At 35.9% G+C, this 144,179-nt stretch overlaps 5 protein-coding genes and 1 long non-coding RNA gene across 6 annotated transcripts; 2 read left to right on the top strand and 4 right to left on the bottom strand.

The window, feature by feature from the left end:
* The first annotated feature begins 30,494 nt into the window (after positions 1-30,494).
* On the top strand, positions 30,495-57,882 carry SLC16A12 (solute carrier family 16 member 12). Its single transcript, XM_051981618.1, has 6 exons — positions 30,495-30,738; positions 39,166-39,269; positions 44,355-44,498; positions 46,943-47,525; positions 51,194-51,453; positions 54,798-57,882. Exons 1-6 carry the CDS (start codon positions 30,629-30,631, stop codon positions 55,055-55,057), a joined length of 1,461 nt encoding a protein of 486 aa, XP_051837578.1. The 5' UTR covers positions 30,495-30,628; the 3' UTR covers positions 55,058-57,882.
* Positions 57,883-71,950: 14,068 nt separating this feature from the next.
* LOC127551677 (interferon-induced protein with tetratricopeptide repeats 5-like) lies at positions 71,951-78,275 on the bottom strand. Its single transcript, XM_051981617.1, has 2 exons — positions 78,090-78,275; positions 71,951-73,449 (listed from the first exon to the last, which is right to left on the bottom strand). The coding sequence occupies exons 1-2, from the start codon at positions 78,239-78,241 to the stop codon at positions 72,009-72,011; spliced, it is 1,593 nt and encodes a 530-aa protein (XP_051837577.1). The 5' UTR covers positions 78,242-78,275; the 3' UTR covers positions 71,951-72,008.
* A 63-nt stretch (positions 78,276-78,338) lies between these two features.
* On the top strand, positions 78,339-89,209 carry LOC127551679 (uncharacterized). Its single transcript, XR_007951150.1, has 3 exons — positions 78,339-78,437; positions 80,258-80,301; positions 86,659-89,209. It is a non-coding gene; the product is annotated as an uncharacterized LOC127551679 (long non-coding RNA).
* Positions 89,210-103,440: 14,231 nt separating this feature from the next.
* Positions 103,441-109,382, bottom strand: LOC127551675 (interferon-induced protein with tetratricopeptide repeats 5-like). Its single transcript, XM_051981613.1, has 2 exons — positions 109,145-109,382; positions 103,441-105,592 (listed from the first exon to the last, which is right to left on the bottom strand). The coding sequence occupies exons 1-2, from the start codon at positions 109,147-109,149 to the stop codon at positions 104,155-104,157; spliced, it is 1,443 nt and encodes a 480-aa protein (XP_051837573.1). The 5' UTR covers positions 109,150-109,382; the 3' UTR covers positions 103,441-104,154.
* A 9,752-nt stretch (positions 109,383-119,134) lies between these two features.
* LOC127546935 (interferon-induced protein with tetratricopeptide repeats 1-like) lies at positions 119,135-121,616 on the bottom strand. Its single transcript, XM_051973819.1, is given in 4 exon segments — positions 119,135-119,457; positions 119,460-119,939; positions 119,942-120,578; positions 121,602-121,616. Coding segments are annotated over 4 exon segments (1,455 nt in total).
* A 9,573-nt stretch (positions 121,617-131,189) lies between these two features.
* LOC127551674 (interferon-induced protein with tetratricopeptide repeats 1B-like) lies at positions 131,190-143,603 on the bottom strand. The gene is made up of 2 exons (XM_051981612.1): positions 143,506-143,603; positions 131,190-136,087 (listed from the first exon to the last, which is right to left on the bottom strand). Exons 1-2 carry the CDS (start codon positions 143,508-143,510, stop codon positions 134,629-134,631), a joined length of 1,464 nt encoding a protein of 487 aa, XP_051837572.1. The 5' UTR covers positions 143,511-143,603; the 3' UTR covers positions 131,190-134,628.
* Positions 143,604-144,179: the final 576 nt, after the last annotated feature.

The following is a 144,179-nucleotide window of genomic DNA, read 5'->3' as shown; positions in this document are numbered from 1 at the left end:
TGGAACTAGGAGATGAAATCAATACTTACAAATACGTGGTCTCCTCCAGGCAAGACACCAAATGTAAAAATATCAAGAATAAATGTTTTGCCAAATATTAAGAGAAATATAGGCACTCTGAAATAAAAACTTAATTTGAAATAAATAAAAAGTATGGGACAGGTATTTATTTCCTAAGTACACAAGAAATGTTAAAACCAAAAATCCCCTTAAAAGTAGGCACTGGCAAACTTAAAATAGGATTCACTAACTTATAACTACAGTTATACTCCCAGCTTCTTGGGAGGTTGATACTTAAACTCATTAGAACATAAATCTTTGGGATATCTAATTAGGCATTTTACATTTCACTTTAGTTCTGTGCTATTTAAATAATTCTCAATATGTCAGCTGCTAAAATAATCAATTTTTGGCCAGTCCTCTGGTTGGTAGCTATCACCTCTGATATAGAAATTTCTCCTGGTGTCAGTCAGGAGTTCCAGACTTTTCAGATTCATGAGGTTGTCCTCAAGCCCAGACATATCCAACAAGAGGCTAATGTTTGGTCACCTACTCAGAAATTCAAACAATTTGAAAAAGGCAACTATGGGGCCAAGCACAATCTTGCCTGCAAGTCTAAAGACCAAGAGCACTGTTAGCCATGTAAGAGGATCAAAGCAAAAATAAACACCAGTTTTAAGGCATTTTTTTTCAGAACTGTAAAACCTAATCAATCAATAAGATTTTCAAGGTATTTTTAGTAGCATTTCTCCTCTGATGCAATAGATCCTCATTACAAGGGTTTGAACAAAGAGTCCTTTTATTAAATTATATTCCATTACCCTCAGGTAGTAGTTCTCAAAGTGGCTAAAAAGCAGCTAGGAAAAAAAAAACAAATAAAAATGGTCAATGAGGCTACAAAATAGTCAGCAAAAAGATTCCCTGGGTCTCAGGAGCTCTCTGCCAAAATTCTAAAAAATGATTTCTGTACTCTTTTTGCCTGATGGACTTGCAGCTGTGTCTCTGATCAGTATACTTGGAGGTAAAGCTGTTCCAAATTGCCTCAGGTCTATACCACTAACCTTTCTTGTTTGCAACAGTCCTGGCTGGTATTGTGGGAGTATTTGTGTTTGAAAGAGAAGAGAGTATAAACTCCTACTTCCCAGTCTCATCAATACTTGGTGCCATAATAATAAACTATGTGCTTGGTGGGATGCTAAACATTGGGGATGCAAATACAAAGGAGGAAAATTTTTCCTTTCTTAAATAGTTTACATTTTAATGCAGGGAGACAAAAGATAGACATATAGATAGTTGGGAAGGAGGCAGAGGTATGATAGAGCCAGTTCAAAGTTGGTTGTTAAATTTTCACTGTATTTTACACCTTGGAAATTGACAAATGCTACAAATTAGAGCTTGATTATTGTTTTGTTGATTTACTAAACTTAAGAAAATAATTTTAAAAAATGCTAACAATGGAATTTAGACTAAAAATTATGATGATTGTTAAACATTTACCCGCACATTCCTGGGGCAGGAGCACTAATAAGAAAGATTTTATATAAAAGTAATGGTTCAACTGTATCACTCAAGATACAGGGATTTTCTGAAGTGAAGCTGGGAAAGAAAGGCATCCTGGTCATGGGGAATGACACTTGCAAAAGCATGGAGATTGAAGGTAGAGTGGTATGTGTGAGGAGCAGAGAAAAAGACCAATGTAATTGCAGAATGCAGGAGAAGGAGTAGGGTACAAACAGACTGGAATAATAGATTGGAGATAAGTTATGAAAATCTTTAAAAACTAAATAGAGGAATTCATAGTTTATCCTAAGGTAATATGGAGCCATTGAGGGGGTTTGAATAGGAAAGTGATATAGGATAAACATCTACGTTTAAGTAAAACCAATGTGATTGTTGAGTGAAGACTAGACTAGAGACTGAAGCAAGACCAAGTGAGAGGCAGTTGATATAATTTAGACAAGAAGTGATGAAGATGATTTATTAAATGTAACCTAAAATGACATCTCTGCATGGAGCTTATCAAAGAACTAAGATCCAGGAGTGGAAGCAAAAGGGGAGATTTCAACTCTCTCCTTGGATGAAATCCTCATGATTTTAGCCAAGCATAAATATGTCGCCAAAGAAGTATTGTCCAAATAGTTGTCCTGAAGATTTAATATTTGTAGAAATAGGGAATTTTATGGTAGTATTGGCACCAGGTCATTATAACTAGAAACTAAGGAATGGCTATTCTCAAGGAGTCCACACTCCTTGATATAAGAGCCAATGTAAATGATGCAAAGAAATAGTGGAGAATAATGCAAACCATCATTAAAAACTATTAAAATTTCCTATCTGTTGACTACCTAAAAAGAAATGATCTGGTGTTTAGAATTTTACTTTAGTTTGCTGTCTTTTGTGGACCAACAGATGACAAATCCCCTTTTACAGCTACAGATTCCAAAATATCCTAAAATAAACTACTGGAACCAGACAATTGTCCCAGACTGAACTTTTGCCCCAACTTTCCCAGACACAACGCTGATTCATAAAAACATAATGACATTGTTTTTAATAGATGTTTTAAAAGCTTTCTAAGTATAAGGACCTGACTAAGGAAATTAAAAAAAAACCCAATATATTAGCAGAGGATGACATGTTTTTTCTATTGCCCTAAACTTAAGTATGCTTTTAATGAGTCTTCAGAGATGAGTTTATATCCTAATACTTTTATCCATCTATAAAAAGCTGTTATTTTTATTACCTGTGCAATAGTCCTTACAGTATGTATAAAGGAATTATAGGAAGACAAGATGAGAAAAGGATGAAACTAAGATAATTATCATAATTAATTATAACAATCACATATTTATATACTCCTTTAAGACTTTCAAAGTAGCATAATACATTATTTCATTTGACATAACACCTAATACATTAGCAAAAACATGCATTCCAATTCAGCCTGTTTCTAGGACTGAATGAGGGGCCTGAGCATGCTTGCCTGAATTCAATTACTTTCCAAAGTGAATGTAAACCATTTAATGATCTGTTGTAACAACTATTTATTGCAAAATAGTAGTTCATAAGTAGATTTTTTCCAGAAAAAATTCACTTAATGTTAGGAAAAAATGTATTTTATCGAGAAAGAGACATACAAGAGGAACTATTCTCCAGGTGTCCCACCTTCTATTCTATCTCTTTGTTAATCCATAAGCGTGACTATTTTACTTTTTTACTCAAAGTGCAACACTGACTGCCATTTGCTTATAGAAATACATGTAAGCACATCCTGGGGTCTCTGCCCCAGCCAATCTCTTCTGTTAATTCAGGTGCCCTAATCCTACAGCTTTAATTCCTCTCAGAATGTTCTGTGTATCTCAGAGGGCCAGTGAGGTGCTTTTAAAGCTATCATTCTCATATATACCCCTCAGTGTCACTTTACCTGGTGCCAATTAATAGTTTCTCAATACCCCTGAAATCAGTGATTACTATACACTCTATCAATTTGAACACTTGAGGTATTCTCAATATTTATTAATAATATACTCCCAATTAATTTTTTCACAGAAATATTTGCTGAGAAACTAGCAACAAAGTTCAGAATTATTTCCCCAAAGCTGAGGCACCCTTACTGCCTGGACCTCTGTCCCCAGTAATAGTGGTCTCAGACTATAAGTGGTAGCCACAAGCTATTAAGTCCACTTCTGGATGCAGTATGGTTAATGCTCTAAGGGTATGACATCTCAGCTGAGTCACTGCAAAAGCAGACCATTTCCTCAAGACTGGTTCCTTTCTGGGCTTGGCTACTGGACCTCAGGTCCTCCAATCTTTCAATATCTTAGGTGGTCCTGTAGTACATTAAGTAAAGAAGACATAGTTAGGGGGTAGTCTCATCTTAAACATAGGCTTATATATATATATATATTTGCCGCACTGCTTCCCTGGAGCTCAGAGAGTAACCCCTACAGCTCATGGACAGCAGGAAGGCAAGAGAAGTCATGCTCTTCTTTTGGACTCCTTTGTGTACACACTTAATTCTGGCACTTAAGTCTGTAAGTAGGCTTTTTTCCACCTTGAAGCAAACAGGCAGGAAACTGTCAAAGGACACCTGTACATGCACTGAATTGGAGCAGGGTTGTATCATCTTGTACTTCCAGAAGCAGGCTGGGCCTATTCTGCATGGTTTGTTGATACCAGACAAAGCAGATTTTGTATAATTAAGCAGCCAGGTCCTCACTGGCCCATCTTCCCCCACATTCCCCAATCCTAATTCCTCTAAGAACTTTTATAATCTGGCGTCTTGTAACTTTTCCAGCCTTCTTTCATAAATAGGTTGGGTGGATGGTTGTTGAACTTCGTTCTCAATGAGAACCAAAATCTATGTTAGGGTCAAGGTACAGTGTGTCCAAGTGTGGCTGATAAGACTAATATGAGCATGGAAGGCTCTATCACAGGTTAGACACAAATAGTCCACATGAACACTTGGAGTGGACATGACTAAATTTGCCCATTTCCTGTTTCCTTTGAACTGCTGCGGTTCTGCTTTGCCCATAGAATACAGTGCCTTAGTAGGGGCCAGCATGCCCTGCCAGATGGTCTCATGTCAGTATTGCCCATGCTTCACAATTGATTCCAAAGTTCTTCAGAGAGACCTTATATCACTTTTTCTGGCCTCCAATGGAGCACTTGTTTTATGTGAGGTCTCTGTAAAATAGTCTTTTAGGCAAACATACTTTTGGCCACATAGAGTCCAGCGCAATTTGAGCTCAGTTATCTGATGCTATTTCCCATTTGGCTGCTTCAGTTTTACTGTCCTGCCAGAAATCATGCCCTGGAGGAGGAGCTAAACTACTCAGCTCTAAACTCCCTAGGGCCACACTTCATCTTCTCCCCTCCTCCCATTTCCTGCCTATTACCATGTGCACTTCCTGGCTTCCCCTTAGTTCCTTCTCTGCATCTTTTTTTTCTGGTCACCATTTCCAAGTTTTGGCTTTAAGTTCCGAACTTCTGTATTTGTAGTCTCATCATTTAGCATGGTGCTTGGAAGACTGAAAGATAATAGAGAAATGGAGAGATTTATATATGAAATCGTTATCTTTATCCATATCTATATATACAGGTAGATATAGATCTGGGTAGGTAGATAGATGATAGAGAGAAAGAAAGATGGATAGGGGATAGACATATGGGTAATAGGTGACAGATGATAGAGATAATAGATGGATATACAATAGAAATGATGAAGATAGACAAATAGACAGACAAGTAGATTGATGATAAATAGATAACTAGACCGACTATTTATTAAGCACTTAGTATGTTCCAGATACTGTATTAACTCCTGGGAGCACAAATAGAATTAAATTAAACAATTCCCTATGAGTAAGGAACTTACATTCTAATGTGAGAAAAAAAGCACATAAAATGGAGCTGGACCACCTCCTCTTCCTCAAGTGGCTAGTAAAGGTCTAGAAATGGTTTGGAAGCTGATTCTTGGCAAGGTAAGATAGAGATTTACCAGCAGAGCCTGAGGACCCAGGGTAAACTCTAAGGTTGCTGTGGGGGCTGGGAAGTGAGAATTTAATAAATATATCTTCTCCAGGAATGTATGATTAGATCCTCAGGAGTATAAAAGATAAATGTGTTAAGTTCCAGAAAATGGTGGAGGAACTCATTTGTGTAATATCATAACTCTTTATAGTCCTGTTGACTGATCTTCACATATGCATTCTTCAAAATAGGAGTGAAGTGGGCTCGGTATTACTTAGGATATTTAATTGGAGGCAAAAATTGAAAAGGGAAATGATTCTGCTTATTAATGGCATTGTCAACAAATTACCATGAATGAATAAATTGCAGAAATTTGTAAGAGCTTGAAGGAACTTTAGAAATCAATTTGGTTCCGCCTCCTTATCTTACAAGAAAAGGAAGCTGAGCATTTTTAGCCTCTTTGATTGCTCTGTGAGCTGTCAGCCAAATCTTCCCTTGATGTTCTGCAGACCAAAAATTGGATAAATCACTGGCTATTTATTCTGGATCTTCTGTAAAGTAGCCTCCTCTCTCCTAATAAGTGTCTCACAGAATACAGAGACTATGGCAGTTTCTGTAGCAAAGGTCAATATGCAGCTTGAGGCCCAAAGGTCTTGGACTAACAGCCAAAAATTTCTGGTTAAAGTAAGTAATTATTTACTGCCCTGTTACTGAGAAAAACAGCTTATTGTAAAAATAAGAGAAAAAAAAGAAGTACTTCCAAAGCAAAAATTAGGGAAAAAAGAGGAAAAGGGAGTAATGATACTTCAAAAAAATATTTTGGGGGGAGAGGGTAAAAAAGCTGATATGTCTTCACTAAGTAGTGTGTGATCCTGGGAAAGCTACTACATCTCATTTAGATTAGTTTTGTCCTCTGCAAAATGGGCATAGTAACAGTACTTACTTTGCAGTGAAGTTAACTGTAAGAATTAAATGAGGTAAGGTACGCATAGAGCTTTGTCAACATTAAAAAGCAGTGTATACAGCAATAACAAGATTATGTGATGATCAACTCTGATGGAGTGCTCTTTTCAGCATTGAGGTTATTCAGGCAAATTCCAATAGGTTTGTGATGGAGAAAGCTATCTGCATCCAGAGAGAAGGACTATGGGGACTGAATATGGATCACAACATAATATTTTCACCTTTGTTATTAATGTTTACTTTGCTTTTTTTCCTCATTTTTTTTTCCTTTTAGGTCTGATTTTTCTTGTACAGCATGACAAATGTGGAAATATATATAGAAAATTGCACATATTTAACCTATATTGAATTACTTGCTGCCTAGGGGAGGGTGGGAGTAATGGAGGGAGAAAATTTTGGAATCCAAGGTTTTGCAAGAGTAAATGTTGAAAACTATCTTTGCATATATTTCAAAAATAAAAAGCTATTATGTATAAAAACTATGTATAAATGTCAGTTTTACATATATAGGGCATGCAGGTGGTACAATGCTTCACAGAATGCCAGTCTTGGAGTCAGGGAGTCACATTTTCCTGAATTCAAATCTGGTTTCAGACAACTTAGCAATTGTGGTCACTTAACCTTGTTTGAATCAATTTCCTCTTCTATCTAATGAACTGGAGAAGGAAATAGGAAAGCATCCCAGTATCTTTGCCAAGAAAATGCCAAAAGGATTCACAAAGAGCCAGACCCATGGTAACATATGTAGAGAATGCAGGGTTCCTTTGTGAAACTAGGGAATGTGTATTCCTTAAGGGCAGAGAGAAAAGATTTCTTTCCCTTCTGTTCTTCTCTTACATTTTTTCTAGATTTTTGCTTCACTTTGGCTCCCAGGTAGGCCTGCTTCTTCCATGGATGCTTCTCTGCACAGCCAGTCTTTCATACACTTACAGACACTGTTGTGAGGACAGTTGATAATAATAGCTGATAATTAAATAATCCCTTTTGGCTTTGCCCAGGTTCAGAGTACATTTGGATAATAGTTTATTCCAAACCCTGGCTCCAAGCCTGACTAATGCGTCTTTAAGTCAGACCATGCCTGATGACATATGAGTTTAGTGCAAAAGGTATTTAATGAACCAGAACAGCAAAGTAAACAACAGAGAACTGAAAGTACCTGCATTCTATCTGAGTAAATTTGCTGCACCCATATCTGCTGCCTCTTCCTAAGCCTGTAGGGAAATACTAATTAAACACTAGTCATTGCATCTGGTTTGTTTCTTTAGCTTTATGGGAGAGAGGGTGTGGCTCACTCATTCTCAGCACCCGATGAAGATTATGGTCTGAAGCTGTCCAGCTTAATCCCTTGACTTTCAACTTTGGTACAGAAGTTACAAAACAGTGTTGACTTCTCTTGGTAGCAGAGGAAAACAGCTGTCATCAGAATCTGGATGAGATATTGATGTTTCAGGACACTATAACCATGCCTTAGTTCATGTCTCTCCCAACTATAATCATCTCTCTCACAGATATTGCTTTTCAATTTTTTGAGACATAAAAAAAAATCCTTCATGTTTAAGTATCTTCTGATCCAATCAGGGTGACACTGTCACAAGCTGGTCAGATAAGGTGTCTATTAAGAAGTATAGAAGATTTTCCTCAATGAATAATCCTGCACTGTGAGAAATGAAGTCTGTCCACAGTTTTGTTCTCTATGTTATTTATTTGGTGCTCAAAGCCTGTGCTGTCAAACTCAGACAGAAACAGGGTTTACTAATCCAAGCATAAATACCCCCAGGGGGGCATATTGAATTAATTTTATAAGATAGCATTACTTATGCTTTTTTTACTTATGCTATATTTTTATTTATTTTGCTAAAAATTTCCCAATTCATTTCAATCAAGTTGCAGGAATGTTTTGGGCTGACACCTCTGCCTTAAGGCTTGTGAAATGCTTTATATGTCTCATCTTATTTGTGACTCAGACAACTCTAAGAACTAGATATTATAGAGGTTATTATGTTCATTTCAAAAATAAAGCGCCTGAGGTTCACAGAGGTTAAGAGGCTTACTCACAATTACAAAGCTAATAGGCAGCAGAGGTAAGATTGGAATATGGGCCTTCCTAATTTCAAATTTGGCATTCTTTCTTTTATTTTAAATAATATTTTATTTTCTCAATTACATGTAAAGACAATCTTAAAAATTCATTTTTTATCCTTTAATACTTTTTATTTATTAAGGCTTTATATTTTCATAATATATGCACGGATAATTTTTCAACACTGACCCTCATGTAGCCTTATATTCCAAATTTTCTCCTCCTTCCCCTGCCCCCTACCCTAGATGATAAGCAATCCAATATATGTTGTACATGTTAAATATGTTAAATATTTTTTAAATAAGATTTTAAATTCCAAGATAAGCAGGTTGATATAGGTTTTATATGTGCAATCAGTAAAACATATTTCCATTAGTCATGTTATGAAAGAAGAAGCACAACAAAAAGGGAAAAAAAAAACTATGAAAACTAAAAAAAAAAAAAAAAAAAAAACTAAAAGAAAATGTAGGAGTCTTTTGGAACTGTCTCGGATCATTGTATTACTAAGGATCTAAGTCAGTCATAATTGATCATTGCACAAAGTTGCTGTTACTGAATAGAATGTTCTTAGTTCTGCTCACTTCACTCAGGAGTTTGAAGTCTTCCTGTTCATAATTTCTTATAGAACAACAAGTTGTGGAATATGAATGTAGTAAGCATTCATATTCCATAACTTGTTCAGTCATTCTCCAATTGAGGGAAATCCTCTTTAATTCTTTACTACCGTTACACAGAGCTCAATATTCTACTTTACCACATTGTCAAATTTCCTGAATAGAATTCCCTTCTGATTAAGATTACCTAGCAATGTGCATAATTTCACTATACCATGCTGTTAAATGAGGTTGCAACATTGGAATTACACCTCCTTTGTTTAAGGGTATGGGAAATAATTCTTTCTCCCTGGTTTGTACCCATAAGGGGCTTATCTTAATTCACCTTCTGGTTTGTGTATTAAAGAACTGAGCTTTTAAGGAATTGTTGGCATCATTGTTTAATACCCAAATGGCTTTCTGTGGATATTCAAAGAATACCTGTTGATCAATAGGCTCTGCTATTTTGAAAGAAAGTTGGTTGAATTGTATAAATGTTGCTAAGTTTCAATGAGTTTCTTTGCCTTTCATGTGTTAAAATAATAGTAATTCTAGATAAAGTAACTTTCACTTTTTCTTCTTGCTCTACTGGCAATATATGAATTGAGATTGCCTATTAAATTTAATTAGCTTAGGGAATCTATGGCATTTGTTATGTGTTTGCTAAGAACCCTTTTCTAGGGAGCAAATGGGGACCAAGCCCAGTTAGATCTGACCTCCAGCTTTAATCACCATTTATTTCTTCAGTACTAGTGTGGTTGTGGGAAAATATTGAGCCGCACAATCCATTGGTCCAGACTGACAGATACTCGTGATATCTCCATAATCCCAACTGATAAAAAAGGATTTCATCCTTGTACTTATTACCTTATTCTCACTTTTTTTCACCACTAAGTAAATATAAGGCTGCTAGGTAAAAGATGAACCAATTTAAGAACAATTATTATATGGCTTCTTAAATTATAAAAATGTCACTATGATCAGCTATTCCTTAGCTATTTGGAGGGCAACCCAGGAGAACATGAGTTACCATTCTGATTCCCAAAAGATAGTAATTCTAATTCAAATGTCTCTTTTAGCCAATAGGAATGAGTGAGTCCATACTATATTTTATCTACTAATTACTTAACTATTCAACACCTTGTAGACTTCAACCAATGAATTGCTAGCTTTATAGCTAGCCAGTAGAGTTCAGGCACAGAAATCTAACAGGGATGCCTTAATTTAGCCTCTTGTCCTTATTACTGTGTACCATTATGTAACTTCCTCCTCATCCTCCTTCTCCTGCTCCTCTTCTTCCTTATGTTCCTTTATTCTTCCTAACTCAGACATCCCCTCATATTATAGCTCTCAGAGTCAAGCTCTCCCTGCCATCAAGATGACAATATAGTGATTTAATAATTCCATGTATTAATGTATTAATATATTAATTGGAGAAGGCTATAAGAGTACTTCTTTGTCCTGTTTTACAGATCTTAGCCTATACATGTGTTGCCATGACCTGTAAATTATCCACTGTCAGGTCAGTGAACTTCAAAATTCCTTTATGTGATCACAATCTCTTATCATTTCATCTTTCCCTCTGCCTTACATCCTCTAGTCATATTTTTTATCCTTACCATGACTTCTAATCTCCCTACCCTTCAATCTTTTCCCCCAGGATATTATCCATAAATTGGCTACAATCTACTTACTTTCCTATCTTGACCCATTGATGAGCTAGTTCACTTTATACCATTTTCAGCATTTAAGTTTCTTGCCCCAAAACCTGTCATTCTTTGCTAAATCCCAACTTTGTATTATTTTTCCTAGCTGCTGGTTTTGATCCTATCTATCTGTTACTGAATAGTAAGAGAAAATAATGATACTATGCTATCTGGGTCCATTACAAATTTATATTACACAATCTACTGGGTTCTCATTGTGACAAGAAAATCTTTTTATACCCCCTTAATGGATTTGCTATTCCACCCAGTATAGCAACAATTAAAAATCTTTTTGCAATTTTTTTATACTTCCAATAGCACCCACTCACCCTACTCTTTAAGCTTAAAATGTTGCTTCCTGTTTCATATGCAAAAATTTGCTGGTTGAGAGCTCCTTTATCTTTTATCCTTCTCATCTTGGATCAGTCAGATAATTACCTCATTATCTAATCTTCATTTCTGTCTCACATGAACAGGTGGCTCTCCTTGCCAAGGCAAACCTCTGTATGTGTGCAAATGATATATTTTCATTCTATCTTCTTTAGCAAATTGTTATTTCTTTCATACACACTGTCTTACTAATCTTCAATTTCTCCTTGTCCTTTTTTCCTACAAACCTTTTGTCCTTATAGACACTTACTTGATTCATCTGTCCTCATTGTCATCCTATATCTCTTCTCTTTCATGGCTAAGCTCTTAAACAGTGCCTCCTCTCACTTTGTCATCATTTTAGTCTGGTTTCTGACCTTAACTTTCAACTGAAAGGTCTTTCTTCAGTATTAACAAGGATATCTTAATTGTCAATTTTAATAGCCCTTCCTCAGTCTTCATCCTCATTAATCTTTTTGTCTTTTTAAAAAATTCTTTTAGTTTTTGACACTACCCTTAACTTAACCTTAGATACTCTTTCTTCTAGACACTAATTTTTCCTGTTTCTTCTTCTATTAATCTAACAATCCTCATTCTCATTTGCTAAATCTCTTTTCTTCCTTCCATTCACACTCCCATCATAGCCACTAATCCAGAGAGTCAGTCCCTCAAGAGTTTGTTCCAGGTCCTCCTTCCTTCTCCCTCTAACTATATTACTTGATGATTCAGACTTCAATTTCATCTCTCTGTAGATGATTGGCAGACTTAATTTATTTATCTTCGCATATCTGTTGACCTCCAGTCTCATATCACCAAATGTCTAGCAAACTTCTTAAACTAGATGTCCCATTGTCAGTTAAGCTCAACATGTCTAAATAAAATTAATCTTCCCCACCAACCCTACTCTGCTCACGGCTGGCCTATTGCTGTCCAAAGCACTGCCATCCTCCTACTTGCCCAAGCTCACAACTCTCAATACTTATTAAATCTTTCTTTCTTTCTTTCTTTCTTTCTTTCTTTCTTTCTTTCTTTCTTTCTTTCTTTCTTTCTTTCTTTCTTTCTTTCTTTCTTTCTCTTTCTTTCTTTCTCTCTCTTTCTCTCTTTCTTTCTTTCTTCCTTCTCCCTTTCTCTCTCTCTCTTTCATCATCTATCCATCCATTTATTTATTCATTAACTAATTTATTTATTTATGAACTGAAGAGTAACCTTCAGAATGATGTTTGAGCAAAACATCAAAAGTATGAACTTTTAATTTTGCTTTATTCTACCCCAAGGACTGTGGGACTATTTTATTCATCCCTCATACTCACCCTATATATTTAATCTGTTTCCATGTCAGCTTTTCCAATAGTCTGTACTCCCATAAGCACCACCCTTAATCACCTTACACCTGAACAGTTACTACAAGAACTTTTTGGGTGTTGTCTCTGACTCAAATCCCTTTCCATTCCAATCCATCTTCCACTTAGTTTCCAAAGTGATTTTCCTAAAGCACGGATCTGACTATGCTACCCCCAATTCAATAAACTCCAATCCCTCTTATTACTTCCAGGATAAAACAAGGCAAAACAAAACTACTTTTGGCTTTTCAAATGTTTTACAACCTGTCCCTGTTCTACTTTTGATGTCATTTTACATTTACTTCCTCTCCATACACTATGATGCAATTCTTTTTGTTCCTCACTCAGATATGATACTCTGTGTCCCAATTTTGTTCCTTTTATTAGCTGTTCTTCATGCTTGGAATGTTCTCCTTCCCCACTGCCATGCCTTGCTTTATCTAAATTCCTTCAAGACAGCTCATGTCTCACCTCTTTCAAGAGACCTTTCTAGTTCTCTCCTTCTAGCTCTCTGCCATCCTCAGCTTGTTGCTTCTCCATGAAATCTCTTTACATTGTGTGTGTGTGTGTATATATAAATATAGTTATTTGCATGTTGTCTCCCCCATTACAATGTGAAATTCCGAAGGACAGAAACCAGGTTTATGATGCTTAGCACAGTGTCTAGTGTATAGTAAATACTTAATAAATTTTTGACTAATCAGCTAAAAGTATGTACATACATGCATATTTCACATGAATATTTCCCTCTCTGGATCAGACTTGATGGATTCTGAGGTCCTCTCCAATTCTGAAGTTCTGTGATATTTATAACCCACAGTCTGGATTTAACTTCTTGGAACAAATTCCTGCTTAAGTTTCTGGGGTATCCCTGAGGGACCAAAGAAATCTTTTTCTAGTGTTGTTGGATGGAGCTCTATTCTTCTGAATTTTTCCCGATATTCTTAGTTGAGAGTCAAATTAGTCAGCCAAATTTAAATATCCTACTGAATATGATCTTTACTGTGAAAAGATATTACAAAACATATCCTCCCAACATTTGGGACACTCTCCTATATTACCTTGGATCCTTGGGAGAGTGGACTCCAATTTAAAACATTTTCTATATGACATTTGCCCCATACTATTTACTCCAAATTTGGTATAACCTATGGATGAATCTCTCTTTCTTGGCTACCTTTGATCTATGATGGATCAGGCAAGTTACTGAACCATCTGATTTCTGTCATACCTCAGAAATGACTCCAGTTGCTGGCCTTCTGATGCCTGATTTTTTTGAAATTTACAAGTTTATAGATATCTCCAATACACCAACTTCAACTAAAATCAGGAACTATAGACAACAGAGACAGAAGCCATCTCAGGACCATATATTCATGAGTCATATAGTCATTTGGGAAGTGACTGAAGGTTTATAGAGGTCCTTGCCTCTTTGTTTGAAGCCAAAAGGCTTCACCCTTGGACTGTCTTTCAATTATATTCCTGCTCTGTTTCAGAAGCATGTTGGCAGGTATCTTTTTATCAAGGGGCAATTATGGACTGTGTGTGAATGCTCCAAATCAAAAAGAGGGATCCTTCCACTGTACATCATCTTGCCTTTCTAGGCATTAGCCCTGTGGTCTCTTCCACATGAGCTGGCAATAAGCAAAGCATGATTCATAGACTAATGGACTTGACTTCTACTGGCCAGACCCTTGATCCATTGACAAATAGGGTCCCTTTGTTATAGCTGTAAACAGAATAGAGCAATTTAACCAAGACTCTTCCAAAATGCTTCAACTAATATTAAATTGGTTTGCTTCTTTATCTGTTTTACAAAAAAAGACTCTATTCATAAAGAAAGGCAACAATTCCAATATATTTAGGTAACTAATTAACAATAGCTCACTCCAACCACTCTTCCCATTAAGACAGAAAACCATGAAATTAATGAATCCATGAAATTAAATGACATGATCTGTTTGGATGGGCAGAACCACACCTTTGTGTATGACATACACAACACACACACATACATACGATACACATTATATTCCTTATGTTTCTTTTCTATTTTTCTACTTGCACAAATGGTTTGGAGGTTTTATCTCAACTATCTCTATTGAAAGGGGAAGAGGGAAATAGTTTTATACCCCAGTGGGTTCCTGGACAGGGGTGCTGTGTGATGACCCTTACTAGAAACTGCACTATAAGTCTGAATTTGTCCAAGTCCACTTAAGCTCTTTGGGCCTTTATTTCCTGTTTATTTTGTGGGGTCATTGAGAGGATCAGATGAGATCAGCCATGTGAAAATTGTTTCTAGACTTAATAAATGCAAGACCTTCTTAATAATGCTATTCCTGGTAATAACAAAAACAGCACCTGGCTGATTTTGACTTTATATCTCTAGCACCTAGCACAGTGCCTGGCACACAGCAGGGGCTTAATTAATGCTTGTTGGATTGAATTCTGTTTCTTAAGTCATGCATTCTCAAACTTTGGAAACCTTTTAAAGAAAGGCTTCCTTCAAAAATCTGCTCTCTGACCCAAAGATGCTCTGAATTGAGCGTCTAACTTTTTTTTTTTTTTACCACAATAACTATGATTGTGATTGTTGCTTGCATCTTTTATTTGTTTTGGGATTTGTAAAATTGTGTTCTTTGCTTAGAGAACCTCACATGATATTTCTTTTCTAAATATTAGCTTATGAAACATGGGAATTCCACACTAAACTAAAAGACAGGAAATGATCAGAACAGAGCAGAGGATAAATAAATAATAACAATGTTTGATTTGTTCTGGAAAAAAGAAAATGTTTTCCTTTGTGCAAGAGCTTATCATTTACATAGTGATTCACATTATATGATTGTATAATTATATTCTGATTATTCAGGTTTTAATCTCTTGCGATTAATTTGTCTTGAGAAAACTTCCCAGAATTTTTCTTAGTTACAATAGTCTAAAACAGTAATCCTAATACATGCATACATCATATTTAACAATGGATTTTTTATCTATTTATTCCTATCTATTGAGTGAATGCATTTTGGATTCTGAGCTAGAAAATTTAGTTTTTTTTTCTGTTCCATTATCTGATATAACATATAAACAAAAGGCAGTGTGGACGAGGATTCTCTTTGAAGTCTGCAAGTCCTATACCTAAGTCCTGCCTCTTATAATTACTGGTTATATGACCATTGACCAACATTTAATTTCTTTATGCTCCAAGGCAGCTCTCTAAAATTATAAATTACTAAAAAGGTCTCAATTTCACCTACAGAAGGATTTTCTACACATTGAAAATCTCTTATGTAAATGAGATTTCAAGTCTTAACAGATACTTCTTATTTCTACTCTTCAGACAAGGCTTATTTTTCCTAAATTTGGGTCATTACTTTAAAAATATGTAATCTATATCTTCACTAACTTGCTAAAATTGTTCAGCCAAAAAAATTGCACAGACCACAGACCTCTGATATAGGACTCTCTTCTTATTGATAGAGATAACTGTTCTACCTTGCATCAAAAGTGGGACAGAGACGGTTAGAGTAGGAGAGTTCTAGCCTTCTTCAGTCCTCCTGGAGATTCTTCAAGCTTCAAGTATCTTCAGACACTTTTGGCTTCCAGCTTTGGGAGAAAAAAAAGGAAGAGACCAATCCCACTTCTGGGAATAATGGGAGGAACTGGCATTCATCATGTTCCTACCCTCCGCTTGCAAGAGGTTTTCCCTTATATGATATCAAGAACTATCTCTTGGTTGAATCAAGTCATCTCACCCAGTGGGAGAACCCTTTCATTCTTCATTGTCTAGTGTCTATTCTCTAATGAATACCTTCTGTGATTTCTGTTTTGTTGTGATTTGGATAAATATGTTTCTTTTCTATTTGCTGTATGTGTTCACTATCAGTGTTGAATCAATATTATTTTTTATTTTTTATTATTATAGCTTTTTATTTACAAGATATATGCATAGATAATTTTTCAGCATTGACAGTTGCAAATCTTTTTGTTCCAACTTTTTCCCTCTTTCTCCCCAGATGGTTAACCAATACATGTTAAATATGTTAAAGTATGAGTTAAATACAATATGTTAAATACAATATATGTATACATGTCCTAACAGTTATTTTGCTGTATAAAAAGAGTCAGACTTTGAAATAATGTACAGTTAGCCTGTGAAGGAAATAAAAAATGCAGGTGGACAAAAATAAAGGGAATAGGAATTCTATGTAGTGGTTCATATTTATCTCCCGGAGTTCTTTCCCCGGGTGTAGCTGGTTCAGTTCATTACTGCTCTATTGGAACTGATTTGGTTCATCTCATTGTTGAAGAGGGCCACGTCCATCAGAATTGATCATCATATAGTATTGTTGTTGAAGTATATAATGATCCTCTGGTCCTGCTCATTTCACTCAGCATCAGTTCATGTAAGTCTCTCTTTCTGAAATCCTCCTGCTGGTCATTTCTTACAGAACAATATTTTGAATCAATATTAGGTGGAAACGGTGTCAAACCTTGGATAGAGAGGTTGGGTTCTTCTTTTCCCTCAAAATGACAAAATAATCAGAAGTTAGATTGAATTTGATAACATTAAAATATTTAAAGAAAAGATAGATATAATTATAACATGGATTAGATAAATATAGATTCCATAAATAGATATAATTCTATACATAGATATATTATATATTATTACATATATTAATATATGTTTGTTGTACATATTTTATAGATATAATAATGTATTTAAGATATAGATATAATATCCATATATATATGATAAAAAAGAAAATAGATATAATTCTAACATGAAGAACAGAGTGATCTCCAGTCCTACAATTCTGTTTCCCTTCCTATCAGGAATTAGACTCTCCTTTGGAAAAGCATGGGTAGGATAGATGAGACTAGAGAATAGAAATTCTGACTCCCAGTGACATCCCTTTCTACACTTGGGGACTTTCTCTAAAATGTTAAGAATCCCTACTTCAGAGGAAGATTATAAGGTGTCCTTGGAGGTAAGTAGACTTGGATTGGAGTGTTATTTCTCATAATTGCTGACTGTGAAGATGGGCAAGTCACTTGATGTTGGAATCTTTACAAACTGCTAACTCATTAGAGTTGATAGATTATTGATCTGATTTTACAAGAAGATGTTTTGGGCCAGAACCTGAAACAAGGTACTAAGTAGAACTAATTGATACAATGCTTATGTTTGCACCTTTACTCTTTGGAGTTCACACGTTTGGGAAATTTCAGGGTTTAGTATGAGATATCTGAATTCACACCTTCCTTGAAGCTCTTAGGGCCAGAGAGCACTATGGGAGAAAACACATAATCCTTCTCTCTCGTATCCCACAATTCCTCTCTCTTGTATAAAAGAAACAGATAGAGGCTCTCAGACAGATTTCAGCTGAATTAAGCCAGAAGTCCTCTCTCCGAGACAAGAGAGATTCATTGGAATATTTTCCACTTGGCTGGCTGGTGGCGGAAGAAGAGTTTTCAGAGGAAGAAACCACGAATGGACAGTTCAGTGAAGATTGAGAAGGCTCTCTCAGAGGCAAGACAGATTCAACTTGGTGCTGGCTCTGGAGGCTGAAGAAAGCAGAGGCAAAGGCTGAAGGACAAAAGCTTTGGATTTGGAGACATTCGGAGGGAGCTCTTGGAACCAAGCAGAGAGAGAGGCCTCAACTAACCAGGCTACTTTGGAAGGAGAAAATAAACATTCGCATTTTTACCAGCTGGCTGCATTTGGGGTAATTATTGATCTGAACTGATACTAAGGCTGCCTCCAAGAAAACCTCCCTCAAGAGACCTGCTCTCCCCCAGAACCATCTTATCTTATTATATTAAAGAAGAACACAACTTGACTTCTGAGTGACCTAAATAATTTTTTAAGATTTTCTTTTATAAAAGAGGATTATATAGGGAGTTCCTCACATGGATAAAATTTCAGTTTTGATTATACTGCCTTCCCCCATTTCAACAAAAACAAAGCAAAAGAAAGTAAAAAAACAACAGCTGACTCATAGCCACTTTAGGCACTTTATTCTTGTTTCATCATGACTGGAAATGACTTACTGACAATCCATTAGGATCCTTTCATCTAAAAATCTCCCATCAAAGTATCAGAAATAAGTATTTTGCAACAAAGCTGGAAATTGAATAATGTGAAAAATTATTCATTTGGCCCCCCTACTTTATTTCATCAGTATCAATCATTTTGACATGAATCCTTAGTAGTAGTGATTGTAGGTTCTGAATATTAGGTCCCAGAGCTGCGAACTGCAGATTGTTAAGTTCACTTGCTTAATCAAAGGAAGCCAACTAGAGGCCCTCCACCCTTGTTTTTTCTTTGTTATGGTGACCAAGTCTAGTATGGCAGAGTTGATTCAATTACATGGAAAGTTCCTCAAATTATTTTTGTACTTCTGGATCACTCTCTCTTATCCAATATGAACAATTGACCATCTTATGACCTTCATATGACGCTTAGTTGTTGGAGAGGTCACATTTCCAACCTGAGACCCACTTTTGATATTCTATTTTTTGACTGATACTTTATTTTTCAATCTTTGAAATAAGATCTATCAATTAATGAATTCTGTATTTTGGAAAGTCCCTCTAAATTGTTCAGGTAAAAAACCTTATAAAAAGGAAGAGAGCATCTCAGATTATGAGTGAGAATTGAGGTTGAACTCATTAAAGGGGACCATGGACTCATTGGCTCAGAGCTCTGCCTTGGTTTTTTTTGCTGTAGTTTGGAAAATTATAAAGTCCACAGTCAAAATCCAGGGCAAAAATCCTCTGTGCTTTCCCATTGCCATTCACACTCATAAGTATTGATTGATTGTCTGCTACAAGGTTGATTTTTCATTGTGTCAGTATTTGCAGAATGGAAGTCTTTTTCATCTAGAAGTTTGGACATCAGGCAGGTAGGTAGAAAAGGGATAGATTGTCTAAGTAGCTGGCTAATTGTGGAGAATGTTGAAGTGATGTCTGTTGTTTTTTGTCAAAGGGGAAAGGGGAAAAAAATCATAGCATTTGCCAATTGTTTTCAGCATAATTAATATCTATATTTGCAGTGCCAGAAAACTCTGCTATTCATTACACCCAAGACTTTTTTGTGTGTGATGAGTTATATGTGTTATAATTATTGGCTTAAGATTTTTATTTTGTCTTATTAAATTGTATATCTTAAATTAGCCAGGATATTTCTTGTTATGTGGTCAAAACTGGCTCAATAATACAAAAGGACTTTAAGATATTTTCCCCACTTACATATAAAATGTTTTAATATTAAATTTAAAAAAATTGAATTCCAAATTCTCTATCTTATTGCTACCTTCTCATTGATGGCAAACAATTTTATATAGGTTATACATGTGCAGTCATGCAAAGCATATTTCCCTATTAGTCATGTTGTGAAAGAAAACACAGACCAAACTCAACCCCCCAAAAAAAATTTAAAAATGCATGTTTAAATCTTTATTTAGACTCTATCAATTTTTTTCCCTGGAGGTAGAAAACATTTTTCATAATAAGTCCTTTGGAACTATATTAAATCATTGTATTGCTGAGAATAACTATATCATTTACAACTGATTATCATACAATACGGCTACTTTTTCCCCTGATTCTGTACTACATTTTTTATCATTTTCTGTGTTTTTTTTTTCTGATTTCTCTGAAAGAGTCCTGTTTATCATTTCTTATAGCAAAATAGTATTCCATCATAATCATATACCATAACTTGTTTAGCCATTTCTCAATTGATGGTCATTCTTTCAATTTTCAATTCTTTTCCACCTTGAAAAGCACTGGTATAGGATCAGCTAGGTGGTGCATTGGATAGAGCACCAACCCTGAATTCAAGAAGACCTTGAGTTCAAATCTGATCTCAGATACTTAATGTTTCCTAGTTGTGTGACCCTGGGCAAGTCAATTAACCCTAATTGTCTCAGGGGGAAAAATAACATTAAAAAAGCACTGGTATAAATACTTTTGAACACATAAGATCTTTTCTCTTTAAAAAGTCTCTTGGGATATATATTTAGTAGTGATCTTGCTGAGTCAAAGTATATACATAGTTTTGTAGCATTTTGGACATAGTTCCAAATTGCTTTTCAGAATGGTTGGATCAGTTCATATTTCCACCAACAGTGCATTGTCCCAATTTTCCCACATTTCTAACATTTATCTTTTTCTTTTTTTGTCCTATTAGCCAATCTGATAGATGTTTTATCATAGTTATTTTAATTTACATTTTTTACATAATTTACATTTCTTTAATCTTTAATCAATAGTGATTGAGAGCATTTTTTCACATGTCTATAAATAACTTTGATTTCTTCATATCTTTTGACCATTTAATCAATTGGGGGATGACTTATATCCTTATAAATTTGACTTACTTCTTCACAATTTAAGATATGAAGCTTTTGTTGGAGAAACTTGTTATAAAAATTTTCAATTTAATTTTTGATTTTCCTTCTAATCTTGGCTGCATTGGTTTTGTTTATGCAGAAATCTCTTAATTTAATACAATACAAATTAATTACATATGTAATATCCTCAATTTCTTATTTGATCATAAATTCTTCCCTTATCCAAACATCTGACAAGAAAAATATTCCATGCTTCCTTAATTTGCTGATGCCAGGTATCCTTTTGGATTTTCTCTTGGTATACAATGTGAGGTGTTGGTCTATATCTAATTTCTTCCAAACTATTTTCTGGTTTTCCTTGTTCCAAAAGCATGGATCTTTGGGTTTATCAAACATTGATTACTGTGGTCATTTACTAATGCATATTGTGTACTTAATCTAATCCACTGATCTATCACTCTATGTCTTAGCTGGCACCAGATTGTTTTAATAATTACCACTTTATAATACAGTTTAAGATCTGGCACAGTTATGTCACCTTTCTTCACATTAAAAAAATAATTCCCTTGATATTTTTGACCTTTTGTTCTTTCAGATGAATTTTGTTTTTATTTTTTCTGAAAATACATTTTTGGTAATTTGATTGGTATTGCATTGAATAAACAAATTAATTTAGGTAGAGCTTTCATTTTTATTATATTGGTTCAGTTTGCCCATGAACAATAATTATTAATGCAAGGTCCTTTTTTTTTTTTGAAACACAACTGTAATAATTATCAACAAAGACAAATAATTAAATAAAAACACAAAATAGGGAGTAAAACTTTACATAAGCTTTTAGTATTTAACAATATAGCCAATTGACTTAATAAGCTAAGGAAAAATGCTTTGTTTTGAGTCCCTTTTCAAAACCATTTAAAGTTCTACTACTTTTGCATAGTCTGAGTTTAATTTGGTGATAGATATACCTAGATTCTTGGTTTTATTTTATTAGTAGGGGAAGTATATGTTGAAGTTTGTCTCTGTGATTTCATTAGTGTAGGTAATTCCTCAGTACTAAAATTCTCACCACTGGTACATATGAGCAGATTATTTGTAATTAATAATCTTAGAGTTTTATCTTGAGTTACTAAAAGGGGGTCAAGTGTTTTAACCAACAACATGTGGGAGGCAAAACTTTAACTCTATCCTTCTTGACACCAATAACTGCATTGTGTTATTTTTTCCAATTCAAATATTCTTTAAAAGGACATAAATGATCATTTTGCATGAATTAGGCCCTTGGGCTTGATTTAAAAGAGAAGGTGTAGGTATGTTAGGGTGGGGTATTCTCTGGCTTACTTCCAGAATGAAGCATACTATAATTTATCCTCAGAGTACTTTGAGAGGTTTGAAGTATCCTTTCTTCTTCCAACATTTGTTAGGTCCTCACTGGATGTATTCTTCCCATTGTTAGGGACTTGTAACTAATACATCAGTTTTATTCAGCCGCTTAATATTAATTGGTGTTTACAAAAGGAAATTTACTTCGAAGATAAAGCAAGAATAAATGTACTTTTAGTTCACTTTCTTCTCCTTCCCCCATCTTAGTTTAATTTCTAAATAGTATTGGTTTTACCAAATTCATATTTAAAATTATCATGAATACTGGATGAGGCCTTGTTCAGCTCTGGTTAGGCTATGGTCCCAAAAGTTACTTCCAAAGTTTGCTGTTTGGGGGATTGATGCTCTGCTCTGCTGGCTACAAAATACAGCCTGAACTCCAACTCCCAGAATCCTGTGATTCCTTTCCAACTCTGGTTCTCCTGGTCAGCCTCTCTTCCTAGGTGCTCCAGGTTAAGGAATTATCAACTGAAGCTAAAAAAGAATGAGTTAAAGTTCGTCATAGTGGATGCTCATGTCTGTTTTAAATGCCTTCAAAGAGCCTCCCCTTTACCACACAGTTAGCCATGAAATTAGGATGTATATACATATTCTACAATCTCTACAGAGAATTTCCTTTATAAATTATCATGATTCTCCTGGAAGAAAGTTTTCAAATGATCACTACATGGAGAGGATGTATCAACCAAGTAAAGCATATGGGGTTTGTACATGAATTAGAACCACATTATTTATGACATATATGCATAGATAGATGAATAGATAGTCATCATTATACTCTTAGGCCTAATACATACATACATACATACATACATACATACATACATAGCACACATATAAAATCTAATAGCTGCATTATATTGAAATACATATACATCTAAGTCTATTTCTATACAGTCAAATCATTGACTTATCAGAGCTAAAATCAGAATTTATAATAAACCAGAATAGTAATGAGAAAAAACACGTGAAATCTACCTACAAAGCTCTAACTTTGACTTATTTAAATGAACTATTGAAAAAAAAATTGAAAAACAGAAAGGAGGAAACAAGTATTTCTTAAGTGCCTACCAAATGTTAAATTCTTTATAAATATCTTATTTGATCCTTACATCAAACCTGAGAGGTAGGTAATATTATTATTCCCATTTTACAGTTGAGGAAACTGAAATAGCCAGAGGTTAGGTGACCAGTGTCACAGAACAAGTAAATGTCTGAGGTTAGATTTGAACTCAGGTCTTCTTTACTTCAGGTCCATCATTCTATCTCCATTGTGTCAGCAAACTACCTCTAAAAATGACAAGAGAAATAGTTAACACTGACTATAATAATTTCATCCATAAGTTCAACTGATATAAATTATTTGCAACAAGATCAAAAAAGTCAGAAAGTATCTTTATGAGCAATTATTTGATTTATTTGTCAATTGAAAAGAGATAATTATTGAAGACAATATCAAGTTAAAATATAAACTTTTTGGTAAAATCCTGTGAAGATGAATTTATGATTATTAGAGGTAATACTTCACAAAGAAGAGAGGAGCATTAGAGGGACTTTAAAAAAAAAAACATGTTTGACAAGACATTGAGATAAGCAAAAGTCATCTCAAGGTCATTCCAAGAGGAAAAAAAGACTACAGACAGATAAACAGTAGAGAAGATTTGCAAAAACTATTTCAATTAGCTCTTTTCTTTTCTTTATCAAGTATAGTGAAACTTCCATACTTGGACTTTTAATATTATTGGAACTGAGATGCTTATATAGGAAGCAGAAATAGCACTAAGGAGAACAAAGACTAGAAAATTAGATGGATTGGCTCAAGTCTAGATAAAGGAGATTTCATGCTGAAGATGTTACAATTGGAAGGACATTGAGAGATTAATATATATGATATCTAAAGGAATGGGGAATACTAGAAGTGTGGAAGTCATCTTGAATTGTATTCACACACACACACACACACACACACACACACACACAAAAATAACCAAAGAACTTCAATAATTATTGGCCTGTATGTCTAATTGGGAGCAGTTAGGTGGCACAATGGATAGAGCACTAGGCTTAGAATCAGGAACACTCAACTTCATGTGTTCAAACCTTGCCTCTGACACTTAGTAGTTTTGTGACCCTGAGCAAGTCACTTAACTCTGTTTGTCTCAGTTTTCTATCTGCAAAATAAGGTAGAGCAGGAAATGGCCAAATACTTCAATATCTTTGATTACAACATGCTCACATGAGTTAGGGAGAGGCAGACATGACTGAAACAACTGAACAACAATAATACATTTAAATTCCCATCTATACAAATTTTGAAGGTCAGTTAGATATTTATTTGAGCTTCTTTAAGAAAGCTATTTAATAGGGAATAAGAAGGCTTAATATTAAACAATAAATCAGATTTTTACCATCTCACAAATGAGTGAAAAAATTAGAGAATGTTGTAATCACACTATGTTTATTGTGGATTATGAAAAAATTTTTTGATTGGGTGGAATACAATGCCATAGAGTCTCCTATCCATTTATCAAAAGCTTCATGGTTTCTTGGAAAATATATCAACAGAAATTAACTTATCTAGAGATCTTCCTGTAATACACATTATGTGAGAAAAGGAGAGATAAATCCATGCTGTTGTCAAAAGTGCTTGTCGAAGTGATGGAGAAGGAGGAGATTCAACACAGAGTCCAGGTCAAGGAGGGGTTCCCCTGATGTTTTTCAGATGCTCATTTGTGGATAACATTGCATTGATATTACAGAATTTCTTGGAAGAGATGTCTAAGCATTTAAAGGAATTTGGTCTGCCTATCTCCACTGGAGAGACTAGTCTTGTACATTTTCAATAAGAATCTGAATGGATATCCCAGAGAACTTTTCTACAGTTTAATTATCTAGTGCAGAGAGTAAGAAGGATAATGAGTTAGACTTAGAGTTAAAAAGAAAAGGGGGAATATATTGGATTATTTTGGAGAAATTGAAAAGTACCTTTGTTGATTCTAATCTTCCCATAAATTTAGTTCAAAGATCTTATCACTATTACTATTTGACAGTGAGGCTTGAAACTATACTATCTGCAAGGGGATAATGTTGTAAAAAATTACCCTGGCATGGGTTGTCAATAAAAAGTTAATTAAAAATAATAATTAAAAAAAGAAACTATACTGTCTCCAAATAACTAAAGGTGAGTGTCACATAAAAGGCATCGGAAAGAAACATTGTGAGTATGAGTATATTGTAAAATTTAATGAATGAGGAAATTTAAAGAAAAATAGAAGTATATAGGATGTCATCAAAGAATTGGAAGACAGAAAAAAAAACTGACTAATAATGAGGCAACACTAGAACAGAGCATTAAAAGTTTTACTCTTGCCTTGTGATGTTGGGAAAAATTAAGGAATAGCTTTAATATGTTGGATGGATCTTATATGGGGAACTTTTGGGAAGACATGACAGAACACTGTTCAGGATTGGCAGTCAGTCAATAAACAATTATTAAGTGCTTACTGTGTGCCAGGCAGTGTGCTAAATGCTGGGAATAAATAGAAAGGTAAAAAAACAATCACAGCTTTCAAAGAAGTAACAATCTAGTGAGAAGAACAACATGTACAACCAGACACAAGAAAACTATATATAGAATAATTTGGAGAGAATTAACAAAGAAAAGTCACTAGGATTAAGAGATGTTGGGAAGGCTTCCTGTTAATTAGGGCTTGAAAGAAGCCACAGAAGCCTGGAGTTTGATATGAGGTAGAAGAATTTTCAATGTATGGTGAACACATAGTGAAAACGTCCAGAACTGACAGATGGAGTGTCTTGTTTAAGCTATAACAAGGAGGCTATTATCAGTGGAATAGACTACATGGGTGCTGAGTAAAATGAGCAGGACCAGGAGATCATTATGTAATTCAACAATACTACATGATGATCAATTCTGATGGATGTGGCCATCTTCAACAATAAGATGAACCAAATCAGTTCCAATAGAGCAGTAATGAATTGAACCAGCTACCCGGAGAAAGAACTCTGGGAGATGATTAAGAACCATTACATAGAATTCCCAATCCCTATATTTTTGCCTGCCTGAATTTTCGATTTCCTTCACAAGCTAATTGTACGCTATTTCAGAGTCCCATTCTTTTTTGTACAGCAAAATAACTGTTAGGACATGAATACTTATGTTGTATTTAATTTATACTTTAACATATTTAACATGTATTGGTCAACCTGCCATCTGGAGGAGGGAGTGGGGAAAGGAGGGGAAAAATTGGAACAAAAGGATTGGCAATTATCAATGCTGTAAAATTACCCATGAATATAACTTGTAAATAAAAAGCTAAAGTTTTTAAAAAAAGAGTACATAGGGGTCACAAAATGCAAACTAATTATAAAAATGGGGAAGAACAGTCACTATGCTCCTCTGCCCTTCTTTCCACTTTCTCTACTCTGCTCTCTGGACCTCTCACTTTAGCATTTTGTTTTTCAATCCTCTTTCATTTTAGATCTTCTCTTATTCTTTTCATTTTTTCTAACTCATAGAAATTTGACTTATTTTTGAAAATACATCATTCTTTGCCACCATTTCTCATAACCCACCACCTACTCACTATACTCCTAGACCTATCACAGATAGAAAGTGGAGCCGACTTAATCTTTATTCCTTCCATTGCCACTCTGCTGCTATCACTCAGTTATATGTTCTGATGTGCAGTTTACTTTATTCATCTGTGTCCCGGTCTAGATTCTTAAGGCAATAATCTCTTAGTATCCAGTCCATTTTCTTTCTCTCTTTTTTTGTGTCTCTGTCTTCTTCTCTGTCGCTTTCTCTCTGTTTCTGTCCGTCTCTCTTTTTCTCTTATTCTCTCCTCTTTTCCTCCATCTTTGTGTTCTGCAAGTGAACTCTTTTCTTCTCTCAAAGATAAATAGTAAACCAAGCAGCTTGACACGGTGATTATTTCTGATAGTTTAAATGATGTTTGCCAATTATTCTCTCCCACTTCGTTAGCATGAAGATGGAACTATTTCTCTGTGTTCCCTTAATTACTCTTTTTTTTTTTCAAGGAGTTCAGCACATAGTTCACAGTCTTCCTTTTCACTCTTCCCTACCTTTTTCCTTTTTCATTTACCAAAGAGGGGAGGAAAAAGAGTTTGTGTGTAAAGGAAAAGAATGAAATGAACTTTGAAGGATGTAAGGCATCATACCTTTCATTTCTTTGGTTGAAGAAAGAGGAAGAAAAATAATTCTTGTGTGTGAAAAACTGATAACATCAAATGTGAAGAAACATAATTTTCTCATTAAAGTGTAAGGAGAGATACAGATTGTTAGGAGAACCAGATGAAGAATTGCCCCTTTCATAAATCAAATTGCTCCCATGTGAGATGGCAGTACGTATATTAGAATATTTGAATTGGTGTTCCCTCAAACCCTGTAGACATTCAATTCTTCAACTATCTTAACTTTAGTGACAACCTGTCTTCACTCTATCTGAGCCACTTGCTAAATTGGTTATATCTTAGAGCTTACTGTTCTTCTCCCATAGTCTGGAATATTGATATTCCCATTTCTGACTACAGTCACCTTTCTTTCCATCTCTTTTACTTCTACACTCTATTTAAACCTATCTTATTCTGACCTCCATTTTCCTCATTTCACTTTTTCCATTGCCTCTGTTCTGACCTTTTCTTCCCTTCATAATCTTTACTCTAAAATTAGACAGTTCAGCAATGCATTGTCCTCTCATCCTTTGCTTCCTTGTCCTTCTGCTACAAAAATTAGTTCATTTCCTAAATCTAATTGTTTTTTCTCTGTCTTCATCTTTGTGCTTTCTGAAACTTTTAACATTTTTCAAAAAACATAGCCTCCTTTTGGATAGTTTCTCCCCTTGGCTTCCATAACGCTATCTTTTCTGACTTGTCTGATTTCTGTTTCCTTAGCTATCTCATCATCCATTGCCTGTCCCTTAATTATGAGTGTTGCACAAGGTTTTATCATGGGATCTGTTCTCTCTTCACTTTCTCCCTTGGTTATCTCATTCACTTCCTGTGGGTTTAATTATCATCATTATGCAAATGACTTCAGCAATTATTATCTGTCCAGGAACAGTTACCTGCAAGACATTCTCAATTGGATGTCCCACTGACATCCAAAAGTCAACATGTTTAAAACTGTACTCATCTTCTTTCTTCCCAAATTCCCATTTTTATAGATGGGATCATCTTCCCAGTCACCCAAATTAAAATCCTTGATGTTATCTTTAACACATTCTCCCCACCACTGCCCATATCCAAGCAAATGCCAATACATATTGATTGCTGCTCTAGTTCTTTTTAAGCCATGTCCCTCTTCTCTACTTAAATTGGGACCACCGTAGTTCTGGCACTCATCTTTTGACAGGACTGTTAATAACTTTTAAATGACTTTCCTACCTCAAGTTTCTCCTTATTTTGACTCACCTATTAGAGTGACCAAACTATTCCTAGTACCAATTCTAGGGCAGAGAGACCTGTATTCAATTCTGGCCCCTGACACGAAGCTGTCTGACCTTGGGCAATTTAACATGCTAATCTATTTCTTGGATTGTAAAATGGGGATATTAATCACACCAATTATTAATATGTTAATAATGTATAATAAATACACCTTATGGTCTTTTACTACCTTTGCACAAGCTCATCACCATCATGGCCATAATGTCTTCTGCCCCCTCATCTCCACCTATCGATGTCTTGTCTTTCCTAAGGACACAATTCAGCTGCTACCATCTCCATGAAGCTTTTCTTGTTTTCTTTAACTGAAAACTTTAACTCCATCTGCCAACATTCCCAGATCATGTACTACAGTGAAAAGCATAATAGCTCCAGGATCAGAGATCCTGGGTTCAAATCCCATTTCTGACTTTTACTATTTGTGGGAACTTAAGCAAGTCACAATCTTTCTGAGACTCAGTTTCTTCATCTATAAAATGAGGGAATCATTAGCATCTTGAGGTGCCATCTGTGTCTAGATCTGTAATTCTAGGGGAAATAACATGACACAGCCTACAAGATAGGCTCCATGTCCTGCATATCCACTACAATTGACAGTGCTATTCCAATTATATTTAACCAATTATCATCAATTAGCTTTTACAAAGTAACATTCACTTTGGAGATGTAGCAAGAGCAGAAATACAAACATTTCCTCTTATCACATTCTATTATTGCTTCAATCTTTGGGGCTCAGATTAACCACAACTTCCACCTAATGCCAGCCTCACCAATTTCACATCCAAATGTGACATTACCTCTGACTGCAAAGTCCAGCACGTTTTCCCCTTTTAGACCTGATGGTTCTCTCCTGATTTTTCAACCCTCACAAGGTTATAGCCTTTAATTGTCATTTCCAATGGTAGTGCATTTTGGGCTTGGTATTCAATTTTACATTGAACTTATAACATTTTTATACATGAAGAATACTTCCCTTTATTATCATAATGCTAAGATAAATATTATTAGAAAAATAAAGTCTCTTTGGAAGATGTTAGAAGCCCTTAAAGTTTCCATCATAGTAATAGTTCTGCGTCTTTAGAGATCCAATCCTCTCATGGCTGAATTGGCACATTCTATGTCCAAAATCTCAAGCAGCTCATAGCCAAAGTATTTGGCCTTCTTTCCCTTAATCCCCCACATAAATTCTAACACTCGGGGAAAAATCACCTGGGTAATTAGAGCCACAATCTCCTCAAAAAAATAGAGGAGTCTCTCTTTTTTCCCCTCTCTCTCCGCAAGTTATACAACTCCATGATGTCTAATATAAAGACACAGTTTAAATAGCCATCCCCAGGTCCTTCTTGCAATTATCTGCTGCTGACAGGCAGCTGTAAATTAGGAGTAGGATAGTGCTCTCATTAGTGTTAGTGATAACAGCTATTATCTTTCCACCTTGCAGATCAATGACCCTGTCTTTTTCCTTTTGGTAATTCAGAGGGGGAAGCCAAAAACCATGGAACTGAAGTTTGCTCAAGGTTTTAATTGCTTAGTTGCTCAAGTAGTTAGCAAAAGCCAGTACTAGAATCCTAATTCTAGTCTTTCATGCCAGTGCTCTTTCCACTATACCATACTGCCTCTCCTTGTGCAATAACTAAATACATATTATAGCATATAGGAAAGATGCAAGGAAAAATTCAGCTTTAATTGATTTCAAAGATTAAATGCAACCATGGCATAATTTTAATTTCAGATGGCCAGTGACCAATGTGCCAGGTAGCATTCTATGCTATCCTTGAATGCCAACAGGAATTCATTGGAACAGCAAATCATCTTCAAAACTAAACTGAGTCTTTTGGAGTAACCTGGCAAAGAATAAAAGTCATCGGTCCTAACTATGGCAGCACCAAAGAGAACTTTGTACATTTCCCCACCTGATGGAGGGTGGGGTTGGATGATTGTGGCCGGTTGTTTCCTTGTCACCATCTGCACCAGGGCAGTCACAAGGTAGGTAGAAATTCCTTGATTCCTAAATGTTTTTGTCTTTTTTCCCCCTCTAGGTCTGTTGATTCTTTGACCCAGCCAGCCAATCCATAAACTAATTTTCTTGTAGGGTTTTGAAGCTTCTTCAGATATTCTTTTTCAATAGCAATTCATATGGTTTTGAAAGATGTTTTAAATATCCTTCTCCCCTATTAGTTAACCCAATGAGGAAACTGCTTTTGTTTGTTGTTTGTTTTAGGGAATAAACTCCTTAATTACTAATAACTTTTATGTTACTTCTTTGCTAAAAAGTGCATGTTCTTGGGTTTAATGGAAGATCCATTAAACGTCATCAAATTTGACTCTCTCGTTATACAGATGAGTAAATTGAGGTTCAAAGAAAAAAAAGTGACTTGTCACATAATCTCTCAGAGCTTCTTAAAAATAGCTTTAAGAGGTAGTAAAGCAATCATTTGCTTTCTGTGATAAATTAGGAATAAAATTGTTGAGACAAACTCATATAAAAAATGATTTCTGAAAGTTCTTTTCTTTGAGTTCATTTATTATTTCTTAAATTGAATTTTTTTAATGATCTTTAAGGGGAACTCAAGATTAATTTAAAAATGCAGCTTTGGACTTATATTCTCAAATCACTTTAAAAAACTGCTTGAAAAAAATAAGAATAGGGACAGGTGGGACTAGGTGGTGCAGTCAATAGAATACCAACCCTGAACTCAGAAGGACCTAAGTTCAAATCTGATCTCAGACATTAACACTTCTACCTGTGTGACTCTGAGCAAGTCACTTAACCCCAATTGCCTCAGCAAAGAAAAGAAAAGAAAAAAAAAAGAATAGTGAGATATTCTATTCAAAAGTCAAGACAAGCATGGGAAAAGGAGACCTATATATATATGTAAGTACATATATCATTTTTTAAGGAAAAGGGTAACACACACACATATGTATATATTCAGGCTACTATTATAGGCCACATAACTGTGTTCCCTATTGGTGCTTTATTTCAAATAGAAGTTTTTATTGTCTTTTGATTGGATGTATCTTTGGCAATGAAATGAGTTTACTCTAATTATAATTTGAATACATTCTCACTTGATGAAGTAAGATATTCTTCAATAAGAAAGTCTAGCACAGAGAAGAGGGCAGCTATTTCCTAATCTTACAACTTTATTGAGGACTTTTCTTCTAATTTCTTCCTATTGCAAATGGGAAATTGCAATGGACCCTGGATATCAAGTTGAATCTCTTTGTTTTGTAGATGATGAAATTGAAACCTAGAGAAGGTAGATGACCTGACTGAGCTGACAAGGGTAATAAGCAATCATCAAGAGGGTTGAAACAATTCATTTGGTTTTGAAGTTGAAGTATCTCCCTAAAAACATCAGAATGTGAAGTTCATGCTCTCCAACTCTTCACCCTTTCAGAAATGAGAGAGAATGAAGTTCATACATTTATACAAAGGTCTGGATGTAGAAATATTTTCCCACAATATCATTCCCACTCTAGAATAATTTTAAAAAGTCATTGAACATAATGCCTGATAAGAGAGTGGAATAGGATAGGGCTGGAACGTGAACACAGTAAGCCTGTATCTTCTTCTGTCTGTATACTTGGATAGGATTTTCCTATCCCATAGAATACAAATGTACAAGAGCAGAACCAAGATGGTAGAGAAAATGCTGGAAGAATACATGTAGAATCCGATGATTTCCATCAATCTTCTTTGGAAGTGGGAGTGGAACTATAAGTGAAGTAATTGATCATTTATTAGATTTAAGAGGCAAAAAACTAATACAATTTCATACCACATTGAAATATATATGCATATATATGTACATACAGATATGTATACTTAACTATATATGTCTACATATACAGGTATATGCATAGACATACATATATGTATATGAAGTAAGTGTATGTATATTGAAGTATTTTTCAATAAGAAATTCTAATGCAGAGGAGAGGGAAGACATTTGCTTATCTTACAATTTATTTTGGACTTTACTGCTAATTCCCTTTCCAAGGAAACTCAAAACTGCAAGGAACCCTGGATAACTATATATGTATATGTATACATCTAGATATATGTATGCATACATATATTCCCTTTTGTACTTTGTCTTGTTCAGACTGCACTTGGGACATTATGTTTCATTCTAGACATTTTATACTGGGAGAGATAAACTGTATAGCCCATTTCAGAGGAAGGGTGATTGTGATAGAAAGGGATCTCAACCATATATTACTAAGATCCACTGAAGGAATTGGGGAAGTTTAGACTTAAGAAGAGAAAACTTCATGGCGGATAGTGGTCTGGCACAGTATATTTGGCATGTAGAAAGCACTTGTTAAGTGCTTGTTAATTGATCATTTGGCATGATTAATGTCAACAGTTTTTGAAGGGCTGTCCTGGGCAAGAACAACTAGAATTTTTTTTTGGTCCCAGAAAGAGCAGAAGTTCCAAGAAAGAAAGATTTTTGTGCAACATAAAAACTATCTATCTGACAATTAGAATGGTTCCTACATGTATGGGCTGCTTTAGGGGAAACTTCAAGCAAATAGATGTTCACTGGTTTGGGATATTACAGAAGGGGTTCATGCTCAGATATTGATTAACTAGATGATCTAAGCACTTCCTTTTAAACTTTGAGTTTAAATCTCAAAGTTTATTTATTTATTTATTATTAGAGAATAATAGGGTCAGAAGAAGGGGACAGGGGAAGAAGGAAGTGGTTCATGATTTCATTTTTGGTAAAAATGCTGAAAGGCAAAGATATAACTTATTTACTAATAAACTTTTAAAATACAGTCATTTAGGTTAAAAAATTAAGTAACTATTGTCAATTTAATAGAAAGTTTTTCAATTCTTACTTAATTTTTAAAAGCATGGGAATTTTATGATTTTTTTAATTTTCCATGGAAACAGATTCTTAACTTCCTGCTCTATAAAGTTAATATTACTTTACCAAGAAAAAGTCTCTACTTTCTCCAAAAGGTTCCTCTTTTTATGTTAGTATTTACACTGATTTGGGGAAGTTATATTGTATCTTTATGACTATAGATAGAAATGACCCCTCTTTTTGTTACTGTGTATCAGTTATAGAAGTTAGATAAAATTAAAATGAAATTCAGATACTATCCATGAGTTAAAGTTTTCCAATACCTATTTTTAATGGCCAGTGGTTTTCAAATTGTGGGGAATGTTTCCTCTTTTAATCTAGTTAAATTTTGTGTCTTTTCTCCTTCCTTAAAACAAACAAACATTATTTCTGCATTTTAATTTAAAATTCAGGCATAATGTTTCACTTAAATCAGTTACTTTTTGTTGAATAAGATGATACGGACAAAAAGGTCTGACCCAGTACAGAGAGTAAGTAATTTTTCTATAAGTATATCTTGTTTTAATGTAATGTCAATATTCCAATGGATCTGTGATCTCATTTATATGAACATGCTGTTGAAATACTTCAGAGTATAACATGCATGTAATTTTAAAGTTATGGAAAACTATTAAGACAGTATATTTCCTCTCTTGGCTCCGACATACTGAATTTTTTAAAAAATCATTTAAATCATTAAATCATTTTAAAATCATTTAAATCATTGTTTTAAATCATTAAAGGGGTTTGTGATAGGACTGACTTTGTAAATGTTTCAATCCTTGCTGTTCTATGAACAAGATTTTCCATCTCTGTACTCCCTGGATAGTCCCCACTCCTGGGATGTTCTTCTTCATGTTTGCCTCATGGCTTCCTTTAAATACCAGTTAAAATTCCATATTCTACATGAAATTCTACACGAATTCTACACAATTCCAACTTCTCATAATTTTAGTGCCTTCCTTATTTTAATAATTCTCAATTTATCTTGTATATAGCTTCTTTGAACATATTTGTTAGCTTTTTTCTCCTCTATTAAACTGTAAGCTCCTTGAGGGCAGGGACTATTGTATTTTTTTGAATCCTTAGCAAGGGTCCTGGCAGAGTTGTAACTTAATAAATATTTACTGACTGAGTGATAATATCAGTCTAATTGTCAACTCACTCCTTTGGAGATGGATGTTATTTGAAAAGAAACACTTATTTTAAAGTGTCTCTTTAGTCCAACTTTTGCAGAAGCTCTTTCTTGGTTGAAATTATAAAAATAGTAAGCCCACATTTTAAGGAGCACTTTCAGGTTTTCCAAGAACTTTACATAGACTATTTTATTTGTTCCTCACAACATTCTTGTGAATAGGGTTATCCCCATATGTGGATGGGGAAAATGAAGTAAATGACATCCAGAATTGCTAATGAATGTGGTCCTTTTTTAATGATGGAAGAATTCTTGTTAATTGTTTCTGAGTTGTTACTTCCTGAGAAGTTTTTCTACTGTTTCTTTAGTTCAAGTCATAGTCACCCAATTATCACATCATTTGCCTTCAAAGATCATTCTTACAGTGGCCAGTTGTGAAATACTGTGGAAAAGCTATATGGAGATATGAAGGCCAATCAGTGAATTAGAGACAGGGAGTATCAGTGTTAAAACAGACCTTAGATACCATCAAATCCAATCCCTTCAGCTAACAGATCCTAACAGAGCAGGACTGGATTTCTGGTATCATCAGCATAGGAAATCTGAATGAGGAGGTTTCCTGCATCAGTCAGTGCAGGTTGACACCATCTCTGCATCTTAGAATTTAGAGAATTGCTGCTCTAGAATTCTGAGGAATAAAATGACTTATCCAGAAGTAGTACTTGACCCTTAGATCTTACTGGCTTTGAGATCAGCTCTTGGTACAGACATTGGACCAAGGAGAGCTGAGATGACCATCCAAATCTATATATCCATGCAAATATATATTCTTCCCATTTTGGAAGTAGGAGATATATATATGTATGTATATTTGCATGTGTGTGTGTGTATATATATATATATATGTATATATGCATGTGTGTGTGTGTGTGTGTATATATATATATATATATATATACACACACATAATACACACATATACATATACAAACATTGTTATTCAGTGTGGTTTTTTTTAAATTTTTGTTCAGTCATTTCAATTCTATCCAACCTTTTGTGACTCCATTCGGTAAAGACACTGGAGTGGCTTGCCATTTTTTGCTCCAGTTTATTTTATAGGTGAGGAAACTGAGGCAAACAGAGTTAAATAACTTGTTCAGCTTCACAGAACTAGTAAGTGTTGAGGTTAGATTTGAATTCAAGAAGATGATTCTTCCAGACACATAAATATACACATACATATTCACATAAAGATACAAATATATGTGTATATATCTATATAATTCTTTGCATACATATGTGTATATGTATATATACATACACATATATGTACATTTCTTTTTTTTTTCTTTTCCTTTCCTTGTTTTTAGAAATATAAGCCCAAAATGTTGTTGTTGAGAAATCTCTGTGGTACTTGCCCCTATAGAGCCAAATAAAAGGAATGGCCCTATCCCTCTCATGCTCCCTCAAACTATAATATTGAACAAATAAACTAGTGACTTTTAACAATTTGTTCTTAGTATTCTTGCATATTTAGGTGGATAGTCAAGTGTTATTCCTGAAATATTATTTTCTCTCAAGTCCATTAAGGCCAGGGATTCTTAAATTGGGATCACCTAATGAATCCTTGGGAAGATTTCTGGGATATCTGTGAATTTGTGAAAAAAAAATTCACATTTTTTTAATGTCATTGATTTCCTTGGAAATATTATGTACTTATTTTATGCATTTAACATTATTCTGAGGAGTCCTTAAACTTCACCAGGCTGGATCACCAGGACACAAAATGGGTTAGGAACCCCTGAATTCTAGAATGTGTTTATGTTTATTAGATTCATTGGCTTGATTATCTTGAGTGTGGTGATGGAGAGGGAGTGAAAAAAAAAATCAAGAAAAATTTTGAAGTTGTGAGACACAAAAACAAAACTTCCCTAAAATGACTCAGTGCAAAAGAAAAAAAAATAAGATAAGAGTTGGTGAGTGTTCCTCAATGATATCATGACTTATGGGGCCCAACCACAATTAGGTTATTATAGATTTATCGTCCCATGAAAGAGAATCAGTGAAACATTAAAAAAATGAACAGAAGAGAATAGAAGGAAGACAAGTAAGGTAGTTTTATAATTAATAGGCTGAATTTATTATACACTTTAAAAAGTAAACACAATGAGTCAAAGTTCTCTTACTTTTTGTATGTAGAAATACTCATATTTGATAATGTTTGTCAAATTCTAAAATAAATAGATACTATTTTTAAAAATAATCAAATGGGAACAGACCATATTTAGACATCTGGGATTAAAAAAAGAAAAAAAAATCAGTTGAAAAGGGATTAATGGAAATTATTAACCTTGAATTTGGACAGAAAAACAAGATTTTTTTTTTTGCCTTGTGTACAGTTTTGACCTTCTAAGTTATCTTCAGCTGGAAAATGTCCTACTCTGTCTTTTGGGAGGTTCTGATGCTCTAAAATTTGCTTAGAGTCATTATTCAAAGGAATTTGGAGTGGTTTGGGGAAGAGGTCAGCAAGTTTCTGCCTTTTCTCCACCATCTTGGCTTCACGTTCCCTTGTGCACAATTTTGTCCCGAAATAAATAAATAAATATTTTCTCAGTTTTTCACTTGGTTTTTCAAAAAATGTGATTGTTGGTTGTACTAAATGAAATATAAGGTTCTACTGTATTCTCTTCTTATCAGACCACATCTGGAATATTTAATTTAGTTCTGAGCATCACATTTTAGGAAGGACAATAATTGTAGATACTAAAAATATCTGACATTTGTGAGACAGTGTGGGATAATGGATAGGCAGATGGTCTCTCAGTCAGAGCAACTTGTTACAGATTTTTCCACTGACCCATCCTGACTTTGTGATCTTGTGTAAGTCATTTGTCTGCTTAGTTTCCTAAGCAACCATGTAAGATTTTAACTTAGAGAACAGTTGTCAGGCTAAATAGAAGTAGTTTCCTCACCAAGAATTCCTTGTAATGATAAAATCACAGTGAAGATAGGAAAATACACACACACACACACTTTTATATTGCAATTTAAAATTTGCAAATATATATCATCTATTTCACTCTCATATGTCCATGAAAGAGCTCCCAGAGGCATTATTATTCTTATTTTATAGAAGAGAAAATTAAGACCCAGAGATGTTAAATGAATTGCCCATTTAACCATGATAACATAGGTAGCAAGTGTAAATGGGCAAGATTTAAACCCAAGTTTCCCACAGAATTATAGCACTCTATTCTTTGCAACATCCATTCTTTTAGGTAATGAATAGTGAAAAAATAGATTGTTTGAAAAGTGAACTTTTTAGAAGTTCAAATCTATAAAAGTAATTTTATATGAAATTAGTTCACTTATCAAAAAATTTATGCGAGCTCTGGGTGTACAACACACCAACTCTAATTAGAAGAAATCAGTTTTTTTTTTCATTACTTTATTTCTTCCTCGAAGGATATAAAATCCCAGCATTAGACCTTATGCAAACATTGACTTCATCTGGGGTGAAACAAAACCTTTTAAAAACATTTTTTACTGAATTCATTACAGCCATTGCTTAGAATCAGTACAGGAAAGGAACTTGGGTTTTGCCCTCACTCTCTTTCCATTGTTTTCACCATTTTGAGCATATCTATCTTCTTCCTATACAGATCTCTGCCCTACTCCTCTCCCCTATGCCCCAGATTGTGATCACTGCTACAATCCTCCATAATCCCATCTTGGAGTGAAGATGAAAATTTAAAGAACTATCCCAGGATGCTATGGACTTTCAAAAAAATGGTGGGATGGATATAGGTGTATTAAAACAAGTTCCAAGGGATCATACTGCCTTATCTCCATGCCTCAGTGCCTTACTATATCTCATGTTAGGGCAAATACTATATAAATTTCTTTGTGAGAGAGCAGAAGAAAGAATGATAGACTAAGTCTTTTAAACTCTGACTGACACTCAGCTGTGTGACCATGGACACTGCACAATCTTTCTCTGAGTCCCACTTTTCTGTAAAGTGGAGGTAATAATTACGCTGAGTAATAAATACATAAGATTGATTTGAGAATCAAATAAATGGTGTGTGTAAAGTGCTTTGCAAACTTTAAAGATCATGTAATGTTGTTATTATTTTAATTAATCCAAATTTGCTTTAGTCCATGTTGACTTGGAACTGAGCTACAAAGTCAAATGAGTAGTGAAAGTTTCATTTATTGTGTCCAAACCATAGTCCTTGATACTTGTAAAACTGGAGACTGATATGAATATATAATTCTGGTCCACTTTTGATTTTTCTAGTGATCATGTTCAAAATTTCCAGAGGTGACAATTCATGTCCATGACATGTCAATTACACTAAACCTTTGAGTCCTGATCAACCCTTAGTATAAAAACAATTATTTTGTGTTTTTCAGATGTATCTCCATTTTTTTTGTGGAGTTCCAGACATATTTTGCTCAGGATTATGCACAAACAGCATGGATCCATTCCATTGTAGACTGTGTCACCATGCTTTGTGGTGAGTGTTTCTCTCCAAAGAGAAAGAACTGACTTATCTTTAATTGTATTTGGTAGTAACTTTCCATCATGTCTTAATATGGACTTTTATAAATATAAGGATTATGATGAGAATTAATTAAGGGAATATGAGCAATAACCTTTCAACATTCATTTTTATTTTAAGTTCCAAATTTTCTTCTCTGCTCCAATCTTTCCCTTGATTCATTGATAAAGCAGCTAATAAGATATCCATAATGAGTCCTGTAAAATATTTCCATAGCAATTATCTTTCCACCTCTCTGCCTACCTCATAATGAGCAAGATATCATCTGAGCAACTGGTGGTCTTGTTGTTAATACATATAAAAGAAACATAGACTATATGATTCTTCCATAGATAGAGATTTGGTGCTAGGAATTGTTTGAGTTGATTTATCCATTATTTTGAAAGTAAGATACTAATAGGTATTTGACTTCTCTTTTTCATATCATTTTATTATTTTTGACTATGTTAAGTTAAATCTGAAGTTCATTATTAAATGAGCTTCAAAATTAATTCAATAAAGCTAATTGAAGCATATAACTAAATGAGCTTCAAATTGTTTTAAACTATCTAGCTTGTTGGGTCTATAATTTATGGTAATTGATTTTTTAATTCAATTTTGTTTTACTCTCAGTTCTAAGTTTTCTCTCTTCTTCCATCCCTCTCCCACCCATTACAAGGCAAGAAACTTAATATCCATTACAGATAAGAAGTCATGTAAGACATGCTTATATATTAGTTATATTCTGAAAAAAACCCAAGTAAAATAAAGAGGAAAAAATATGCTTGAATCCGCATTCTGAGCCCATCCTCTCTTTGGAAGTACATTACATTTTTCATCATGAGTTCTCTGGAGTTGTAATGGGTTGTTGCATTGATCAGATTTGCTAAATCTTTCACAGTTGATTATCTTTATAATTTGTCATCATTGTATATATTGTTCCCTTCACTTTGCATTATTTCATATCAAAATAATATTTCTTCACATTTGTTTATCATTAATTTGTTCAGTTATTCCCTAAATAATGGGTGTCTCTTAAGTTTCCAATTTTTCACTACCACAAAAAGAGCTGCTATAAATATTTTTGTGCATATGAGTCCTTTTTATTTGATCTCCTTATGGTACTGATGAATCAAAGAATGTACAATTTATATCCTTTTGGTCATAGTTCCAATTTCGTTTTCCAGAATGATTGGACCAATTCATGGCTCCACTTTTAATACTTTAGTGTCCCTATTTTCCCACAACGTCTCCCACATTTGCCATTTTTCCTTTTTTTTTTTAATTGCCATTTTAGCCATTCTGGTAGGTATGAGGTGGAATCTCAGAGTTGTTTTAATGTGCATTTTTCTAATTATTAGGGATTTAAAGCATTCTACTGTGAGTTTTAATAACTGATATCATTCTTTGAAAATGGCCTGTCCTTTGAACATTTGGGAATTCACCCTTATTTTTTATAAATTTGCACCAGTTCTCTTTCTCCTTGAAAAATCAGAGAAGTATAAAACTTATTTAAAAATAAAAGCAAACTGATTGATGAGATTTGTTGTTAGAGGATTGCAAATATTTTTATGATTCTTAATATTTCTGTGACCTTATATAAATGATTTATCTACCCTGGCTCTAAATGAGACAACTAGATGATATGGTAAGTAGAGTGATGGATCTGGTGTCAGAAAAACCTGAGTTTAAATATTGCCCCATATGATTTGCTGTGTGACTTGAGATCAAGTCCCTTTGCATTTCTGTATGCCATGCTACTTGTCTGTGAAAAAGGAGAATTATACTTAATGACCTGAAAGATAACTTCTAACTCTCAAATCCATGGTTTTTGTGATCTGGTTCTTCATCTGTAAAACAGGATTTGACTAGAATTAAGTGGTCATATTGACTTAGACAACCACAAATTAACATTATTTATGTTGTAATATAATTGTACTTATTTTGTTAAGCTTTTATCAACTACCTTTTAATCTTGTTTGGATAAAGGACCTACAATGTTTCATATCTGTTATCTGGAATTCTGTTTTCCAAAAACTTTCGCATTCTCTTCCTGTCCCAAATCTTTGATGTTGTAATTCATAGCACTTTAGAATGTGGTGAAATACAGACATCCTCTAACCTATAAGTAAAAGAAGAAACTTTTGCTCATTTCTGATGTTACCAAATGAGATATCTGTTACTAGAGTGGCTTTGAAAGGCTTTAATGAGCTTAACTTGATTAAAGCAATATTATTACAACCTAGGTGCATATAATGGTTTTATTAGAAGAATCCAAACAATCTTTCTGATCTCCTTGCTTATGGGATCGTCTCAGATCAATGTAGCAGAAGTAATTTCTAACCTATCAGTTTATGGAATTACTTAATTAGAGTCCTTTGCCCCAAAGCCACTTCTATCTTTAGAAAAAATATAAACATATACATATTCAAGAAGTCAGGTTCCCCTGCACTAAAACATTCCTTTTTGGAGAGGAATTTGAGGACCATTTTGGTTCTAAAAATGAGTTTCAGCAGATCAGAGAAACACCCTTTCACTGACAATACTGAGAGAATTTAAGGGAGCCAATGTAATAAAACACAAACATTACCTGGTCCTCCTTTTTTTGGGAAAAAATGCATCCACACTTCATATTTTAGGGAGGACTTCAATTCAATAAATATTTACTTGGTGCCTACTATGTAAAAAGTGTGCTAAGCTAGAGGAGGTACAAAGAGAAATAAAAGATGCTCCTTGTTCCTCTATAATCTTTATATTAGCATTTCTAGTGAGTTTTACTGCTGCATGATCTAAGGGTCATGGGACCTTTTCACCTAACTTATGGCTGAAACCTACTAAATGTATTATCTCTAGACATTACAATATGAGCTCTTTGAGAGCAGGGATGATTTCTGATTTTCCATGAATAATTTTAGCTTTCAGCAGTACTTTACACATATGGTGAATGCTTCATAAATATCTTTCCATTCATGTATTCATTCATCCAAAAAAAATGTTGGTTATGTTGAAGAGGGGATACTTGTTTAATTATCAGCTTAGACTAGATATCCTCTGGTGTCTCTTCCAGCTCTGAGATTTCTCATATCTATTAATGCAAGACATACTCAAGAAAGGTCTATTTGGGGTTATGTAGCTCTTGGTTACATTAATGATCAGAATGCCAGTTTGAGGCATTAGTAAACTAAGTAAAATAAATTTGGAAGTGGAAACTCCACAATATAGCATTCAGTAAGGTATACTATACTTAATTCAACATAATCACACTTTAACAATAGATAAATCCAGAGAAGAAAATGCATTCCTAAAATGACATCTGGATGATCAACTTTTGTACTGAGCCTACATATAGTTGAAATTAGGAGCAATGATTGAGTTTCATTTAGCAAACGAGGAGAGTTGGTCCCTTCATAAATTGTGGCATTTATCTGTTACACTTCAGTCCTATAGAAAATAGAAAAGCAAACTTGTATTTTCATGGCATAGTCTTGACAATCCTAATTGTTTCATAACAGAGGTGCCTTGGTAAAGATAAAGTCAAAAAATTTTATTGTCCTGAGTCTTCAAAACAGCCCACAAAACTTCAAGATGGTAAAGATCCTTGAAATGGAAGTTGTACCTTTTGGACTGTGTTAAAGAGGCAGGTGAAATTTACCAATGGAATCTTTTGGTCAAAGTCTTGGGCTTGTACAATGGGATCTGGCCACATTCATAATATGTATGTATTATGCATACATAAATTGATTTAATGTATAATTATACATTATATATATAGTATAATTTCATTTAATTTAACAAAACTTTATTAAGCACCTATTTGATGCAAGGTACTGAGTCAAGGACTCTGGATACAAAAATAAAAAGGAGACAGACTCTGATATCAAGAAACCTTGAATTTAAGATATGAGAAAAATATTTGATTACAAAAGAGAGAACATCCTAAATGCAAAGTAGAGGTTCAAGAAAGGTGCTATGAAAAATTTAAAGAGGGAATGATCATTTACATATACCAAAATATCACAAAAGTACAATATCAAGCATCAGCTCTTTTAATTTTATTAATTTATTAGATATGGGCATGTCAAAAGTTGTCATTAACAAACTATGTCCCCCAGCATCTACAGACAAAAAATAGATTTGATAAAAAATTAATGTTTTGGAAAATTCTTAAGATAAATAAAATCTCCAATTTTATTTCTCCAATCTCAACTAGTTATGGTCTATAAGGTCTATATATCCTTATTAAACAATTTATTTGGGGAAAGGAAGTTTGGGTGACTTGAAAGTTGACTTCTGATGACCCTGTATCTTAGAATCATAGAATTTGGAGCTGGAAGGAGCATTAGATATAATAACAACAGCAACAATAACAATAATAATCTCTACCTTTTACATAGTGCCCCTTTTGTGCCAGACACTGTGCTAGGTGCTTTACAAATATCCTGGGAACAGGATAAACAAGCCTGGAAGTAGGCACGTTTCTGTGCCTTAAATGTACAGAGGAGAATCAGGGCCACTTAGAGATGAAGTCACTCGCCCAAGGTTACACAGGTAATATTAAACAAATCTAGAATCCCCTTACTCCAAATCCACTGATTTTCTCACACCATACTGCAAAATGTAAAAGTTGAACTAAATGCTATTACTAGACATATATAGTACTTTACATATATTCATTTGTGTTTTACATTAACCTTGTGAGTAGATGCTTTATTTACAAATGAGGAAAGCACTGCTACCTCCAAACCATGAGATAAAACACTGAAGCTTTCTCCTTGATGGTTTTTTTCTGCATAATCTTGGGCTAAATATATAGCATTCCCAACATTTTCCCCATGAATCCTGTGTTGCCATTTCTTGCTAATAATATTAGAAATTTATTTTCATGTAAAGTACCAGAAGTACCCAGAGAATTTATCAGCTTTCCTGGCCAAGAGATGAGTTTATTGTTCTGGAAAATCCTTTGAGATTTTAGTGTAACGCGTCCTGTTGATGCAAAGCTTCTGTCATTTCAAAGTACCCTTGAAACCTTGATGTTGATCATAATTATTGTTATTTTTAAAGCTCCACTCGGGAGTGTTATCAGTAATCACTTATCCTGTCAAGTGGGAATCATGCTGGGTGGCTTGCTTGCCTCCACTGGTCTCATTCTGAGTTCATTCGCCACCAGCCTGAAGCACCTCTACCTCACTCTTGGAGTTCTTACAGGTAAGGGCACTCCAGGTCACCCCTCTTCTTCCCACATTACTCATGGCTTGACAATATCTTACCTGAGAAGCAATTCATGAACTACTACTCCATCACTTCTATAAACCACTCAGAATCTGGTATTTCTTCATATTTAAGAGTTAAGAAAAAAGAGTTTAGAGTCCCTATTGATTGTACTACCTTCATCATACTGCATCATCTCTTAAATTCAACTGCATCATTAAAATTAAGTACTGACTTCTTCATATACAGAATCTTAACTGAATGAAAATGAGATAGCTAGAGTCACAAGTCTATAGATGGGTTCTTCTAAGGCTTTATTACCAGGAAATGAAAGTCCTTATTGTAGTGTATGTATGTATTGCTTCAGTAAGAGATCTCAAATTTTTTTTTTTTAAAGTTTGTACCAAATAAAAAGACCTCTGTAATCAAAACACTGCTGACCACGAATTCTCCCAGTTTCAAGGATACTTCCTTTAGGAGGATAATTATAAGTGAATCTTTTTCAAAAGGAACAGCTTGTATTAAGCAGTAGGAAGACAGTGCCTTTTTTTGTCCTGAGAATTCTTAGAGGAAAATAATTGAGATAATGTGATGGACTAGCTAATGTTGACACAGCCATTTAATTTTCAGCTGACAGAACAGCTTATTTTCAGGCACTGTACACCATAGGAGGTGGCCTGAGTTAGGTTGTAAAGAATGCAGTCATGTAGAAAGATGTTAAATCCTTTCTTCTACATTAGCAAGCAATAATCAAGAGGTCACTGCTGTTAGATACTGGAGTTTAGTGTAGTGTAGTATTTTTCTTTTCTGATGGTGTAATATTGTGCCACAGAACAATTCCTTGTTAAAACCATTCCAATGGATGGTTACAGAAATGAGCACATACTTTTTTTTTTCATTCCTTAGGGCTTACAAAATGCTTTCTTGTCAACAACCCTTTGAAGATAGAATTTATAGATGAAGAAAATAACATAGAGATACAAATTAACTATCCAAAGTCATGCAGTTAGTAAGTTTAAGGACCTAAATCTTCTAACTCTTAAATCCAGTTGTTTTTCTGCTAGATCATTTGCAAGCCTATGGAATGAAAGGGGGGAAGTTCTAACTATTTCCCAGATTCTTACCTCTCTTCTAATATAGGTTTGCAATAATTATAGTTCATATGTATGAGATTATTATTTTCAAACATCAGATCAGATTTTCTCTAATCCAAATCTAATTTAATCTAATCTAAAATTTTGTTCAATTTTAGTGTAATAGTGTATGGAATAATAGGCATTCTATTTATCCACATTATTTTTAGAAAGGTCCAGAACATCAAGGCTTTCTTTCTTGACCAAGTCAAGTGGGGAATTAGGCAAATATCTAAATCATCTAAGGAAAAAATTGAGAAAAAGACATTTTAGGGCAGCTAGACAGTACAGTAAATAGAGTACTGGCCCTGCAATCAGGAGAAATTGAAAAAATAAAAGGAGATTTTTTTCTCTTGGAATCATTCAGATAGCTTGCCTAAGTCTAACTTTGGTAAATGCATTATTTACTAAGTACCTTCCTTTTTTTATTCCAGAACCATAGTTTTAAGGTATTTCCTTTCCTGAGAAAAGGATATCTACCATATTTAGCATGAGTGACTAGATTTTGGTTGGGAAGAGTTTTTTTCAGGTGGAACTGTAAAGGGCCTTGAACACATGGAAAGCCACTTTTAGCTTACTCCAAGAAAGTTATCACACGATGTTGCTTTGCATTGAATTATTTGATTGCATAATCAAATGAGACAATATTTTCAAAGTGTTTGGCAAATAGAAGGTACTTAATAAAGACTTGTTCCCTTTCCTTCCCATAACAGGTAGAAATTCCTTTCCCATATCTGCTAGAAAGTCCCTTCTCATCACTGGTTGAATTAAAGGCAGCATGGAACAACAACAACAAAGACAATAATAATTAATAATAATGACAATAATAGCTAATAGTTATATAGTGTTTACTGTGTTAAAATGGCACCATGTTAAATGCTTTGCAAATATTATCTCATTTGATCCTCACAACAATCCTGGTTGGTAGATGTTATTATTATCCCCATTTTACAAGTGCAGAAATTGAGACAAATAGAATTTAAGGGATGTCCCCAAAGTCACACAGATAGTAAGTATCTGAGTCTAGATTTCAATTCAGGTCTTCCTGAATCCAGGCTCAACACTTTATCTGCTGTGTCACCTAGCTGCTCCAATAGAAAGAATAAATTTCTAGCTCTATCATTAATATCTCTAAATTATGTGGCCGTAAGCAAGTCATTTAAGCTCTCCAGTGTCATAGACAACTCCCTAACACTCTAAGTTGAAGTTAGACTCTCAAGTTGCTTGCACTGGGAGCTTCCCCATCCTGGGGGGGTCTTTCTGGATTATATGTATGATAGTACTAACAGATTTCTCTTTATTTCCCAGGTCTTGGATTTGCACTTTGCTATTCTCCAGCCATTGCCATGGTGGGCAAGTATTTTAACAAGAGGAGAGCTCTTGCGTATGGCATAGCTACATCAGGGAGTGGAATTGGGACGTTTATTTTGGCTCCTGTGGTTCAGCTCCTGATTGAACAGTTCTCCTGGAGGGGGGCATTGCTCATTCTTGGAGGCTTTGTTTTGAACCTCTGTGTTTGTGGTGCCTTGATGCGTCCCATCACCCTGAAGGAGGACCATAAAAATCTCCCCAAACAGGACCCTGTCTCCAAAACACCGAAAGAGAACTTACCACCTTTGTCCCTCTGCTCACCTTTACTTAAAGAATGTACTCAGCCCTGTTTATGCTGTTCCTTGCAGCAAGAATACCACTTCTTACTCATAGCAGACTTTGTGGTGTTTGCCACATCCATCCTATTTATGGCTTATGGCTGCAGCCCTCTTTTCGTGTACCTGGTGCCTTATGCCCTGAGTGTTGGAGTGAGCCATCAGCAAGCTGCATTTCTCATGTCCATACTTGGTGTGATTAACATTATTGGCAATGTTACCTTTGGATGGCTGACAGACAGAAGGTAAAATGTGTGAAATTACAATTGCATGTCCATTGGGGAACACTTAGGAATACACTTCTCCCAAGTACTCATTAGAGAAAATCCTTGGTGTATTAGGCAGTTACTATGGTGTAATAGCAAGAGCTCTGGTTTTGGAGTAAGATGAGAGGTTCAGATCCTCCCTTTGCTATATAATATCTGTGTTACCATGGACAGTTCATTTCTCATAGGTGAAATAAAGGAATTAGAGTATATGATCTCCAAAGTCTCTTACAAATCTAAATCTTATGATCTTATATCATTCTCTTTGCCTTCAAGACAATTGAAGGCAAGAATGGTGTAAAAGTATTTAACCTCCCTGAGTCTCAGTTACCTCAACATGTATAAAAGTGAGAAGCAAATATAATTTAAGAGTGGAGGTTTACTGGTTCAAACCATGGGAAAAAGAACAACAACAACTACTACTACTAGTTTCTTCAGCAAAAACTCTATTTGATTCCATGAGATTCTGTTTATATTTATTATCAGCAGCAGCAGCAGCAGCATTATTATTTCTACTATCATCATCTTCCTCCTCTTCCTCATTATTCAACACTCAACTCATTATAAAATACTTTTGTATCCATTATGTCATCAGATATTCACAATAACCCCAGCTTCAAAAGGTAGGAAGAGTAGGGATAATAAACACACACACACACACACACACACACACACACACACAAGAGGTTTCCCTTTATCCAAGAATAATTAGTAACAGAAAAAAGCCACTAAAAGCAAATCTATTTTTGAAAGGACCAACATTTACTTTATAACAAATAATAGAGAAAAGGGTTTTTTGGAAATTTATCTTGAAAAAATAAAATTTAAAATTCCAAATTTTAGTCCCCTTGGAAAAGAATTTAAGAATTATCTAATTTTCATTGATTCATTATTTGTTTCTCATTCTAATGTCTGTCACTTAGCAAAAAATTAGCATCATTCTCCAGTGTAAGATAGAATTTGTTTTCATTCTAACATTCTATCTTTAACTCACACACATATGTATATGTATATGTATAAATAGCTCCACTTAACACCAGAGAGAGGTCACGTGTTTTAGTGTAAATAGTACTGGATTGAATCATAATGTGTCTTCTTACTAGTTTTGTTACTTTCTAATAATGTGATTTAAGCCACTTAATCTGTTAAAAATCTCATAGGGGTACATAATAGTGTCTTTATTATCTGAATATTCACTGTTCTACTGCCTACAAATTTACATTTTGTTTTGATTCAGGATGCTGTACAACCTTTTTACCAATGTACATCAGCAGCTGTCCAGCAATATAAAGTCTAAAAGAGTTACCAGAGGTATTTGGTGGTTAAGGGACTATGTGCTTAGCCACCTGAGGAACTTTTTAAGGGCTTCCTAATTCTGAGGCTAGTTGTATGTCTACTTCACCAGATCTGTTTTCCTAAAAGACCAGTTAGGGTTAGGGAAGCAAAAGTCACCATGACACAAAAATATTCAATAATAAACTGTTCACTTATTAAATTGATCCTCTCCCTTTCTCAAAGATCCCTCTGTGCTTAAAATGAATAAAATCTCCCATGTCAAGGAATAATTTGAGTCTAAAGAATTAAGGAAGATCCTTGGGCAAATTGACAAAGTCCTTAAATATTGTTTCAGTAATAACCATTCTTTGGAAAGATGGTAAGAGCAATCATAAAGTGTAAAAGAAACAATTAATATTTCATGTGTTCTTTGTTCTTTTAAAGAATAAGTGTATAAGGACAGTTAAGAATTTAAACTCTGGACATCAGATGAAATATTCTAATTTTTAATTTTTTTGTTTTATTTTTCAAGATAAACAACTAATTATTCCCCCCCAATTATTTGCTATGAAATAAATGGTTTTCTTCTTTTGACTAGATTCACTTTAAGTGATCTTTTTCTGTTACTAATTATCCTTGGTTAAAGAGGAACCCCCCTTTCTATTTCATGAAGTTAGGGTTATTGTGAAGATCCAAAGAAATAATAGATAGGAACATATTGTAAAAATGAATAGAGTGCTGAATGGTAATAATAATAACAGCAACATAATAACTTATTTATTTGTATAGTATTTTCAAGTTTAACAGATCATTTAATGCATTATTTCATTGATTCTCTCAACAGTCCCACTGGGTAAGAACTAGATATACACATTCTCATTTTTATGAATTAGAAACTGAGACTCAAAAACATTAAATGGTTTATCCATGGTCATTGAGCTAACAATTGTTAGAGGATTTGAAACTAGTCCTTTTTGATTCACTCATTTAATGCTGTCTCACTTAAATACACTTAAATACAAATATCACTACTGAATGGGAGAAGGGAACAAAATCTTTAATGATTTGAAATGCATGATTGTGAGAGTTTTGAAGCCTAAAATAATAAACCAGTGATGATCTCAGCCAGACTGTTATCATAGATAGCCACTTTATTCTACTTCTAGACTTTTTTAAATTTTTTTTTTCCTGAGGCAATTGGGATTAAGTGACTTGCCCAGGGTTGTGACCCTGTTAACAGTTAAAGTTAAAGTTAACAGTTAAAAGAAGTGTTAAGTGTCTGAGGCCAAATTTAAACTCGGGTTCTTCTGACTTCAGGGCTGGTGTTCTATCCACTGCACCACTATCTGCCCCAACTTCTAGACTTTTATTTCTGTTAGTAGGTTAAAAGAGCACTAAGATGTTTGAGACCCTTCCCATAAATATATTGAACTAAGTTAATTTCCAAAACATCCTTTTTCCTCTTGCTATTAGCCCCCTCCCTGCCCTGAACCTTTCCTAGCTCTCAGTTCTCTTTTCCCTCTTGAAGTTGTTTCATATTGACTTTATATACACTTTGTATTTATTTATTCCTGGACATGTTACATTACACAGAACACTCCCTTTTCCCCTCACCAAAGTCATAATGGAGAGAGTGCTAACCCAGAATCAGGAAGGACTCCATTCAAGTCTTGTGTCAGACACACAATGGATGTGTGACCTTACAAAAGTCCCTTAGTTTCTTGTTTTGTAAAATAGGAATAATATTAATGCCTATTTACCAAAATTATTATGAAAACGAAATGAGATATTGTTAGGCTAAGTGAACCTTAATGTGTTCTATCCATATAAAGTATAATTCAACCAGAATGTAGGCTTCCTAATGTATACTTCTTTTTCTCTCTTAGTACCTAGCATACTTCCCTGCATTTAGTATTGTATTATTGTTGTATTGTATTGTTGTATTGTATGTTGAGTTGAATTTAATTAAATTAATCTATTTAACTAAAGTGGGATCATAGATGAAGCAACAGAAAACAAAATAGTATGTAATAAGGAGCATTATTAGCAGGTATAATAATAGGATTTGACTCATCGTGTCAATAATGGATGGCAAAACTCTTCCTTTTTTTATGCCTCAATCTTCCTGCCCTGCCTATGCACACACCCACAGAAAGTAGGAGGAATTGTCAAATAATATAGGAATGTGCACTGAAGTTTTCAATGACAGACAAATGTGAGAAGTTGATTCCAGAAGTAATTACAGCGTTCGCTAGTTTACACTTCAGTTGTTAAAAACAAAACAAACAAAAAAAAAAAAAAACGGAATTCCTCAATGAGAACAGAACGACATCTGTGCAAGCCGTGCTCACTTTTGTTCTTCCAATCCACAGGTGCCTGAAGAACTCCAGATATGTTTGCTACCTCTTTGCTGTGGGATTAGATGGTCTCTGTTACCTCTTCCTTCCAATGCTCCAAAGTTTCCCCTTGCTTGTGCCTTTCTCTTGTACCTTTGGGTACTTTGATGGTGCCTATGTGACCCTGATCCCCGTAGTGACAGCTGAAGTGGTGGGAACCACCTCCTTGTCATCAGCTCTGGGTGTGGTGTACTTCCTCCATGCAGTCCCATACCTGGTGAGCCCACCTATTGCAGGTCAGTTTCACAGAGAGATATTTCCCCTCATACTAAACCACCAGTCCTGTTTGGTAAGTGAACAATTGATAGTTACACAAATAAACAACCAACTAACCAATCAACTGAATAAATAAATAGATGAATGAATCAATGAATAAAAATGAGGGGTGGGACAGAGGATTTGGGATGGGGGAAATAGAGTGACACATGGCTACCTTCCAATTTGACATTCCAAACTTAGACTCTTCTTAAACTAAGTAGAAACTCTAGTAAGCACTCTTGCATCTCTCTCTCTTTTCTTTTTCTTTTTTCTTTCTGTCTCTGTTTCTCTTATCTCTCTCTTTTTCACACACACATCACATTTATGGACGTTTATAACACTATATATCTATAAATATTGACATAGCAACACATATTTATATAGTGTTATATAATATATACTTTGTCACATCATTTTATTTAATATGTATAATGCTATAATTTTATCTTCACTCTTAATTATACATATTGACGGAGGGAATAGTTGATATAGTTAATTCAAAATATCATGCAATTGAAATGAACTCTTCTCTGGCCTCTGCAAACCATTAAAATAATTTCTAGGATGCTCAAGAAGGAAGTAAAGGCTGGAAATGTGGATTTGGGAACCATTCAGATAGAGATTATAGGTAAAATTATTTGAATTGGCAAGCTTTCTGAGGAACAGTGTAGAAAGAGAATAGCAACCTTCCTACGTATCTCGTGGAACACTCACGGATCAGGTGTATGAAAAGGATGAGAATTCGTAAGAAATAGTACATGTACTCTCAGCATCTCCTTTGAACTATAATGGGCCACTACTGACTATAGGCTAACTCAGGGAATATCCATGGCTGACAAAACAATGTACATGGAAAGTTTAGGTCACAGTATGATGTGTTGTGTTAGATGATATTCAGAAGACATACATATGAATGCTGAAAGCTTTCATGGAAAATTCTTCTTTATCTTCCCTTTCAAGTCCCCTCCAGTGTCTAAAACACTCTGGAATCGGAATTGAAATAAAGGCACTTATTACAGTTTTGCCATTACTGCTTCTAAGTGTAAAGGATTTAGAGCAATACAGCAGATACATATCAGGTATTGGAGTCAGTAAGACTTCTCTCTGATTCATATTGGTAGTAGGCCATAGACAAGTCACTTAACTCCTTAGGGCTTGGCGGCAACATTGTAAATATAAGTTACAGACCCAGATAGTTATTGCTGGTTGTATAATGGTGTTGAAGGAAGGTGGTTTCTTTTAGTGTAGACTTGGTAGTATTAATTTCTTTGAAATGTTTATAAGGATTGAATATGTGGCAGTACAAAAATTTAGAATGTTAACAATTTGATATTCTGATTATTCTTCTAATAATAATAAATTATATATTTTAATTATATTTTAATAAAGTTTCTTTTGTAATTTTATTTATTTTATTTTATGCATTTAAATTTTTTATTCTGAGGAGGAATTCATAGGCTTCTCTAGATTGCCAAAGGACCTGGGACACACAAAAAAACCCATTAACAATTCTTGTCTTAAAATAGGACTTCTTAAAACTTTTTCCACTCATGACCTCTTTTCATCCAAGAAATTTTTCCATGGCTCTGGATATATAAATATACAAAATAGATTGACAAATCAAATAATTACTGATCATAGATCATGATTTCATAATGTCCACATTCAGTTATGAGACCTTGTATATCATGACCTACAGTGTTTTGTTTTGTTTTTTTTAATAACTTTTTATTGATAGAACTCATGCCAGGGTAATTTTTTACAACATTATCCCTTGCATTCACTTCTGTTTCGATTTTTCCCCTCCCTCCCTCCACCCCCTCCCCCAGATGGCAAGCAGTCCTTTACATGTTGAATAGGTTACAGTATATCCTGGATACAATATACGTGTGCAGAACCGAACAGTTTTCTTGTTGCACAGGGAGAATTGAATTCAGAAGGTATAAATAATCCAGGAAGAAAAACAAAAATGCAAGCAGTTTATATTCATCTCTCAGTGTTCTTTCTTTGGGCTGCTTCTGCCCATCTTTGATCAATTGAAACTGAATTAGCTCTCTTTATTGAAGAGATCCACTTCCATCAGAATACATCCTCAAACAGTATCATTGTTGAGGTATATAATGATCTCCTGATTCTGCTCATTTCACTTAGCATCAGTTCATGTAAGTCTCGCCAGTGCTCTCGCAGTGTATTCATCCTGCTGGTCATTTCTTACAGAAGAATAATATTCCATAATGTTCATATACCACAATTTACTCAACCATTCTCCAATTGATGGACATCTATTCATTTTCCAGCTTCTAGCCATTACAAACAGGGCTGCCACAAACATTTTGGCACATACAGGTCCCTTTCCCTTCTTTAGAATCTCTTTGGGGTATAAGCCCAGTAGAAACACTGCTGGATCAAAGGGTATGCACAGTTTGATAACTTTTTGAGCATAATTCCAAATTGCTCTCCAGAATGGCTGGATGTGTTCACATTTCCACCAACAATGTATCAGTGTCCCTGTTTTCCCACAACCCCTCCAACATTCCACATTATCTTTCCCTGTCACTCTAGCCAATCTGACAGGTGTATAGTGGTATCTCAGAGTTGTCTTAATTTGCATTTCTTTGATTAATAATGATTTGGAGCATATTTTCATATGTCTATAAATAGTTTCAATTTCTTCGTCTGAGAATTGTCTGTTCATATCCTTTGACCATTTATCAATTGGAGAATGGTTTGATTCTCCATATATTTTGGAAATGAGGCCTTTATCAGAACCTTTGATTGTAAAACTGTTTTCCCAGTTTATTGTTTCCCTTCTAATCTTGTCTGCATTTGTTTTGTTTATGACCTACAGTTTAAGAAGCTGGGCCTTAGAGGATACATCTTAAAGCAAGTTGCTTAGTTCAATGACTTCTACATTTCTTATAATTGTGTTATATAATGTAGAGGGATAAATGTATAAATGATGAAGTCTCTCATGAAAACTTCTATGTTGTCTCTCCCAAATCCATTCTAATATTCTGAAACACTCTATTAATTTGAGTTAAATTAAGTTTGCTAGAACTTGTTACAATTTCTCCCTTACCAATGTCTAATTGTTGGGAATTTGGATTGAATGGGGAAATGAATGGTACCATGAATAAAGTTTGTTGAGACTTGGAGTTGGTGTCTTAAAGCAAGTTGCTTATATCAATAACCTACATTTTCTATACTATTTGGCCCTTGTAACACTTTCTCTAGTAATTGCAAATAATTCATTCTTAAGGAGGGGCAAGTAATTGAACTGACACCTTAATAAAGACAACATTTTGTTTTGTTTCCCTACCAGGATGGCTGGTTGATACCACTGGCAGCTACACTGCAGCTTTCCTTCTCTGTGGATTTTCAATGATCTTCAGTTCTATATTACTTAGCTTTGCTAGACTTCTAAAAAAGATGAAAACATCCCAAGTGCAATCTCTTGATGAAGATGCTGGCCCTAAACTGCAACTTTGGCCTAATGGAACAGTGGCTTATTCTGTAGCAGGAGAACTAGATCACAAGGATGAAGACATAATGACCAGTGGAGTACCTGGGTACCACACATGAACAATTCCCATAGAGCCTAGAAACATTTACAAGTGTGAGAATTGGGGCCACTGTGTAGATTCATTCGCTACCTGAAACATGATCTCTCAAGTGAATGATTCTCTATTATATTTTTATAAGGGAAAAATAACTGATATAAAAAGGCAAATGACAAAGGAAATCTGAATCCATCTGGTGTTTTTCTTTATTTCCAATATATGCTGGTCAATTCTAGTTTCATTCTTTGGTCAGCTCTGCCACAAAGGTAATAATAAGAAAAGCGACTAGATAACTGATTATAATTAGCATTGGGCTCTGTTGGAAAGGAGAAGCAGAACACCTAACTGTGGTTCTTGATATTTTATGTCTTTATCCCCACTCCTTGACCTTCCTCAGTAAGGGATGAGTGGAAACATTTAGCAGATTGTTCTATCTTTATTATGCTACTTGTAGAAAAAGGATTTTGTACATTTTCTCCTGGTTGAGTGAACCTCTATTCTAGCTCAGATCCAAAATAGAACCCCCAGTCTGATCCTTTCTCCCATTCTTTTCCCATTTCTTTCTCTCTGTCCATGTCTGCAGACCATCAAGTTGATGACTTTTGCTTTCCAACTTGACTTTCCTAATAACTTAAAGGCTACTTTTCCATAACTATCCAAATGCTAAGCTCTCTCTTTAAACAAGTAGAAAATGTCTTGCAGTGTGTTAGCAGTGTACAAAAGTCTACCTCAGATCTTCTGGATTTTGCTTCCAATGTGAAAACCACACAAAATCACACTTTCTTTTCTCTCCAAATATCATTTGTATTTCTGGACATTCCATTAGAAGCATTAATGACTTAGTTGTTGGTTTTTTAATGTCATAAATTGAACTAGATGTCATAAATTGATCTAAATGGAACCAGTGACTTCTCACATCATCACAATTCCATGGCAAGATTTTGTTTTCAGCCTTTCACATTGTTTCTCAAATTAAAAATTTTAGCTAATTCTTCTTATCAGATTATCCTTCTTGATATGGTATAATGAAGACAAAATATATTTAATGCTATATTCATTTTTCTGTCCCATTGCTATTCTTCTATATATAAGCTGTCAAGTCTTCCTTGAAGCTTTCGATTGAGCAAACACTGATGGTTAATGTAAATGACAGGTCTGCTTCCTATAATAGAGCATTGGTCAAAGGAGAGGGAAAGGATGCATTTTCCTGTGAGAATTCAAATTACCTTTTGGGACTAAATTTGGAAGAGGAGAATGGAGAAACTGTTGCAAAATTTTACATAGAATCCCTCTTCAAGTCCAGAGATGCCCTTATATTTATCTTAGAGGGTTTCAGGTAGCTTCATTTAACAAGGGTTACTTAGGGAATAACCATACTTGCATGCAAGAAAGGCAGCAAACTAAACATCCCTCAGCATATATGCTTGGCTCAGAGCATAACCTCTTAAAAAAAAGCTTGATTGAAAGCCAAGACATCAACATGGTTAGACTGCTACATTTGTTTCAAGAATCCTGGGTTATAAATTTGCCTCTGATCATCTTCAGCTATTTGACTGGAGTAAACTATTTCATTTTTCTGGGTTTTCAATTTCCTCATCTATAATAGGGGGAGTTGGGAACAACAAAACCTACCTCACAGGGTTGTTGTGAGGACTGAAGGAAATTATGAATGTAAAATATCTTTATAAATGTTAAAGCAATCTTAAAAATAACTTTATAAACCTTAGATAAATGGAAGCTATTAGTGGAATAAAAATTATATTTTCCCTTTAGCTTTCAGAATAAAAAATCAACTCCATTAATGGAAAGCTGAGGTTATATCAGAAAAAAATTGAATGTTTTCTGTTGTGTCTTAGGCTATTTTTCTTTCTGTGCTTGCAACTTTTCTATTTGCACCTGAGAAGGCATATATGAAGAATGAAATTGGCAGGAATGGGAAAAGAAGGGGGCAGTCAGGGAAATAACAGCCCAAATAGGTTGATGTCTCTAAGATGCTAAAAGAAGAGCACATTAGGAATACCTTGTGTGGAAGAAATATCCTACAGGATGTAAAGATGTAGAAGGCTTTTACTCTGGATCAAGAAGCACAGAGGCTGATAAGGCCATAAATTCACCAAAGTATTGCTGCCATTTACATCTTTTTTTAAAATGAGAAAATATTTTATAAAAGCCTGCAATTAAGTGAAAGAAAAAATGAAAAGGCAACAACCTAAATATGGTTTTTGATAGCACATCACACTCAAAATCATTTCTCAAATCTTCATGATGTTTGACTTCATGATCCTTAACTTCAAGGATGTTTTACTTTTTCAGCATGCTCCTAGAAGTGTTTTTACAAGTTGTTTGGAAGGAAATGTTCATATTACTTTAAAAATATTGAAATGTTACTTTAGAGTCTCAGAAAAATTAATGAGAAACAGTATAGACTCCTGAATTTTTCTGAATGAGAAACCTTTGGTATATTTCAAATATGCACAATTATCCATTGTGATGTTTATTCATTTGGGGAGTAGTAGTATACGAACCCTATAGGAAATTATAGATTTTGTAACTCTGGAACTTTGTTATTTACTAATTAAATCCTACTGTTGGAGTGCTGTGTGCCTATACTTTGGCTGTTCCACAGGGCATTCATGGGAAATGGTGAGTTTCATGGGAACAAATTTTTGTGTTGAGTTATTTATCTCAAATATCCTATTGCATATGGTACTTTGGAAGTAGAAAAATACAAGAAAGTGGCTCACTTTGGGGGATATATCATATGCAAATTGTAGTCTGCTGCCAGATTCAATTATTTTTCCTGATATTTTCTTATTTCAAAGACATAATAAAAAAAGTTTACAGTAACATGCTTAAGCTAAAGTTTTATTGATTCTTACATGGACCCCAGGCAAAGGAACTGGTCAAGATGGTTTAAGAATTGATCAAAAAAAAAGAGAGAGAAAATTGATTGAAATGGATGCTTCACTGCTTCAAAGATGTGTAATATCATGTATTGATGTTCCTCTCATTAATGCAAATTGCATCCCCTGTAAAATTTGATAGACAGCTTTTGTATTCTTTTCAGCCTAAAAATAACAAAACAAAATCATGTCAGCCTGAGAATAAGTCTCTGAATTCTAAGACAAAATTCATCACTGAACCCATATTGAAGCCTTTCCAATTAAGTAGAACTATATAGAGCTTATGCCCAACTCATTTAAGCTATGACAATCCAAGATAAACTCCACTATTCAATGAAACATCAAACCCCATTAGAAGGGAAGGGAATAATCATTTATTAAACACCTACTATATACCAGTCATCATAGTAGATGCTTTAGAATTATTGTTTCAAATGAAATAGGTGATGTAGGTATTATTATAATTATTATTTTACAATTGAGGCAGACAAAAGTGAAAAGACTTGCCCAATTAGTAAGTGTCTGACTTTAAATTTGAATTCAATACTTCCTGCCTCCAGGCTTAGCACTTTATCCACTGTGCCATCCAAATGCCATTAGGGGAAAAAAAAAACTTTAGTGGAAGATTTCTACAGAAAGAGTAAAAAATGTATTTCTTTAGGTAACATCTGTCATGATATTTCTTGATGTATGGTTGAGATTGTTTGCCCTGATTGCTCTATAAAAGGTCATAAATAAATAATAAAATGGATGCTCTGGGTTTTTTTTGTTGTTGTTGTTCAGCAGAAACTAGGTACTAATAGAAGCCAAAGTATATATTATTAGAATAGGCAGGACTTCCACATATTTTGGCTTTAGAGTAAGAAGATGTGGGTTCAAGTCCTGGGTTAGCCACTCACTTCATGTGTGAGCTCTATGACTTCCCTGTTTTTTTTTTAATCTGAAAAATGGGATTTTAGGTTAAATGACATACCTCTGAGATTTGTTTGTTTTTTCCTAAATTCTACTTCTAAGTATCCATGAAATCTTTTTTTAAAAACTTAATTGATTCTGATCAGAGTATAGTATTCAATCATTCCTATTTGTCAAAACTCCTATTTGCTACAACTTTTCTACAAAGCCATGCCTTATAGTAGGTAACCATATGTCACTCTTGCCAGTTGCTTAAGCATGTATTAATGCTACTATATATATCTACTATGTTCCAAGCATATACTAAGCAATGGGCATATAAAGAAAGGTAAAAGACAGCCCCTGCTCCCAAAGAGTTCATAGTCTAATGGAGAAGACAATATACAAACAACCATGTACCAAAAAGATATGTGTGGGGCAGCTGGATGGTGCAGTGGATAGAGCACCAGCCCTGAAGTCAGGAGGATCTGAGTTCAGTTCTGGTCTCAGACACTTAATACTTCCTAGCTGTGTGACTCTGGGCAAGTCACTTGACCCCAATTGTCTCAGGGGAAAAAAGATATATGCAGGATAAATTGGAGATAATCAACAGAGGGATTAGCCATTAAGTAACATTAATTAATTAATACTAAAGAGGATCAGGAAAGGAAGTGGGATTTTTTGTTGTCTTTTACCCTTCATCACTTTTTTATGTTTTTGGAGGAGCTCACATTCTAATAAGAAGAGACAATACATAAGAAGTTTCAGCAATATGTCAAATGGAAAGGTCTAGTAGTCCTTAGTGTGCAGGGGTAAAACTGATGGTTATGCATCTTCTCTAGTATCATTTCCATTAATATAACTACATTCTTTGATGTTTCCAAAGACTTAAATGGTAAGAACATTGTTTCTTAATACTTTGGTAACTGTGGCTACTGAGGAGGTAGGAGCCACAGTAAATGCAGACTCAGTTGCCACATCTCACCTCCTGAACATATGAATAGACCAGTGCAACTCAATCTAATCTGATCTAATCCAATCTAATAAGCATTGATTAAGTGCCTACTATGTGCCAGATTATGGTAGATTACTGTTGCCTCTACTAAGTGCTGGTGATAAAATGAATAACAACAACAACAACAACAACAACAACAAAAGATAATCCCTGCCCTCAAGGAGTTTACAAGTTAGAGGAGAAAAGGAGGCAAGAAAGGAGTGGGGAGTACCAGGGGATGATCTTCATGGAGGTATCTTGTTCTGTGGAATTAGACCTGAAAGAGTACCAGATGCACACTGAAGTAAACCAAAAGTCCACTTTCTTTCCTGTATAAAAGAAGTCATTGGAAGGACTTTAGTAGTTTCCACTCCTACTCTCCAATCATAGGGGAGAAGAGAATGAAGGAGGTAGTCAAGTAGGGATCAAGTTAGCAACATTGTGATGAAATTAGAAGTAATGCCCTTTACCCAGGAGGGTTGAGACCAGGCAGAACAGCAGAGTTATATGGAATAAGGATGATGGCTTCAAAGGACAGGCTGTTTACATAGGTTGAGGAGTGTTGTGATTCCAGGGATCTTGGGTTCTCTATCTGTAATTGGTAGATGGCTGGCAATTGGCATTGGTGGTAACTGAAATGACAATCCATTTCTATCACAATGATTGTTTTTCTGACTGATAGCTTCTAGAGCTAGACTAGAAGCAGTACATATAATCTGGGTATGTGGGTTTATCTTCAGAGCCTGAGAGAAAGTGGCAATTAAGGTATTGACAGTGATTCCCCCCAAAAGTTCCTGGTCATTCCTTTTAATACTAGATCTACTTTCTTCAGGGGCAGCTAGGGGGCATACTGGATAGCATGTTAACCCTAGTCGGAAGGACTTGAATTCCAATGCAGCCTTAGACACTTAGTAATTGTGTGATGTGAGCTGTTCTTCATCTTGCTAAACATTAACATTATCATTTGACTTGACAAATCAAGTAATAAACATTTATTTCAGCAAATACTAAGTACTGGAATATAGATATGAAAAAGGAGATAATTCTTGTCCCCAAGGGGCTTAGAATCTAATAAGGGGACATGCCATGTACAGAAGAACACTGCCAAATACGGGAATTTTGGCTTAGACAGGCATAAAGTTTATGAATAAAGTCATGGAGCAGAAGGCTGCCTCATTTTTCTCAGTAATTTTAATATTACTGATTTGATTATTGTTCCCAGAATGAGAATATGAGCAAAGGTCAAAGACTAGTGCTTATTGGGGGCAAGGAGTTCATTGACAGACACAGGTGGCAAGATGTTCAGGCAGATAGACTCAGCATCTATCTATCTATCAGCATTTATCAGTGGCTAGATAGGATATAAGTCACAATCTGGGGCTGTTTACATATGGTGAGCTGGGTGACTTTTCACTTACTCACATGCCCATCAAGACAGCTTAACTCTTAGAGGTGTCCAGAAGCGGAGTTGGATAATTTTTTCCTATAGTCAGAGTGAGGAATATGGACTTTAGAATCCTTTTAAAAGGGTCAGCTGCTCCTCTTCTGACCCTATTCATGTGCTACTGAATGAAGTTGGAGGAAGTCACACAGCCAGGCTGATTTGGTCCACTACTTATGCTATCTAATTTCGGCGGGGCTCTTAAATGCTGCAGTACTTTTATTTTCCCCCAGTTGACTTTCCAGTGTACATATTATGGGGATTGTTCCATCAAAGCTCAGCTCAAACACTGTCTCCTTTATGAAGCATTGTTTGATCTCCCCAGAACAACAATTTCTCTCTTATGTCAAGTAGGAATGCATTTTGTGCTGTGGGACCTCAGGGGAGTTATATAGAGATTATGTTTCATTTTCCTTACTTGTACAATAATGGCCTCTAAGGTTCCTTCCATCTTTGTATTCCATTCTAGCTCCTTCTCTACCTCTACCTTGTTTTAATATGTAATTGTATCCATATATTTCCCCCTTTATGGAATGGTGGTAACCTTTATATATCTCATTGGGTCTAGCCTTCCCCATATTAAGTGGTTAATACAAATGTCCCTAATGTATGCTAAATGTCTATCATATGGGAAATTGTTATATTTAGTAATAATGAATATAAACCATTAAGGACCTATGCTTCATTTCTACCCAGTCAAACTCTATACTTCCTTAAAAAACAGAGGTGAAGGAAAGTATAGAATTCTTTGTAATGCACAGCCCTGGCACAAATATATATATATATATATATCCTTCCTTACTCCCTCCCTTTCTCCCTTCCTTCCTCCCTTCTTCTCTTTCTTTCTCTCTTCCTTCCTCCCTTCCTTCCACTTTCTCTTCCTCTCTCCATCCCTCTCTCCATCCCTCCCTCTCTTCTTCTCTCCCTCTCTCCTTCCCTCCCACCTTTCTTTCTTTTCTTCCTTCTTTCCTTCCTCCCCTCCTCTTTCTCTCCTTTCCTTTCCTCCTCTTTCCCTTCCTTCCTTCCTTCCTTCCTTCCTTCTTTCTTTCTTTCCTTCCTTCCCTCCTTCCTTCCTTCCTGCCTCCCTTACTTCCCCTCCCCCCCCACTCGAGTGACAAACTTTCATTGGCTCTGCTCTGTTCTATTAACTGATACCTTTGCAGCAGCCATCATCCCACTATACCATAATTATCCACAGACTTGTGAGATAGCAAACATGGAAAAGGACTTTCAAATTCTGGAAGAGAGCCATCAATACAGAATATTTTTGTTTGAATTCAGTGGATCTTTGAGTGTGCTCCGGGACCTCCAGTGGTCCAAAATATATTGCACATGAAACATATTTTGGTGGATGATTGTATTTGCCACTGACGATAAGCTACATGAAAAGTTCTCAAAAAAGGAAACATTTAAAACACATAAATATTTCAAAATGTAGTGACTTAAGTATTGTAGGTAATAACTCCTTGAACACAAACTGCATCTTTTAGGAAACAATTTCAAGAATTAATTTGCAAAAAAAATCAATCATATTTCTGATGACATGTCTCTGAACTTAGCTAGGCAAGAACCCATCTTTGGATTTTTCCATTTAGTAAGATCTCTAAGATCTCTCAGATCTCTGTCTTCCTAATTAGCCTTTGAAAATCTAGTGTCACCCCCATATCAGGATACATCATCAGAGAAAAAGCAAAATGAAAGAATGATAACAATAAAAACAGCTACAACAATAATTTTTTTTTGTTTATTCATTGCATAATCTTCATAATCACCTGTGAGGTGCAAATACTATTCTCCCCACTTTATGAATAAGGAAATTGATTCAGAAAAAGAAAATAACTTATCTGAAGTCATTATTGCGAGAACTGTCTACTTATACTATTGTGTGTGTGTTTGTGTAATAGCAAGTGGGAATTAAAGGGATTTTATCAATACTCAGCAGTCTTTGAAGAGAGAACTATTCTCATCTCTCTAATTGTCTCAAAATATAATGTTTTTTTTTAAAGCAGGGCTTGATTTTGTTTACCTTTATAAAGGCTTGTCCCTGTCCAAATCTATCACTTCACCACTTGTCAAAGAAGGCAGCAATTTTCTTTTGTTTCAGTGTCCAGTATATGACCCCCAACTTCTATACCCAATCAACTTCCCAAATAGTGAAGAATAATTGTCTCTGAAATAGTGATAATTTATGGATCCAAACTCTGTGTTAATGAGGTGAGTTGACTCTTAGCTATGGACTCAAGTATTTATTTTGGCTAAAGGCTCACGTGTCTAAAAAGCTTTCCTATGTCAACAGGCAAAGTGGTCCATACAGGGGGTTAGCTTAGAGGGGATTTTCCTGTTGGAGGCCCAGCTGCTGAAAAGTCTGTTTCTAGGAGACTTTGTTTTTGTCACTGGTATAGGCTGGATAAGTGTCCTTTTGAAATAGAATGACATAAGGAGAAATTGTTACTCTGGGAGAGCAAACAATGCTTCCTAAAAAGACAGTGTTTGAGCTGAGTTCCAATGGAACAACCCCCAAGATGTGTATAAGGAGAGTTATCTGAGAAAGAATAAAAATACTGCAGCATTTAAGAACCCAGCTGACATTAGATATTATAGGTACTGGACCAAATCAGTCTGGTTATGTGACCTCTTTTAACTTCTTTCAGTAGCCCATAAATAGGGTCAGAAGAAGAGCTGACCCTTTGTAAAAAGATTCTAGAGTCCATACTCTCCACTCTGAATAAAGGAAAAAATTAACCAACTCAGCTTTGAAATGCCACCAGGTGCTAAGTTGTCCTGATGGACATAATAGTGAGTAAAAGGTTCATTTTATATTTATATGGGCTCATCCCAGTTTCATGGAGTCTACCATGTTTTTGTTAGCTTCTGTGAAAATGTGTGATCCAGGTTAGGAAATAACCTTAGCTAAGTCCAGTTAAAATTCATTTAGGATAGCCTGACTCTTTCTTTTCTCATTGATACAGAGGGTGTTTGGGGAGTGGCTCATGTAAAGATTATAGTCTTTAGAGCCAGAGCATATCCTACTTCAGTCTTTTTATAAATCAAGAAACTGAAGCTCAATATACTGAAGTGACTTCCTTAAGATGACCCAGTTAGAACCATCTTCCCTCCCCCCTCTTTTTCAGCTTCCTATTTTGCATGTTTCCATCCTTATATTATAAGATCTTTGGGGTCAGTGATTGACTTTTTTAAAAAGTTGTATTTTTATCCTCATAGCTTATAACAGTGGCTGACATATAGCAGACACTTAACAAATGTGTATCGACTGATTTACTAGAAGAATCAGGACTAGAATCCAGATAAACCTCTGCATTCTCAGTCCAGCAATCTTTCCACTGCACAATGTTCATTTAGAAAGATTGCTCAGCTAGGTCATGGGCTCCTAGAGAATAGAGAGATCACAATAAACAGGAGTAGTTGAAGAAAGTTTTGTTAGGGATTTAGAACTTGAACTGATTCTATTCATGTGAAAAAAAAAGTTCTTGGGTTTATACTAGGCTGCAAACTTGATGTGCAGTTCTATTACTAAAAATGAAACAACAACAAAAACTATTCTGAACTTGCACACATATTGCTCAGAATGAGGGAGCTGTTTTACAAACAGACATACTGTCCTCTTCTGAGCACATTGGGATGTTGTGTTACATCACGTTTCAATGACACTGATGGGCCAGTTCACATCCAAAGGGCAGCCAGGAGAGGAGACAGCCTAGTTAGAGACATTAGCAAGTGAGGATCAGTTGAAGGACATGAGAAGGTTTAGTGTGGAAGGGTACATGATAGCTATCTTCAAATATTTGAAAGGTGCTGTCTCACTGAACAGAGATTAGACTTATTGAGCAAGGCAGAACTGGAAACAAAAGGGAAGAGATTAGGGCTGGCTGATTGTGACACTACAGAGAATGTCTTAACAATTAGTGTTCGGAAGAAACAGAATAAAAGTTCCTCCAAAAAGAAATAAAAGTATCGTCACTTGGAATGCTCTAACAAAAGGCAGGCCACCATCTTCCCAGGAGATTTTTACAAGGGATTTCTTTTTGAAGTTGGGAGGTTGATCTGCTGTACAATGGTTAAAATGGAGAGACCTAAGAGATCATCTCCAGGGAATCTTAACCGTGAGTCCATTAACTTGCTGTAAACAATATTTTGATAGCTATACTTTCATAAAATTGGTTGTCTTTGTAATTTTCTGAATTTTACTTCCTTCATTTAAAAACATTATTCTGAAAAGGATCCCATAAGCTTCACTAGACCGCCAAAAAGGCACAAGATCCACAAGAATTAATGACCCTTGTTCTAATCCAATCTCCTTGTTTTATAGGTAAGGAAACTAAATGGGGGGGGGGGGGAGAGAGAGAGAGAGAGAGAGAGAGAGAGAGAGAGAGAGAGAGAGAGAGAGAGAGAGAGAGAGAAAAGGCACACACACAGAGACACAGACAGAAAGACACAGAGAGAAACAGAGACAGAGGCAGAAAGACAGACAGATACAGGCATAGAGACAGAGAAGATACAGACAGACAGACAAAGAGACAGACAAACAGAGACAGAGGAAGGAAGGAAGGGAGGAAAGGAGACCGAGAGACAGAGACAAAGAGACAATGAGAGATACAGAGAGAGACAATGACAAAGACAGACAGACAGACAGAGGGGAGACACAGAGAATGGGAGAGGCAGAAAGACACAGAGAGAAAGACAGAGACAGAGACAGAAAGACAGAAGCAGAGACAAAGAGACATAGAAAATGGCATAGAGAGTGACAGAGAGAGTCAAAGACAGAGCGAAAGACAGAGACAGAGAGAGACAGAGACAGAGAGAGGGACAGAGAGACACAGAGACAGAGACGATGAAAGAGACAGAGAGACAGAGACAGAATCAGAGACAGAGAAAGACAGAGACACAGACATAGACACAGAGTCAAAGAGACAGAAAGAGAAAAGAGACAGAGACACACAGACAGACAGACAGAGACAGAATAGAGTTAGAAAGACATACAGCAAGGGACCCTCTGATGTAGTGGACAGAATACTGGATGGTGGTATCAGGGATAGAAAGATGGTGCAATATAGAGAATGCTAGGGCTGGAGTCAGAAAGATTTATTCTCCTGAATTCAAATCTTGTCTCAGACCCTTACTAGCTGTGATATCCCTGTTTGCCTCAGTTTCCTCATCTGGAAAATGAGCCGGAGAAGGAAAGAGCAAACCATTTCAATATCTCTTCCAAGAAAACTCCCAAATGGGGTCATGAAGAACTGAAACCACTGAACAATCACAAAATCAGAGCAATTGGATTCAAATCTTGGCTCCACTATTTGCTGGCTGTGTGACCTCTAGCAAGTCACGTAATCTCTGGGACTCAATTTTCTCATCTATAAATTATGGGGTCCAATGAGATGACTTCCAGGAGACATCCAGCTGCAAATCTAAAATCCCACGGCCAGTTCAAAGCTGCACAACTGGGACTCAAGCCTAGCTCCACGCCCTATGTTCTTTTCCCTCACCCACAGTGATCAGATGCCAGCTTGGGTCTCTTCCAGATCTGAGAGACCACAATGAGTTGAAACAAGTCATTATTTGCTATTTGACTTTCGTCAAAAATAGTGGTAGGTTATTAGTGTGGGAAGAAATGGATTAATGGGGTAATCCATCTTGGTAAAATTTATCTTAGTAAATGTGGTACATAGTCCTTGGGTACAGAGGGAATCTGATTTTGGGGTTGAGCCAAGCAGAGTTGTATGCAGACTTAATTACTTCAACAATACAGTGAAGCATGAGTCCCTTTGACATAAGTCCAAGAATCTCCACCTTCTTTCTGTCTACTTAAGAAAATCAGAGTCACACTCCACAGCTCCTTCCAGTTGAACATTCTATGACTAAGAATAATAAATTTTATAGAGTGAAGATTCCCTATTCTATAAATCAAGTATCAAGTCTTACTTCTCTTTCTCGGGTTTGTGAAGCCTCTGAATAGAATCTTTTGGGGGTGGAGATGGATTGTTTTTGTTTTTATTTTCCTCTTCCTGTACTCTGAGAGAATTTCAAATCCTCCAGCAAGAAAGATAGCTGGATCCACAGCAAAATAAGATAATACTGCCATCTGCTGGAAGAATGTGAGAACACCTCGGAAAGGTGGACAGCTCCAATGGCAATAGGATGGGACAAGTAAATTCTGCTGGATGGGATTGACCTTGGCAAAACGAAGAAGAAAAAGAGGTTGTATGTTGGAGGTGATTAAATATTGATTAGTCTAAGAGTCCAGAAATTCTTAAGGTCCAGCCTCAGGTGGACTATTAGCATCTTTGACAAAACATTTCTGAACTTCAGTGTTCTATCATCTATAAAATGAGCCTTAGCAATTTTGTTGTTATTTAGTCATTGTTATCTTGTCCAATTCTTTGTGATCCCTTTGGAGGTTTTCTTGGCAAAGACATTGGAGCAGGTGGCCTTTTCCTTCTCCAGCTCATTTTACAGATAAAGAAACCGAGGCAACAGGGTGAAGTGACTTGCTCAGGATCACACAGCTAGTAAGTGTCTGAGATTGGATATGAATTTGGGTCTTCATAACTCTGGGTCTGGCACTCTATTTGTTGATTTGAAGATACTGAATTTGATCATCCTTAAGGTTCCTTTCAACTCAAAAAATCTTTAATTCTGTAATTTAGTTAGCACATGGGTTGATAGTCTCAGACATGCCTACCAAAGGTGATATATGAGTTGATGATTTTTAGTAACCAAAATCAGTCAATAGGTATTTCCTAAGCACTTAACTATATACAAAGCCTGATACCAAATACTGGGGACAGAAAATAAGGCAAAAACATGGTCCCTGACCTCAAAAAGCTCACATTTCAATGGAAGACAAAAATAGAAAAAAAAAAGTTGTATGTACAGCTGAGGGGACTAAGAAACTCTTTTTGAAGAGGGTTGGATTTGAGTTAAGTCTTGAAGAAAACCAGTGACCAGAGGTGAGAAGAAAGAATAATCCAGGGCTACGGGTCAAGAAGAGAGAGAGAGAGAGAGAGAGAGAGAGAGAGAGAGAGAGAGAGAGAGAGAGAGAGAGAGAGAGAGAGAATGTAATAAATCAATCTGGGAATTATCTACATATAGATAATAATTGAAGTCAGGAAGCAAATGAAATCACCAAATGAATAGTACATAAAGGGAATAGGAAAGAATGCCCAGGATAGAGCCATGGTGGAGTTTGTTTGGATGGCACTGAACGAATGTTGGAGCTATATATGCGTAGTTCTGAAACTTTCTAATTGAGACTATGAGCAAGGCAAATAATCTTTCAGAGCTTCAGTTTCTTTATCTAAAAAACAGGGGTGCTAATACTTATACTAACTACTTAAAAATATTGTTGAAAGTACTTAAAATATATTAAAGACTACCAAAAACAGTTAATATTCCTTCCCACACCATCCTACACATATCTTGGATCTACCCATTTTCCTCAAGATCTATCCTGGGTCCAAATGTTGGATCCTTTGGATTTTGTTCATTGCAAAAAGAATACCAACTGTTAAATCGCCAATAGAAAAGGATCATTTAGGAGAAATGGAACAGAAAGGTTGTTCTGAAAGAAAAGCCAAGTTTCAGGTCTCAATTAAACTCAAGAGGCAAGATGTTTAATTATTGACAAGTTCAAACTGATGCATATACTGCAGTGAAATGGACATATCAGGGTTTCATGGGGTTGACATGGGGGCTTTGAAGAAAGATAAATGGCATGAAGTTAGTTTAAACAGAGGAGGGCTAAGCTGGGTTTGAAATAAGAACGAGACAAATAAAGTGATTGAATATTTTAATGTTTATTTAATTACAGAGAAACAAGAGTAATTATTAATGGGAAAGAAGGTTTCTCTAGTTTACCTAATTAATATTTGATATTAAAAAGAAGGGGTTTGGGATAATTTATTCATTACTGAAAAGAGATTACAAGCTTTTGAAAGAGAAATTAATGATTATAACAAGTCCTTAGATCCCTATAGAACTTAAGAGAATATAAGTAAATACATGAGTTAAAAGGGCAGCTGAAGGTGGGTGACTTACAAGCAAATGTGCTTGGACTCCAATTAACTGTATTAATTGAAGGGCTGCATCTCTATCTAACCAGGTACAATTACATTCCTATTTGATGTATCCAGTCTTTTTTAGTCAATATTTAACATTTTCCTGCTTGTTACATCAAATATGGGAAAACAAGCAGATATATGTGAACAAGACCTTCTACCTCTATATAAATCCCATGACCTTCAGCTACCTTAGGAAGCTACTATGATATGAAGGTATCCCACTTCAACTAGGGAAAGTGATATAGAGCCAAGTGAAACTGGTTATACTGAACAGAGGGCAGTCTCTCCAAAGAAATATTATCAATTTCCAATCTTCCTCCCAAAATGCAATATACCCAAGGTTCTAGTGATCACCATGTTTGTATTCTTTTTATTCTGAGTATTTTGCTGTAGACCCCAAGCCTTTTCATGTATTAATAAATGCTATTTCTTTATGCATAGTTGATCTAATTCTTTTATGAATTCCTAAGTTTCAAAACTCTTATTAAGGATTTTAATAGTAACTGGAACTAGCAATCTGTTATTCAAAAAAATCAAAATTCTAATTTTTTACTTCATTTTATTGTAATCTAATATTCTCTTGAGAAAATACACATACACACACCACACACAACACACACACACACACCACACACACACACACACACACACACATCAGAGAGTAAGCAATCAGGTCAATTTTACCATTACATCAGAAGTAACCTATGCTTATTGCTGACCTGATCACTGCCTCCTGTCCATCTTAAATAAACTTCTATCTCCCTGTCCCCAATTTCATGACTGTCTTATTCAGAAATGGCCTTCTTCTTCATGTCTCCTTTCTTTCTTTAACCTTTTTTTTTTCTTTGACCCAAGTTCACTTTTTTTGGATTGGTTTGGTACTTCATCAAGGAAAAGAAAAGTGAGTTGAAGCCTCTAGGTTGGTATGGCTCTAATAGGAATTGCTAGATGTCTCCTGTGGATCTTTCATTTCTTTGCCAGGATTGGAGATGACCTTGAATGGTGGAATGATGGAGAAGAATGAAGGCAGTAAAGTGGCAGATGTTAACTGCATTGTTCTTGCTTGGAGCTAAGAAAAGATTAGTCTTATTTAATTACAGAGTTTTAACAGATGTTGGGGAAGGTAGAAAGTAGGGGCTTTGCCCCAAGGCACTGATATTTAAAGGGGTACATTTTTTCGTTGGAAGAGCTCTCCACCTCTAAGCAGTAATTGTTATCTGAATGTCTCATCCCCTACTCTAAGACCACACACACACACACACACACACACACACCACTTCTTCAAACTCCAATGTTTAGGCTTGGACTCCCCCAATCCAATTGTCCTCAATGTTGTTGTAACTTGCCATCTACCAGAATCACCTCTCACTCTCCAGATTTGTTTTTGGAGGGAGGGGTTGCAGGTGAAAATGTTCTTTGTTATGATTTCCCTCTTCTTACTTATTAAAATGATCTCTTTGGAAATGCTATTAGTCTACTTTCTACATATTCTATTAATACCATGATTATGAAAATAAATTTGTCTTACAGTAAAAAAAAAAAAAAAAAAAGGAGGGATATAAACAAAAGTCAGATATAGAGGCACAGGAGTTATACAGCCTCTGGGATCTTAGAGTCTTTAAACACTTGTCTTCCCTCCCCCCCCCCCCCCCCAATAGCGCTTGGAAGTTGAAAAAGCCCAGATGATTACCAGGAGATCCAAGCTGTCTTTCTCAAGCCCTTAGGCAAAAGAAAAAAAATTCAAAAGCTATTCTGAAAGACTCAAAATGTCCTTTTGATTGAAGACCACAAAGTAGGACAGTGTGATGGGCTATCTAGGCTCAGGTCAAACACCACAATTCTTACTTAGGGGTCCCACCTGGGTTTAAATACTGTATTATTTGCTGGTCATGGCCCAACAACCTCTGAAACTTACTTTCCCTTTGTAATTTCAATTGATAAAAACAGGTTTTTGATGAAAAATATTCATGTTATGGATATGGTTCATAGTTATGATTCAGATTATTTCTTTTTCTAGCTAGGAAACCTAGAGATAATTTGATTTTATTTATTCTTGGTTGTATTTCCCTAGCTATAAGATCCAATATCAGTTTATAATAAAAGGTATTTAAAAATAAAAATTTGTCATTTTTAATGCACACAAGTAACTGACTTTTGTTAGACTTAGGAGCCAGATTTCTTACTATTTTTTAGGTTTAGTATATACTATGAAAATTCTTAGGGACAATTTCTCTTTCATGTTTTCAATCCATTTTAACACTGGCTGATAATCTTATTGATTTCTCCATCTTCTATTAAAAATTCATGCTAGTAACTAGTGAAGCCAAATGAGAGAGGAGAATGCTTTGCCTTCTCTCACCTGCCCATCTTGCTGCAGGTAACTCTGGAAACCCCCAAGAGCATATATGGGAAAAGAGTCCAAGTGGTATATAGTCTTGCAGCCTCCAGTGGTCCTCAGTCAACCAATCATGATGAAGCCGTGCCAATCCAAGGGTCCCCTGTATTTTCTCAGCAAGAGGCTAAAACTACACATTCCCCTTTTGACTAAAACCTGTGCCTTGTAATCTACTTTGTATAAAAAGAAATAAAACTTTAAAAAACTCATAAAGTATTTTAAGTTGTTTTAAAAAATTAATAATTAAAAATCCATTCTGAAATGTGGGATTTTAAATGGATAGACGCAGCTCTAATAGCGCACTGATGTAATCACTATTTTTAGGATCCTGTTTCAGGGCTCTTTCATAATACTCTACTGCTTGTTTCTTCTCTCCATTGAGCTTGTGAATGAAGCCGAGGGCTCCCAAGCTCTTTGCATCTAAGCAATTCTGATTCAGCCGTTTGAGAGCTAAATTCTTCAAAGCCTCAACAATTACGGTGCAAAACCTGGGCTTTACTTTTATCCCTTCTAAATAGTGGTACATAGCAAGTTCTCCATCCCTCCTCTGGAATTCCAGGAAGCGGCCATATCTGAAGTGCGCCTGCTGCTTCTCTTCTTCTCGGACATGGTCGATGGTTAGCACTTTTTGAAAAATGTTCTCTGCCTTTCCAAGCTGACCTGCTTCACCATACATGCCAGCCAGGTCTAAGTAACAATACACAAATAGAGATTTCTGTCTGATGGCTGTTTCAAAATGAAATATGGCAGTTTGTATTAGTCTGTCTATGTCCTGTTTGTCCTTTCCCCTAGGCTTGTTCCTTGTGGCCTTCTTGATTTGTATCATTTGTTTCCTGTAACAAGCTCCCAATTGATGATGCAGGAAAGCAGAGGTGGGTACCAGTTTTAAGGCCTTTTTTAAAAGTTCAATAGCCCTCTCTGGTTGGTCTTCTCGCCGGTAAAATTTTGCTGCATAGCGTAAGACATAGGGCTCAGATTCCACTTGGTTAAGGGCTTCTTTAATATATTTTTCTCCTTCAGAATTTTCCCCTACGTCCTGAAGCTTTAGTGCCAGGAGAACCTTAACAAATGTACTTTTAGGATCTAGCCTAAGTGCTTTCTTCAGAGGGTTCAAAGAAAGACTTTTAGAACTATGGCCATCTCTCTCAAAGTCATCCATTCGGTACATGACAATGGCCAATCCAGTATTAAATTCGGGGTGCTCAGGCTCTGACTCCAGGGCCTTTTCAAAGCAGGCTTTAGCCTTCTCATAATATGTCCCTCCAAACTTGAGTAGTGACCACCCTTTCTCACACTCAATTTCTGGAAGTTCCACTTTATAGAGGAAAGGACTCTGCAGCTTCTTACAACTTGCCTTCACCTTGTCCAGGTAAGTCTGGGCTTCAGTAAGTCTGTCCAGGTGATAATAGGTCCAGGCATAGTTTCCCCAGGTCACAAGGCTTCTTTTTTCCACTTCATTAGGGTAGTCTTCTTGAATTCTTTCTTCTGCATTTTTTAAGCTTTCTAAAGCTTCTTCATTTTGACCTTTTAGATGTTTCACATAGGCCAGTAAGTTAAAAAGGGTGACTTTGGATTTCATGGTCAGATATTCCAGCTGGTCATCAATTCTCTCTTCTGCATCAGATACCGTAATATTCTCCTTCTGTAAATTCCAAGTAAAGTGACAATCCAACTTCAGCAAGAGGCATTTTAAGGAATGCTTAGGTGTTGCACTGTAAGAGATAAAAACCCAGTTTAATTTCAGAGGCATAGGTAAAAATCTCTAGTGACTTCATAATCCCAAATGTCATTATTTTCACTAATAATTATAATGATACCATGACATCTATGTATCACTTACTATGTACCCAGCATGGTAGTTAGATAGCACCATAGTACACAGAATGTTGGACTTAAAATCAGGAAGATTCATTTTCCTGAGTTCAAATCTGACCACAAATTCTAGCTATGTGACCTTGGACTTATCACTTAATTCTGTTTGTCTCAGTTTCCCTATCTGTAAAATGAGCTGGAGAAGAAAAGGGAAAACCACTCTAGTATCCTGGACAAGAAAACCCCAAATGGGGTCACAGAGTTGGACACAACTGAAAAAAAAAAAAAAACTTAATAACAACAACATGTACCTAGTACTAGGTTAAGCAACTTATTATCCCATTTTATCCTCACAATCACCCTGGGAGGTAGAGGCCATTACTATCCTCATTTTACAGAGGAGGAAATTGAGGCAAAAAGATTAAGTGACTTGCCCAGCATCACACAGCTAATAAGTGTCTGAGGCTGAATTTGAATTGAGATCTTCCTGACTCCACTGAGCCACCTAGCTGCTTCTAACTTATATTTTTCTTAAATTTGTTACCTTTCTATTTCCTTTTTTCTCCCCCTCCCATCCTCCCAATCTCCTGACTATAAGCAGATAAGAATCTTGGGTCTGGTGTCTGAGTTCTAATTGGGTCTCCTACTTTTACTAGCTGTTTGACCTTGGGCAAATTATTTAATTTTTCAGTTCTTTCATCTGTAAAATGGAATAATAGCACCTACTTCCAGAGGTTGTTATGAAGATCAAATGGAATAATGATTACAAAACACTTAGCACAATGCCTGGCACATAGTAAATACAAATATTTATAATATTTATATATAATTACATATAATAAAATAATAATAAATACATATTAAAATTTTTTTAATGTGCTAGGTTCTGGGCATATAAAAACAGGTCTCCTGCCTCCAGACTCAAGTGTTTTTCCTGTTAACACCATGCTCTAGTGCCAATGTGGAAGAAGTATCAAGAAGATTTGGTAACTACAGTAGAGGGAGGAAAATAAATCAAGACTAATCGTAGACTTCACAAGCCAGTTTCTAAATTAGAAGACAGAAATAGAGAAGTGCAGAGAGGAAGCTATGGTTTGGAAAAAGAAGATGATTCTGATTTTAGTTTGTTTTTAAGCACATTCATTATGCTGGTATGGTAGGACATATCGGCAGAACTTTCCTAGAGGCAGCTAGATAGTACAAAATACTGGGCCTGGAGTCAAGAAGACTAATTTTCCTGAATTCAGCTCTGACCTCAGATACTTAACTAGCAGTGTAACTGTGAGCAAATCACTTAATTCTATTTACCTCCGTTTCTTCCTCTGTAAACCAATCCACTATTTTAGCCAAAAAACAAAACAAAACAAAAAAAAAAAAAAAATCCAAACCCCAAATGGGGTCAGAAAGAATTGGATACAACTGAAATGACTGAACAACAACAAATTCTGAGAGGCATTTGAAGACAGTGGACTGAAGCTTGGCTCAGAGGTTCAGATTGGTGATGAAGATTTGGTAATCATCAGAATAGAGGCAATGCCTGGGATTAAGTCAGATATTCACAAGAGGAGCTTGTGCAGAAAGAAGTGCAGACAGATAAGGGTAAACTTTGGGGAGTACTTACATATAGTAGCCTGGGAAAGAAAGTGGTTCCATTAAAGCTACTGTAGAAAATAGGAAGTAGGAGGAGAATCAACATGGTATCTTAAACACCAATGGAAGAAATGGTTTCATAAAGAAAATACTCATCAAAGGTGTCAAATGGATTAAAGGGAGCCAAAAAATGAATAAAGGACAACATAATTTGCAATGGCATCCCCCTCCAAAGAATATAAGGGCAGCCCTATAAGTGTGGGTTGGACACCTTGAACTAAAATGTTATTATAGTCGATTTATAGAGTGTATGTTTTAAGCAGCATTTTATGAAATAATGGTATCTTTTGTTTTTACATCACTTTAATTTCTAATTGTATCCCATCTTTACTCTGTCCCCAGAGAAAATATCCTGGAAATAAAGAATAAAAAAAAGAGGGAAAACATAATTCATCAAAACTACCTATCACATCATCTATATCTAATAGTGTATGAAAAGTTCCATATCCATAGTTTCCCACCTCTGCAAAGAAGAGAAATTTAGTACCACTTTTAAATACTCAGTGATTTTGAGAACATACATGACTGTGAACTGAATAAGGAATCTCCCACTTTGAGGTAACCTTGCTATTTAACTTCTCTTTAACCAGACTTGATCCTGGATCATTTAGGTTGTCCATTGTTACTCTTTTTACCTTCTTTCCCTTTATCATCCTCTGTTATCACCTAGCACAGAGATCCTCAAACATTTTAAATAGGGGGCCAGTTCACTGTCCCTCAGACTGTTGGAGGGCCGGACTATAGTAAAAAAAAAAAAAAGTTGTTTTGTGGGGCTTTAAATAAAGAAACTTCATAGCCCCGGGTGAGGGGGATGGATAATTGTCCCCAGCTGCCCCATCTGGTCCACAGACCATAATTTGAGGACCCCTGCTCCTAGTATTTAGAAAAACAAAATTTTCTCCCAATTTTTTCCATAGCTAGTATCACTTTTAGAAAAAAAAAAGAGCTTTGCTTCCTAAAGATTTCTACATCCAGTTATCAAAGCTTTCTGGATGCTATGATGAGACAGAAAAAGAGGTCCCCTGGCTGTGGATTCAGAGGATCTTCTTTCAAATGCTGCTTATGACAATTACTATGGGGGGCAGCTAGGTTGGAAAATGGATAAAGCATTGGCCCTGGAATCAGGAATACCTGAATTCAAATCCAAGCCAATTAATATAAAAAACAGATATGATTGATTGTGGTTTTCTTTATAGCTAACCAAATTAGGCCATTTTAGCTGTGTAACCTTAGAAAAGTCACTTAGTCTCCATTGCTTTAAAATAAGGAGAGAAGAAAAAGACAGTAATTATTTGTGTGATTTCAAATATGCAGTAATCATTCTGATCCTATCTTCTTGTATATAAAATAAAGGATGGCCTCTTTATTCCTCTTCAGTTCTAAATCTAGGATTCTGTGATCTTTGCAGAATGAGTTAATAGGAGGGTCCAACTGCATAGGTTTATAAGAGAAAAATAGCACCTATCTTATCTTGACACACTAGTGTGTATCCTTTGCAGAAAGATGAAACCTCAAAAAATCTCTGTGCACAGAGTATTTACATTTCACCATTGTATCAAAGTGGAACAGGTCTAGATAGGCTGTATAATAGACACACATAGCATAGTTGGCAAGGTTTAATCTTAATATTAGTTGCTCCAGATGGGAGGGGAGGGTCCTTATCAGTTACACAAAATTAGAGCCCGCACGGTCCTAGAGATATAAACCTTATACCTCTTCTTTTGGATTAAGAGATGGGAAAGCAAGCTTTATTCATGTTCTATCTTTTCTGACTTCATTTTGAACTATATAAAACCCATGTTAAGGGAGTAGCCAATAGACCAATTAAAAAGTGTGTGTTGAGAACAAAGGAAAGGAAGGGACATTTACCAAGCTTCCTGCAAGCTGCTGTGAGGGACTGAAGACTCTTTGCTCCCTGAGTGATTCCAAGAAAATTAGAGATACAATGGGCATGAGAGTGATGACAAGACAATGTGCAGGAAAATCAGAATGAACTATGCCAGTGGATTGCAAAGTAAGGGAATGATCTAAACAAGGTTAGGCTTGTAAGGAAAACCTTCCAGAAGCAAAGAAATCTGTTGAAGCAGGCAATGGTGAGTAATGAGTAGAAATGAACACAGAGCAGCCTATTAACCCTCTGCTCTCTGGTCCAAGAGTTTGGAGATGCCCTTGAGAGCAATCCTGGCTTCGTCTTTGGTGCACAGATATTTAGCTTGGCGTGGGAATTTACTTTGAATCCTAGGGAGGGGCACTAACAGTTCTGCAAACAAAACTCATGAAAGCTGCTATGGTGGCTAAGTCATTGTAGTGGGTGCTTTCAAAAGTCCTAATTATATAAATATGGAAGACAAATCCCTCACCCTAAGAGATTGACAATCTCTGGATGCGTACTCTTTGGACCTTCAGTTTTATTATTACTCTTGAAAGCAAGACCAAAACCAAATAGAAACAAATAGGATTCTTCCCTCCCCTAAACTCTCCTTTGCCTTAGTTATTAATCTTGCATCCCTCTCTCCTCCCTCCCCAATCCCTTAACAAGTGTGAGAGTGGCCTCCTATTGCCAATACTTTATTTTCAAAAACTGACCTTTCTTTGAAATGCTATCTTAAGCCCGGACTAGTTTCTCTCTCAAATTTTCTCCAGGAGAGCTGGCAGCCTCAGTCAGGAGAGACGATTGAAATGGGTGGGGGGAGGGAGAGGGAATCCCAATTATAAAGCACCCTGATATTGAGTTATTGTTTATATTAATGGGCTATGACTAAGCAAATATTGGGAGGTACAAAGCAGGATCATCTGCATTCATGGAAAAGCAGATTGTTTGATGATTAGAATTCAAGAGAAATCTTTGCCTGCAGGGATAGAGAAACAAAAGAAAAAGAAATCCATTTACCTCATGTTTGTAGTCCGGTGATGCAATAAAGTCTTGCTGGATTGTACCTTGGTCTTAATTGCTTTCCAGGTAGCTATCTGCAGGGCTGCTCTGGTGTGTTTTCTCAGGATGGAGGAGGGACAGGGTTTGCGGGTTGTGGGTGATCCTTGCATACGCTGCTTATAAAGAGAACCTTGCACGTCATAGATAAGCCTGGAGTGAGAGGAGAAACTGAAACTAGAGTGCAACTGTTTATTAACGGGGAAAAGGAAACTAACAGAGAAAGCTGTTTTGCAATCTCTGAATCTTCTAGGCACCAGGCTCTGGTGGAAAATAAACTTGGGCAGAAGATCATCTTCTCTGGATCAGGTACTATGCTAAGTAAACACTTTATAAATATTATCACATTCGATCCTCGCAACAACCTGGGGATGTAAGTGCTATTATTATCCGCATGTTGCAAATGAGAAAACTGAACCAAATAGAAATTAAGTGACTTGTCTAACTTCACATAGCTATTAATAGATGACAAATTCGAATTCAGGGCTTCCTGACTCCAACCCCAGAGTTTTACCTGTTACAGTATCTAGCTGCTTGGACTGTGGTAGATAATTAAAAAAAAAAAAATCTTCACAAAACCCAGCTTGGTTTAATGTTAATTTAAAAGAGAATTTGGAGTTCTGGCGGAGAATCTGGATTCCATCACTGCTATCATGCACAACCGTTCTTCTCTCTACTGTGCAATAGTATCATAATACTACTACAGTGTATCACTGTACTAGTGCTCAAGTCTCTGTGACTCTTTGGATGACAGCACACCAGTGCTGTCCAGGGGAGAGGGATGTTCTTGGCAAAGGCACAGGAATGGTTTGCCATTTCTTTTTCTGGTGCAGTAAGGCAAATAGGGGTAAAGTGACTTGGCCAGGGTCATACAGCTAGTCTGTGTCTGAAGCTGGAATTAGACTATAGTTTTCCTGATTCTGGGGTCCACAAAGTTAAAACTATTTCAGTAATAATACTGACATTTTAATTTCTAATGGAAATATCAAAAGACATAACTCACATAAACAAAAACTCTAGGGTGAAGTAGGACTGTGATCCCTCAATGATTAATAAAAGTTTGAGAACTGCTATCCTGTATAGACCTAAGGCTCTGTTTTGGAGACTTTCAGAATATTCCTTGAGAATATTAAAAACAAACTCAAGTTTGGACATACATTCCAGTTTGTTTTAGCCACTGTCTTTGGAGTAAATGGTTTCTTAAAACAAAAGATGTTTTGTATATGATAGATATTCAGTTAAAAAAATTGTGGAAGCAGGCTGAAATCATGGAAGAGTGTTGATTTGGTTTATGCTGGAAGAAAAAGAGGTATTGGATTCATCTGGGCAGAAATGGCTTTTAGTCCTTAGTAGAAAAAGGACCAAAATGAGTTACAAAGCAAAGATGATTTGAGCTTTGTAGGCATCTGTTCATACTTTTTGTTGTTCTTCCATGATCTTGGCTTCCTGGCTGGCTTCACACATTTCTCAAACACAATTTTCTCCCCAAATGGGAAAGGACCTCATATAAGAAAATAAAAATGAAAGTGAGAAATCCGTGTAAAATCTACCAAACAGATAGATATGTCATTAATATTTTTACTATTCTTCTAGGCAGCATGAGCGCAAATATATATATATATATATATATTTTGCTCTCTACAATGCTTATACATGATTTAAAAAAAAAATAAGGTCCTGCATCTATCTACATTAGCCTTGTGAATAATTCATATTGAGCTATCATGCAATATTTTTGTATTGTGTAACTATAAGGACATGCTGGAAGTTGGCAATTTAATATAAAATGCATATTGTATTTTTGAAAAAAAAGGATGATAGGTTTTTGTTTTATTTTTATTTTTGGAAAATTTTTTTTATTAATAGGATTTTGTGAGAAATTAAAAAATGGTAGAAACAACAATGAGGAAGCAAAAAAATGACTGTCTCAGAAGTCTTGTCCTATCCCTGTTCCTTCCCTCCTCACCCACTCCCTGACTTCAGTGTCTCCTCCCTCTCTTTGAGTCTGCTGGGCTCTTCATTAGGGGGAAAGGGAGGGAGAAGAGAAAAGTCTATTCCACTAGGGGCCTGATCCAAGTCACTGCTGGGCTCTCAGTCCCTGATCCTCACCTCCTTTTCTACCCTCTTAGCTCTGTACCCCAGGATAATCAACGATGATGAAGGTTGGAGGGAGGTAAGCCTTGTCCTCTTTGCTCTCAATTTCTGGAAATGGGAGGAGGGCATGAGAACTAAAGGATGAATATGGTCACAGGGGTCCTCAAACTACGGCCTGCGGGCCAGATGCGGCAGCTGAGGATGTTTATCCCCCTCACCCAGGGCTATGAAGTTTCTTTATTTAAAGGCCCAAAAAACAAAGTTTTTGTTTTTACTACAGTCCGACCCTCCAACAGTCTGAGGGACAGTGGACTGGACCCCTATTTAAAAAGTTTGAGGACCCCTGAATTCTTAGACTATAGAACTGGGAGTCTGCAGGAAGAGTGAGGCTCCTTCTACTCCTGTATCCCTCACACCTACCCCTAAACCCAGGGGACCAGCACATTCTGGTATTTATAGGGAGTACAAACTAGTTTCTCTGCAGGTATCACTCGCCCTCCCAGTGCTAACTAGTGCATATCATCAGATGGTCAAAAAATGAGAGTGAAAGGAAGGGACAAGGTGGCTTCCCAGGCTAAGTGTAAGAAATCTGTTACATACAATGTGATGAGGGAGAAACCATCAGAACACCCCAGGATAAGAGAAGAACATTTGTTTTATGTTAAGAGCTAGATCCCTTGTAGAGGGCCTCAAATAGTGGGGGAACTCTGAGTAAGGTATAAAACCCTTTAGCCCAGAGGGAACCTGCTGATAATGTCTGATTTGGCTCCCCTCCCCAAATCCCCTAAGGGCTTTTGGCCATCCTGAGAAGTCCAGGAGGGCCCATGACTACCTGTGTTTCTACTTGAAGCAAAGGATACTTAAAGTAAAAAGAGGCATTTATTAACTAGCAGGATGATTTCAGAAAGGCCTGGAGAGATTTACATGAACTGATGCTGAGTGAAATGAGCAAGATCAGGAGATCATTATATATTTCAACAATAATATTATATGATGATCAATTCTGATGGACGTAGCTCTCTTTAACAATGAGATGAAACAAATCAGTTCCATTTGTTCAATAATGAAGAGAACCAGCTACACCCATCAAAAGAATGTGGAACCCCAATATAGCATTTCCACTCCCTCTGTTTTTGTCCGCTTGAATTTTTTATTTCCTTCTCAGGTTATTTTTACCTTATTTTTAAGTCTGATTTTTCTTGTGCAGCAAAATAACTATATGGATATGTATACATATATTGTATTTAACATATACTTTACCATATTTAACTTGTATTGGTCTACCTGCTATCTAGAGGAGGGGGTGGGGGGGAAGGAGCGGGAAAGTTGGAACAGAAGGTTTTTCAAGGGTCAATGCTGAAAAATTACACATGTATATATCTTGTAATAAAAAGCTATAATAAAAAATCAAATTAAATTAAATTTTTAAAAAAGAGAAGCATTTCTATATCAATAGCAGATGCTTATAACTAGCACTTGTGCAGTGTGCTGGGGTGATATAATGGTTCTATAGTTGACACATGCTCAGTGTGCTATGGTGATATAATCATACTAAGGTATTTAAGGGTTGAGAGGACTGGAAATAAAAGAACTCCATCTTTGACCATCCTTGTGAGTCTCCTGCCTCACACAGTCCTCCACTAAGGCCAAGGACTCAGACTGGTCCTGAGATCTTCCAGAGAGCTAGTCTGAATGGTATATTTTGGCACCCCAACTTTTGAATTCTAGAAAGCACACTACATTTTGGCGCTTAAACATTGAGCCCTAGATGTGAGGCCCTACTGATGCAGCTCAACTGATGAAATCGCCATAATATTAAAAGAGCCTCCCTTCTGAGGGAAGTATGAAAAAGACTTAGTTAGATTAACAGAGAAGCAAGTTTTGTTAGTAACTCAGAAGCAGATCACTGGGTTCTCAGATGCTTAGAAGGGCATGTTTCCTTGGCTCTTTAAGGAAGCAAGATTAGAGCCAAAGAGGTGGAAGTTAGTGGGAGAAGTAACTGAATACAATGGGTTAAAATTGCTTTTAAGGAATATCACAAGTTTTAAAACTAGGAAAGATTTTTAACTTAAATGGCCAACAAGGAAATATCATGAGAGAAACAAGCAAAGGGTTAGTGGCTGTGGCCTCAGAAGGTATAGTATGTGGAACAGAGCTAAAGAAGTCTTTTTTCTTTTTCTTTCTTTTTTTTTTTTTTCTTTCTTTCTTTTTTTTTTTTTTTTTTTTTTTTTTAGCATTTTACTGATTTATATAGCTTGTTAATGCTCTAGGAGATCTGCATGGCACTGCCAGTTAGGTGATAAAAGAGTTAAGTATCTTAAGTACCATAGCAAGTGGGGCAGAAAAGGAATTAAGTACATTAAGTACTTTGCTGATTAGAAGGGGTGTGGTGCTTTTCACATTCAAAGCTGTATTTTAATTCTGCCTATCAGAGCATGCCCATTTAGGGTAATCCCCATCTCCTCACCCTCCTTCCTCAACTCCACCTTCCTGGGTGGAAGGAGGAAGAGGAGTGAGAGGGGCAATGACATCATCAGCACCACACACAAAACAGTTTTACCCACTCCCTATATGCTCTTTACCAAACCGCTTCCTGCTCCAAGACCCCAGGTAAAAAACACCTGGGGCTTGATGGCTACTGCTATTATACCCAGAAAGTCTTTAAAAGTTCAGTATTCCAACATGATTAATCAACCGAGAAGCAACCTGATGGGGGAAAGGGATTGCAATTAAGCAGAATAGAGCTGTATGTTGCTCAGACTACTGAGATACTCCCTGGAGAGAGTGAAATCTGTCCCTGTCTGGCCTATAGATCCTTTGCCTTCCTACATAGTAGGCTTGACCATTTCACCTCCTGAGAATGCTTACAAAAGTGTTCATCAATGACCAGCAGGATGAATACAGAGAGGCTTGGAGAGTCTTACATGAACTGACGCTAAGTGAAATGAGCAGAACCAGGAGATCATTATACACTTCAACAATGATACTGTATGAGGATGTATTCTGATGGAAGTGGATTTCTTTGACAAAGAGACCTAACTCTGTTTCAATTAATAAATGAGGGACAGAAGCAGCTACACCCAAAGAAAGAACACTGGGAAATGAATGTAAACTATTTGCATTTTTGTTTTTCTTCCCGGGTTATTTTTACCTTCTGAATCCAATTCTCCTTATGCAACAAGAGAACTGTTCGGTTCTGCACACATATATTGTATCTAGGATATACTGTAACATATTTAACATATATAGGACTGCTTGCCATCTAGGAGAGGGGGTGGAGGGAGGGAGGGGAAAAATCAGAACAGAAGCGAGTGCAAGAGATAATGTTGTAAAAAAAAATTACCCTGGCATGGGTTCTGTCAATAAAAAGTTATTATTTAAAAAAAAAAAAGTGTTCATCCATACACTGATGTGGGAAACTGGGGAATGTGTAGCTAATATCCCAGTCATTAATATAGGTAGGCAATGTGTGATCTATCACCCAGAAGTAGTAGCATCAGGCCTCCTGATACATACTCCTGAAATGCAATTTGGTGATATTTACCCAGATTTTTGATTCCCAACAACAAAATCCAGGAATATTCTGGACTGCAGCTGTTACAGCTGATCGGCCTATGCTCACTATCTATATAAATGGCATACCATTGAAAGGATTGGTAGACAGGTGCAGATCTTACAGTTACTAGAGGTGCCAGCTGGCCTAGTCATTGGCCAAAGATTATAGCACACACTTATATGTCTGGCATAAGAGGATAACAGCAGCTGAAGTTAGTGCTACCCCTTTGATATGAAAATTTGAAGATAAAACAGGAGTTTTTAATCTTTCTGTAGTAAAAAATAGCCATTAATCTATGGGGAAGAGACATCTTACAACAGTTAGAATTACAATTAAGTACTTCAGCTTTTTAGGCAGGGTTGCTGTTGAAGGCCTGCCAACACTCTTACCTCTTCCCATTCAATGGAAAATTGATACACTAGTGTGGGTGGAACAATGGCCCTTACCTAGTGAAAAAATTCAGGCCTTATTAGATATAGTATAGGAGCAACTTGACTAAGGACATTTACAATCTTCTCTAAGTTCTTGGAATTCCCCTCTATTTGCTATAAAAAAGAAATATGGAAAATGGAGGGTATTGACTGATTTGAGAAAAGTAAATGAACAGATGGAAACTATGGGAACTCTTCAGCCTGGGCTTCCATCTTCTACTCACTTATCTAGGGAATGGCCTCTTTGGGTTATAGACATTAAGGATTGTTTCTATTCTATCCATCTGGATAAGGAGGATAAGAAAAGATTTGCCTTTTCAGTGCCCAATGTTAACTTAGTTGAGCCTTATAAAAATTTTTAATGGACAGTTTTGCCATAGGAAATGAAAAATAGTTCTACTTTGTATCAAATGCATGTAGCTGCTGCTCTTACTCCAGTAAGAAAAGCATTTCCAAAAGTTATGTTCTTACATTACATGGAAGATATCTTGGGGTGTGCGCCTGAGGAGCAAATGTTAGAAGCATGTCTACAAAAGACCATAGAAACATTAAGGAACTACCAATTATATACAGCCCTAGAAAAAATTCAAAGGCACACTCCTTTTCAATATTTAGGATATGAAGTATATTCTGAGGTGCTTACAGTACAAAACCTTTCTTTAAGAACAGAGAAGTTGAACACCTTAAATGACATTCAGAAATTGATAGGAGATATCTAATGGATGCATCCAGTGTTAGCCTTAACTACCTATCAATTATAACCATTATATGACATTTTAAGGGGAGACACTGCTTTAGACTCACCATACCAGCTTACAAAAGAAGCTCAAGAGGCTTTGAGAGAAGTTGAACTGGCTTTATCAAATGTAGTTGAAAGAGTCACTCAAAAACCCTTGGAAATACCAGTTTTTGCTACAAAAGAGGCACCCACACCAGTCCTTCACCAAGGAGACAGTGTGATAGAGTGGGTAATTCCCCAAGCACAACCAGACTAAAGCCTTACCCCTTACCTAGTGCTTGTGGCTAGAATCTTATTAAAGGCCATTAAGCAAGTAATACAATTATCTGGAATAAAACCTGACAAGATATACACCTTTTATACCAATGCACAAATTAATGTATGCTGTGAAACCATCCCAGAGTGGCAAATTTTATTGGCCACAGCTCCAAATTTTACATACAGGTCTACATTAAAGATAACCTTTTACATAATTGGCAATGGATTCTTGAAGAGAAGGTTTCTAAAGTTCCTCTTAAAAGATGAACAATCTTTACAGATGCATCCAAACATAACATTTGTGCTGTATATTCTCGTGACTTAACTATAAAGAGAGTAGTCAGACTCCTTTTCAGCAGAATGAATTATATGCAATCATGCTATCTTTTACTTATTACCCATGAGATGTAATTATAATATCTGATTTGGCCTATTCAGTAGGTGTGGTACAAATTGCCACAGCCCAAATAAAATTTATAGCCTCTAATATATATCACCTCTTTAAGGAATTTCAAGAGAAAGTGAGAAAGTGTCTAGGTAAGTATTATATCTTGTAGGTCCACTCTCATAATGGACTTCCAGATCTATTTTTTAATGGAAATTCAAAGGCAGATGTAGCCATGTTAGCCAATACTCTTTATTTTCAAGCAGCCCAAGAATCTCATCTTAAATATCATCAAGCTGCTCAAGCTTTTCTTTTGCAATTTGGGATAATAAAAGAGGAAGCTAGCAGCATAGTACAATGTACAGTACAAGGCTGTATAGCTCATCTTCTTTTTCACTCTCCTACACTCCTTTCAAAGAAGAATCCTTGCAGTTTGAGACCCAATGAAATTTGGCAAATGGATGTGATCCATTATAAATCCTTTTGTTGTCTGTCTTTTATCCATGTTGTAGTATTTACCTTTTCAGGATTTACTTTTGCAATACTAGTAGCAAAAGAGGCTACCTGAGTAGTCACTGAATTCCTCATACAAGTTTTTGCAATTGTGGGTGTGCCCACAATACAATAAAAACAGATAATGGACTTGCATATACTTCTAAACATCTTGCTTACTTTTGTGCACAGTATAAGATTTTATACACCACTGACATACCTTTTAATCCTCAAGAACAGGCAGTAGTAGAGAGGAGAAACAGAGACATCAAGATGCCCCTCCAAAGAGAGGGGGAACTATAGGTAACCCTAGAGAACTTCTAAACTTAGCCCTTTACACTATTAATTTTTTTGATTTTTGGTGAGGATGCACTAGCTCTGGCAGATAGGTTTTATAACCCACCGGAAGGGCAATTCCAGTGCAAGCAGCTCCACTATCTTTAGATAATCGCCAGGTGATGTGGAGAGATCCAGAAAGTGGTGAATGGAAGGGACCAGATAGGTTAACTGCTTGGGGGGTAGATGGAGAAGGAATCAGATGGGTGCCAATAAGCTGTATTCACCTTGTCCATCAGAGAGAGACGGAGCAGACCCTCGAAATGAAGGAGAAGACCCAAGAAACATTGGATGGTTTCATCTCTGACTATATGTGCCACCTGAAAGAATATGGCTGTCATTCTGGAAAGTGATTTGGAACTATGCTCAAAAAGTTATCAAACTGTGCATATCCTTTGCTCCAGCAATGTTATTACTGGGTTTATATCCCAAAGAGATCTTAAAGAAGGGAAAGGGATCTGTATGTGTAAGAGTGTTTGTGGCAGCCCTCTTTGTAGTGGCCAGAAACTGGAAACTGAGTGGATGCTCATCAATTGGAGAATGGCTGAATAAATTGTGGTATATGAATGTGGGAGTTTTTCTTCTTTAAAATATATAAATGATGGTTTTCTTTGGGAGAAGGTAGGTTTCTCGGGGAGGTTTTCTGGAGGCAGCCTTAGTTTCAGTTGAGAGTAATAATCATCCAAATGCAGCCAGGTGCTAAAAATGCAAACGTTTATTTTCTCCTTCCAAAATAGCCCAGTTAGTTGAGGCCTATCTCTCTGCTTCGTTCTAAGAGCTCTTGCAGCTTTGTCCTTTGCTTTTGCCTCTGCTTTCTTTAGCCTCCAGAGCCAGCACCAAGTTGAATCTGTCTTGCCTCTGAGAAGGGGCTTCTGGCTCTCAATCTCCCAGAGTGCTCCTCTCCGACTCCAGTCAATGTTCCAAATTAAAAACTCCTACTCAGAGAGGGCTTCTGGCTGAACTCACTTGACGCTCCCCTCTCAATCTAAATTCAGCTCAACTCTTGACTCATAGCTTCTTCTGAATTGACGCTCCCCTCTCCATGTAATTCAGCTGAATTCTCTTAACTGGGCCTCTGCTTTCTTCTTATATATCAGAGAGTGGGATTATAGATTTTCTCCCCTAGTACTCTCTGGCCCTAAGAGCTTCAAGGGAGGTGTGAATTCAGATATCTCATACTAAACCCTGAAATCTCCCAAATGTGTGAACTCCAATGAGTAAAGATGTGAACACAAGCATTGTATCAATTAGTTCTACTTAGTACCTTGTTTCAGGTTCTGGCCCAAAACATCTTGTAAGATTAGATCAAGAATACTGAACTATGCTAAATTAGATAATTATTGTCTCTATCAACTCTAGTGACTTAATAGTTTGAAAAGATTCCAACATATGAATGTTATGGAATATTATTGTTCAGTAAGAAAGGACCAACAGGATGATTTCAGAAAGGCCTAGAGAGACTTACATGAACTGATACTGAGTGAAATGAGCAGGACCAGGAGATCATGATATACTACAACAACAATACTATGTGATGATCAATTATGATAGATGTGGCCCTCTTCAACAATGAGATGAAACAAATCAGTTCCAATAAAACAATAATGGATTGAACCAGCTACACCCAGCGAAAGAACTCTGGGAAATGAGTATGAACCACTACATAGAATTCCCAATCCCTCTATTTTTGTCTGCCTACATTTTTTATTTCTTTCACAGGTTCATTGTACACTATTTCAAAGTCCAATTCTTTTTGTACAGCAAAATAACATTTTGGACATTTATACATATATTGTATTTAACTTATACTTTAACATATTTAACATGTATTGGTCAACCTGCCATCTGGAGGAGGGGATGGGGAGAAGAAGGGGAAAAATTGGAACAAAAGGTTTTGCAATTGTCAGTGCTGAAAAATTACTCATGCATAAATCTTGTAAATAAAAAGCTATAATAATAAAAAAAAGGGGAAAAAAAAGAATATGGCTGTTAACCCTAAGTGTATGGCAATTGACTCATGGACATCAAAAATTGTTAATGAGACTGCTGCAGGATTTCAAAACCTGCAGGAATCATTGGATTCCATGAGACATGATAAGACTGCTGCAGGACTACAAAACCTGTAGGAATCATTGGATTCCCTGACTCATGAAGTGATGGACAATAGATTGCTTTTGGACTACCTCTTGGCTGCTGAAGGAGGTGTATGTGAAGTCAGTATTTATATACCCTCCTTCTAGAACTCATGGAAATCTTTTATAATACCATGTTGATTCCTATTGTTTGCTACATCACTACTTGCTTGTTTGAGTCCTCTCATGCTGATTCATATTGTTTGCTACATCACTACTTGCATGTGTGATTCCTCATGTTGACTCATGTTGTTTGTTACATCACTGTTATATTACTACTTGCTTGTGTAATATTTCCCATGCTGATTTATGTATTCCTGTCTCAACTAAAACAAAAGAAAGTAGGAGATGTAGAGAGCCAGAGATAGTGGGGGAACTCTGGGTAAGGTATAAGACCCTTCAACCCAGAAAGAACCTGCTGACAATGTCTGGCTTGGCTCCCCATCTCCCTTTGGTGCTCTCATCCTTCTTGAGAAGTCATGGAGGGCGTGACCACCTGTGTTCTACTTGAAGCAAAGGATACTTAGAGTAAAAGGCATTTATATATCAATAGCAGGGTGCTTATAGTTAACACATATGCAGTGTGCTGTAGTAATGTTATCTGTACCAAGGTATTTAAGGGCTGAGAGGACTTGAAGTAAAGGGACTCCATCTTTGACCATTCTTGTGAGTCTCCTGCTTCTTCACTCCTTCACTAAGACCAAGGACTCGGGCTGGTCCTGAGATCCTCCAGAGAACTAGTCTAGATGGCATATTTTAGCACCCCAGTGTAGGGGCTCTAGAAAGCATAGTATATTTTGGTACCCCAAATTAGGGGCTCTAGAAAGCACACTACAATCCCCATTTTACAAATGGAGAAACTGAGGCACAGAGAAATTAATGACTTTTTCAAGATCACACAAGTAGCCAAGTTTAGACTAGAACCAGTGTCCTCTCATTCCAAATCTAGTATCATTTTTTGGGGGTAGGGGAGGCAATCAGGGGTAAGTGATTTACTCTTGATCACACAATTAGCATTTAAGGCAAGATTTCCTGAGATCCTCCTGACTCCAGGGCTGGTATTCTATCCATTTTACTATCTCCCTTTTAAAATTGATTCCTCTCCTTCCTTTTTTTTTTTTTTTTTGACTTGGTAAAAAAGGCCATTCTTTGCCTCATTTCTTTCATACCTAGCCTCAATCACTGAATAGGTATTGCCTCAGCTGAACTTAAACTTTTAGTTTAAAAAGGCCACAGTCTCCCACTGTATACAGGGCTACCCTCCCGTTGTCCTCTTCTATGTCTGGCCACTGGACCCACATGGCTCTCAATGAAAAAGTAAGGCTGGTGATTTTGCATAGCCCTGCCTCACCTCAATTCAGTTCATTTGCAATATCACCACTCTGATGTCATGGTCTGTCTTAGAGAACAAAGGATATATAATAACAATAGTAGTCCCCATTAGAATGTGTATACATATCAAATGACAGATTGAGGGTGAAGGGGACATGCTGGTTGAGGATCAGATCAGAGTTTATTGACCTTCACAGGATTATAGTCTGCAGCAAATGGAGTGACATGGCCCAGAATATCCTGTTCAAACCCAGCAAGCCACAGCTGTAGCTTTGGCTTTCCCAGTTATCTCCCCTTCACCACAGGATGGAGATAGGGAAGGGAGGAGAAGGGAATGATTCAGAACCTTTTAATAACTGTGCTCAGGGATCCATCAGGGGTAGCACAGGACTTGAGCTCCTTTTGCATTCACATTCATTCCTGCATTCATCAGAGAGTTTGCTGGTCCTATCCTCTGGCGCCTGGGATGCTCCTGTAACATGTTCCTTCTGAGGCATTTCTGGGAACATTCTGATGTCTTCCCCTACAATGAATCTACTATGCATTGGGTATCCTTTCTGTGATTCTTCTTCTATTCTTTGTGTATATATATTAAGTTTAACAAATTAGTTGTTAATGTAAATGTAAAGGAAGGGAAAAATACTTCCCTATATTTGGGGAGAATGGTGTTTCTGAGGGCCTGCTAATAGAAGGACATTTCTGATACCAAAGTTTTTAACCATAGACCTATGCATGTAGCCAATCCTACATTCTGGGGGAAAGATCAGAGTACATGGATTGTTTCTATTCAGAATCCCCTCACATCATTAAATTCCTCAGGAGGAATCTCTACCTACCTCCTAATATTACTAGCATCCAATAGCTCTGTGAACAATATGAACAAAAGTAGAAATAAGACATTATGGTCGTTTTCCGGGGGCGGAGCCAAGATGGTGGAGCAGGCACACACGATTCTCTAAGCTCCTCTCATTCCCCTCATAACCAACTATTTAATCCAGCCTCAAAAATAACTCTTCACTACTTAAATTCATGAAGATTAGAAGCACTACAATTTACCAGCTGATCCGGAAGATCACCAGGAAAGGTTTGTCCTGAGGGGCCAGGAACAGACTAGCACAGGCAGCAAGAAGCTTGCGTCCTGAGCAGACCAGGGGCAGGGGTGATCTCTGTGGCTAGAGAAGTTATAGAGATGACTCTGCTATAGGCTAACTGCTCTGCCTTGATTACAAAGCAGTAAACTGGCAGAGAAATTAAAGCCTAAAACAGAGGGTCCTCTAAAAAATGCCAGAAACTAACGAGATCTGCTGTAACCCCTCAAACCCGGAAGTGAATCAGGTAAGCTTTACCGCAGCCCTACGGCCACATCTGGCAGTTCGGGGCTTTTGCGGAGACAGCTATATATCTGCACGGTAGTGGGGCACTGCCTGGGCAGCCTCTGATTGGCAGAGTGGGGGGCTCGACCTGGGGCAATAGAACCTCCCCAGCTGACTGAGCTTCTTGGGCAGACAATTCGGGTCCCTGCAAATCCATTCACTGCTTAACTGCTAACACAGCCCCAGGGCAGGATTTGGCTTGGGAAGTGAAACTCTCACTGCTCAGCATCTAGCCCCAGGGCAGTTGTTATCTCTCACAGCTGAGGTTTTTTGAAGGGCACTTTCCCAGCCCGGCCCTGCAGGCCTGAGTTACTTTTGGGTGGGGAACTCTTTCCCAGAGCACTCCAGTACCTCACTGCTTTTTGTAGCTGGTTGGCAGGACAGCTACCCTGTCCATATACCTTTCACTGCTCTGCAGAGGAAGCTGGTAACCTCCTGGCTCTGAAGGCAGACCTTACAGGCTTTAACAAAATGAATAAAAAAATCAAAAGAACGATTGATAGTTTCTACACAGAAAGAAAACAGCTTTTCAACCCTGAAGACACTAATAGGAGACAGTCTCCAGATGATTGTTGGTCTCCAATACAAAAGGCTCTCCTAGAAGAGACTATTAAAAACCTTAAAAGAGAGCTAGAAGAGAAATGGGGAAAGACACATAACTCACTAAAAGAAAAATTTGATAAAGTGGAAAAAGAAAACAACTTCCTGAAAGGTGAATTAGAAAAGGTAAAAAACTCCCAAGAAGTGCCGGGAAACAGAGTTTGCGAACTGGAAAAAGAAAATAACTCACTAAAAAAAAAAAAAAAATTAGGGAAATGGAAAAAAATTCCATAGAGCAAAACAACTCAATTGGACATATACAAAAAGAAGTAAAAAAAGCTAATGAAGAAAATAACTCACTAAAAATCAGAACTGAACAAATAGAAATGACTGATTCATTGAGACATCAAGAATCAGTCAAGTAAAACCAAAAAAATGAAAGATTGGAAAAAAATGTCAAATATTTACTTGGAAAAACAACAGACCTGGAAAATTGATCTAGGAGAGATAACCTGAGGATCATCGGACTACCAGAAAATTATGATGAAACAAAGAGCCTAGATACTATTTTACAGGAAATCATCAAAGAGAACTGCCCAGAAGTAATAGAACTGGAAGGGAAAATAGGCGTTGAAAGAATTCATCGAACACCTTCTGAAAAAGACCCTAAAATAAAGACTCCGAGGAATATTGTGGCCAAACTTCAGAATTTTCAGACTAAAGAAAAAATTTTACAAGCAGCCAGGAAAAAAACAGTTCAAATACCGAGATGCCACAATAAGGGTCACGCAAAATCTGGCTGCCTCAACATTAAAGGATCGAAGGGCCTGGAATCAGATATTCCAAAAGGCAAAAGAACTTGGAATGCAGCAAAGAATAAACTCCCCAGCTAAGCTGAGTATTTTTTTCCACGGAAGAAGATGGACATTTAATGAAATAGAGGAATTCCATCTGTTTCTAAGGAAAAAAACAGACTTAAACAAAAAATTTGATCTCCAACAACAGGAATCAAGAGAAGTAGAAAAAGGTAAAAGGAACTCTTGAGAACTGTATTTCTGTTGTGGATATACATAAAAACCATATGTATAATTTGATTTTACTGATATAACATAAAAAAGGGAAGTAGAAATGGAAAGGGGATAGTGTCAGAAAAAGGGAAGAGGGGAGATAAAAAGAGGGAAACTACATGTGACAGTGAGGCAAAGGAAACCTATTATATATGAGGGAACTTAGAGAGGGGGAGGAACATTGTGTGAATCCTACTCTCATCAGAGTTGGCTCAAAGAGGAAACAATTTACATTTTGTTTTACAGAGATTCTTCTCTCACTTCATTAAAAAGTGGGATAGGAAAAGGGAGAAGGAAAAAGGGTAATGAGGGAAGGGTACAAGAAAGGGGAAGGGATTCAAAGGGAGGAGGGAGGGATACTAAAGAGGGAGAGCTGCATGACGTTAGTGGGGCCAATAAGTTTAATACTAGGGAAGAAGGGAAGGAGGGCAAGAAAAAGAAAAGTATAATCTGGGGATATTAGGATGGCAGGAAATACAGAATTGGTTATTTTAACCGTAAATGTGAATGGGCAGATAGCAGACTGGATCAAAAGTCAGAACCCTACAATTTGTTGTTTACAGGAAACACATTTAAAACAGGGAGATACATACAGAGTAAAGGTAAAAGGGTGGAGTAGAATCTATTATGCTTCAGGTGAAGTAAAAAAAGCAGGGGTAGCCATCCTTATCTCAGATCAAGCAAAAGCAAAGATTGATCTAATTAAAAGAGATAAGGAAGGAAACTATATCTTGCTTAAGGGTACTATAGACAATGAAGCAATATCAGTATTAAACATATATGCACCAAGTGGATAGCATCTAACTTCCTTAAAGAGAAGTTAAGAGAGTTGCGAGAAGAAATAGACAGCAAAACTATAATAGTGGGAGATCTCAACCTTGCACTCTCAGATTTAGATAAATCAAATCACAAAACAAATAAGAAATAAATTAAAGAGGTAAATAGAATATTAGAAAAATTAGGTATGATAGATCTCTGGAGAAAACTGAATGGTGACAGAAAGGAGTATACTTTCTTCTCAGCAGTTCATGGAACCTACACAAAAATTGACCATATATTAGAACATAAAGACCTCAAAATTAAATGCAGGAAGGCAGAAATAGTAAATGCTTTCTTTTCAGATCACAATGCAATAAAAACTACATTCAACAAAAAGTTGGGTGTAAATAGACCAAAAAGTAATTGGAAACTAAATAATCTCATCTTAAAGAATGATTGGGTGAAACAGCAAATTATAGACACAATTAATAATTTCACTCAAGATAATGACAATGATGAGACATCATATCAAAATTTATGGGATGCAGACAAAGCAGTAATAAGGGGAAATTTTATATCCTTAGAGGCTTACTTGAATAAAATAGAAAAAGAGAAGATCAATGAATTGGGCCTGCAACTTAAAAAGTTAGAAAAAGACCAAATTAAAAACCCCAAATCAATTACTAAACTTGAAATTCTAAAATTAAAAGGAGAAATTAATAATATAGAAAATAAAAATACTATTGAACTAATAAATAAAACTAAGAGTTGGTTTTATGAAAAAACCAATAAAATTGATAAACCTTTGGTAAATCTGATTAGAAAAAGGAGAGAGGCAAATCAAATTAGCAGTCTTAAAAATGAAAAAGGAGAACTTTCCACTGATGAAGAGGAAATTAAAGAAATAATAAGGGGTTACTTTGCCCAACTTTATGCCAATAAATTTGATAACCTAAGCGAAATGGATGACTACCTCCAAAAATATAGGCTTCCCAGATTATCAGAGGAGGAAGTAAATTGCTTAAATAGTCCCATTTCAGAAAAAGAAATAGAACAAGCTATTAACCAACTCCCTAAAAAAAAATCCCCGGGACCAGATGGATTTACATGTGAATTCTACCAAACATTCAAAGAACAATTAGCCCCAATGCTTTATAAACTATTTGAAAAAATAGGGAATGAAGGAGTCCTACCAAATTCCTTTTATGACACAGACATGGTACTGATACCTAAACCAGGTAGGTTGAAAACAGAGAAAGAAAATTATAGACCAATCTCCCTAATGAATATTGATACTAAAATCTTAAATAAGATATTAGCAAAAAGACTACAGAAAATTATCTCCAGGATAATACACCACGATCAAGTAGGATTTATACCAGGAATGCAGGGCTGGTTCAATATTAGGAAAACTATCAGTATAATTGGCCATATTAATAATCAAATTAACAAAAACCATATGATCATCTCAATAGATGCAGAAAAAGCATTTGATAAAATCCAACATCCATTCCTATTAAAAACTCTTGAGAGTATAAGAATAAATAGACTTTTCCTTAAAATAATCAATAGCATCTATTTAAAACCAACAGTAAGCATCATATGTAACAGGGACAAACTACAATCATTCCCAGTAAGATCAGGAGTGAAACAAGGTTGCCCACTATCACCGTTACTATTTAATATTATATTAGAAATGCTAGCTTTGGCAATAAGAGTTGAGAAAGAGATTAAAGGAATAAGAATAGGCAATGAGAAAACCAAATTATCACTCTTTGCTGATGATATGATGGTATACTTAGAGAACCCCAGAGACTCTACTAAAAAGTTATTAGAAACAATCCACACCTTCAGCAAAGTTGCAGGGTATAAAATAAACCCACATAAGTCATCAGCGTTCTTATATATCACTAACAAAACCCAACAGTTAGAGTTACAAAAAGAAATTCCATTTAAAGTAACTACTGATTGTATAAAATATTTAGGAATCTATCTGCCAAGGGAAAATCAGAAACTTTATGAGCAAAACTACAAAACACTTTCCAACCAAATTAAGTCTGATCTAAGCAATTGGAAAAATATTAAATGCTCTTGGATTGGGCGAGCAAATATAATAAAGATGACAATACTACCTAAATTAATCTATTTATTTAGCGCTATACTAATCAGACTCCCAAAAAACTACTTTGATGAATTAAAAAAATAACAACAAAGTTCATATGGAAAAACAAAAGGTCAAGAATTTCAAGGGAATTAATGAAAAAAAAAATCAAATGAAGGTGGCCTAGCTGTACCAGATCTAAAATTATATTATAAAGCAGCAGTTACTAAAACCATCTGGTATTGGCTAAGAAATAGACTAGTTGATCAATGGAATAGGTTAGGTTCAAAGGACAAAACAACCAATAACTTTAATAATATAGTGGTTGACAAACCCAAAGATCCCAGTTTCTGGGATAAGAATGCACTATTTGACAAAAATTGCTGGGAAAATTGGAAATTAGTATGGTAGAAACTAGGCATTGACCCACACTTAACACTGTACACCAAGATAAGGTCAAAATGGGTTCATGACCTAGGCATAAAGAATGAAATTATAAATAAATTGGAAGAGCATAGGATAGTTTACCTCTCAGACCTGTGGAAGAGGGAGGAATTTATGACCAAAGAAGAACTAGAGATCACTATTGACCACAAAATAGAAAATTTTGATTATATCAAATTGAAAAGTTTTTGTACAAACAAAACAAATGCAGACAAGATTAGAAGGGAAACAACAAACTGGGAAAACATTTTTACAATCAAAGGTTCTGATAAAAGCCTCATTTCCAAAATATATAGAGAATTGACTCTAATCTATAAGAAATCAAACCATTCTCCAATTGATAAATGGTCAAAGGATATGAACAGACAATTCTCAGATGAAGAAATTGAAACTATTTATAGCCATATGAAAATATGCTCCAAATCATTATTAATCAGAGAAATGCAAATTAAGACAACTCTGAGATACCACTACACACCTGTCAGATTGGCTAGAGTGACAGGGAAAGATAATGTGGAATGTTGGAGGGGATGTGGGAAAACAGGGACACTGATACATTGTTGGTGGAATTGTGAACACTTCCAGCCATTCTGGAGAGCAATTTGGAACTATGCTCAAAAAGTTATCAAACTGTGCATACCCTTTGATCCAGCAGTGTTTCTATTGGGCTTTTACCCCAAAGAGATACTAAAGAAGGGAAAGGGACCTGTATGTGCCAAAATGTTTGTGGTAGCCCTGTTTGTAGTGGCTAGAAGCTGGAAAATGAATGGATGTCCATCAATTGGAGAACGGTTGAGTAAATTGTGGTATATGAACGTTATGGAATATTATTGTTCTGTAAGGAATGACCAGCAGGATGAATACAGAGAGGACTGGCAAGACTTACATGAACCGATGCTAAGTGAAATGAGCAGAACCAGGAGATCATTATATACCTCAACAATGATACTGTTTGAGGATGTATTCTGATGGAAGTGGATCTCTTTGATAAAGAGAGCTAATTCAGTTTCAATTGATCAAAGATGGGCAGAAGCAGCTATACCAAAGAAAGAACACTGGGAGATGAATATAAACTGCTTGCATTTTTGTTTTTCTTCCCGGATTATTTATACCTTCTGAATTCAATTCTCCCTGTGCAACAAGAAAACTGTTCGGTTCTGCACACGTATATTGTATCCAGGATATACTGTAACCTATTCAACATGTAAAGGATTGCTTGCCATCTGGGGGAGGGGGTGGAGGGAGGGAGGGGAAAAATTGGAACAGAAGTGAATGCAAGGGATAATGTTGTAAAAAATTACCCTGGCATGAGTTCTATCAATAAAAAATTATTTAAAATAAATAAATAAATGAACGTATAAATAAATAAATAAATGAATGAATGAATGGATGGATGAATGAATAAATAAATAAATAAGTAAGCAAGTAAATAAATAAATAAATAGGTGAATGAATGAATGAATGAATAAATAAATAAATAAATAAAGATGTCAATAGAAAAAAAAATACATTATGGTCGAGGGCTAGTTAGGGGGGAAATGGTTTGACTCTACCAGATTAGCAAGTGTGTGAAGAGATTACCTTGGTAGTATAATCTTATCTGGCTGGAAGTGTTCATATTTAAACTAGTTTTCCTGCTTTGGCCTTTGCAGAGATTGAACAACCTTGTATCTCTCATATTCAAGGGAACAGGACATACTAGATATTTACCACTAAGCTCAGTTTCCCAAGGGCCAGTCAAGGATTTTTCTACCTTCTACTCCCTTCTTGCCTTGATGTTCTTTATTTCCTGGCTATTCCACATCTTTCCCCACCCCTCACCTCCTACCAATCTATATATGCACCTTATTTAATATCTATCATCCCATACTATTAAGTGTGGAGCCTTGTTTTAGGGGATTCACAAGAAGTACATCCATGTGAGTAGATTCCCTAATAAAATCTTTATGATTTGAGTTTTGGTCTTTTCTGGGCACCTTTTTATATGGCCACCCCTGAATCTCTTAGGTGGAGCCATAGTATGCTGGGTGTCTAGATGGGTCCCCAAACCCCCTAACATCAACTATGACCTCAGATACTTTTGAGTTGAGTGATGCTGGGCAAGTCATTTAATCTCTGTCTGCCTCAGTTTCTTCATCTATAAAATGGTGATTATAATAGTACTCACCTTATAAAGTTGGTGTGAAAATCAAATAAGATATTTGTAAAGCAGTTAGCACAGTGCCTGGCACATAGTAGGCACTATACAAATGTTTGTTTTCTTCTCCCTTCTCCTTCATTCATTCAGCAATAATCTCTAGTTTAGTCAAAATTAGGTAAAATTCCATCCATCTGTATCTTGGAGATGATATTTCTACAGTAGTATAGGCCTAAAAACAGAGTTAAAAGGATAAAATTTTATCAATACCCTTAAAAGTATTTCTAATTCATATCCTTCAGAGTGAGCACAGTCCAACCTGACGCTCCTCTACCTTTTAATTGTATAATATGTGATCTATCCTGGTACATCTCCTGAATTTTCTAAGGTAGTTATAGTCTGATTAACCCACATGCCACATTTCACAAAGTTGACTATCAAAGAAATCTTCATGGTGGTTGGACCATAGGAATAAAACAAACAAACAAACAAACAAAAAAAACCTTGATTTTGATGGTGTTGAAGAAGACCTCCATTTTAGTCATTGCACATGTGGAAAAAATTACATACCAGGAGTTGGAGGACCCTTTCTCCCATGACTAGTCAAGAATGATTATGTAGGACCTGAGAAAGAATATATTTAGACTTATAATATATAATGCATTCTCTCTTCAACTATTTGCATACAAAATCTTGGGATCCAATCAGTTTATCATTCAGTTTGCAATTTGTGCCCAGTTTCTAGTTCCAAAATGCACTTAGAAATGAAAACCCATCCTTCAAGGCATGGTGCATGCCGTCAATGTGCCTGGATAACACAATGCTATTCTCTAGGGAGACATGTTAAGGAGGAAACATACTCAAAGAGGGGATTGAAGTGGCAAAATTAAACTGTAAGAATGGGCGTGGTTGAAAACAGGTAATCAGTTCCAGACATAGAAGGGACCCAGATGTGACAGAAAAATTCTCAAGATCTATTATAGTTATCAGTCTTGAGTGAAACTCTAGTAGGAGAGTTTCTTTATTGGGACCACAAACTGATAGAAAGGCCTAAATTTAACTATTTAAGGCAGATTCAAGGGAATGACTCAAAGCTCTTGTAGCAGGTTAAGAGCTCATCCAATCAAAAAAGCTATAAATCTTACTGCTTTTGAGTCAACAGTGGAAAAGTTAAAAACTGTTTTACCTCTATGATTCTATGGGCATTAGAACTACTTAACCTAAATAACTCCATATTGGAACCTTATCACTATAAAAACAATATCAAACAATATAAAATTTGTAGTCACCACTGGCAGATACAGTACTAAATCCTGGGACATACAAATAAAGGCAAAAGACCATCACTGTTCTTAAGTTACAATCTAATGGGGAGGACAATATACAAATTATTAAATATATATATATATATATATATATATATATACATATATATATATATATATATATGAAAAATAGGAAATAATTAAGAAAGAAGGTGCTAGAATCAAGTGAGGTAAAGAAAGGTTTCCTGTAATAGGTAAAATTTTGACTGGGATGTTAAGGAAACCACAGCAGTCAGGAGAAAGAGATGAGGAGGGAAAGAATTCCAGACATGAAGGAGAGATGGAAACCAGTATCACTAGATCAAACATTACATGTAGGAGTACAAGGTATAAGAAAACTGGGAAAGTGTGTGTTGAGAGGTGGATAGGAAGGAGGTAGTTCATTAAAGTAAGGACAAAAAGAGAATTTTATATTTGATTTTGGAGAGGATAGGAAGCCATTGGAGTTTATTGAGTAGGGGGAGTAGAATGGTCAGATTACACTTTAGTGCTTGAGAATAAGATAAACTAGAGTGAAAAGAAACTGTGGCAGGCAGATTCATCAGTGATTATTGGAATAATCTGAGCTTGAGGACAGGGTATTAACGTGGTATTAACAGTTTAAGAAGAAATGAAAGTATTTAAGAAATATTTCAAAGGGGAAGTTCACAAGCCTTGGCAACTGATTGGAAATAGAGAATAGTAAAGAACTGAGGATGACTCAGATTAAAACTTGGTTATGATATTCCTGTAAATTTTCCTCCTGATATCTCTTTCAGGTGGTAGTGAGTGGATTTTTTCTTAGTGGAATAGTTTCTCCTTATGTTTTCAGAATATCATTCTTGAGAGTTTTCAATTTTTTTTCTGGGATAATTTTCCCTTAATTTTAAAATTTGCAAAACTCTTTCCCTCTCCTTCTCCCTCTCTCTCTCTCTCTTTCTCTCTCTCTCTCCCCCCCTCTCCCTTTTCTTCTCCCTCCTCTTCCCCCCTCTCTGTTTTTTACTCTCTCTCTTTATCCCTCCCACCCTTCTCTCAATTGATTTTTAAAACTAATACTATTTATTATCAAGTCCATTTTACAAATGAGAAAACAGGCCACAGAACTTTAGGCCTTGGAATCTTATCTATACTTTTTCTGAATGCTCTGAAACTTGCTTTCCAAAATTCATGGTACATATCAGACTCCACCCTGCTTTCCTTTTCTTCTTTATCACAAAATCTGGGAAGTACAGACCACTTCCTAAAAAGATTCTCCTCATTTCTACTCCTCTGGTAATCAGTTTTTCTTGGTTGCTAAGAATCAGATACAAATTGTATTTCTTCTCATTGGCACCCCATCTTTGGAAAGATGAAATTATCCTTAAGGTGTGTCAAGAAGTTATTACCAGCTCTATAATTAGAGGACACTTTAGCAAATGTTCAAATGGTTTCCGAAGTTCCCAGTCACTATAATTTCATGTCTCTAAGATAAGCCTACAGTCTCTTTCCCTCAAATTTTTCCATCTGCTCCTTCTCTCTGTTAGTTACTCTGAAGCATATTCTAATGATATATTTCATTTATTTCTAGTTCCAGTGATCATCATGCACACATTGTCATCATTCTGCACCTTACATTTTCTCACATTGTATTTCTTTCTCTTCCTTCCTTCCCCTGCACCTTCTTCCCTTTCTCCTTCCATTCTTCCATACCTCTCTCTATAATTTTTCTTTCTGCCTCCTTCTCTTCTCTATCTCTCTTCATTCTCTCTGTCTTTGTCCCTTTGCTCTCTTCACTTTCTTCTTTCTGTCTCTCTCTCTCTCTTGTCCTCCCCTCCCGAGATAAGTGCTTATTCTATTTCCCCCCTCTCTATTCTTAATTTGTATATAACTACCAGAGACTGGCCATCTTGATAGCTCCTTTCTTGGGTTTGATTTTTCTATTAATCTGTGGAGCCATTTGTTGCTATTATTCTGATTTATATTTTCCCTAAGTCATTTTACAGCTTCAGGGATGACTCAGAGTTTCCTGATTTATTCTCTTAATAGTCCCATTATAAACTGGTGTAGATATGTCAGTCACTTCTATTAAATCATGATTCTGTGCCTGTGTTCTCAGTGTGATGGGTCATGCTAATGATGCAGCTGAGTGGGAAGAGCATGACACTTAATGGTTAACACCTGTTTGGGAGATATCACAACTTGGCTATTTTAACCTTTTCAGGACCTGACACAATCAGCTAATGTTATACATAAACAGAAACTGCTTTTTCTAATCTGGTTCTCACTAGTGCCATTTTCATCTCATTCATGAGCATATGCTACATTGGGGTGTTAGGATCCAATCAATCAATCCATATTTATTAAGTTCCCATTATATTCCAGGCATTATGCCAAGTACTAGGGATAGAGAAAGAGGCAAAAGATATTTCTTGAGCTCAAGAAGCTACAATTTACTGGGGAAACAACAACAAAAAATATAGGAAAAACAAACCATAAACAAGATAAATAGGAATACTTAACATAGGGTAAGCACTAGAATTAAGAAGGATCCAAATGAGGTGACTTCCTTGTTCTTGACAGTGACTTTTTGTCATAAAAATCTATTTCATTTTCATTCTGTGTATTTTTCTCCTTATACTTTTCTCCTTAAAGACTCACAGTACAGCTCTGAAAAATGGAATCTCTCACCCACTCCCCCCTCCAATTTTATTGCTTTTGACTTTTACAGTATGATAATCTCACACCTCTCTTTTCCTTGAGATTGTACAATTATATTGTAAATCGGTGCTGCTACTGGTGTCCTGTATTCCTCTAGTTGTCAAGTAAGTCAAGTGCTGACTAAAGATATTTTTAAACTCATTTGTCTTATTATGGGCATGGATGCTAATGTGTTGTATAGTGTTATGCTTCCCTCAGTTTTGAGCCTGGCACAGAGTGGGCACTTAATAAATGTTGATTGATAAGAGCTGGCATCTAAGTATGTAAATAGGTGATTTCTAGCATCTTTGTTACTCTATAGATCTGTGGCAAAATTTGCCTGCAGAGGTTCAGGGACATTTCTGAGCTGAGGATTAGAGCATCTATGATAGGAACAGTTGCAAGCTGAAGCCAAGAGATGGACCTGAGGTCCTGACAGAAAAGGGATTTGAATTTCTGATGCCTAATAGTGTGAATTCCCTGTTCTGGTCAGGATATGAGCCCCCAGGAAAGCCTGATATGATTCAATAGGTCTCATGAAATAAAGATTAAAATTAGCTAGATTTACAGTACCTGCTGCTTTCTCCATATAACCTAAAATTCCTGAGGGAAGAGATTGTTTTGATTTGATTTTTACATACTGAGCACTGAACACAGTACCAAACACATAGTGGGCTCTTAAATGCTTATTGAAGGAATTGATGAGTTTTGCTCTGGATTATTTTTTCTAAGCAATTAATACTTACAATGAAAATATATATCAACATATCCTAAACATGATTAGCTTCTGAGGTTTTATGTGACATTTTTATATTTGTAGGCCAAGAACAAGATATTTTCAAAATATGCACACCTTTAGTCACCATTAATCCCTTCTGTTTTCAGCACTAGCAGACAAAGCTGTCACACTTTGGCTCCAGCACAGTTAATCAGACCTTTTCTTATTCCAATAGCTTTCCAAACCTAGGCTTCACTGTGATGCTTCTCAAACCAATGATATCCTTATTGGTAATATGCCAAAGAAGGTGATTTGGCAAAGTGAGCTCTTTATTGGAAACTTTTTCTAAAATCATGAAGAACCTATTTAGTTTCTTTGGAGCTTATTTTCACAAACAAATGAAATGGAAAGAAAGACATGAACAAACTCTGGTAGGACTTTGGGTTCAGAAAACACTTTTATTTATACAAAAAATATCCAAGGCACAGATCAGATTCAAGCAGTGTATTTCATCCATGGATCATGTCCTTATGAACAAAAGTATTCTATTTATGAAGAAGAGGGAAACAGTCAGACATAGGAAAGAGGACTAGTCTGGGGTTAATGTGTTCTTAGTCCTGGTTTCTAAATTCTTTCTCTGCCACCAATTTGCTTGACAAATCATTTGCTTTTTCTGAGCCCCAATTTCCTCCCCTTAAAAAAAAAAAAAAAGCAAGTTGTACTAGATAATCCCTAAAGTCCCTTCTAGCCACATTGTCTATTCTATTCAAACCTATAGAATTACAACGATTACTTTGCCCAAAGGTATGCTGAAAGAAATAATATAGAAACGGGCAAACTACTGATTAAACTGCATGCATGTGAGTCCTTTTATATGTTCATACAGCGTAAACATATATGATCATAATACAGGATAGTCACAAATATCACATTCTGTTGCCAACCTAAAAATATATTTTTTAGGTTTCATGCTACATACTGGAGGATTAGAAGGAGAGCTGCAGCTCAAACAGGGGATTATAATAGTCCCCAAACTCAGGATTTGACTCTTGTTTTAGAATTCTTGTCCTGGCTCATTCTTGGTTTGTCTATCTTTCCTTCTCTCACCTTGGGGACGCAGCTCCTAGTCGCTCATAATACAAAGAGGGATCCTCAGAAAGAGAGCCTCAGCTCAAACAGAGCACTGATATAGTCCCCGTTCTCGGGGTCCAGCTTCAGGGCTCTCTGATAGCACTCGATGGCTTGCCTCTTTTGTCCCTTTAGCTTATGAATGAAACCCAGGGCCCCCCAGCTCTTTACATCAACTGCATTCTCATAAAGTCGCCGTGTGGCTAATCTCTGCAGAGCACTTATCAGTTTGGATGTAATAGAAGACTCCACTTTTATTTTTACACCTTCTAAATAGTGAAAGATGGCGGCATCCTCAGATTTCCTGTGAGTCTCCTGAAAGCGACCATAGTGAAAATGGACCTGTTGTTTGTTTTCGTCCGTCACGTGCTGCAGGTGAAGGGCTTTCTGAAATACATCTTCTGCCTTTTCATACTGACCAGCCTCTGCGTACATGTTGGCCAGGTCTGTGTAAGCAAACACAAACATGGAATTCTGCTCCATGGCTGCTCGAAAATGAAATATGGCCGACTGAATCAACTCTCGTTTCTCTTTCTCTTTTTCCCTGGATCGTTTTTTGGTTGACTGTTTGACGAGGATCATCAGAACTTTGTAGCAAACCCCGATCTGATGATGCAAGAAAGCAGAAGTGGGTGTTGCCTGCAAGGCGATTTTTAAGAGCTGAAGAGCTTTACTGGGGGAGTTTTGTCTGCGGTAAAATTTCGCTGCGTAGCGAAGGACGTAAGGCTGTGAGGACATCTTCTCCAAGGCCTCCCGAATGTACCGTTCACCCTCAGCTTCCTGTTTTAGGTCTTGAAGCTTCAGGGCGAGTAGGGCCATCACAAATGTGTTGTCTGGATTCAGTTCAACTGCCCTCCGGAGAGGGTCCAAGGATGATACTCTTTGACAAGAATATTCCTTATCGTCCAGTCGATAGGCTGCGATGGCAAAGCCAGAATTAAACTCAGGATTGTCGGGTTCTATCTTCAAGGCTTTCTCAAAACATGCCTTGGCCCTCTCATAATACTTCCTTCCACACTTTAGCAGAGCCCACCCTTCCTCACAGTAAACTTCGGGGCACTCTATCTTATAGCGGGAGGAATTGGGAAGCTTCCTATAGCCCTTTTGCACCTTGTCTGCATAAAACTGAGCTTTGGGAAATCTTTCCATATAATAATATACCCATGCAAAATTTCCCCATGTGACCAGGCTTCTTACTTCCACTTGGTCAGCATGTTCTACCTGGATTCTCTCTTCAGCATGTTTTAAGCATCTCAGTGCCTCCTCATTTTGACCTTTCAAATGTTTTACATAGGCCAATAGGTTATAAAGGGTGACTTTGGATTTCATATCAAGGAATTCGATCTGGTCGATTATTGTGTCTTCCAGATTAAGTAGATCGATGTCTTCTTTCAACAAGTTCCACGTAAAATGGCATTTCAGCTGCCTCAGGATAATTTTTAAGGAATTTCTAGGCATTTGACTGCAAAAGATAAAATCAATTTCATTTCAGAAGAATCAATGGAAATGACAAGGAAATCATCATTCCTTACACAGTGAAATCTCTTAATTATATATCATGATTTTCCCCTGCCCTTTAAATAGCACTTTTCCCACCTGCTGTAAACCCTTAAAGTGGTAACTAATAGAGAAGCTGCCATTTGATGCTTGGAGAAGCAGTATTGTAGTAGTAGTGGTGGTGATGCCACTTACTGTTATTTTAGTCGATCTGAGCTCATGTCCAAATGCACATAAAATCTGTGAAACAGAGGTTGTTTTGCAAGCTACTAATTAATGCTTTGGGCTTTGGGTGAACAAGCTATTTAGAGTTTCTCAACAGAATTATATAAAAAGAGCTAATAAGTGTCCTAAGAAGAGAGGGATTTGTAATAATCTGCCTTTTAAAGGTTCTTTCAGCTGCTTAGGACGGGGAAAAATCCATAATAAATCATTTACATAAGATATGGGCATGCAATGTGGATTAATGTGTTTCATCACATGAAAGGGTCATGTTGTTTCTGGAGTCAAAGAGCAAAGGTTCAAATTTTAGCCTTGTCACTTACTGTGTGACCCTGGAGAAGTTACTTAGCCAGTCTGAGCCCCATTTTTCTCCTCTGAAAAGGAAGGAATTGGACTATATGACTTCTCAGGAGCCTTTTAACTCTCTATTTCTGATTCCATGTACTATGATTCCTCGGCATAGATTTAACAAGAACAGTCCAAACACATGGCTCTTCTCTCTAATGATCTAACTAGACTACTCAACTACAGTGAAAACCTAAAGGTGTGGAAAAAGTTTACTGTTGTAATCAAATAAAACTTGCAACATGACATATTTATGGATGTACTTTGTGTGTGAGTGATGTGGTAATTAGGCCCAGGCCTTTAAACTCTTCAAATAAATGATTACAATGGCTACTACTTTCATTCAGTCAAACCAAGTATTTCTGGGATCAGCTAAAGGAGAATAATAGCTAGCATAAGAACCTATGTGACTAGACAATTACTTCTTCCTAGACTCCTGTGTTTTACAAATATAAAATCAGGAGAATCAGATTAGATGACCTCCATGATTCTATGACATTTAAAGGCCCCTCTAAAAACCCTTTGATATGTAATATAGGGAATATTAATATTTTGTTTCTCCAGCAGGGTATGCTGCCAGCCCAGAGAGGTTAAGAACTTCTGAATGACAAGCACATCTGTTCCTAAGTGTCAGGAACAAGAACAGGCTCTCAGAACCATTTAGCTTAAGGCAGAGTAGTAATTGCTGAATGTGGGGGTAAGAAAGAGACATGGAGCCAAAATTAGAGAGGGCTTTACATATAGGCAGTATAAGTCAAATGCTAATTTAAGGGAAAATGAAAGACCTTAAATCCCCAAGTTTTACATATATGTATAAAAAGTGTATGTATATCTATAAGTACACATATATAGTATATGTATACATATGTGTATATATATATGTATGCATGTACACCCAAATTCATCATATAACTGTACAGATATATAATGTGTATATGAATGGATAGAAATAGTTCCAAGCAGAAAGGCTGATCCTGAGATGGGGAAGAGGACAGAATAGAAGTTAGACTATCATAGAATTAGAGACCTTAGACTTAGAAGTCTTTCAGGCAGGGACTGTCATTGCTTCTTTTTTGTATCCCCAACACTTAGCACCCAGTTTATTATTTTTAATAGATGTTTATTGTGTTGTATTTTGCAGATAAGGCAACCAATGCCCAGAGAGGTTGAGTGACTTGCATCATGTCACCTAAGTAATCAGTAAAGCTGAAGTTTGAATCCAGGCTTTCTTATTTCACACATGACCACTGTGCACTAAACCTTCCTTTCATTTGATTAAATGTATTATCACATTGCATGCTTAGTATAAATTAATGGCAGCCTCTCACTCAAAGAAATTTCCTTTGCATCACCCTTTTGGGTGGGTAGTTGCACTCCAAAGACAATGGAGCCCTGGGTATAGAGGTGCCAGGACTAAAAAAAGGACAAGGATTCCGAAAAGGGAGAGGAGAGCACACTAATGCTAAGCACTATTTGGAAACTTTGAACGGAATGGTACTGCTCCCTCCAGTATCAGGAAAAGTAAGAGGGTTAACCATTAAATCACACAGAGTGACTCAGAAAGGGCCTTGGAATAAGGGGATTAAAAGTAGCCTGTAGTTAGGCACCCCCTAAATGGCCAGTTCACTTTGATAAAGTCTTCAGTGACCCTGGAGACCACTGGAACCTTTCATAAATCTCAGGCAGTTGTAGAAAAAAGAATCTGGGCTCTTGAGCAGCAGCCAAAGTGGTGGAGGGGGAGGGGAAGGCAGAAGGAAGGAGAAAGGGGAAGAGGAGATAGTGGGGAGCAAATATGCAAGCTCCCCTCCTTTACTATACACCTTCTACTTCCTAAAGATCAGGGTTTAGTCTCAGAGAGCAAACAGGCAGTGTGGAGCTTGGTTTTACACTGCCTACGTGGGCAGGATTTCAGGATGTCTACCACCTTCTTAGCAGTCTCCTGGAAAAGGGTGGTGGCCCCACCCTCACCCGCCCATAACCAGAAGTTGGGTGGGCTATGTAACACCTCCTCACAATCTTTGCAGAACGGGGAGTAGTACTTCAGGTTGGCTGAAAAACCCAAAACCCCATATCCAAAATGTAACCGAGGGTTGGGTGAAAAGATGGCTGTCTATCCTCAAAATATTGCAAGCTTCTCTCCCTCAAGCCTCACACCCCTTTTTTGTGAACCCCTGGGCAGCCTTCCCTGAGGCCATGGAAAGGCAGAACCAGAGAAACAGAGATTCTGTAAAAAGTCTTATGCAAACGGCTTGGGGTGAGGGATGGGGTGCAGAGTGGTTGGGACTGTGGATTGAAGCCAAAGGCTAGAAAGCTAAGGTTCCTGCCCATCCCGAAGTCTCAGTTCTTTGTCTAAGGAGGGAGGAGCTGGGCTGTCAGGGTGTCTGACTCGTCCCCAAACATTGCAAAGGGCTCCAGGGGAACAGTCTTGGTTGCACCCCCATTACTACACAAGTTAGGAAAGGTGAGACATTTCCTTTGACATTAAAAAAAAAAAAAAAAGCAGAGAGGACCTTTTCTTTTTTCACTGAGAAAGTTTTTTTTTTTTTAAACAAAAGCAAAAAAGTCACCCACTCTGACTCCGAAGGCTGAAAACCAAATTAAAAACCCTATTCAAAGTTTGCAAAAGTCGCATTGTAAGTTTCCTACATCTCTCGGGGCGAGCTCCATTTCTGGCTCCGGGGTGTTCTAGTCTCTTCTCCTACCCCCAGGATGGTAGGGAGAGCAGGGTAGCCTCGATCTGGACAGATCCCTGTCCGAGTGATGCGAAATAGCCATTAGTAGTTCTGCCTGGCATTAATGGGTGCTGGCTAGCTAGAGAGCTGCGGTCCGTGCCTTCATTTGAATTTTTCCTTGCTCAAACACCTGAACGCAAGAAAAATCTCGTTTGGAAAAGTTGCAAAGGGACTAAGAAGATTCAGGAGAAAGAAGGCAGAGAAAGCCATTTATTTACCTCATGCTGGCTGGGGGCTGGTCTGCCTGCAGCTGCAGTAGTTTCCGGGATTTCTTCTCTGGTCTGATTGCTCCTTAACGCAGTTTCTTAGCTGGGAAAGTTACAGGCTTAATTGTTGGGAGTTTTGTTGTTGTTGCCGTTTTTGTCCTTTTATTATTTCTTCTTATTTTTGTTTGTTTAAAGTTGGGCAACGTGGAGAAAAACGGAAACCGGAAAGTGAGACTGCTTCCCAACTGAGCTGGATCCTGTTGTGGGGTGGGTGGAATCTGACGTGAGTTGAGAGCTCTGAGTTGAGAGCTGTCAGAGGCCCTGCTTCTCAGAAGAAACCCTCATTCACTGGAGAAAATGTTATGTAGCTAGGTTTTGGAGAAGACTGAATGATTTCTCCCGAAATTTACAAGTATCTGAGGGAGAAGGGATGTTAAGGAACCTGGGATCCAACTAACACCTGCCTTAGAGAATCTACCTTCCACCTTTTATCCCTAAAGGTGATACCACTGATACATCCTCTGTACATTTTGTGATTGGAATGGTTTTCTCAGGAGTGGTGATGGATTTAAGTTGACCTAACTATAAATATCCAAACTCTGTATCTTATATTTGTAAAAGTGAGTGGCTGAAAGTGGTGTGTTTTAGGTCAGTGGCTCTCAAACTGTTGTTTTCAGTATCCCTTTATACTATTAAAATTATTGAAGATTTGTCCAAATAGTTTTTGTTTATCTGGGTTATATTTATAGATATTTACCATATTAGAAATAAAAAGTAATTTTGAATTTGGAGACCCTCGGAAAGTGTTTCAGAGACCCCCCTTAGAATCCTCTACACCATACTTTGAGAACCCCTACTTTAGGTGGCTATGGAAAAGCAAGATTTTTTACTTTTAAAATGTTTTATTGGTATCTCTCATTTTTACACCATCCTTTTTTTCAAAGCAATCTATTTCCTATTTCCTGTCCTGAGTACCATCCCTCAGTACAAGTAATGGGAAAATAAAAGCAGTTTTCTAAAACTTACCAAAATAAATTAAGTTGGCAGTATGTGCAGTATTCAGAATCTCCCTCTTCTGCAAAGAAGTGACCAATATTTGTTCTATCTCTTTCTGATATCAAGCTTAGTCATTGCAATTCACAGCCTTCAGGTTTTTTATTTTTTCATTTTTAAAATTAGTTTTCATTGTTACTGGGGTTCATTCACCCCATCATTCAATTATTCCTGACAATGGAGGCATTATGGATTCCTTAAAGTTCCGTATCATTGTGGCTATTTTGTATATATTTTCCCAGTCTATTGATTTCACTTTGTATCAAGTTTATTTATTTTTATTTTATTTTTTGTCATTAAAAAAGCAACACAGACTTTTTCTCTTTTCAATGGGAAAGTAAAATGATGTTGTTGCTGGTCTTCCCAGACTTGACATTCATAATTTTTCATGGCATGCTAATTAATATTCTATTCTATTTCTTTCTGTTAGGTATTCCTCAATCTATGGCCATCAACTCTGTTTCCAGTCTTTACTATTTTAAAAGGTGTACTATAGCTATTTGGGGATTTATGGGAACTTTTGAACTTTGATCTACCTTTAAGTATATAGCCAGCACTACTAGGATTTCTGAGTTAAAGAATAATAAACTCATAGAACTAGAGCTGGAAAAGACCTTTTCATTGACTCATACCCCCTCATTTTATAATAAGGAAACTGGGGAAATAGAGAGGTTAATTTACTTACCCAGGATTGAATGGGTAGAGTTTAGGGTGTTAAGGTACTTTGATCCCCAATCCAGCTTAATTCTTAGCATAACTCCAAATTGCTTCCCAGAATGGTGTGGTCAACTCAGATTCACAAACAGATTGGTTATTAGTATACCTGCTTTTCCTCAGCCCCCTCAACACTAACCCTCAGAGGTATTTTGATTTGCATTTCTCTTAGTCTTAGTGATTTGGAGCAGTTATTAATAGTTTGCTGTTCTTTTGAGAGCTTCTTTGTTCATCTTTTGGCCACTGGTCCATTAGAGGATGGCTCTTAGACTGAGATATCTGTTAGTTTCCCATATATCATGGAACAGATCTTTGCAATTCCTCTTTATTCTTCTTTAGTTAGGGATTTTCACACTACCCATGACTGAAACATATCTGATATGCTTATCTCATTTTTTTAAATGGTGTGAACTTTAATATTCAGATTACATATCCATTTTGAACTTTTAAAAAATGGACTAAGATGGTGGTCTAAAACTAATTTTTATGAAACTACATTCTCATTTTTCTAACACTTCTTGTCAAATAATGTGTTCATTATCCCCCCAGGAAATTTGTGTTTTTGTGTTTATCTAATCTTGAGTTACTGATCTCAGTTATTTCTGATTCTTGAGGCAGTCAGGTGGCACAGTAAATAAGAACACTGGACCTAGAACAGGAAGACCTGAGTTCAAATGTAGACTCAGACACACAAATCCTGGGCAAATGGGTTACTGTGAAGATAAAATGAGATGATATTTGTAAAGTGCTTTGTAAACTCTGAAGTACTATATAAATATTACTGTTATTTCTTTTTTTTAAATTAAAGCTTTTTATTTACAAAGCATATGCATGGGTAATTTTTCCAACATTGTAAAATCTTGTAAAATCTTTTATTCCAAAATTTCCCCTCCTTCCTCCACCCCCTTCCCTAGCTGGCATGTACTAATACATGTTAAATATGTTGAAATACATGTTAGGTCCAATATATGTATACATATTTATACAGTCATCTTGTTGCACAAGAAAAATCAGATCAAGAAGGAAGAAAAAGAAAAACTGAGAAAGAAAACATAATGCAAGCAAATAGCAACAGAAAGAGTGAGAATGCTATGTTGTGATCCACACTCAGTTCCTACAGTCCTCCCTCTGGGTTTAGATGGCTCTCTTTGTCACTGAACAAGTGGAACTGGTTTGAATCATCTCATTGTTGAAGAGAGCCACGTCCATTAGAATTGATCATCATATAGTCTTGTTTTTGCCCGGTGTAATGATCTCCTGATTCTGCTCATTTCACTTAGCATCAGTTTGTGTAGGTCTCTCCAAGTCTCTCTATATTTAGCTTGCTGATCATTTCTTACAGAATAATAGTATTCCATAACATTCATATACCATAATTTATTCAGCCATTCTCTAGTTGATGGGCATCCACTCAGTTTCCAGTTTCTGACCACTACAAAGAGGGCTGCCACAAACAATTTTGTACATATGGGTCCTTTTCCGTCCTTTAACATCTCTTTGAGATATAATCCTAGTAGAAATCCTTTGCGGGATCAAAGATTATGCACAGTTTGATAACTTTTTGAGCATAGTATCAAATTGCTCTCCAGAATGGTTGGATCTGTTCACAATTCCACCAACAATGCATCAGTGTCCCAGTTTTCCCACATCCCTTCCAACATTCAGCATTATCTTTTTTGTTATCTTAGTCAATCTGACAGATGTGTAGTGGTATCTCAGAATTGTCTTAATTTGCATTTCTTTGATCAATAGGGATTTGGAGCACTTTTCATGTGGCTACAAATAGTTTCAATTTCTTCATCTGAAAATTGTCTTCATATCCTTTGACCATTTATCAATTGGATAATGGCTTTAACTATTATAAATTTGAGTCAATTCTCTATATATTTTAGAAATGAGGCCTTTATCAGATCCTTTGGATGTAAAAATGTTTTTCTAGTTTATTGCTTGGCTTCTAATCTTGTCTGCATTAATTTTGTTTGTATGAAAACTTTTTAACTTAATATAATCAAAATGATCTATTTTATGATCAATAATGATCTCTAGTTCTTCTTTGGTCCCAAATTCCTTCTTCCTCCACTAATCTGAGAGGTAAACTATTGTATATTGTTCTAATTTGTTTATAATATCATTCTATATGTCTAGATCATGAACCCATTTTGACCTGATCTTGGTATATGGTGTTAGGTGTGGGTCTATGCCTACTTTCTGCCATACTAGTTTCCAATTTTCCCAGAAGTTTTTGTCAAATAGTGAATTCTTATCCCAAAAGCTGGGACCTTTGGGTTTGTCAAATACTAGATTGTTGGCTATTTTGTTCTGTGACTCTAATCCATTCTACTCATCAACTTCTTTATTTCTTAGCCAGTACCAAATGGTTTTGATGATTACTGCTTTATAAAATAGTTTTAGATCTGATACAGCTAGGCCACCTTCATTTGCTTTTCTCTTCATTAATTCTTTTGAAATTCTTGCCCTTTTGTTCTTCCAGATGAATTTTGTTGTTATTTTTTCTAGGTCAATTACTATTTTTTCTTATGTACTTTGGAAGAGTTCACTGTTGTGCCTTAGTTCTATGTGATTTGTGCTCTAACCAGCAATGGGAAACAGTCCACACTCTCCTAGAGTCACAGAATGTCAGGGCTGAAAAGGACGTTAGACTACTTCAATGCATTTAAGGTGTAGAGAACAAACGTCTCATAGTTTAGGAAGTGACTTCCCAAATGAACTGAGACTAGAATAAAAGTTTGCAAATTCCTAGACCATTTTTCTATTATGTCACACTATTCAAATACTTTGCTTTCTTTCCTCTTTTCCAGCCTTTCTGTATTCTCTCCTTGGTCACAAAAGAAAATATTTCCCACTCCAGCATATTGAATTTAGGCTTTTAGAGATCCTCTAGGATCATATATTTGGAGCTGAAAGAGACCTTAGAATTTTCTCACTTTACAAATGAAAGAACTAATTTGCCCAAGGTGACACAGGTAATAAATAAAGGTCAGAGGTTAAATTCAAACCCACATCCTCTGGCTTCACAATTCTTTCTGCAGTGCATGTTGGAATGGGTTCTAGGGTTGCATGGTATAATGGGAAAAAGGTGAAGTATTATGATAATGAAACAATCTGCCTCATTTGGACCTTAAAATGGGGCAGAATGTGAGCTACTAGCAATCCTTTTGATTCAGAAGACCTGGGTCAAAATAGTGTCTGAAGCAATGACCTAAAGTGATTTATCTTACCTGTCTTAGGCTTTGCTTTCCCCATTCATAAAATAAAGAGGTTGAACTATACATGATCTCTTAAGTTCTCTTCAAATTCTAACAGTATTTTAATTAATGGTCTTGACCTATATCTGTAGTTCCTGAACAGAGTTCTGATTTGGTACATCCATAATTCTAATGGCTTTTGTTGCAAGGGATTTTTGTAGGACTGCTCCATCACCTTTGGGTTTTTTGCCTCTCTACTAAAGTAGTACATTCAATTAGGTTTGTGAATAATTATTTTTAGTGAATCAACAACAATTGGATATAAATGAAGGAAATTGAGAAATCTCTATAACCTCAAGAAATCTGTAATTTAGGAAGGAAGTTCTCTCTCTCTCTCTCTCTCTCTCTCTCTCTCTCTGTGTGTGTGTCTCTGTCTCTGTCTCTGTTTCTTTCTGTCTCTCTTTATCTTTCTCTCTCTCATTCCTTCCCTCTCTCTCTCTGTAAATATATATATATATATAAACATATTTATAGATAATATACTATAGTATGTTATAGATTAGATTAACCATGAAAATTAATAATAACTTACATTTTTATTGTGCTTTAAAAGTCTACATTTGATGAAGGTGGATATCAAAGTTAATGATTCAGCAAGCCCCCAACCAGAGGTACTAGTCCTCCATAAACATCCATACACCCCTAATGTATGCAATGTACTTTGTAAACTTTAATGAGAACTATTATTATTAGCTGGTAGGAAGGGAGTATCATGGCACATCTCTGAAACTGGCACAAGTCTAGATCTATGTTACTCACTGCATCACATACCTTTCCTGGATTCTTCCACTTAAAGACCAGATAATACCTAGTAGGTATTATCTAGGAATTCACTTTTGTTTAGTTTTGTTTTGGGAGTGAGGAAGAGAGGGAAGAGAATTTCTACTAGCAGTCTTCCTCGGGGGAGTATTAATAGTTGGTAGGTATTATGTTGACTGTATCCAAGTTATGGCACTGCCTGTCCTCAGTGGGTACAAAGCTTTTCTATATTCTGACCTGGAATAGATTTAGTATAAAAAAAATTAAACAGAATATTGGAGAATAATGTGAAGAAAGATCATCAGTCTCTTTCTCATGTCCTACTTAGTAACTAAATGAAAGGATGGATCCTATTTTAAAATAGAATTCTGCAACCTCTTAGGTTTTATATTCCTGGAAAGAATTGGCCACCATTCCCCACCCCCCAACAGTCTACACAGCTGTGATAAGCTCCAGGGACAGCTGTCTTCATTGTTGCCTGGCAACAGCAGACCTCATTTTTTGAGCCTGGGGCCAAGGAGGAATTCAGAGGATTCAGATTAGTGGGAGGGAGGGAGGCAGTCCACAGACAGCACTACTCAGATCTTGTTTTATTTTATTTTATTTTTTTTTATTTTTCTTTTTGTTTTGTTTTGGTCTCAATTTAGGCACATATTTGTTTTATTTAAATAAATAAATAACAACAACAACAACAACAACAATAATAATAAAGTTAAACATGGAACTAACAATGGCAATTAAACTAATTGCTTAATTCCATCCTCGTGCCCCATATACTCACAGTTTCCTTTGAAAAATAGACTTTGTGCATCATGCTTTGCTTTATAAGTCACAGTGCAGTTATAAGTATTATTGTACTGCTCAGTTCAGGGACTTTGTATCCCCTCTTGGGCTGTGTTTCCCATTAAAAGTTTAATGACGAAGTGAATGGACTTTGCCTTTTTATGGGGATAAGGGAAGGAGGGGAAAGTAATTTTGTTTCTTTTTGTGGTTCTTTAATGAGCACCATTATATTAGCATTACTATATGTGAAGATGAATTAAAAATATTTTGTATGAAACCATGAATCTATTATATATACTTTGCATTTAAAAAAGATATAAGAAGAACTTGGAATATATTACCTATCAGACTTAAGGATAGGAGAATGCTATGAAGAAACAAGAGGTAGAGAGCATTTTTGAAGTATAAAATGGAAAATTTTGATTAAATTAAAATGAAGATCTCATTTTTCAACTATATTAAAAAAAAAAACTTCATCAATTTATAACATGAGGCCTATTCTGATAAATAGTAAGGGATATAATCAGACAATTTTTCAATGAAGTAATCGAATCTACATGTAATCACATGAAAAAATTCTTTAAAATAATATTGATTAGAGAAGGTATATGTCTTGTATTAGTAATACTGTTTCAAAGCATATGCAAAATTTAGTATCACTGAATCATCTTAAAAATTTATTTATTTTATTTTGAACTTAAGAAATAAAACAAGCACTTTTATAGCATTATAACAGAAAAAAGATGATTGCACATGAAACTACAAGTCTATGTACAATTTGCTTTTTCTTTTAAATATCTAATAGTTATCATGTAACTTTCTTCTAAAAAAACCTTTCTTATAAAATCCTTCTATACATACTTCTGTTTATCAGTTATTTTTTTGGATACAGATAACATCTTCCTACAAAGATCATTTGTCTGGTCCAATTCACAGCTCCCACAAAAGTACATGAGTGTGCTATCTTCCCATGGACCCTCTAATATTTCATTTTCCTTTTCTGTTATCTTTGATAATCTGATGGTATGATATAAAGTCTCACAGTTATTTTAATTTACATTTCTCTAATTTACTAGTAATCTGGTGCATTCTTTTTATATGTTAGTCTAGATTTCCCTCTTTGAGAAATACCTGTTTATATTTAATATTCAACTTACCTACTGAAGAATAACTTTTGTTTTTGAATATTTGAATCAGTTCCCTAAATGTTTTAGAAATTAGACCTTATCAGAGAAATGGGCCACAAAGATCCCCCCTGACCTAGTTACTTGTTTCATTTCTAATTCTAACTGAGTTAATTCTGTTGGCACAGGAACTTTTCATTTTTAAGTAATACAGATCATACATTTTATCTTCTGTGATGCTCTCTACAATTTCTTTGCTGTTGAATCGTTTATTTATGATGGCAAAAACTTTCTCCTTCCATGTGCCTTTAACTGGTTTATAATGTCATCTTTTACATGCTTATCATGTATCCATTTGCAGCTTCCTGTTGGTGTAGTGTGAATTTTTGTTCACCAAACTTGCATCAGACTTTCAAGTTTTCTAGTTTTCTTCACAATAGTGAGTCCTTATCCTAGTGATTGGAGATTTTAGCTTACTTGAATAGTATGCTACTGTGCTCATTTGCTTCTGTATGCTATGTACCTGATCTCTTCCAATGATGAACATTTTAAAAAATCAATGCCAAAGTTTTAATAATTTGTAGTATAATTTGCATACTCTGTATAAGTATAATTTGATATTTGGAAATGTTATATCCCATTTCCCACTTTTTTCAGTTTCCCTTAAAATCTCCAACCTTTTGTTTTCTCATATGATGTTATTATTTGTACTAATTCTCAAAAGGGATTTTTTTTTGATAGTTTGATGTATGGTACTGAATAAGTAAATTAGCACATTGGTATCATTTAAAAATAAATTTGTTTCAGCCCAAACATAAGCAATTCATCTCTCCAATTTAAGTACATCTTTATACTTTCTTATAAGCATTCTGTTTTATTCATATAGTTCTTAAGTGTTTTAGCAGGTGGACTCCCAATTGTATTTTACCTTCTGTAATTAAATCTACTGGAATATTTCTTCTAACTGGGGGTTTATTGATAATATATAAAATATTATTTTTGTGGATTTTTAATTCTGCATATATGTATGTATGTATGTATTCATTGGTCATCAGTGCTTGTAAGCTTCCTTAATTACTTTGTCTTGATGCTATAGCTAGCACTTGTAGCACTATATTGAATAATATAGTGATACTAGAAAGTCTTCCTTTACGCTGACCTTCTTAAAAAGGTTGGCTCTTGGTTTTATATTTACCATGTTAAGAAAAGTAAAATTATTCTTATGACTTTAATATATTTTAGAAACAACAATGTTATATTTTTTGTCAAAAATCTTTTCTATATCTCTGAGATGTAATTTGCATTTTGATAAAATTATAATATATTGTGTTTTACAGTTTCCTTAACATTGAACTACCCCAACTTTCCTTATAAAAATCCAACCTCATTATACTATATAGTTTTTTTAAAATGGCCTCTTCACTGTTATTGTTATATTTATGTCAATTTTCATTAAGATTATTAGCCTATCCTTGGTTTAGGAATCAAGACCATAATTACTCCTTAAAAGAAATTTGGTAGAAAAAAATTTCCCTTATTTTAGCAAAGAATTTATTTAAGGAATTATTGTCTAAATGTTTTGAGGAATTCAATTGTAAATCCAATTAGATCTGTTTTTATTGCTTGAAAGTTCATATAAATGAATTTGTATATGAGCCTTATTCAATTTCTTTTCCATGGGGTATGTTAAATTATTTTTACTGCATGCCATATTAATCTCAGTGATTTATCTTTACATAAATTTATTCACTTTTCATCAATTTATTAGTATATAATTTAGAAAAGGAGTTTGATAATTCTTTGCTGTGAATTCCCTTTTTCATTTTTCTTCCTGGAAGTTTTTTTTTTTCTTTGCCTTTTAGAATCAGGTAGACTAGGTAGTAGTATATCAGTTTTATCTGGATTAAGTAATAACATAAGATATTTTAGTAATTAAAGTAAAACATTATCCCTTCCACATTATAGGGGCTAGGGATGTGGTGACTCTTTCCAACCCCTGCAATCTGGAAAATCTATGTTATTTTTTTCTGATTAACTCTTTGTGCCAAAGAAGAAATGTGAATTATTATGATATTAAAAGATAAATTATATTAATATTGTACAATACTATACATATATTTTGTGCATTTCTGAGTTTCTAAACTTTTTCTGTGTCATTTGTTGGCCTTCATATGTCATTTGGAGCATCCAAAAAACTCCTCCAAAACTCTCATTTAGTTTCTTATGATGACCCATGATATATTGAAAATGTGAATGGGAAAGTTGTGATGTGGAAGGGAAAATCATTATATTGAAATGACTTTTTAATGAACTTTTGGAGTGATTTCCCAAAGAAGGCCAAGAAGGCTTTCATTTCCAGGATTTAGGTTCATAGCTCCCTCTCTTGTAGCTCTTTCTGACTTCTTAGGGTTCTTTGATCTGATGGACCCCAGGAGACTCAAAATTTTCACATCAGATGGATTTCTACGAAGTCCCTTTTTAGTTAATTTCTCCACAGCAGATACAAAGACCATTTTGCGTTTTGACTCTACATCTATTTTTAATCCTTCCAAATAATGGTTGAGAGCATCAACTTCAGATCTCCTAAGAAACTGCTGAAAACAACCATAGTTATTGTGGATCTTTTAAGGTGCTTCATATTCAGCACCTTCTGGTAGTTTTCTTCTGCTTCATGGAAGTCACCTGCTTCTGCATACATGTTGCCTAGTTCTATATAACTATCTTCCAATGTGGGATTAAATTCTTTTGTCTTTTTAAAATGAAATATGACTGACTGAATTGCTCTTTCAAGATTTCCTCTATCCTTGCCATGTGGATGATTCTTGGTAGCCTTCTTGATTTGATTCATTTTTGTCTTGTAACAAAATCCGATCTGGTAATGCAGGACAGCAGAGGATGGAGTGGCCTGCAAAGCAATTTGAAAGAGATAAAGTGCTTTATCTAGGCACAATTTTTTGCAGTAAAATTTAGCTGCATAATGAAGGACATAGGGTTGTGAGGACTTACTGTTTAAAGCCTCTTCAAGGTACTTTTCTCCTTCTTCCTCTTCATCAAAGGACTGGAGCGCCAGTGCAAGAAGAATCTTAATGTAAGCATCTTCTGGGTTATTTTGACTGTCAGCCTGAGTAGTTCTAGAGAAATACTAGGATGCTGTTTGCCAGGACTGTCCAGGCGAAACATGGTGATTGCAAATCCAGTGTTGAATTCAGGGTTCTCAGGCTCTGATTCCAGAGCCTTTTGGAAACAAGCTTTGGCCTTTTCATAATATGTCCATGCAAACTTGAGCAGTGCCCACCCTTCTTCACAGTCAATTTCTGCAAGTTCCACTTTATAGCGGAAAGGACTTGAAAGCCTCTTACAACTTGCCTCTACCCTGCGTAGGTAAGTCTGGGCTTCAAGCAGCCTGTTCATTTGATAATAGATCCAAGCATAGTTTCCCCAGGTCACAAAGCTTTTTATTTCTGCTTGATCATCATGAAACAGTTGGATCAATTCTTCAGTTTTTCTCAAGATTTCCAGAGCCTCCTCATTTTGACCTCTCACATACTTTACATAAGCTAATGTATTGTGAATTCCCACATTGGACTTCGTGTCCAGGAAATTAATTTCTTCCAGAATCCTGTTTTCTAAATCAGGCAAGTCTATGTCTTCTCTCATTAAATCCCATGTGAAGTGATATCTCAACTGGAGCAGGGCATCCATCATAGGATTCCTCTCATATCTTACTGTGGATACAAATAGGATATTCTGTTATTAAGTATTGAACAAACAATGAAAAGTAAACTAGAATGACCATTTCCTACTTCTACCCTCATCACAGAGAAACACTTAAGTTATCTTCCAATTACTTTTCTATTCTGTCATTCTTTAAGAGTCCACTTGTCTAGATAAGGAGTTTATCCTGCTTATCTACTTTTATCTGTGGGCTTCTCCTTCTCAATCTGTGACTCTTCTTTCTCTGTGAATAAAGACATTTAAAGAAGGTGTCTCTTCTGGGATGAATGCAGATCACTCAGATGTTTGGATAGTAAGAGAAGGCTCCAAGGTCTCCAAGAACTTCCTTCTTTCCTCTTCTTTTCTTGAGAAAAACACCCTTTGTCCATATATTCCCTGCTGCTAAGTAAAGGAACCTGATTATTTGGCCCATGTCTTTCTTTTCTGAAGAGTCTCCCGCATCTCCCCTCCTCATAGGGAAATGGATATGCCAGGTAAGAGATCCTTTATCATCCCACTGTGGAGTACTAGTTCCTGAAATGCTCCCTGCTTGTGGAACTATGGAATCATGGACTCTGTATCTGTCCATCAGGGTCTTATGTTAGCATACAATGCTGTTTGCCCTGATCACATAGGAGATAATGAATATAATTATTCTCTGCTCTTTCTTATGGAGCCATGACAAATTGCATTTTAAATGCCTTCTATATCCTTATGTCTTGTTGGCTATACTCTTCTATATGTTTTGAAATAGAATAGGAAATGAAGTTGTCATGTAATGGCTTTCCCAGGGTAGTATTTTTTTTTCCCATTTTTGATCTGAGTCTTGAAATTGGGAATCCTGCTACTTTCCTTGCTGTCCTTACAAATCCTGGGGAAAGGGGCAAAACTTGAAGTACATCTAAGGTTTTTGGGCATTTGGCACTAACATACTATGTTCATCTTTAGGTTGTTTGAGACTACCATACATTACCAGGGACCACATCTACTATCACTAAATATGTGTTCTGCCTAGAGGCAAAATGTATTATACCAGGAACAGAGTTCAGAGCTTACTTCACCCAAAGTCATCATCATATAGAAAATTCATCACATATAGGAAAAAATCCCTATTCCCACAGTGCTTAAAGAAGTTGGCTAACATTTGGCTGAAAAAAAGAAATACAATCAAATATTTAATTGAACAAAATTTTATTAAGTGATTACAATTTGCAAGGCAATGTGTCTTAGACAAAATGTACAATAGGACCTGCCTTCAAGATTGGGGCATCAATGTGCAACTACTAGTCTCTAATATATTTAGTATTTATATAATCAAGGTTTCTATTTCATTTCATTTCTACTATCTTCTGGGTCTATAAAATACATGTTAACCCAAGGACAATTGTGGGATAACCCAGAAGAAGATAACTCAATGAGTAAATGAGTGAAATATATCATAAATAAATATACTATAAACAAATCAAGTATACTTCTTTTTCTAGAGCTATTCATTTAAGAAGGTTCCAACCAATAAGTATTATTTGAGTACTCATAAAGGTCCTAGAAGTGTGTTAGGCAGGTACCAAGAGGAAGAGAGAACATGGTCTTAGCCTGTAAAGAGTTTACCATTTTGCAATTGCTATCAGCAAATTAGAAATCCGCATTTCACATTTGGGAGCTAGACAAGCATGGCAGCACTTTGGGTAGGTATCCTTTTGTTTGTTTGTTTGTTTTTGAGGGGGAGAGGGTGTTGTTATATGATCACAGATTTGCTGGAACTTAATTATTAAACTGAATGTCCTTCCTTAGATGTCATGAACTGACAAATTGAGCATCTTTTTGAAACCCTGATCTGGGTATACAACCTTATTTATGAGGCATTAGCTACATGCACCCCAGTGCTGGGGAGAATCCATAGACTTCCATAAGTCAGCTAGTTAAAGGTAGGGTAGAAAAACAGGCAGCTATGAAAAGGGAATCAGAAAAGTCACATCTACAAAAAGAGCATGAATTCTGTATTTCAAATTGTTATAATAGAAACTTCTTAGGAACTGCATGCAGAGTCAGTGGTCTGAGTTTGGGAAGACTGAGGGAACCTGGCTGATCAGGAACAGCAGTCTCAGCTGTGCTATCCATATTTCTGGGAAAGAAGGAACCAGCTCCGGTGAGTGCAGAAGCAATGGGGTGCTGCTAGCTGTGGTCACTTGCAGGAAGGGGGAGTTTTTGGTTTGGGTCCCAAGACAGAGGGGAGAACCGAAGTAAAGCTAGAGGCACTCCCCTCTCCCACAATTAGAAGTGTTTACACTAATATTTCTCATTGAAAAAAAATGAAATGGCAACCATAGAAATTTACTATGAAAAAAGGAACAAACTGGTTTATCTTCAGAGTAGGACACTAAAAAAATCTTCTACACCAAAGAATAATGGTAAATGGCTCCCTGCTCAGAGAGAATTTATAGAAGAACCCCCAAAAGACCTTAAAAATTAAATGAGACAAATTGAGAAAAAACTAAAAAAACAAACAAAATTCCAAGAAAAACAAGAAATTATGAAAAAACTTAACCAAGTAGACAAGGAGATACAAAGTTTTAAAGATGAAAATTACTTTTTTAAAATTAGAATTGGACTGGGGGGAAACCAGGGAAGTTATAAGAGACCAAAATATAACAAAAGAGAATATAAAGAATGAAAAAATAAAACAAAATGTGAAACATAAGAAAAATAACAGATCTGGAGTACAGATCAAGAAGAGAAAAATATAAGAATAATTGGATTATCTGAAAGCTTGACCAAAAAAAAAAAAGAACCTTGACACAATAATGTAAGAAATAATCCAAGAAAATTGTCCTGGAGTTATAGAGCAAGAGGGGAAAATAGAAATAGAAAAAAAAATCCACTAATCACCACTTCAAAAAGATCCTTTGTGGGAAAATACATAGGAATATTATTGTCAAATTTTGAAAACCATTTCCCCCAACAAAGAGAAAATTCTACAAGAAATAAGAAAAAAAATTCAAATATGCTGGAGCTACAATTAAAATTGTATAGGATTTGTTAGCAGCCACAATAAAAGACTACAGGTTCTAGAATCATATGTATTGGTTATCAAAAGAACTAGGCCTGCTGCCAAAAGTATCATATACAGCAAAATTATCCATAATACAGAATGAAAAAAAGGACATTCAACAACTTTCAACCAAACCTGAACTTAATAGAAAATTTAACATATAAAATTCATTACCAAAAATCAATTTCAAGGAATTTAACATGGACAAATTGTTTATTTTTTGACATGGAAATGTATATAATATGTTTAAGATTAACACATGCATTTACACATACATAGACTTGCATCAAAAACAACATGGCTGACACATATTGATTTCTCTTTTGATTGAATCTATAAATTTGAGTTGATTTGAGATCAATGATTACCAGCCCTATTTTTTCTTTTCCTAATAAATTCCACTCCTAATCTTTGTTATAACTTTTTTTCCTACTCCTTAACTTGCCTTGCTACTGCTTAACCTCCCTCCCTTCCTTCCTCCACTCATCTCTCCTGGTGCTGAATTTTAATTTAAAAAGTGAGAACTGTTTATAAATATCTATTTATGCACATGAATGTACTAATGTGCATAAAAACATATATGTCCAGTGAATCAATTTTTTGCTTTTAATTATCAAGTCTCTTGCTTTTTCTATATCTGTTTGGTCCTCTGTTCCTTTCTTTCAATTTGTACCATCATTACTGGAATTCTGGCCTTCTTTGACTCATACCTAGACTTTTGCAATAGCTTCTTAACCCTTATTTCCTACCTACAACCCTTCTTTCAAATTTCTGCTAGTTTAATATTTCTAGTATATTCCTTTCATCAAATAATTTCACAATTAAAGAACTTTCAGTTTATAAAAGACAGTCCAAAATCGTTATTTGGACACTCCAGACTTTGCCCATATTCTTAGAAACTCTTCAACCTAGTCAATACTTACTAACAACCTCACAGTTTGATCTAAGAAAGACAAACAGAGTTAGGTTGTCTGTGTGCTTTATTTCTCTCAAACTGACAGCATGCATGCAGGTCTACAGTTTGAACCGAGATTGGGATGGGATTAGGCAACAGGAGTTAAAAAGACAAAAATCACAAGTGAGTATGGGGGAGAAGAGTAATCATCACATCATGGCCTAGAGTGGGCCATTGTCGGTTTGGTTGTTTCTCAGAGATTACAGGATACCCTCTGGATATAGGGAAGTGGGTCAGAGTGGAAAAGGCCAGGTCCTTTTAGTTCTTTAGGAGTCAGCATGAAATAGTCTGAGTCAGGTCTGTGGCTGTTGGAACAGTAGAGGGAATTCCAGGTTGAGCAAATGAACACTACAAAGGAGTGGTAAGTCAAGCTCAAAGGATGCTCAATCTGCCTCCTGATTGCATGATTCTGATTCCTAGATGGATCCAGCCTCCTCTGGAATGTAAGGGAACTCAAGAAAATCAAAGTTATTAGAAAAGTCATTAAATGTCTCAGTTGCAAGCCATTCATCCTCCTAACAACATTTTTATACCCTCCAGATTTATTGCCTGTCCTGCCTCAACCTATGGTATTTGTTCCTATTATTCTTCTCTCTAATATGACCTCACATGTTTTAGCTGTTCACATGGATTTTATCTACCTTCTCAAAGGGAGATTAAATTCTATGCTCTGCTAAGCCTTTGGCTTCATTGTTTTATTTCATCTCTAAACACTCATGGCAAATATAGAATGATAGAGACAGAATGGAAAGGACATTAGTGATGTCATTAATGATTTGGGGGCTATTAGTGGCTATTCAATGGAAACCAGAGTGATTGGGATATAAAGGCACAGAAAGCATCCTAGATCTGAAGTTAAAAGACAGTTTCATAGCTAAGTGCTATCCCTGAATGTCCTGGAAAATCATTTTAGATCTCTTTGGGATTCAGTTTCTTCATCAATTAATAAGCATTTATTAAAATTTACTATGAATATTACTGTGACTGCATTGTTCTGAGCACTGCAATAAAAAGAAAAGGTAAAATATGGCCTTTGTTCTCAAGGAACTCATTCTAATGGAGGGGATTAAGTGAAAATATCCAAGAGATAGAAAATGAAAATGGGAAGTAGTCTCAGAGGGAAAGGTCATTAAGGGACGCACAAGAAAACTTGTCCTGGATAGGGGGGTGCTTCATCTAAATGGTCAAAGAAATCAGAAAGCATAGATGAGAAAGGAAAAATTCTAGGTATAGGGCCAGCAAGTAGAAAGGTACGGAGGATGAAATGTGTGTTGTCTGGGAAAAAGGAAACTGGGCAGCTGGATTTTAGTATATTCAGGGAAGCACAAAATGTGTCAAGGCAGGAAGGACATGGTTCTGGTTGTGGAGGGCTTTAAAAACCAAATGCAGGAATTTCTATTTGATCTTAGAGTAATAGGGAGTCAAAAGACTTTTCTCAGGAGCTTGGGTGTGGCCACCAAAAGGTTCTCCACCCAAGGGTGGATGCTGAGAACAAGAACATGGTCAGACCTCAACCCTAGTAAATTCACATTGATAGATGAGTGGAGAATTAGAGCGAAGAGCTATGAGGTCCACAGATCCACCTGTATATTGAAGATACAGGAGATCTCTGAAGTTCCTTCCAAATCCAAACCTAGAATCCTCTGACCTTGCCCTCTGTATTATTATATACTCAAGCCAATAGGGAATCTCCAGATTCAAAAGTAGAAGGTAAAGAAGCAGACAGAGGAAAAGTAGGAATGGTTTGGGAGTATTGATTCATAGATCACAATACTAGACAAGGCTAGAATGACTGGGACTTAGCTTTCTTTTTCAAAATATTTCCACCTGTGGTCTGAAATGTTCACTTTGCTTCTTCAACTGAACTTTTGGTTAACAAATATTAACTCTTTACAGAAGCAAATACTTTTGTAAAGCTAAGAAAGTTCTTAGTTATTGTTGTTACACAGATTTAGCTCATGTTGCTTTATCTTTTAGATCTATTTTTTTTCAGCAACCATTTTAATCTATCAGATGAAAGAATTTAGTTATCTGGATTCCAGATTTTGTCATCCACAGGTTGTTTCTGTAAGATATGATGATTTTTAAATTTATTACATTGTGGATTAGGATGAAATATATCCCTGATTAAAAAACAAAACAAAACAAAACAAAAAACAACAACCTGACCTGAATTCAAGTGGAATTCAGAATGAAAAAGTAGGAAAGGAGACAAGTTAATTTTGTAGAATGAAACTCTGAGGGAGTTAGGAAAAGGAGGAAAGATTCTTGAAGTAAAAGGATGTAGGTTCCATTTTTGATCTCCATTTCACTTACTAGCCATTTCATTTTGTACAAGTTACATGCTTTCTGGGCTATGGCTTCTTTGTAGGTAATAAAGGGAGCTAGACTCGATAATCTTTTAGTTCCCTTCCAGTTGTATGAACTATATTGCTGAGGTTTTGAGGAAAAGGGACAAAATTCATCCATTACAAAATTTCTGTGTATAATTTTCATTCCCCTAAAGGAAAAATTTTATTTATGTCTCATGACCCTTTGTTCCCAGGACCCAAAATTCAAACTAGAATAATGTGTAATGCTCAAGGAGATAAAGTACAATGTTATATAACCTAAGAAAAAAACAGAAACCAACATATAGGAAGTGGGATGGACAGTTGGAAAAATAGAAACTAGAATAGAAACCACAGTGAGCTAGAGATTTCTCTGGGGAAAGGTAACCTTTAGTAAGTGCTGAAAGCCATGACAGAGGTTTGGTTAAGAACATGGAATTATTTTTTCAATTGAGATCTTTTTTTTTTTTTAAATCATTGTCATTTCTGATTATATGCTTTCCCCTACACTACCCGCTAAGAAATTTCTGATATAATGAAATATTTTTTTTAAAGAAAAAGAAGAAAGAAGCTAAGAATATGAACTCTGGGGCAAAATAATTTGGAAGATAATGGGGAAAGTAATTTCTTTTTTTTTTTTTTTTTTTTTAATTTTTTATTTAATAATTACATTATATTGACACTCATTTCTGTTCCGATTTTTTTTTCCCCTCCCTCCCTCCACCCCCTCCCCTAGATGGCAAGCAGTCCTTTATATGTTGGATATGTTGCAGTATATCCTAGATACAATATATGTTTGCAGAACCGAACAGTTCTCTTGTTGCGTAGGGAGAATTGGATTCAGAAGGTATAAATAATCCGGGAAGAAAAACAAAAATGCAGATAGTTCACATTCGTTTCCCAGTGTTCTTTCTTTGGGTGTAGCTGCTTTTGTCCGTCATTTATCAATTGAAACTCAGGTCTCTTTGTCAAAGAAATCCACTTCCATCAAAATATGTCCTCATACAGTATCGTTGTCGAAGTGTATAATGATCTCCTGGTTCTGCTCATTTCACTTAGCATCAGTTCATGTAGGTCTCTCCAAGCCTCTCTGTATTCATCCTGCTGGTCATTTCTTACAGAACAATAATATTCCATAACATTCATATACCACAATTTACCCAGCCATTCTCCAATTGATGGGCATCCATTCATTTTCCAGTTTCTAGCCACTACAAACAGGGCTGCTACAAACATTTTGGCACATACAGGTCCCTTTCCCTTCTTTAGTATTTCTTTGGGATATAAGCCCAATAGAAACACTGCTGGATCAAAGGATATGCACATTTTGATAATTTTTTGGGCATAATTCCAGATTGCTCTCCAGAATGGTTGGATTCGTTCACAACTCCACCAACAATGCATTAGTGTCCCAGTTTTCCCGCATCCCCTCCAACATTCATCATTATTTTTTCCTGTCATCTTAGCCAATCTGACAGGTGTGTAGTGGTATCTCAGAGTTGTCTTAATTTGCATTTCTCTGATCAATAATGATTTGGAACACTCTTTCATATGAGTGGTAATAGTTTCAATCTCATCCTCTGAAAATTGTCTGTTCATATCCTTTGACCATTTATCAATTGGAGAATGGCTTGATTTCTTATAAATTTGAGTCAGTTCTCTATATATTTTGGAAATGAGGCCTTTATCAGAACCTTTAACTGTGAAAATGTTTTCCCAGTTTGTTGCTTCCCTTCTAATCTTGTTTGCATTAGTTTTATTTGTACAAAGGCTTTTTAATTTGATGTAATCGAAATTTTCTATTCTGTGATCAGTAATGGTCTCTAGTTCATCTTTGGTCACAAATTTCTTTCTCCTCCACAAGTCTGAGAGATAAACTATTCTATGTTCCTCTAATTTATTTATAATCTCGTTCTTTATGCCTAGGTCATAGACCCATTTTGATCTTATCTTGGTATATGGTGTTAAGTGTGGGTCCATGCCTAATTTCTGCCATACTAATTTCCAATTATCCCAGCAGTTTTTATCAAATAATGAATTCTTTTCCCAGAAGTTAGGGGCTTTGGGTTTGTCAAACACTAGATTGCTATAATTGACTATTCTGTCTTGTGAGCCTAGCCTTTTCCACTGATCCACTAATCTATTTCTTAGCCAATACCAAATGGTTTTGGTGACTGCTGCTTTATAATATAATTTTAGATCAGGTACAGCTAGGCCACCTTCATTTGATTTTTTTTTCATTAATTCCCTTGAGATTCTCGACTTTTTATTGTTCCATATGAATTTTGTTGTTATTTTTTCTAGATCAATAAAATATTTTCTTGGAAGTCTGATTGGTATAGCACTAAATAAATAGATTAGTTTAGGGAGTATTGTCATCTTTATTATGTTCGCTCGGCCGATCCAAGAGCACTTAATATTTTTCCAATTATTTAAGTCTGACTTTATTTGTGTGGAGACTTTTTTATAATTTTGCTCATATAATTCCTGACTTTCCTTTGGTAGATAGATTCCCAAATATTTTATGGTATCAACAGTTATTCTGAATGGAATTTCTCTTTGTATCTCTTGCTGTTGGGTTTTGTTGGTGATGTATAAAAATGCTGAGGATTTATGGGGATTTATTTTGTAGCCAGCTACTTTGCTAAAATTATGAATTATTTCCAATAGCTTTTTGGTAGAATCTCTGGGGTTCTCTAGGTATACCATCATATCATCTGCAAAGAGTGATAGTTTGGTTTCCTCATTGCCTACTCTAATTCCTTTTATATCTTTCTCGACTCTTATTGCCGAGGCTAGTGTTTCTAATACGATATTAAATAATAATGGTGATAGTGGGCAACCTTGCTTCACTCCAGATCTTACTGGGAAAGGTTCCAGTTTTTCATGGGGAAAGTAATTTCATTTAAAATTAGATTAACTAGTGGAAGATGATGTAGGACAATGGATAAGAACAGGAAACTTTGGGACACCTCATAATTCTGATCCTCAATTTCCTTATCAGTGAAAAAAGGGCACAGGACTAATTAGACTAAGATATGTATGATGAATTTGGTTTTGGGGCATACATAGAGTGCAGTTATGATGAGATATACTAGTTGAAATGTTCTGAGACATGGGACTGGGAACAATATTGATAGATTCCCTAAAGATATAGATCAGAAAGTAATCTGCCAAAAAGAGCTAAATGTTGTTGCTGAGTATCCAAAAATTCAGAGAAAAATGAAAGCAGAACAGAAATGTAAGAAGAAAGTTTGTGAAGATGTTAGAAGAATGAAAAAAGACAAAGGAGGGAAACCAATGGAATTAGATAAGCATTTATTAAGTTCATGAAACCATATAAGATGTGGCCCAGCACTCAAATCTCATGACTTACTTGGAACAGGTTCAAACTTGGAAACATTCTCAAAAGTCATTTTTTTTTTCTGACTCTTGCCTCTATCTAGAATAGGTACTTTGAAATATTGTTCAAGTCTTCATCTTCACAGATGTGGGTAAAAGGGACAAAGCAATTTGGTGAATTCTCAAAGTTACATTGCCTGTTGAATACAAAACAGTCTTTCACTCTATAGAAAGAGTGTTAAAAACCCAATAAACAATCAAGATTGAGATTCGCATTCCACTCTTGATACTTAGGCTAGTATCTATCTTTATAATATTGCCTTAAAGATTTGAACTTCCCTCATCCAGGAAGAGAAATGAACTTGGAGTTCCTAGAAAGGCAAACCTTTGCATTTCTGATGAGTACCATTTTCCATCCTGGACATTTACAAAGATCTCTGGTCTAAGGCTTTGGATTCCTCCCAGAATGGGGAAAACAACAATTTATTATTTCTAGAGAGGCAACTCCCTGCACTGAACTGTCCCAACAAAAATTGGCAGCATCTTTGTATTAAGCCCAGATTTTGTTACTCTAGATCATAGTTAAGTCCCTTATGTTCTCAAGCAAGTTCCTTTCTCTTGATTGGCAGGTTGGGTCTATGTTTCCTCATCACTTCACTTCTTCAGGTTGCTTCCATTTCTTGAGCTAATCAGCTCAGCAGGGAATAAGTGACAGAGGTGAGATCTAAATCCATTTTCTCTGATAAGAGAGCTAATAAAAGGCATTTTTACTTTAACCTGGAAACCTATATATGTTGATATAGGAAACATAAAAATCTCCATTTTCTCAAATCCAGAGTATTGAGTAAGTGTACCTTAATAATGGCAATTGTTTGTATGAAGCAGCTGTGGTAGAAACATTTATTTCACAATTGTGGGGGTAATATCAAGATTTGGATTTACACCAAAAAACTATTTAATTAATTAAATTTAATTAATCAATAGACATTTATTAAGTACATGTTTTGTGCTGGGCACGTTGTTAGGCAATGAGAACACAAATAAGAGAACTGATTTCACAGAGTTTGATTTTTAATGGGAGAAACAAGTACATGTAAATATAGAACAAATATAAAGTAAATAAATAAACATTAAGGACAAGATAATTAGAAATGGTGGGTCTTAATAGGCAGCTAGGGGGCACCATAGTACATAGGATTGGGCCAAGAGTCTGGAAGGCTCATAACTTCATATCCAACTTCAGACATATAGTAGTTGGGTGACTCTGGGCAAGTCACTAAAACCTGTTTACCTCAGTTTCCTAATCTGTAAATGATCTGGAGAAGCGATTGGCACACCATCCTATTATCTCTGCCAAGAAAACCTCAAATGGGGTCACAAAGACTAGGACATGACTGAAAATGACTCAACAACAGCAACAACTAAGCGGGTCCTAATTAGCTGAAGAGATCCGAATGGCTTCTTGGTGGTGCTTCAAGGTGGCTATACCTTAGAGGAAGAAACGGTTTCTATGAAGTAGAAGGAAGGAGGGAGGGATTTTCAGACATGGGACATGACCAGTTCAGATGAAGGAAATAACAGAAACCAAGTGAGGAGAACAGAAAAGTGATTGGACTAGATAGAAGTACAAGGGAAAAGGAGGAAGATCCAGTGTGCCTGAAGAGACAGGTTGGTGGCATTTCATAAAGATTTTGTTTTTAAAGCTAATAAAAAGTATTTTTTTATTTTAACCTGGAAACCATTAGGGAGTTATTGCAGTTTATAGAATATCAAAGAGGGGATAGGGGGTTACATATGTCCACTTAGCTGGAGATACTTTTATGGAAATTTACTATGCGGAGGCAAAATATTTGAAAAGGATATCATTATCTCTCTAGGAGTACCGATATGAAGAAATTAGTGTAGGAAGGAAACTTGTGAGTTACTCCTGAAATCCCTGAGAATGGAGAAAGCATGATGGGATTGATATAGGAAACATATAAAAAGCAGCCACCAACATTTAGTTAGAGCAATGGACATGTATGAAGTGATTTTCAAAGGAAGATAAATTTTGTATGATGACAGAAGAAGAGTCTGTAAGGGACACTAACAAACAAGTAGGCTACCAACTCTTTCTGTTTTTTTTTTTTTTTTTTTCTGTTCAAGTGTATAGTAGAATGGGGCAAGAGAAAAGTCATACCCCATAGTAATGATGGTGGCTGGTGACCAAGAATATTGTCACCTACCATCTTCTGAAAGCCAGTAGGGGTTGAGAAAGGTCAGGATATAGAAACACTTTTTGTAAGAACAAGGAATTAGGGATAACTTGAGAAGGGGAAGTCTGAGTCAAAGACAAGTTTACTAATGATAATTTGGAGTTTAATGAATGTTTCTGGAGCAAAAAAAAAAAAGGAAAGTTGATGGGTTTTAGAATATATGGCGTGAAGCAGTTTGAAGAATAGTATTCTGTCTCTGGGGTGGGCTAGAATAAATTTAAAAAGAAAAAAGTATTTACAAGGTACTTATACATGGCTGATTCTGTGTTAAACACTGAGGTTACAAATAGAAAGAAAACAGGTAAATCTTTGTCCTCAGGGTGCTTCCATTCTTATGGTGGAAGATAAAATATATATGGGGAATTAAGGCTAGGTAGGGATTTTGCATGAAGTCAGAGGGAATGCAAATTTAGAGTTTTGGGGCACCAGATGAAATGTCCTTTCCAGGAAGAAAGGTGGTGATTTGATGAATTGTCCTGAGAGCTAGATGTGGAAAGTAGGGAGTTAGGATTCTGGGAGTGGGAAAAGTTTATCAACATGGCATGGAGGTGATTAGGAATTAGTGGAATGAGATAAAGTGAAAACTCAGCAGTCAGAACGCAAGGGTCTAAGGGATGGGATTCAGATTCCTACTTCTGTATTTCTATTCTAGTCAGAAGATGAAGTGAGAAGACATGGCATGAAAATATGGTTGAGTAGTCATTTATTAATAACATTGAACTTTGTAACATTAATTTATTGACATCATAGAACCAAAGCTTTGGAGCTAGAGGAGCCTTGCGAGATCTAGTTGTTAAGTACTTTCATTTCACTGAGGAAGGCCCAGCAAGGCCCTTGCATGTCTCATGGATGGGGTTTCAACCCAGTTCCTACATTTGTAAATCTTATTTCCTTTTTACTGTCCTATTCATTTGATACTCAGTAAACATTAATAAAAATGATCTGGTATTTAGAGAAAGTAGTTCTATTGGATAAATACTGGTCTTAGACTGATTTCAGAAAAGCTTGGAAAGACTTACATGAAGTGATATTGAGTGAAGTAAGCAAAATCAGGAGTACATTGTACATAGTAACAAGAAGATTTTGTGAAGGATGACTGTGATGAACTTGGCTCTCTCATTGGTGCAGTGATTCAAGGTAATCCAATACACTTGGGATAGAAAATGCCATCTGTATTCGAGAGAGAACTATGAAGACTAGATATGAAAGAAAGCCTAGTATTTTCACCTTTGTTGGTTTGCTTTTTCTTTCTTGTGATTTTTCCCCATTTGGTCTGGTCTGATTTTTCTTGCATATTTGCCATGTGCAAATATGGAATTATGTTTAACAGAATTGCACATATTTAACCTATATCAAATTGGTTGCTGTTCTGGGGAGGAAGGGAAAGGGAAGAAGAGGAAAAAATTTTGAAACACAAAATCTTACAAAAATGAATGTTGAAAATTCTCTACATGTATTTGGAAAAATAAAATACTATTGAGGAAAAAACAAAACACTGGTCCTAGGATTTCCTTGGTATAGGGGATTGCCAGGTGAGGAACATGCATCTACCAACACAAATCAATAAAATATTTTCACTGCAACCTTTAGCCTGAATTGCCTAAAGACCACAAAGTAAAATTATTTGACCAGAGTAATACAATAAGTGTGTGTCAGAAGTAGGACTTGAAATGATTCTGACTTCAACACTAATTCTCTCTCCATTCTATAGTATTGTCTTTCAGTTCATTAGTAGCTAAACCAGCCACTGGCATTTATGACATTTTGAGACTGAATTCACAAATGGAATTTTACATTAAAGGCAAATCCATCATGGAATTGTTAATGGAGTCTTTTATGTCCAGTATCCTAGTCATCCATCCATCCATTTATCAATTAGTCACCACTCAGTCAGTCAATAAACATTTATTTATTAGGCATCTACTATGTTTCAGGCACCCTGAACATTGTGCCAAATATTTGGGATGCAAATCCAAAGGATGAAATAATCCTTACTTTCAAGGAGTTTGCATTTTAGTAGACAACACGTCAATATGAAATAACTTACAAAATGAAGATGAATGAGATAATCACAAATGAATATAAACTCTGTAAACACAAGGTTTCAGTAGTGTAAAGAATACAGAAGCAGTTGAAGGGATCTGGAAAGGCTTCAGAAAGAAGCTAATGATTGAGTAGCATCTGGAGAGAAAAGAGGTGTTCCAGAAAGCAAAAGGGAGGAGCCCAACTCCAGGGCTTTCTCATAGGACTTTATGGCTTCTCCTGATTTTCCTTTCATTTTATGAATGAACCCCAGAAGACTCAAACTCTCCACATCTGATTCGTTTTGATGAAGACGCTTTTTAGAGAGTTTCTCCAAAGCAGTGCAAAGATTTATTTTTAACATGTTATTATTTGTGTTTATTTTTATTCCTTCCAGATAATGGGTGAGAGCATCAGCCTCAGACTTCCTATGAAACTGAAGAAAGCAGCCATAGTGATAATGGATCTTTTGTCTTATAGAATCTCTAAGTTGCTTCTTATTCAGCACCTTCTGGTAGTTTTTTTCTGCTTCATGGAAGTCACGTGCTTCTGTATACATGTTGCCTAGTTCTATATAACTATCTTCCAATGTGGGATTAAGTTTTTTTGTCTTTTCAAAATAAAATATGGCTGACTGAATTGCTTTTTCAAGATTTCCTCTATCCTTGCCACGTGGATGATAGTTGGTAGCCTTCTTGATTTGATTCATTTTTGTCTTGTAACACAATCCGATCTGGTAATGCAGGATAGCTGAGGATGGAGTGGACTCTAAAGCAGTTTGGTAGAGTTCAAGAGCTTTATCTAGGCACAATTTGTTGCAGTAAAATTTAGCTGCATAACGAAGGACATAGGGCTGTGAGGAGTTACTGTTTAAAGCCTCTTCAAGGTACTTTTCTCCTTCTTCCTCTTCATCAAGGGACTGGAGCTTCAGTGCAAGAAGAACCTTAATGTAAGCATCTTCTGGGTTGAGAGTGACGGCCCGTCTAAGTGGTTCTAGAGAAATACTAGACTGTTGTTTGACAGGACTGTCCAGGCGAAACATGGTGATTGCAAATCCAGTGTTGAATTCAGGGTTCTCAGGCTCTGATTCCAGAGCCTTTTGGAAACAAGCTTTGGCCCTTTCATAATATGTCCGTGTAAACTTGAGCAGTGCCCACCCTTCTTCACAGTCAATTTCTGCAAGTTCCACTTTATAGCGGAAAGGACTTGAAAGCTTCTTACAACTTGCCTCTACCCTGTCTAGGTAAGTCTGGGCTTCAGGCAGTCTGTTCATGTGATAATAGATCCAAGCATAGTTTCCCCAGGTCACAAAGCTTTTTATTTCTGCTTGATCATTATGAAACTGTTGGATCAATGCTTCAGTTTCTGTCAAGATTTTCAGAGCCTCCTCATTTTGACCTCTCACATGCTTTATGTAAGCTAATGTATTGTGAATTCCCACATTGGACTTCGTGTCTAGGAAATTAATTTCTTCCAGAATCCTGTTTTCTAAATCAGGCAAGTCTATGTCTTCTCTCATTAAATCCCATGTGAAGTGGCATCTCAGCTGGAGCAGGGCATCCATCATAGCATTCCTCTCAGATATCTCACTGTGGATATAAATAGGATATTCTGTTATTAATTGTTGCTATTAGTCCTTCATTCTTTAAGAGGACATTAGGGTGACATCAGGAAGGACTGATGTCTTGCTTGCAAATGAATTAGATTTAAGTGAGGCAGGGCTGTGCAAAATTATCAGCTTTACTCTCTTCTAGAGTAATCTGAGTCCAGTGGTAAGACATACTGTACTACTGGAGATGTCTCCAGATGCAAGAGACACTTTGTCTTTTGTTTATTTGGATCTGTTTTTATTACATATATATGCCATAAAACTAAGATATACATATATATTAGTTTTATAACATTTACTTTTGTAAAATTTTTATATCCTCCCATTTTTTATGTTTTCTTTCCTTCCCCTCCTCTTTCCCAAGATAGCAAGCAATTTAACGTGGATCATACATGTATATTAAACACATTTCCACATTAGTCATGTTATGAAAGAAGAATTAGAACAACAAGGAAAAACCATGAGAAAGAAAAACAAACAAACAAAAAAACCCCAGTAAAAATAGTATTGTGAATCTATATTCAGACTACATAGATCTTTCCTTAGATGTGGATAGCATTTTCCATCATAAGTTTTTTGTAATTGTATTGCTTAAAAGAGTTAAGTCTGTCAAAGTTGGTTGTTATATATTGTTGCTTTTACTGTGTACCATGTTCTCCTCACTTTACTCAGCATCAGGTCGTGGTAAATCACGATTTTTCTGAAATCTTTCTGCTCATCATTTCTTGGAGCACAGTAGTATTCCATTACATTTCCATGCCACAATTTGTTCAGCCCTTCCCTAATTGATTTCACCTCCTCGATTTCCAATTCTTTACCACTACAAAGAAAGCTGCTATGAACATTTTTTACATATGGTTTCCTCTTTTTTATGATCTATGAGATTATAGACATAGTAGTGGTATTGCTGGATCAAAAAGCATATACAGTTTTATACCCCTGTAGGCATAGTTTTAGCTTGCTCTTCAGAATAGTTGAATCAGTTCATAACTCCATCCACAAAGCTTTACTGTTCCAGTTTTCCCACATAATCTCCAATATTTCTAATTTTCCTTTTCTGTCATATTAGACAATCTGATAGGTATGAGATGGTACCTCAGAGTTGTTTTAATTTGCCTTTCTTTAATCAATCGTGATTTAGAGAATTTTCCCATATTATTATGGATTTAATTTCTTCATCTGAAAACTGCCTGTTCATAGCCTTTGACCATTTATCAATTGGGGAATGACATATTCTAATCAATTTGACTCAGTTCTCTATATAGTTTAGAAATGAAGCTTATAAAAATTGAATCAACTTTTTGCTCACCTTTTAATCTTGGTTGCATTGGCTTTGTGCAAAAACTTTTTAAATTTAATGTAACCAGAATGATTTAGATTAGGTTGTTAATGGGGCAGAGCCATGATGATGGAGTAAAGGCAGGGATGCACTCAAGCAAGCTCTCCCACAAACCCATCCAAATTGTTTAAATAATGTCTCTAAACAAATTTTAGAGCATCAGAACCCACAAAAAGAATTTTCCAGCTGAAGATAGATTGCAAGGTTAACAGGAAAGGTCTCCTGCACAAGAATGAAAATCTAGTGCAGCTTCTGGAGGCCTCAACCCAAAGGAGTTCTCTTTACTAGCACTGAGGAAGGACACTGTTGCTTTAGTCATTAGAATTCACAATCACAGTGGAGTGGGGATCCTCCTCATAGTTCTGGAGTAGAAAAGGGTGCTTATGGTCAGGTCCCTAGAAGAATCTCTGAAAACAGCTGCACAAAACTCTTGAAGCATGGCACATGACACTCTGCTCTTTAGAAACAGAGCCTTACTTTAGCAAAGAGTTAAAAACTGAGTAATGGGCTGGGAAAATGAGCAAACAACAGAAAAAGACTGTGACCATAGAAAGTTACTATGATGACACAGAAGATCAAAACATATATTCAAAAGATGACCAAGTCAAAGCTGCTACATTCAAAGTCTCCAAAAAAAAAATACAATTTCAAGCATTAATGATTAAAAGATTGGAGCTGAATAGAAAATTTTATTTTCATATATGGGACTTAGGAAAAGTGTAAGGAGCTAATCAGAAAAGAGAAATCATAAGGAAATTAATAAGGAGGGAGGAAGGGAGAAAATCTAAAACCCTAAGTTTTAAAAACAAAAGTAAAAACTGTTTTACATGTTATTGGAAATATGTGCATATATATGCACACATAAACATATATTCACATTTTTGTTAAGTGCCATGTATTGCTGAAAAAAAAGATATTCTTTTCCATCCCCATTCAGTTTTCTCCGGAGCTCTGTAAATTGATACTTAAAAGTCATGAGAAGTTTCTCTTGATTAGAAAGAATACACATAGAGCACACAAGTGTGAACTAAATATTAAGAGATAACATCTGAAAAAATAAAATTAATGGTGAGAGAGAAATGTTCTGAAGAAAGGGAAATGGAGAGATAGAATGACAAAAAATATCTACCATAAAAGAGGCAAGAAAATGATTTTACAGTGGGAGAGAAGAGGAAATGAAGGGGATCCAATGAACCTTACTCTCATTAGAATTGGCTCAAAGAGAGAATAACACACTCAATTGGGTAGAGAAATCTATCTTACCCTATGAAAAATTGGAAGGAAATGGGATAAGAGAAGGGAAGGTGATAGAAGGGGGAGGGCAGAATGAAGGAGTCAGTAGTCAGGAGTAAAACACTTTTGAGGAAGGATAGGATGAAAAGAGGGAGGGAATATAATAAACAGTGGAAATAGGATGGAGAGAAATATAATTAGCAATAATCACTGTGAAAAAATTTTTGAAAAAAGTTTCTTTGATAAAGGTCTAATTTCTGAAATACATAGAGAACTAAGTCAAATTTATAAAAATAAGGACCATTCCTTAAATAATCAAAATATCAGAACATTTTCCTGATACAGTAATTAGTTATTTATAATCATATGAAAAAATGTTCTAACTTACTTTTAATTGGAGAAATGCAAATTAAAACAATTCTAGGGTATTACCTCATACCTATTAGATTGGCTAATAAAGACAGAAAAAGAAAATTACAAAAGTTGGAGGAGATGTAGGGAAGATGAGATACTAATGCAAGAGTTGGTGGAGTTGTGAGCTGATTTAATCATTCTGTAAAGGAATTCGGACTACACCCAAAGAATTATGAAACTGTGCACATCCTTTGATCTAGCAATATCACCACTAGGACTCATGTTAAAAGAAATTAAAAAGAAAAAGGAAAGATCATCTTGCAAAAGACTTCCTTGAGCTGATACAAAGTGAAATGTGCCATGTATAAAGTAACAGCAGTATTATAAGATGATCAGCTGTGAATGACTTAGTTATTCTCAGCAATACAATGATCCAAGTAAACTATGAAGGACTTATGATGATAAATGCTTTCCATTCCCAGAGAAAGAACTGATGATGTTTGAATACAGATTGAAGAATGCTTTTTAAAAATTATTTTTCTTGAGGATGTTTTCCATATGTTTTTTCTTTTCTCCCCACAACAGACGAGTGTCTGTTATGAAAATGTTTTGCATTTCTCTCTCTCTCTCTCTCTCTTCTCTCTCTCTCTCTCTCTCTCTCTCTCTTTCTCTCTCCCTCTCTCTCTCTCTTTATATATATATGTGTGTGTGTATAACCCACATATACATATGTGTGTGCGTGTATCAAATTGTTTGCCTTCTCAATGTGAGGTGGAAAGTAGGGAGAGAATTTGGAGCTCAAAGTTTAAAAACTAATGTTAAAATTATTTTGACATGTAACTACAGAAAATAAAATATGAAATAAATACAAAAAAGAATTACCATTGTCCACCTCCACTCCCATAACAGAGAACTATGTGTGTCCTTCAAAATCTTTCCAATTCCTTCATTCCTTAAGAGGGCATGCATCTGGTCAAGCCCAAAGAAACCTGATCCTACATAATTGAATCTCTCTGTCAAGTCTCTTTTTTTATGGAAGGGAGATTGTAGAGAGTTTAGTGGAGTGGCTGCTATGATATATGCAGATTGCTCAGGACTTGGGTATAAAAAGGGAAGAAAAGCAAGAGCTTCATGTTCTTCCTTTTATCCTTTGACTGCCTTGGTATGGTATTGTATTTAATTTGGGAGACATTTTTCTGTGAAAATCACTGCTGGGCTCTGTGCTTACTATTGCTATTTGAGTTAAGCCTTTCCTTTCCTAGGAGTTCCTCTGAAGAAGTGTCACTGGGATCATCCAGTCGTTGAGCATATCATACCTCTATTACTTCTGGGTCATGGACTCTGTGTCCTGGGGAGCCAATATTGTCAAACAGTCATGCTCATGTTCCACACAACAGCATAATAATTTGAAACCTCCCTTTATAACAGGTGCATGACAAAGTGCATTAGAAAATCTTAGATAGTATCATGTCTCTTTGGTCTACTTGTTTGGTGCAAGGAATGGAATAAAAATGACTACCAGCTTAGAGGTACACCACCGTCCCCTATTTTTCTTTAATATTGCTAATTAGTGAGTTGATGAACTGACATAGCTGTAGTCCTTCCAGGCTTTGCAGATGATGGCAAAGAGATATATAATTTTTGGTAATTTGAGGCAGCATCTAACTCCCAGCAATGACACAACATGCTTTTTCTCAGGTCGAGAGACTCCAGATATGTTCATGAAATCTATGAGTACTACCACATCAAACCCTTAGCCTTTAGATCAAAAGCTGTACCTCATTTGTAGTTAGCATAGTGTATTGCATATAGTAAGCACCTAGTAAATACTTGTTCAATTGGATCAAATTGGATTGTTTCTGCCTTGTGCTGTGAGATTCCTTTTTAAACACATAGGAATTTCATAGATTTCTTTGTCAAACAATGGGCTTGGGTAGGGTGATCTTGAAGCTCCCTTTCTGGTCTAAGTAGTATGACTCCAGTTGGGATCATCAATGGTGCTATGTATTGACATTGGCATTGTATTGACACTGTCCATGAAATTTCAGTTTAGGGCTGTTTCTACATGTGTCTATAAAATTGTATACATGGACTCATTCATAACAAGAAGGAATAATAAACAAATCATTAATGAGCAATGTATTAGACACAGGAGTTGCACTGTGACAAGCAAGCAGACTTCTATTTAGTCAGTTACTTAAGGATTAATAAATATCTTTCTTTTTTAAATTTAGTATTTTAATTTTCTTCAGTTACACATAAAATAAATTTTAACATTCATTTAAAAAAACTATGAATTGCTGATTCTCTCTCCTCCTTATTCCCTATCCTCACACCCCTCATTGAGAAGGCAAGCAATTTGAAACAAGTTATATGTGTTCTCTTGCAAAACATTTCCATAATAGTTATTTTGTAAAAGAAGACAGAGACCAAAAGAATAGCTTCAATAAAAACAAAGAAAGTTTAAAAAGTATGCTTACTCTGGCATGGACAGCATTTTTGATTATAAGTTTTTCAGAGTTGCCTTGAATCATTGTATTGCTGAGAACAGCTAAATCATTCACAGCTAATCATCTTACAATATTGCTGTTACTTTGTTCACATACATTTCCCTTTTGCATCATCTCATGGAACTCTCTCCAGGTTTTTCTGAGATCATCCTGCTTGTCATTTCTTATAGCACTATAGTATTCCATTATAATTACCCACATAGTTTTTTCAGTCATTCCCCAATTGATAGACATCTCTTTAATTTCCAGTTCTTTACCCCCTAAGAAATGCTAACTGAGCACCTTTTAAGATCCCAGTAAAGTATTAGTTGCTATGAATAATAAGAGAAATATAAAATACATTCTGGAATCCTCAGGGAGATTAGTTTTTGATTCCTGACAGTATATAAAAAGGCTTTGTATTTTATATCCAGGAATTCAATAAATATGTCCGATATGTCCTCTATGGGATAAATAGTTGGCACAGTAGATAGAACACTGGGTCTGAATTCACAAAGACCAGAATTAAAGTTCAGTCTCAAACATTTACTAGCTGTGTGATCCTAGCAAGCCACTTTAACTTTTGCTTGTTTTAGTTTCTTCATCTGTAAAATGAGAATAAGAATAGCATCTACTCTCCCAGAGTTGTGATTAAAAGAGATATTTTTAAAGAATTTAGCAAAATGCTTGGCATATACTGTTATATAAATGTTAGTTGATATAATTATTGTTGTTGCTGTTGTTATTTTTAATTATTCCTCTCTGAGTCCTCAAGAGATGGGCTTGGGCTTGGACTTAAGCATTAGGTTATAGAATAAATTGATTCACAATGTATTCCCCTATAGGAACTCATGAAATCTATGAGTACTACAACATCAAACCCCTAATCCTTAGATTAAAAAGCTGCACCTCATTTATATCTGGCATAGTGCATTGCTAGTGAATGCTTGTTCAATTGGATCAAATTGGACTGTTTTTGCCTTGTGCTATGAGACTGAAGGCTTCCTGTCCCACCTGTCCCTCCTCTTCACAGATATATCAAACCTATTTGAGGTGGGTTAAAAGAATGATCTGAATCTTCCCTGGGTCTGACACTGACTCTCACACCAGGCAGAGAGAGGATAGAAAAGGAACCAGCTGAGAAAATTAAGTCAGCCACATGTGGGAATCCAGCCAAAGAATCAGTGAACGAGGTAGTCACATCACTTAACGTAATCACTCTAGACAGATCTCAACATACTCATTATCTAATATCATGTATAAGCGAGGCACGGTAAGAGATGTTTTAAGAATAAAAATCTTGGTTACTTTCTAGTTCTCATTTTACAGCTTTTTAACTATGGCTTTCAGGGGTCTCTTGTCATTATTGTTAAATGGAGTGAGGAGCTTCTAAGTATGATCATATATTTTCCTGTCCTACTACTTCTGGTAAAGGAAAAGTATTTTGGGGATTAAAGAAATGAACAATAAAATTTGAGAACATAAAGCTATGTGTATATGTGTACATATATATGCACGTATATGCATAAATACATATCAATATATATTTTCAGGCATATATTTATACATATATGCCCTATGACCCAGGACTCAGGATTTCCAACTAAGTTCATCATTTCATGCCTGGACTATTGCAGGAACCTTCTAAATATTCTCATTTGACTCCAGTCTTTTCTGCCACTTATCATTCTTATTCCCCACTGTCAGATTAACATTCTTAACATAACCCATTTCATCAGTTTATGCCCCATTTGAAAATTCTTGAATGGTTACCTACTCTCTAGAGGACAAGTCCAGATCTCTTCATTGGACCCCCATTTGACACTGATCACATATCGTTTTGTAGGATGAATTCTCCACCCAATGGGTTATATGAGCATCTGCCTTCAGTGTTAATGAAGAATGCTCATCCATTTAAGTCTGATAAGATAGCAGGTAGAAAATTTCAAAGGCAATAGAAGAGAAAGAAAGAAAGCTCTTTACCTCATAATTGATTCCTTGTTATTTCTTTTGAGTTTCTTTAAGGATGTTAAAGAGACGAATTCCCTCTTCAGAAGCCGGCTTTGCTTCTTTTAGGCTGTGCAAAGCAGAGTTAAATAATCAAAGGAGGAGGATCCTATTAGGTCACATGCATGCGGTTTGGAGAAATAGAAACTGAAAATGACTCATAGTAAGTTTCTCAGCAACTGAATGAATGCTGAATCCTGGGACTGAGAAATCTTGAAAAACAAGCACCTAGATTAAAAAACAAAACAAAACAAAAATATTCCCTGTATTTTGTTTTTTTACCCCCTTCATTTTAAAATATTTACTCATCTTCTTCCTTATTTCCTTCCAAACCCTCTAGCTCTTCCTCCCATTTTCACTTGTGGCAAAGAATACACATTAAGAAAAGCCATAAAATCATGAATATAGGCTTTTACCTGGAGCAGAATGATTTGGAAAAAAAATTAGGAAAAAAAATTAATAAAAAATTAGACTAACTAGTGGTAGAGAAAGTGGCAAGGCAGTATGGGATTAAAATTCAGATTAAAAAATTTTTGTGATTCTGTAGTCTGCATGTTGACTTAAAAACCTGAAACTTTTTTAAGTTTCATTGCCTTTTTATTCTTCTTGTCACACATTTCTCAATTACATTTTAATCTAATTAAGGCTTT

Source organism: Antechinus flavipes, chromosome 2 (assembly GCF_016432865.1).
Source record: "Antechinus flavipes isolate AdamAnt ecotype Samford, QLD, Australia chromosome 2, AdamAnt_v2, whole genome shotgun sequence".
NCBI lineage: Eukaryota > Metazoa > Chordata > Mammalia > Dasyuromorphia > Dasyuridae > Antechinus > Antechinus flavipes.
Note: the sequence above shows the minus strand (reverse complement) of the source record. Positions and strands in the feature narration are given on the sequence as shown.

What these genes read in the sequence shown, in the direction of transcription:
- SLC16A12 (XM_051981618.1), top strand. Translation starts at nt 30,629, where the DNA reads ATGGCAGCACCAAAGAGAACTTTGTACATTTCCCCACCTGATGGAGGG. An exon ending in CACTCTTGGAGTTCTTACAG is followed by an intron (nt 44,499 to 46,942) that starts GTAAGGGCACTC and finishes TTTATTTCCCAG; the next exon opens with GTCTTGGATTTGCACTTTGC. An exon ending in GGTGAGCCCACCTATTGCAG is followed by an intron (nt 51,454 to 54,797) that starts GTCAGTTTCACA and finishes TTTCCCTACCAG; the next exon opens with GATGGCTGGTTGATACCACT.
- LOC127551677 (XM_051981617.1), bottom strand. Translation starts at nt 78,241, where the DNA reads ATGCAAGGATCACCCACAACCCGCAAACCCTGTCCCTCCTCCATCCTG. An exon ending in CACCGGACTACAAACATGAG is followed by an intron (nt 73,450 to 78,089) that starts GTAAATGGATTT and finishes TATCTCTTACAG; the next exon opens with TGCAACACCTAAGCATTCCT.